General features: G+C 35.8%; 1 protein-coding gene across 1 annotated transcript; it reads right to left on the bottom strand.

The window, feature by feature from the left end:
- Positions 1 to 55,858: 55,858 nt before the first annotated feature.
- On the bottom strand, positions 55,859 to 135,444 carry ORG1 (OBP3-responsive protein 1). The gene is made up of 13 exons (XM_089792211.1): positions 134,960 to 135,444; positions 134,822 to 134,865; positions 134,654 to 134,732; positions 134,171 to 134,470; positions 133,926 to 134,012; positions 112,659 to 112,765; positions 112,471 to 112,558; positions 112,306 to 112,386; positions 58,696 to 58,772; positions 58,349 to 58,484; positions 56,936 to 56,998; positions 56,769 to 56,846; positions 55,859 to 56,672 (listed from the first exon to the last, which is right to left on the bottom strand). Exons 1-13 carry the CDS (start codon positions 135,164 to 135,166, stop codon positions 56,076 to 56,078), a joined length of 1,944 nt encoding a protein of 647 aa, XP_089648337.1. The 5' UTR covers positions 135,167 to 135,444; the 3' UTR covers positions 55,859 to 56,075.
- Positions 135,445 to 144,179: the final 8,735 nt, after the last annotated feature.

Raw genomic sequence — 144,179 nt, 5'->3', positions numbered from 1 at the left:
TTTCCACTTTGCATATTATTGTAGTTTCTTTCTTGTTTATGTTGTATGATACCAATTCCATGCACGAAACACAACAAACAATTAAACGTTTGATTTTTGGAGTTATAAGGGGTTTTAAGAAGTTGAATGCAAACTATTTGACATAATTCTCTTCAGCAATTTGGTTTAGTTTTTGGGACATCCAGGGGTGCCCATTACAGTGGTATCAGAGCTATAAGTCCTGCCATCCTATGGAGGTCTTATAGGGAATTTGGAACAGCCAGATAGAGGGAAAAAGTAAGTAAAAAATATAGGCTAAGCATTTATGTTTGAGCATGCGACAGGGGTCTTATAATTTTCACGATACCAGAGCAAGAAAAAATAGGATTTCAAACTTGCAAAGCAAACAGTCTAGTACATCCGTGCAGGGGGACATTGAATTCAACCATACAGACACAGAGGAGATATTCTGTGATCAGGACAATAATATGGGTGATCGAGATGATAGGAATACAGGATTAGGCGGAGGCAGAAATGCTGGTCTAGATCAGGGGGAGGTACTGTTTTGATAGTTATTGGATACATTAGAGCAGGGGCAGCGTATGCAGCAGGAGCAGAATAGGCAAATGGACATGATGTTGTAGCTCATGGCTAGACAGATGGGTGTCAATATTAACCCAAGTGATGCCAACAACAGAAACAATAACAACAAGGGAAACAATAACAACGGGGGAAACAATAACCATGAAGGCCAAGGCAACAACAATGGTCCTGAGAATAACATTAATGGTAATAATGGACACGGCAACAATGGGAATGAGCCTGATAACTTTAGACACGTTGCACGCCCAGCACGGACTGCGAGCTTGAGACCTCTTCTACCCACTTTTCCACCCAGAGATCCAGTTCATCCAGTAAATGAACAACAGATTACCGAGTTACAGGATCAGTTCAGGAGGGACTGGGAGGCTAGTGGACTAGAGTTTCAGGCAGATATTTCTCTTAGAGATTATATGGACTTGAGGATGAGACACATGCCTAAAGCAGGAGGGAGGAATCAAAACTTTGAGCTGAGGAAGAAAGTTGGAAAACTTTCTTTACCTTATTATGATGCTTCAGGGAAGATGACTACACAAGCTTGGGTGCAGAAGGTAGATACATACTTGCAGCTAAATCCTATGCCTGAGGAGGAGGCTATCAAGTATGCGGCTATGCACTTGGATGGCATTGCACATGAATGGTGGCATCATGGCATGGTGACTTTGGGGCATAATTAGATTACATCCTATGAGGAATTCACCGAAACATTGATTGGGAGATTTGACACTAAGGATCTCGAGTTACATTTCAAGGAGCTAGCACAGTTAAAACAGTCAGGTTTTGTGGATGATTACATTGCCGAGTTTCAGCACTTGTCTGTACTTCTTACTGATATCTCTCCTAGGAGATTGGTGGTGTTATTTTTTGATGGTCTTGCTGATCCATTACGAGGTTGGGTGAAGGGACATGATCCACTCACGTTAGCTGAAGCAACTAAAAAGGCACGAGATTTAGCCCCTTCGGTATACAAAGGAAAAAACCATTCAACAGATTCTTCCTACCACAAGGAAAAAGACAAAAAATCATTTTAGAAAGAGTATAGAAAAACCAAAGAAGGATCAAAAGGACTAGACAATGAAACCTTGAATGAACTTCGAAAGAAGAAGTTGTGCTTCCATTGTAGAGAGCCTTGGGACTTATCTCATAAATTTTCTCTCAAGGCTAAGGCAAATCAAATGGAGTATTTTTCAGCAGAAGAGTCCGAGTCAGAAGGGGAGGATCAGCACTCTGATTCAGATGAGGGTAACACTATAGAGGAGAGCAACATTCCTAAGGATGATAGATCGTTGGCACGCTTGACAGGGGCCCAAAAGGCAATCACATTTAAGGTCAGGGGTACTATCCAAGGGTAGAAAGTGATATCTCTTATTGACACTGGGGCTACACATAACTTCATAGATGCACAGTTGGTAGCTAGGAGAGGGTTACAGACAGAGGAGCATGATGGGTTTAGATTCATGGTGGCTAACGGTGATAAGTTATTATGCACTCAGAAGATATCTAATCTTCGCATCAGGTTTGGAGATGGCTACGAGTTGGAGGATGAGTTCTATGTTGTGGACATGGGAGATTATGATGTCATCCTCGGCATGACATGGATGGCTTCACTAGTTGAGTTCACACTCAATCTAGCAAAATTGGAGATGATATTCCAGCATGAGGGCAGAACTGTGGTACTTAGAGGGCTTTCAGATGGAGGTTGCAAAGTAGTGTCCTTGAGGAGAATGCAAAGACTTTTTTGTCATGATGACATAGAGTGGGCGGCAGACTGCCACATTATGCCAACTTCACTAGAGCCACAAGAAAAGAGTCATCCACTAGATGTCCAGAAGATACTTGATAGACACGCTAAATTATTTAGCGATATTCCTCATGGGGTTCCTCCTGACAGAGGGATGGAACATGTTATTGAGCTCGAGGAGGGAGCCAAACCAGTTATGATTACTCCCTATCGTCATCCTAAGAAACACAAGGATGAGATAGAGAAGGCGATTAAGGATTTGTTGGAGATGGGGCATATCAGGCCCAGTAAGAGCCCTTTTGCTTCAGTAGTAGTATTGGTAAAGAAGAAGGATGGGATGATGCGCATGTGCATCGGTTACAGGGCACTGAATAAGAAAACAATTAAAAATAGGTATCCCATTCCTAGGATTGATGAGCTGATTGATGAGTTGCATGGGGCATGCTTCTTCACCAAAATTGATTTGTGATCCGGATACCATCAGATCAGGATGAGAGCAAAGGACATTGAGAAAATAGCCTTCTGATGTCACTATGGCCACTTTGAGTTCATGGTTATGCCATTTGGTGTAACCAATGCACCTGCTACATTTCAAAGTTGTATGAACCGGGTATTCAGGAAGCAGCTGAGGAGATTTGTCTTGATCTTCTTTGATGACATCTTGGTCTTCAGTAAGACCTGGGAGGAGCACTTACATCATCTAGAGGAGGTGTTATCTATTCTGGAGAGAGAGTCATTGTATGCCAAGGAATCTAAATGTGATTTTGGCATGACTGAGCTCCTTTACCTGGGGCATATCATTAGTGCAGATGGCATTCGGGTTGATCCCAAAAAGATTAGAGCTATTGTAGAATGGCCTACTCCCACAAACCTTACACAGCTTAAGGGATTCTTTGGTTTATGTGGTTTTTATAGGAGGTTTGTTAAGGGATTCTCATAGATTGCTACACCCTTGATAGATCTTACCAAGAAAGGAGCCTTCGTGTGGACAGGGGCAGCACAGAGGTGTTTTGAGCATTTCAAGCAGGTAATGTCTTCATGTCTAGTTCTAGCTCTACCAAATGTTATGAAGCCTTTTGAGCTTCATTGTGATGCATCAGGTGATGGGATTGGAGCAGTATTGATGCAGGAGAAGCATCCCATTGCATTTGAGAGTAGGAAGCTCCAAGGAGTTGAGAAAAGTTATTCTGTCTATGACCAGGAGATGTTGGCCATAATGCATGCATTGGCCAAATTTTGATCATATTTGGTAGGTGGACATTTTGTGATCAAGACTGATCACAACAGTATTAAATACTTCATGAGCCAGCGTGATCTTAATGACCAGCAACAAAAATGGGTGACTAAATTGCAGGCTTATGACTTTGACATAGAGTTTGTCAAAGGTAAGAAAAATGTGGTGGTTGATGCCTTATCTCAGAGACCTCACTTATGTGCTCTGGTAGAAATTTTAGGAGATTGGAGAGATCGGATTATAGCAGAGTATGTCGGAGATGCTTGGGCTTCTGGATTGATTTTAGGTACCATACAAAATGATCGCTATGAGGTGATAGATGGATTGATCAGAGTTCAGGATAGGGTTTATTTGATTCCGTCATCACATTTGAGAGAGGCGATACTGAAGGCATTTCATGATGCACCCACAACTGGACATCCGGGGGTCTTCAAGACCGACAGGCAGATCCGAGAGCGGTTTTCATGGAAAGGGCTCAAGGATGATGTTCAAAAGTATGTCAGGGAGTGTGTGGTTTGTCAACAGAATAAGGGAGAACACACATTTCCTGTAGGTTTATACAACCCTTTCCCATTCCTGATAGGAAATGGGAAAGTATTTCGATGGACTTCATCACTGGTTTACCACGAGTGCAGGGAAGGGATTGCATCTATGTGGTGGTGGACCGCTTGACAAAGTTTGCTCACTTCATTGCTATTTCATCCACTTACACAGTAGCACAGGTGGCAGATATTTTCTTTAAAGAGATATTCAAGTTACATGGGTTGCCCAGATTCATTGTCAATGACCGAGATAGTAAGTTTATGAGTGTTTTTTGGCAAGAGTTGTTTAGGTTGTGTGGTATAGATCTTACACCTAGCACTAGTTATCATCCGCAAACAGATGGGCAAACAAAGATTGTGAATAAATGCGTGGAAGGATATTTGAGAAACTATGTAACTACACAACAAAAGGCTTGGATCAGATGGTTGCATATGGGAGAGTATTGTTATAACACCACTTATCATATGTCCATCAAGATGACTCCTTTCATGGCACTCTATGGTTATGAAGCACCTAGCTTCATGGATTTAGTTTTGGGGGATAGTAGAGGCGCCCAAAGCCAAAAACTTATTGCAAGATAGTTAGGACATCCTGAAAGTGCTCAAAGAGAATATACAATAGGCCCAGAATCAACAAAAATTGTATGCTGATCAGCACCGAATAGAGCGCAGTTTCGAGGTAGGGTATATGGTTTACTTGAGGCTACAACCATATAGATAGTTATCGCTCAAGAAGAGTGGAGCTGAAAAGTTGAAACCTAGATTTTATGGTCCCTACAGGGTGATTCACAAAGTGGGCAAAGTCGCCTATGAGCTTGAGCTTCCAGAGGGCAATCGAGTGCACAATGTGTTTCATGTGTCTAGGCTTAAGAAAGCCATTGGTCAGAGTGTAGTGCCTTCTGCAGATTTACCCCCTTTGGATGAGGAGGGGAAGCTTGTGTTAGTACCTAAGGCTATTCTGGATACCAAAGAGAGGAAGCTTAGAAATAGGATAGTGAAGGAGTATTTGGTCAGATGGAAAGATCTGCCGGAGGAAGATTCTACATGGGAGAGTGAGCAGGTTATTCAGCAGGCTGGACTGAGATTGCTTGAGGACAAGCAAGTTCAAGGGGAGTGGACTGTAATGTCCCCATTTTGGCAGTTGACCAAGTGTGTGTGCATTAGCCTTGTTCTACATGGTCCCGAGGGCTAACGAAGGGTTTAATGGGATCTTGGAGTGTTTTGGCCTAGTCATTTCCAGTTTGGGCCAAAACGAAGTTGATTTACTCAGTTTTAGGCATACTTACTATTTTTAGTAAGTTGGCAGGACACAGTGCAGGTCAATTTTGGTGATTGGATTCGATACTCCTCGGTGAGAGCTTTTCGATGAGCTATCACTCGCATTATTCGGAGTCCGATTGCTAATACATTTTAATGCCTGAAGTTTTATTAAAGTAACGTCTAATTTAATTGTAAAATATTAAAGTGTTACTTTAATATTTATTTTATGGTGATGTGTACCCAAGGGAGACATAAGGGGTATTTTAATATATGTTTTATATTACACATCTTTATCCCACATTGCCCATATGAGTTGAGCGGACCCGTGGGAATAGAATAAAAGGAAGCATTTGTAGCTTCATTAGACAGGTTGAATATGAGAAGAAATTGGTGTGTGAGTTGCAGCTTTGTTCTTGGCATTTGAGGACGTCTATCCTCTCTTGTAACATTCTAGACATCATTCCCTTGGGGTTTGGCCTTTGGAATTCTTTCTTATTGGCTTCATTATCAGGCAGTTTAGTTGCATTTTCGGCTACAAGCAGATTTGATAATTTGCTCATATCTTCTTCACTACTTGTCCGACGCTTATGCCGCTTGGAGGGAATGGTATTATGAAGGTAGTGGACTGATTGGAGGACAAAGTATTGTAGCAGCAAGTTCGTAAGCATGGGCTGGAGTATTATGACAATATTGCTGAAGTAATTAGTGAGTTGATAAATCTGCCATGTATTTGGTTTTATGAATTCTGAAAATAACATTTTATTAGCAGCAGTTCATTTCCACTTTGCATATTATTGTAGTTTCTTTCTTGTTTATGTTGTATGATACCAATTCCATGCATGAAACACAACAAACAATTAAACGTTTGATTTTCGGAGTTATAAGGGGTTTTAAGAAGTTGAATGCAAACTGTTTGACATAATTCTTTTCAGCAATTTGGTTTAGTTTTTGGGACATCCAAGGGTGCCCATTACATAGGCACTTTTACCACCCAACCACAAAGTGGTTAGCTCCCTTGGGGTTCTTCTTGATACAAAGAACTCCTCAACCATGCTTGAGGAACTTAGCAACTCAAGATGGTTGGATCAGATGGATCTCGAGTAGCCATGTGACTAATTCTACATGCACATATTCCTAAGAAAAAAAACTCCATGGATGTGGCATGGAGTAAATAATCATAACCCATGCATTTCAAACATATGCATAAATAAAATAATAGTCTGACCAAGCTTAATAAAAAAATTTCTCAACATTAGGTCGAGCATAAAGATACTTGAAATGAAGTAAAATATATTTAACTAAAGTGAAATGTTTATGTTCATTCCACACAATATTATCTTCATTATCAATTTAATTCAAATAAAATAATAATAGATTTTAACGGAATGATTTAATAATGAGGATTTAACTATCTTAGGCTCCACAGTTGGCATTAGAAATATAATTAATTACAATAAAAAAAATTCCATGGTTCAACCTGTCCAAAAGGAGTATAGGTAGCCAAAAAGAAATAAAAGTGTTTATTCTAACATATTGATCTTAGACATACTAATTGTTCAGAAATAAGAAGGAACAATAGTCGATACCCCTATTTTACGCAATTTAAAACATAAATCTTTAACTACAACACTTTAGTATCAAAAACTTTCAATCTAGCATGGATGATATATCCAATCTCCATCTTAGCAAAACACAAATACCTCAAGTAAGAAGTTTGAATTCTATTTATGTATTTCAATTTAAAACATTTTCTCTTAAGTTAATACTAAGTATCTGCATAATGTGTACCATATAACATTAGAGATCTCTTAAAATTTGGGAAAGAATTAGCAGCTTACATTTGCATTAATTTTTTTTGTCATTCTAAATTATAGTAGATGTACTTCTAATTTCAAATTTTTGGGAGAAATTGATCTGATTAATCAACAGCAAGTTCATTTATATGGTGGCATCAAAATGACTAAGTGAGAGAGGCTTAGGCTCTATTTTTGTGGAGCTAGTACCTCCATGGTAATTTTTTGGAGGGGGCTAAATATTTAATTGGAATCATTTCCTATAAAATAGGAGCTCTGACTTTTTAGCCCTCTCAATTTGAGCAGGTGGAAATTGGGTGGGATTGGATTTAGCCCCACCAGCTTAGGAGTGTTTTTTGCCACATGTCAACAATCTATTAATTATTTTAAGAATCTAATTAACATAGTAATAAAATAATGATATCATATATTTGTATTCCTCAAATGATATTCATGGGGTCACTAGATTCCTTAAATTAAGGAGCTAAAATTTCAAATCTTAAAGAAATTAAGAAAATTCATGGGACCATTCCTCTTTAAATATTCCTAAAAACTCTTAGCAGGTACCTACTCTATTTTTAAGGAAGCCCCCATCCATGGGAGCCTAGCCTAAGTCACACATTTGTTAAAATCTTTGATAAAACAAAATCAATAAAGATATTTATTTTCTAGCATGATTCTAATTTCTACATCTGATTGGAATGAAAATCATTTCTCCAATATTCCTCATTGAAGAAATAGAATGAGTAATTCAGTCAAATATTTATTTATTCAAGCTATCAGTTTAAAAATTTTAAAAATTTTCCCAAGTGTAAATTTAATGTGGAAGTAACTCATTTATGTTATAATTCTTTAGAATAACTGAGAGGGGGGGATGAATTAGTTATTCAAGGTCCAATGCAACTTTTTCTACAAATCCTTAATGGCGCATAACTGAAATTATCATGCATGCAATTGAACATTAAACAATCATGAAAAGTAAACATGCGTCACTCCATAAAACTATGAATTTGATAACCTAGAAACCCTCTAGGAATAAGAAGGTAAAACTGGAGTGGGGATGATACCCACAAAATAACTGTGCAATTGATTTCAACCACTTCTGATGGTCTGCCCTGTTAAAGGCTACAACACATTGTTAAATGTGACCTTGTTAGAGGATTTCACCATACTGTTAGGAATGGGCCTGGTCAAAGGACTTTGGAACATTCACTTGGAATGTCACCCTATTAAAGGATTTACAACATGGCTATTAAACCAACCTAAGTCCATAGGATTTATTCTAACTGTTACAATTGCTAGAGAGTAACAATAATGACTTTTGATCTAATACAACTTACAACATATCTTGCAGATTACAGATCACACTTCAGTTCAATCCTTTGCTTGGCTTTAATCATTGCAGCTATGTAAGCTTGTCATCTCAACCTTCATCACCTTGAGTCTTCTTACTCATCATGCCAATGCAATCATATCTATGGTCACCTATTGAAGCAGAGTATCTATGCTCTCTTCCACCTTAGTACCTTCTTCAGCACTTCATGCTTTCATGCTTGACCATCTCTTTGCTTCATGACCTTATAACTCCTTAAATAGAAATCTAGGATACCTTTACTGCTCGATTTTCCCTCTCCAACTTTAGGATTTCAATAGATTAGGTAGGATACAATGTATCTATCCCATATCTTGCTCTTATCTAGAAACTTCATCTAGAGTCCAATTATATTTGCCAAAAATGTTTTACATAGTATTCTATGCCACCAGCTCATCATTCTTATCTTCTATCTGATTCACAAATTTCTAGATAACTACCATGTCGGCTCAGATTTGGTGAATCTTTGATTTTCAAAATAATGCAGCAACTCAGCATTATTGATTTACTGATGCTTGGCACCTAGAGAAATTTTATGAAACTGGGCTCTTGAAATTCACTCTTCAATATCACTCCGCACTTATGTCTTGCTCGACACTTGAAAACTTACTCGGCACCTATTATCTTTTCTGCTACTCGGCACCTGATCTTCACTCAGCACCTGAAGACTGCTTGGCACCTGAAGATCACTCAGCACACACTAAGTTGAACTTTTCTTGGCTTCAACTGAGAATATGTTTGGTACTAACTAGCTTTCTTGGCTCTCTCTAATGAACTTAGTTAGGCTTTACAAATGACTTAGGTAAACCTTACATCTTTGATGTGTTTTAGTCTGTCCATTCTCTGTGTCTTAGAGTATGACATCAATACACTATTTCATCAATGGCTTAGCTGATCCTTATACTTCATTATAACATCATAACTTCAACCTTTCTCTAGGTGCTCTAGTTACATCTTATTGATTGCCTCCTCCTTGTCAATCAACCAATTTATAGTATTTGAATCACTAAAGCAATTGTCATTCCTACAAGTAGCAAGTTTGACATCAATGACAAAACAATGATTGAAAACATTCTTTACCAGTTCCATTACTCTTCATTCATGAGCTTTTCAATCATTTCCAACAATTTAGTCAAAACCATCAAATAACATTATTTTTGGTTTATCTAAACTAGCACCCTTTTGATAGCCTTTGTTCTTCAATAAGCCCCCCTGCCAAAAAAAATCTTCTCTAATTTGTCATTTTTTTCTCATCTCCTCCTTTCCCATAATTTTTTCTGTGCTCAGTAGAGATGGGACTCCCATTTAGCAACCCCCACTTCCTTTTTTTTAGAAAAATATTTTTAATTTTCTTAATGACTAATTATTGTCCCCCCTTAGATTTTGGAGTAGAAAAACTCCTATTTAGTTCCCACTTCTCCCCCTTCAATTGTCTCTTAACCATTAGTCATAAAGCTCTTCAATTAATGAAATACAATACAAGTACCTCCACTAAGTTTCTCATAGTTAAATAAAAATATGTTTCACATACAAGGAAAATTGATTGTCCACTTATGTATTTGTATTTATTTCTTGTCTACTCAATATTCAAAAAGGACAAAGTAATTTTACTTAAGAAGATAAAATCATAGTTTAAATTCAAATGATTAAATTAAATTATTACATTCCTTCCACTCTTTTTAATACCTTCCTCAAGAAATTTAGATAAGTGCCTAATTGTCACATGTATTTCCCTTTCAGAGTAAGGTTAGAAATAAAATAGTATGAATAATAATGCAATAAGAATTCTACGTCTGTGTGGATTCACCCGAAAGATCCAACCTCAACCCTTCTAAGAAGCTAGCCTCCTCTACCTCAACCACACCCTCGCCTTTAGTCCTACAACCACTCAAACACTCATAGAACCAAATCAAGATAGTTAGTATCCAACTAACATAATCAATTAAATTATCATGCATTAAATTTCCAATTACAATTTCATATCAAATCATCATGAATTTTAATGACATAATCACCTATAGAATCTCTATGCATCAAAATAAACCATCAACATCGTGTACCATATGAGCATGTATGTGAATGAATAATACATTATTATTTAATTGGTTGTATCAAAACAAAATACTATCATGGATAAAAACAAGTATATCCTAAAGAACAATATAGTCACATAGTCAATTGTCACATCTACAAAATAAGATCAAGGAATAAAAGAAACGTCACAAAGGCCAAAACACAAAACTACCTAGTTGAACTACACTTTGACTAAAGTCTAACTCAATCTACATATTGGCATGATGATAACAACATGAAATCTCTAGTCGAGATCCATCGACCCAGTCGATTGAGTCAAAAATGTCAACATCATCCTACAAAGTAAGGGTCGCACAAAGTGGGATGTGACATGAAAATACTTGTGTTTCACAAAAACTCACTTGGTTGTGATTCTACATGTGTGGAATATATTTTATGTGTTCTACATTTCCAATTTTGTAAACAATAGCCTACTATTTGTAAGCATCAACCGCGAGCCCATCTTTTGGAATTTTTGGATATGATTGCCCATAGCAGCTGATCTAACTAAAAAAACTATAAAACTTTGTTTCGTTCAATTTTATTTTATTTTAAATGAGTTGTGCTATTTGAACACTATAGAAACTATCATATGTGGTCTACTTATGTTGGGATAGATGGCTAGTGTTTCTCGAGAAATTTTTAAATGGTTTGAAAGCCTCTCAAATAGAAGTATTTTTAGATAGTTTGGTAAATTGAGGAATGAGCCAATGCTAAATTTTTAAATCTTATGTTCTCCTTACTCCCAAGAAGAAACAAAACAAGGAAATATGTCATAGAGATTAGGTAGTCATTTCTAATAAAAGGACCATCACACTAATGTGTTTCTCCTATTTAGCTTAAAAACATGAAGTTTACCAAGGCAATTACACAACAAGTAGACTTTGCAAGATAGAATTTGCAGGCATTGAATTTTTTTTATATAATTATTAGAATGAGAAAAGAAAACTGTCTAGAAAAATATTTTATTTTATCAAAAGTCTAAATTTAAAATAAAAGATTATATGATGTCTATCAATAGACCAACTTTGATTAATATGCCAACTAAAATTCTATTTATTAAACTATAATAATAAGTTGTTTTATATAATTACAAACCAATAAAATTAAATTATCTTAGAAAATAATTTTTCTTAAACATTAATAGTATTTACAAAAATGGATGCTATATGAAAATGATAGAAATTCAAAACCTAGCTATAGAACAATATCATCTACAATTATATGCAAATTTTACATATATAAAAATAACTAACATAAACCTTTTACAATTTCATTTGCACATACATATTTAATTTGTTTATTTTATATCAAACCCTAAACCCTAAACATATAAATATATCTCTTTCAAATAGATATAAAAAATTATAAATAAATTGATTATTTTAATAAGTATATTTAATGCATCCATCTCAATCAAAGAAGAAATAGGTGAAAGATTATTATGTAGGAATAAAACAATTTTATCTATTTGTAATTGTATAACAATAGTTTTATATTAAAGTTTTAATAAAATTTAAGTTGGTATATTAATTTAAAATTATATTCTAAGTTAATATATAAATAATGGTAGAAATCATAAAAATATTAACTTTAAATTTAATGTACAATAGTTTGTACGTGTGATTTTTGACATATGTAATGAATAAAATAATATATTTTTTTAATTTAAATTAAACTATTTAAAATAATTTAACAAAGAATAAAACTAGACAAGAATTTAATTTTAAAAATTAATTATAATCAATAAGTCATTTGTCAAAAATTAAATATAATCAATAACCCCATTTGTCCTTAAAAGATTTGTAATTAATTGGAGAAACCTTTTTTTTCCTTAAAGAAATGTCTCCTTAACTTGTATAGAAGTGATTTGAATTTAAAATGATAAAATAAAATTATACTCCAATTAACGATTTAGAGTTAGAGTTGAGATTGGCACTGGCATTGATAGTACCTTAGCCATGTAATATGTATGTCATCCATAGAAGATGATAGTGCATGGTAGTGATGTAGGGGAATTAGTCAACTGCATAGATGGCTTCAAAAATAGAAGCCTCAAGGATTTTATCTTTTTTTTTTTCAACTTCTAGCCTTGTTCCCAAATATTTCCAAATTACACTTACAATTATTATTCTTCAAAATTTTAGAAAAATCATTTTCTTCTTTGTTATCTTATGTCTTCAACTCCCAAGATGGCAAGTTTGGAAGAGTTGAAACCCCATCAAACAACAATCTCTCTCACATTCCACAGTTATTTCTCCTAGTTGGAATTATTTATCATTGAGGATAAGTCTGAGTCCATCTCACAGGTGATTTTCTTTCCTTAATAATCACTACTTGTGTTTAATGTTTACATTAGTGCACCTATAACCATTTCATAAATGGGAATTGTACACCAGGCATAATTTTTTTCTTCACACTAGACCTATAAATGTAAAGCTTTTAGAAAAAACTTTCATGTTGCCTTATTCACTTACATTTATCATTAAATTCTTTTAAGAAAATAATATTTTAGTTACCCAATGTATTTTCTAAAAAAATTGTTTATCAAAATACGGTAAGTATTAAGTCATATTTTCAACAAAAACATCACACGATATCAAAGAGCGTGATTCAAGGTGAAACCACATAATCCATAATATATATGATATTAAAATGTGTGTGTGTGGAAACCAAATTATCCTAATCCAAATCTACTGAGAATCTAGCCTCCTCTATCTCAACCACACTCTTGTCTTCAATCTTGTAAAACCTCAGTCACTCAACAACATGCAAATGAGTTAGTGTCTGTTAAAATACCAGAGTCCATAAAGAATTATATCACATGTATAATTTAGATAATTTAAATGATACATGAACATTGTTGAAATCATGCTAACATCATAAATAACATCATTAGACACCACATCACATCTATCTAAGGTAACATTATGTCATGATAAACACTTAACATCAAAACATCATAATCAATGATAAACATTAGCATAGCATCATCTGGTCGAACATGTGAAATATTTATCATCATAATCATCAACTCATATCTCTAACATGTAGATCATAAAATATAGACATAAGTCAAATCATCTACCATATCGACTAATAACTCTAAAAAGAAAAACCATAGCAATTTCACACAACTTGAATCATAGAGTCTAATTCAACAATAGTCAAATGTAGAAAATGTCCTAAGAAATAGTTATCATAGGTTGAGTAATGACATTCAAATGTAATTAACAACCTATCAGTTTAGGTTATTCATTCAACTTTTAAAGGGGACATTGATATGGTGACTTTTCAACTTCTTCAAAGAAATGTATAAATAAATTTAAATTGAAATATATATATATATATATATATATATATATATATATATATATATATATATATATATCTTCTAGGAAAATTTTATCAATTGAGATTTTCTAATTTGTATTATCTGATTTAATATGAATTCATATCACTCACAAAATTTTCTAACATCTATGAACTCAGGCATACAAGTCTTCTACGTCTTTTCCCAAGTTGGATTTATTTCTAGGCAGATATCTCACCTACAAATTGTTCAAACTCATATTTTGAATTCTAAGTTACTTTACATATTATTGTTGTATGTTTATAAGACCATTAATTCTTATTTTGGTATTGTCCTTTAAATTCACAAAATAATTTAAATCAACCCATGTAGCAGATGATGATGGTGGAAGTACAAGAAGGTGGAAAAGTCAAAAAAATCAAAATTGGGTGCAAATACCACTAATTCTTATTTTGGTAATATTCTCTAAATTTAAAAAATAATTTTGATTGGTCAATGCAATAGACTATGGTGGTGGAAGTGCACAAAAGGGAGAAAACAAAAAAAATAGAATTGGGGTGCAAGTGGGCAATGAAGACATTTTAGATGGATTGTATTTCAAGGTACTCATTCATGAACAAAGACAAACCCGAATGCAAGTGTACAATATATATAGTTGGAAAATAATGAGGTCAATTAAATGCAGTTGGAATTGGACTCTAGAGAAAAAAAATCAATTGATTGTATGAGAAACAAATCATAGACAAAAATGAACAATCTAATGTGTTTTTTTAAGTATGAAGATGAATATAAAGAGCATATAAAGAGAGAGAAGAATATTGATGTATGTAAAGGTTCACTTGAAGCTCAATTTAATCATATGATGATAGAAACATTCAAGGCCAAAATTGTTCAATTGGGTTATCTTTTTCATATTTTGAGCAAAGATCATCCTATGACAAACAACCTTACGATGGGTATTTTATTTTAAAAACTTGAATGTTCCTAGATATCCTTAGACTCATTAATAAGTAAATAGTCGATCAGATTCGGCAAGTTATCTTACTAAAATGCATGGCTCACATATTGAACTTAGCATTTGAAATTGTGAGATAGTATGATATACTAGCTAGAGTCAAACTAAAGAACTAGTGTACAAACTCTACTCATACTTTTGTTGAAGCCCCAAATGTTTTTCAATTTTAAACAAAATTGTTGAGGGAATAACTGATGTAAACACATTTTTTAAGGATGTTGATATTGGATAAATCTCCTTGCATGGACCAACAAAGTGAGTTCAGTCATATTATATTAAATCCTTGATTGGACTAGTATATGAACAACATAACTCAATAGACAAAGACCTTGAGAGTTTGCATAGGTTAAGTGATGAAGAGACACCTCTAATATTGATAGGTATTCTCTCCCTATTGATCAAAATGAGCATGCTTGTTTAAAAAGCCCAAGAAAGAACTATGCATGCTCAAGAATATATTAGTCAACATAGAAGGTTGATTTTGACCCTTTATAATCTTTATCTAAGAGTATTTATTTATAAATGAAAATTTTATTAGTTAACATCAAATTATAGATTTTGACAATTCTCATTATCTTTTAATAGTTTAATAGGAGTGGGGAGTTATGTGCCTTTGTTTGTAGATATGAGATATCAATGTTCTACTATACATTGTCTTCTAGCATGTACTCTATTAGATAGAGAGATGTACCTCTTATGTTAGAAGATTTTAATGACATTGAAAATTTTGTAAAAACTAATTTAAAAAGTATTACAAGGGACAATGATATGGCGCTTATTCTTATTGATATTGGCCCCAAGGATGCTCAAGAAAATGCAAGAATATTGTTCAAGGTTGTCAAAACCTAATTATTATATGTCTTCCTCACATCTCTAAAATGATCTCCAAAACCTAATAAAAATATGTAGCTTCAAAATGATGTGTTAGTGTTAGTGTAAATAATTTATTATTATTACACTTTACTTAAGTTTACTTAGGTTAAATGCATTATTTTATTAGTTATCATATACACACCTAGGAGTATGCGTAGTCATATGAGTTGTCTTGTTGACAACACAAGAGTTTGAATAGTCATTTGAGTTGTCATGTAGGCAACATAGTTGTCTGCACTCTAATTGAGCACATGGTGTCTACAACATCTTTTTACAAGATACACCTATGTAATCTTATCCTCTCATCATAGCACTAACTTCTATGCTCAATGGAGGATAATCCACTCTTAGTGGACATGTGCTTAGTTGTGAGGCTTATCACTTTGCTGACTCCTAGTCACTCTAGATGCCTTTATATACAAGCACTTCTAGTGTGTATTCAATATTATATTCATTCTTATTATTGTTATTATGATCATCCATTATTGGTCCATATTGTGTTAGTTCTTGAGTTTCTTGATCTTGGTGTTATATTGCCCTAAGGCAAATTCTTATAGTTAGGACATCAAATACTGAATTTCCTCCATCAAAACACAGTCTATTGACTTTGATAGACTATATTTCAAAGGTTTTATTTAAACCTCAAGCTAAGAAAATGCAATTTCAATAGAGAAAATCTTCACATAATAAGCTCCAAAAGAATCTTAATATCTTATATAATGACCCCCAAAAGAATGATCTAATCTAAGTATAGATTTATTGCAATCCCAATCAAATGCTTAGGATAATAAAAACCCTAAAAATGAGCCATTAGTGTAGTGCCTACCCTCGTTCACATCTTTTCTAGACTTATTGTTATCAAACTATGTAGACTACTTTTATGTTGATGGTTTAGTGGTGTTGTTTTGACACTATCAGATATTATGATATGGATTTAGTTGATATATGATGAGATCATTTAGACTTTACATTTCATGCATGTATGATGATCATTACATTTTTTTCAGTTATTAATGATGATTAGTTAGATGGTTTATTATCTCATGTGTTTTATTATGGTTACTTACCCCATACTTGCATGTGTATGGTGTGTGTGTGTTTTCTTATTGTATGGTGTTTTTGATGTGGTTAAGGAAGGGAGTCGTAGTCACCTGCTTAGTCGGGATCTACACGATGCACCACTTTCTGCCATTGTCTATTTAGCTTAGCATTATATATTGTATGTACATGCATGGTTTTTCTGCAGGTTGCAGGTACCGAGTATTGACTTCCCTGAATTGCCAGGATGAGCATACCCTATTATACTATCTCAATGATAAGAGAAGGGAGATAAATTCTCAAGTCCAAATCCCAAACCTAAAAACCATTTGTCCTAGTGAGTTAGGACAAGTATCAAAGTTGAATACCCACCGAATGTGTCGGATGACATATTTCATGACTTTTAACCCTTTAGATTTATTTTGTATGATTTGTTCTATGATGGGTTTTCATATTTTATCTTGAAGGTCTATGGTGAATTTTCCATTAATTAAGTCTTAATAAATAGATTTAATTAATAAATTATTTATTTGAGAAAATTAATAAAATATCATGATCTTTGATATTTTGATTGTGATTAATTAAATGTGAATTATTGAGGAAAGAAATTAAATAAAAGAAAACTAGAAATTAAAATTAATAATAATTATAAAATAATAATAAAGTAATAAATAAAATAATAATAATAAAAGTTATAAAAATTAAAATGAAAGTTATAAAATTTAAATAGAAATTATTTTAAAAGTAAATTGGAGTTATAAGCTTGCATGGGAATTAACATGTGTCAACAACACGAGGGTTAGTGCATCAATTAAGCACAAGGTGTCTACAATTCTATGACTCATCAAAAAGAATTGGAAAAGACCCATGCTTAGTTGATGACACCTTTCAGCAATTTCAAGAAGCATTCCAAAAGTTTCTTGAGAGCTCTTTATATTCAGGCATTCATAGAAGCTTTAAAAAAAAGGTGGAGAGCAATTGGAGCATTGGAGGACTCGAGAACTCTGAAGAAGGGAGGAGCTTGCTCTGCGGATTTTCAGAGGAAGAGTGATTTAGCATCAGAATTCGGGTAGATTCTTGTGATTTTTCTTATGCTAGTTTCGCATCATGCATTCTTGTCTTCTTCGTGTCTTCCATATGTCTTCTGAGGAATTTCATATTTTTATGGTATGGATTCTCAATATGGGCAATTGAATTTATGTGGAAATCTTTATATGTATAGATCTGGAAAAAAAAATAACGGGGCTAGGGTTTAAATTCATATCCAAACCCATTAGATTATTTATTGGAAAAAAATTTGGGATTAAAAGTTTATAAGAAAATTCTGAGAATTAGAATTTATATATATTGTGTATATGTATGTTTTTATCTGCATACATACATACATACATATATATATATATATATACATACATGTGTATATATTTAATTGAGGAATCGAATTTAATAATCACAGTGAAAATATATATATACAAAATCGCATTGCGATTTGTATTTGCATTTTTGAAAAATGCTATAAAACTAAACATTATATGTATTGACCATGGGTCGGGCGAATGTACCAACCCGTCTGTCCATCGTATGTAGACCCGTGCGCACGGCACCTGCACTTGGTAGAGTGTGGGCACTGCAGGCCGCACGGCTTATGTGTGGCGACAGTGTATTAACCATTGAGTATGGTCACCGCCGGTTGTAATATGTGAAGCGCTTAACTTATAATATATGTCATCCATCGAATTTGTATAATTCGATTTTTATATTTCATTTTTTTAAAATGCGATAATAATTATTATTTATATATGTACATATGTATGTATATATATATATTTAAATATAAATATATATATATGTGTGTGTATATATGTAATATGTAAATATGTCATTAATAAATTTGAATTATTATTATTTGATAAAAGATTTAAGAATTCATCTTTTATAATGATGAATAATTTTATAATTTTATAATTTAACTATTAAGATTTAATTAATAGTTTTAAATTATAAAATATATAAAGTATATGAAATTTAATTAAAAGATTGGTGGGGAACGATTTCAATAAAATATTGTAATTGGAAATTGGATTTTAGACTTATAAAGGAGAACTTTTATCCATCCAAAAATAATACATGGAAAAACATACAAAATGTTCCTTCAAATTCTTTCTCTAAACTTGGAAACGTAAACTGTGACTTTTGCATTTAAGTTCAAGTTGTAAACTTAGCAAAACCAAAACATGTGTTTACATTGTGTATTCCTTATGTTATTGTTTTGGGTTTTGGGTTGACTGGTGTTGACCAGTATAGGATGTCTACCAGAGGCTTGGGGGTTATGTGATTGTGATGTCATAATGATGTTTTAATCTCGATCTTTATAAACCCAACCATGGTTATGTGATGGAATGCTCTATGTATTGTTTGTGATTACTGATTGTTATAGTTTAAATTCTTATGTATGAGACACTTGACTTAACCATTATTTTGGTCATCGATCAGATATCCTTGGTTATTTTCTAGTCGCCATGATGGGACTGAGATGTGGATTTATTCTTGATGATGTCATATTGTGATGTGTTTGACTCAACCATTTTTGGAGTCTTCGATCAGTGTGTTTGAGATATATTTTGGTTATTGAGAACCATTGGATACTTTTGATTATCAGTGATGCTTTAGTTGCCAATAGAGAGCTGTTGTGGTCATGATTTTCTATGGATGTTTGCTCATGGAGATTTGAGTCTTTTATGCATATTTGATGATTTCATTATGGATTATTTTTGTGATTTTGAGATTTATGATTCCATGAGCATTAGGGTAGGATATCTGCATGTAGTGATGGGAAGTGGCTTGCAATGGGGGCCGGGGCCCTAAGAGGCTGCAAGGGTAACTCATTGTAAGTTGGATTAATAAGTGATAACATTCACACCTAATACTAACTGAATCAACCTAAAAAGATAAGAGCTTTGGTTCTTTCCCATGCCTTGAGTACTTGTATAGGCTAGGATGGGAGTAGTGAGAACGCATGGTTGCGACCTTGCATTCCATAGTATGCCTTGTCAGTATGAGAGGACACTAGTGACCGCATGAGATCAGTATGGACCTATGGAGTTTAGCTAACTTTCAGGGTAGCTTGTACGTGATAAATGCGATGACACTTTTCCGCTCGCATAGTAGGTTCCTACATGTCATTGTGTGCCTCTGGGAAGTAGATGTCAGTTTTGTGATTGGAACCTTTGAGTTAGTATACTTTTAGGATTCCTGGACTATAGAGATTTGTGCTATGTGTTATGGATAGCCTGTTTGGGACTTGAGATTATCTCCTCATCACGGTGGGAGTGGACCACTTAGGTACCACACGGTCGGGTGGTAGTGTATTTTCCACTCTTATCATTTGAGATTCATTGAGACATCGTGGCTGATGCGTCCTTCGTGATGGTGGATATGTATCCTTTCATTTGATGATTAGCATATGTTAGATGATATTATCTTATGCTTATATTTGCATGTTAGATTACTTTCTACATATGATGTTGTATATGTTTTTGATAAGGTAAACAGGTTTTAAGGGGTCCTGAAACCCATAAGTTTAACAACAAGAAAGGCTGAAAATAAGCGAAAAAATGCCCAGCCAAAACATAAGCCTTACGGCTGAAAATAAGCCCAAAGGCCCAGCCCGAAACAACTGCCCACTAAAAAGGCCAGAGAAACAACCAGAAAAACAGAGACCAGACAAAAAGCCAAAGCCAAGAGAAACAAAAACCAAAGGACAAAGACCCAACCTAGCAGACTACTTCTCCATCTCGAGCATGGTCTGGGCAGCTTCGGCGCACTCTTGTTTCTCTTCTGCCTTATGATCCTGGGCGTTCGTCAAATCCTGCTCCATAGTGCTGTCCTTGGCTTTATCCACATCCAGCCTATCTTTGTCTCTGTTCTGTTTATCATCTTCCTCCATCTGGTTCCTGTCTTTGAGATTTTCCAAGAGAGAGAGGATGTTGTCATTGATCGAAGCGAGGAGGGAGATCATTTGACTTGCCAGGTTGTGATTGTAGTTCTCAATATTTTTTACTCTCCTCTCCATCAAAGTCTCCCAGCTGTTCCGGTCGCCTTGGCTTTCTGCACCTGTCTTGCTCTTGATTTTTTCCATTTGGGAAACCCTATCTCTGACATCCTCAAGCTCATGGAAAAGCCATTTAATTGATCTGAAGTTTTCGATCATGCTATTGCGAGCATTGTTCAACAGATTCATGCCCGTTTCTCTTGCATTATCAGAAATAGCCACCATAGCCGGGTCAATTAGCTCATTGAGTCTAGGCTTCTCGAGGTCGTCCACCAGGAGTTGGGGGTTCATCGCCTCTTTGTAGATTCCCATAGTGGCCGTTCTCACATTGAAGTTCTTCCAAGCCTTCCTTCTGTTATTAACTTGCACTTCCCCCTCAATCTGTCCAGAGTTGTCATTTTCCTCCAAAGGAGGCTGAGGATGTATAGGGGAGAGGGGAATGGGCAGAGAATCCTTTCCCTGACTACTGGAGCGCTCCATGCTCTCTCCCTCCCTCTTCTATTTTTTTCTCAGTTTCTCCTCATCTAGCTCCTCCTTCGAAACCTTGTCAGAATCATCAGTATCCATTTCCTCCTCCACCTCAGCAGAGCCAGTTTTAGCTAGGGTATGACCTCTAGGGCTCTTTCTGCTGGGTAATTTGATAGAGGGGTAATCCTTCTTATGGCTTTTAGTCTTCTTACCTGAATGCTCAAAAACCTCATCAGAGCTAATGCTCTTGACATCATCAGAATCTGAGGAAAAACTGGAGCTGCTCTTGTCAACATCTGCCCCCTAGATAGGGTTTTTGCTAATGGTTTGAGCATGGAAATGCTCATGAATCAGAAGCAAAAGACCCTCATGCAGTGTCGGGTTGACGGTAGCTTTCTTTTTAAAACTAGAAATGGCCTTGTTCATCGAGTTAAAAAGATAATACGGGAAGGAGATCTTACTACCATGGCGAAAATGATTCAGAATCACAAAATGGTGAGTCCTAACCCTATCAAACCTGGGGTCTAGGGTTATATATTCAATGACATCGTAGAGAACATACCTCCAGCGTAGAGAACATATGATGTTGTATATGTTAGGAGTGACATTCCTACTATGTTAATTCCAATGATCTCTTCGGTAATTTGGGATGTTACGCACGGAGGGATGGCTAGGGCCCACGATGGTCTAATGATGCTATTAATGGTTGGGAGGAACTGTGCACTTAGTTAATTATGTTTGATCTTTATGATGGATGTATATGTATTCTATGATGATGTATCATGTGTATCATGTGATTGTCTTTGATGTATCATGGATTAGAATAGGATGATGTACCTTATTTCACATATGTATATTCTTTTAAGCCTTCATACCCTGTGACATGTACAGTGGATGAATGAACATTTGAAATGTAATATTTAAACATTGGACTTATCATTATTATTGCATGTGGATGTTGTACTAGATGGACTCATGTATGTTAGTTAATTTAGATGTAACTCAACATTAAGGGATTCTTAAAGAATGTAACCTGTTATGTATGTTATGTTTACTTTTTAGATGGACATTGCTATTGCTTCCATTATTGTGAATAAGTTATGTATGGTATTTACTTTCATGTAAAAAAAAAAAAAGTTACCAAACTTAGTGAAATTCTAGGTTAATTCTTTGGATCCCTTGGCGGGGCATTACAATTAGATTTTTTAATTTTTAGTGCCTCATCTTCCCATTTTTTTTAAAAATCACTCAAAAGAATGTGTCTCTTAAGCTATTACACTTAAAATGATATATTATATGTTTTTAGGCAAGTCAAAGACTTAAACTTGCCCAATTTTTGTCTAAGCTCTCTTCATCTCAAAACATGTCCCCACATAGTCGCTTGGTTCATTTTCACTAGCAACTGTTGCTCAATTATTTTAGAAATAGTTTGTAGAGCCCATCGCTCCATGATTATCATTTTTTATGCTTCTTTATTACTAGCCATCACTAATAGTATGTTCCAATGAAATATATTAATATTGAAATTTGTAGATGAAATTTTGAGAAAAATAAGAAGGAAATAAATTTGAACTCATGTGGGATTTTTCATAGTAAGCCACTAAAGTAGGGAAATATTTCAATTTATCACATATGTTAAAATTTTGAATGGGAACACTCAAGCTACTTAAATTTTAAGTATTATTTATATTTACATCTAGCCACATAAGAACATAGTGCTAGATAATAGAAAAATGACAACTAACATATAATTAAGCCTCATAACTTGAATTAGAAACACTACATTTAATCAAATATCTAATTAAATAAGATATTTCAATTATACATTCTTAAATAAAAATAATATAAAAATTTAATATATTTTTTTGTGTATATTAATATTTTACTCTACTTATAAAAAAATTTACACAACTAATGATCCAGGTCCCCTATTATTTAATTTTTATTTATTTTTATTTTATAATAAATAGCTAATATAATTACTGGTTATTCTATTTATTAAATAATGGCTGCCAATTAATTCTCAATGAAGCTAAACCATTTAGCACAATCAAATAATAATCTAATGTCAAAATAATCTAAATAATGACTATACTACACAAGAACTAGAAAGATCATCCATCTATGGTAACTATTTTCATTTGGTAAACTAGCGTAAGATATATCTGATTTTGGGGCAAAGCTTTTTGAGAAAAGAAACAACAAGAGGGTGTTGGTCCATGGTATAATTAGAGAACAAGCCCAAATGGCTTACACTAGACACCATTAACAACATATTAACAGTGCATTAACAACACATTAATAGTAACTAGTGACAAAGAACATGGTAAACAATACCCCTGGTTCCACCTATATCACAAACAAAGGTTTGGATGTGACTAAAACCACCAACCATGGTTAACACTATCAAAATTCATCTTGGGACAAGGCCCCATGAAAGCTACAAACTTTAATCAAAAACAAAAATAAAGGACCAAAGTGAGCCCTTAAAACTCCTAGAAATCCCTTATCATAAGAAGAAAGGAAATAGAGAGAGAGAGAGAGAGAGAGAGAGAGAGAGAGAGTTTCATCACCATAATACTGAAGAAACAAACTTAGGTAGCAAGTAGCCTTTCATCTTTTTATATCAAAAGATAAGGTCCAAAGATGACTAAACCACAACCCTAGCCAGTATTGTCAAGGATCTTCCAACCTACTATAGAGTTTCTTTCCACCTCAATAACAAAAGGGTCCACCCCAATGGCAACAGGGAGGAGAAAGATCAAAATAACAAGGTTGAAGTTGTTACACCTCCTTCCATCAACACAATCGCAAGAGATAGACCAACTATTCTCCACCTCAATAGGATTCTCTTCCACTTCCAAAATCATGAACAAAATATCCACCTCAATAGGAGACTGCTCCAACTCCACAAAAGTCATCAAAGGAGAAGTAGATGGTAAGAGCCAAGCCAATCTCATGTGCAACAACACTCTTCTCAAAACCAAAGGGTTTTGTAAAGTTTCCAAGCTAGTAAGTTGTGGAGTGATCTTATCTCCACCAAACAAAGCTATATGGGGTTGAAACAAAGAGTCCATAATGCTATCACCAAAATTAGTTCCATCTCTCTAAAAAATCAAAGATTTAACACCACTTTTCTCTTGTTGCAGGTCAAGGTCTACAACAACTCCAAACTCCACAAAGAAGATCCAAAAATAAATAAAGCCTTGGAAAAAATAGGTCTTCCGCCAACATTTTGCAAGACAACATAAACAAGAAGAGGAAAACTCCAACTACTAGCCATGGCATACCCAAAAGTGGCAAGAGAAACAAGAACTAAGACAAAATATCCCATAGGCTCCACAAAGAATAACATAGGCAGGCCAAGAAAAGCCATTCTTTCCTTACCATTGATGAAAGAGAAAATAACGCTAAGCACATCACTCCTCCAAACACAAGACATAGCCATGGAAAGAAACCCCTAGATAGATCCAAACCAACCCTCTCCCAAAAGGAGCATACAACTAGAGAGAAGGGAGTCCATCAAAAAGAGGACACAACTAGAGGTAATCTCCAATAGGAACAACATAGGGGTAGAAACATTAAGCACGTCCCCTCCAAACACACAACCCAACCATTGAAATAAATTCCCAAATAGATCCAAACCAACCCTTCCCCAAAGAGAGAATGCAACCAAAGAGAAGGGGAATCCATTAAAAAGAGCACACTACCAGGGATAACCTCCAACAAAAACAACACAACGTTAGAACAAAGCACCGGCTACAAAAACACCTCCCCAAGACCACCAGGATCCTTATCCTCATTGCTATCCCCACCCTCACACAACTCAAAATTTGAAAACCCTCCCTTGTTCCTCTTCCTACTTAGAGCCATGCAATACATCTCTAAAAGAAATTGGAACCATTTTGGACCAAATGTTAACCTTCTGCAACCTTCAACCTTAATTTCAATGATGAAATTATATGTCAACTTGGTTGTTCATCAGACATATCCATGGCCCAACCCCTAAATACAAATAAAATTGTATTTTTTAAATAACAACTTTCATCTCAATTGAGACATACAATGGTAAAGGATCTTTGCAAATGCAATTGCAATTGCATTTCTCTTTATTTCTCTATGTTCCAAATGTGGATTAAATGTTGTATAAATATGTGTAGAAGAGACATGTCTCCATGGTAAATTTAACTTAATAACCATTAGACAATATTAACAAAATGTATAATCATCTCTCTCTCTCTCTCTCTCTCTCTCTCTCTCTCTCTCTCTCTCTATATATATATATATATATATATATATATATATATATATATATATATATATATATATATATATATATATATATATATATATATATATATATATATATATATATATATATATATATATATATATATATATATATATTTGTATATATACATACATATATATATATATATATGAGAGTGTGTGTGTGTGTGTGTGTGTGTGTGTGAGAGAGAGAGAGAGAGAGAGAGAAAGAGTTTGTATAAATGATGATTAGCTAATAACCATAGAAGGATTATCTCTATATTAATGCAATCTGACTAAAGCTACAATGTTAACACTCCCTCTTAGCTAGGGAATATTTTTATACAATACATTATGCTCTCAAGCATATAGTGAGATATCATCTCAATATGATATTCTTAGAAAATGATATTAAGATATATCCACCAACTTAGATGTTATCTTTCGATATCATCAGAAGTATGAATCAACAAGAAATATCAATCATATGATATTCATCACACTCATATTCTTGTGACATGAGCACTACTATCAACATAAGGAAACCTATCAACAAGAATATCACAATAAATCATATCCTAAAAGGATATAAGTTATTTGAAATTTGGCACATTCCAAGACAAAAACTAAGTGAAGTCTATCAAATAACAACCTTGATCTCAGGGACAACAAAGTAGACTACTACATCACAGGTATCATGATCTTCATCATATTTTAGGACATCAACTTAATGTGGTTCATTGTGATACATTAATTATCATGACTTCCAACACATTCTGGGATAACAATTTACTATAGTCTATCATGATAATAGATCAAAAACTCAAGAACAATAATTTTTGTATCATAATTTCTGGCACACTCTGGGACAACAACTTAATGTAATTATCATGATATGTTTCTTTATCTGATCTCCAGAGCACTCTAAGAAAAAAACTGATTATAGTCTATCAAATAACAGTCATGATCTTTATCATGACAAGTATCATGATCTCTGGCACTTTGGGACAGCAAGTTAATACATTCTATCATGATATGTTTGTTATCATGATCTCTAACACTCTAGGACAACAACTTAATGTAGTCTATCATGATAATAGTTCAAGCCATTGTTAAGATCATCACCTTACAATTTTTACCTCACAAACATGTCAATGACATATTGTTAGCTTTCATGACATTTTCTAACATAACTATGTAGTAACTCACATGATTTCCACCATGAACCAAATTAGAGGTGGAACAAGGTCTTTCACCTAAACTTCTCTCTCACAGAGAAGAATGTATTACAAGGAATTTCACTTTGAACTTTTCTTTTGTAGAGAAGAACTCATTAACAACGAATTGCACCTTGAAATTCACCCTTTGAAAAAAGATCATGGGAAATCAAATTCTCTAGCTACTCCCTTGGAGCATCTCCTTATCCAAGGATGTCTATGATTAACTGTCAGACTCCCCTAATATCAATCTTCTCAATTTATGGTGATAATTCATTACTTTCTCATGATGTACATAAGGGTAGGTCCATTAAAATCATGCAGTCACATGCATGTATTTTTAGACTCCCTCTGAATATGAATCTTTTGAGCTCCTATGTTTCCTTTGAAGAAGTGTCAAACTCCCTCTTAATGGAAGAGCCCCTTGTTTAGACTTGGTTTCATAGTCCTTGATGTTATCACCCTCAAAGATCCCTAGAGGAATATCCCTACACATCAAAATTAAAATTACCTCCATATACACATTTGTTAAACAATGGGAATGAAACATTGTTTATTATCTCCTACCCCCCCCCCCCTCCATTTACAATGTAAAATTCCCACTCTTATATATACTTTTGAATTGACACAATTTTGGTAGCACCAAGGAGAGAGTTTTCCCCTCAAATTTAATGTCCTCCACATGCTTACCATTAGCCTTGAATTTTGACTCCTCCATTCTTTAATTGAACCAATGGCAAAATATAACCAACCAGATAGGGATGCATTTGAGGAAGAAAACATGACTAAGAATTGATCAAAAACTCGACCATTAAAAGATGCAATAGCGTTGATTCACTCAACAAGAAGCTGCTCTACTTATGCCAAGTCTCTCCTCACTTGGAAAATTTTATATTACTATCCACTTCTATTACACTTCATCCTCAATTTGTTGAATTCTTCTTTCTTTACTTACCAAATGCATACTTTTATCTTCCATACGGATTGTTGCCGACCCATTTTGAATTATGACATTTGAATAATAGGAATTCCATCTTAGTTAAGAGTATCAAAGATCTTTTGAGCAATCCAAATAGGTCAAGAGAGTCATAGTAGAAAAATGAAGACTTATTGATTTCCTAAGGAATTCCTTTTCAACTTCGCTTAAGTTATCAAAATTCAAATTTTTCCTTTTGTATCCCTGATCATTCCCATAAATATACTCCTTATTCTTGTAGGGTAGTTTAGCTAATTTTTTCAAGCTTAAACTTTTGGTACATTAGTCCTTTTGTAAATGATATTGTGCCTTCTCAAGACAATATCAATTTGTGATACTATAACCAATAATATTTACTTTTCCCATTGATTATTACTTGTCATTTTATATATCATTGTAATTTGCTTGATAATTGACATTGTTGTTTGATGGATGTTTTCTTGTGACACTTAATCATCATCTCTGTGATAATGATGTTTGTCACATTAATATGTTTCCTGTTAGTGCAAGAGCACCAACTAGGACTTGGCTCATGGTTCTATCCAAAATTTGGCTTGTACTAACCCTAGCCAAGTCAAGGGTAGTTAGAGGACTGTAGGTGATTCTAGTAGATATTTTTAGTGGATCTAAAGTAGACTTGATCAAATCTAGGAGTTTTGTTTTCAAGATGAAGGGGTTTTGTCTTTTAGCCTCTTTTAGTGCTTGGCATTGGGAAATGGGCCAAAGGACCTAAAAAGGTTTGAAAATGGTGGAGATAAGCCTAAATTGGCCTCTAATATCCTAAACTATCATTTTATCTAATATCCTAACCTATCATTTTATGATGGTTGGAGGTCATATAACTTAGTTGAAAGCAAAATTGCAAAAAATGTCAAAATGTTGTCATGACAACTTTTACAACTTTGAAAAATTGCTTGACAACTTTCGGCAATATGTGACAAGATGCAAGATTGATGACATGGTCAGTATTCCAACTACCTGTAATAGTGAATAGGGGATATATGAGCCCTATGTAGCCCAAATCTTGAGATTGGTTGATGGTTGAAGTTTTGGAGTTAGTAGATTACATTGTTTTTTGTTTTGAATGTGAATAGTTTGAAGTTTTGGTATCAAAATTATATCACGATGGATTGAGATCTTTGTTCTTGTGTTGATTTAGAATTCAATTAATTTCCTTTTATTTGGTACAATTTTGAAATTTCTTATCAATAGTTGTGTTGGTCTTGTAAAATCTTTTATGCAACAACTAGTCCCTGACCTGTACAGGATTGGGTTGCGCAAATATGGCTCACACATGAATCCCGCCTGTGGAACCATCATGGGCCTTTGATACATGTTAGGGGAGCCTTTGTATAGTGTACCATATCAAGGTGGATTTTTTTAAATGAAGGTTTCCATTTTTACTAGCAAGCCCTAGGTGAGTCCAGAGCAACTTGGATAGGAGTTTGCAGGTGAAGATGTGTGTTTGGTTGCATAGGTTCAAGTATTGGAGTGAATCAAATAGGTTGGAATAAGACTTGGAAGTTGTGTAGAGACTCTAGAAGAAGATTGGCACTAGACCAATCCATTTGATGTCCTTTTGAAGCCTTAAAAAGAAGACTCGTAATTGGAATCCATTAAACCTAGAAAATCTTGAAGGAATCAGAAAAGGGTACTCACATTTGAAGTTAGTTTCAGGGTTTATTTGCAAAAATATGCCAAGAAAAGCCTAAAAGCACCTAATTAGGCCTAATTGGACCTAATAGGCCCATGTAGCCAAATTATACTAAAACTTGAAATCAGTAAGCAAGATCTTGATTCTACTACTTAGATAGATCAAGATGGAGGTAGGAGAGTTGGAAGGAAGTATTTGAACCCTTGAAAACACTATAACAGTTGAATTACCTAGAAGGAGCCAATGCATGGAGCATGGAAGTTCAAGGCATTGAGCACCTAACCTAAGGTAGATACCCTAGTGAAGCACTAAAGTTTGTTACCCTAATAGGGGACTTAGAAGAAGCCTTTTACTCAGTTGAGAGAGGCTAGAAATATCCTAGAAGTAAGTATTGGGATCTTTTTGGAGTTAGGGGAATATAGGGAACCTAACTAAGCAAGTGCAAGCAAGCTAGATTGTATCTATCAGATTGGTATCAAAGCAAGGTGGCCTAGGCTTGTGGGTGGATGTTGGAATCACAAGAGTCAGTTGGAGACTCAACAATGGTGACTAATGAAGAGTTGGAAAAGGTGGATGAGAAAGAAGTGCAAAAAAAAAACCCTTAGGGAAAGACTCACTCAGTTAGAGAAGAAGTTAGATCAAGTGGAGGAAAAGACTAAAGAAGTCAAAGATAAGGTCAAAGGTTAACAAAAGGAAGTAGCCTTAGAGGATTAGATCCCTAAACTAGACCTTGTCCTTGCTGAAGAGCCTTTCTTGAAAACACTAAATGCCTTAAGTGGGAAGGCACTAGAAGATGTCCCTATCTTTAGTGGGAAAATAGAGCCATAAATAGTGTTGGATTGAATTGAAGGCTTCAGAATCACTTTGAATGTGATGACATTAGTGAATCCCAAAGGATGAAAGAAGAAAAAGAAAGACTTAGAGGATCTGCTCTCACTTGATGGAAATTCATTCAAGATGAGAGGGAGAAAGAAGGTAAGAATCCTATAGCTACACGAAAGTCTATAGTGGCAAAAACTAGAGAAGCATATATTTATAAGGATTGTGAAATCCAACTACACAGAAGAAGATAGAGTTTTAGACAAAAAGAGTTAGATGTAAACTCTTATACTAAGGAATTTCATACGCTATACATGAGGTCTAGAGTGGTTGAAGATGGGTGTCTAAAAAGCCAGGTACCTTAGTGGTTTGAGGTGGAACATCTAAGAAGAGCTTAGCCTCTTAACCCGTACTACAGTGTAGAAATGTCATCAACTAGTTGTTAAGGTAGAGAAGTGGAAGGGAAAGAAAGACTCAAGCAGTAACAAAGGAAGAGGAAGAGGAAGAGATAGAAAATGCCAAAGAGGAGGTTTTGGTGGTAGGAATGCAGAACCTAAGGTGCAAGGTAAGGTAGAGTTGGCAAAGCATCCTGACAGTAACTCAATTAGAGGAGGCTCTAGCAGGGGTAGAGGCTCAAATAATAATTGGAGAGGAAGAAGTAGTGGACAAGGGAGAGGATCATATTTTTCAACCATGAAGTGTTATCATTGTAATCAATTAGGACGCCCAACCTATAGGTTTCCAAAGAAGGTGTCTACATCATAAGGAAGGGAAAGAAGGGTGAGTCATGTTCAAGAAGATTCAAGTAGCAATAAGTGTGTAGAGGTACCATTGGAGTTGGAAGAGGGAGATAACTTCATGATAAGAAGGACACTCATCAAAGAACTTGTCATTGAGGATCCTAGTCAAAGAAGAGCATTTTTTTAGAGTGAAATGCAAAATCTTGGGAAAAGTTAGTAAAGTCATAATAGATTCTGGATCAACTGACAATATTATGTTAGAAGAAGTAATGAGTAAACTCAAGATGCAAAGGATTCCCCATAACAATCCATACAAGGTCACTTGGTTGAATAAAGGACATGTCCTAGTTAATGAACAAGCATGGGTGGACTTCACCATTGGGAGGTATAAGGATAGAGTACTACGTGATGTCTTACCAATGGATGCTTTCCATCTCCTATTAGGAAGACCCTACCAATTTGATAGGCAAGTCATACATGATGGAGCCGAGAATGCTTATTCATTTAACAAGGATAGAGTTACATTCAAGATACAATCTTTGATGGAAGAAGGGGAAACAAAGTCAATAGGGTCTAATGTTCTTTTAGTAGGTGAGAAGGAATTTTTGAAAACTCTTCAAGAGGGTGAGGGAGTAGGGTATGCATTGGTTTTGAAACCTGAGGAAGAGAAGACAAAGAGGAAGACAAAGTTACCCTTAGAGGTTCAAGAGATGTTGAAATAGTTCAAGGATGCAATATGGACAACCAGCTACCCTACCTCCTAAAAGAGTCATTAGCCATCACATAGATTTCATCCCAGAAGCTACACTTCCTAACAAGGTTGCATATAAGATGACTCCACAACAAAATGAGGAGATTTCCAAACAAATACAAAAACTCATGTACCAAGGATTGATTAGGAGAAGTATAAGCCTATCTATTTTTCCTACTATCCTAGCCCCTAAGAAGGGGCATATGGAGATTGTGCACTAATTCCAAAGCCATCAATAGAATTACCATTAGATATAGGTTTCCCATTCCAAGAATAGAAGATCTAATGGATTGTTTAGGGGAAGCCAAGTACTTCACCAAGATAGACCTTAAAAGTGGATATCACTAGATTAAGATCAATGAAGGGGATGAATGGAAGACAACATTTAAGACTATTGAGGATTTTTATGAATGGCTACTCATGCTATTTGGACTATCTAATGCCCTAGCACATCTATGAGAATAATGAACTAGGTATTGAAGGACTTCATTGGTAAGTTTTTAGTTGTGTATCTTGACGACATCTTAATTTTTAGTAAGTCTAGGGAAGACACATTAGGCATTTACAAATTGTATTCAAGAAGTTTCATGAAGAAAAGCTAATGATAAATTTGGATAAGTGTGAGTTACTGAAGCAAGAATTAGTATATCTTGGCTTTGTATTGTCATAAAAGAATCTCAAAATGGACCCAAGCAAGGTGGAGGAAATCATCAATAGGCCTACTCCTAGTACTATTACAGAGGTGTGAAGCTTTCATGGTCTAGATCAATACTATAGGTCGGTAAGTGCCACATACTATAGTTCCAATAGATGCCACATGCTTCACGTCTAGTTAATTTATGTCTAAGTCTCCAATGGTTTCGAAATGCAATCTCATGAGTTCCTACCATGCCTTGAATTTATCTATATTTAGCTTAGGGATCTCCCTTCTGTAAGACATCTTGATCTTTAGCTTAGGTCCTTGAAACCTTCTCTACAAGCACCAAAAGCTCTGATACCAATTGTTGAAAATATAAGAGGAGTAAATGAGAGGGGAGGGATGAATTAGTTACCACAAAAATAAATCCTAGATCCCTTATATGTCAATACAAATCAAAACCAAACTCTATTGAAACTAAAAATACTATTGTAACTCAGTTAGCACTGAGTCACTTGGCAAACACTAAGAATTACTGCTACTCAGCAATCACTGAAATAAATGCTTCTTAAGATGTTTAATGTTATTAACCACAATTAACTTAGTTTTAAAAATAAATAATATGAAAACATATGACACCAAGATTTGACATGGAAACCTAATTTAGGAAGAACCACCAATTACAACTAGTTACTATTTTTCACTCTTTTGAAGTGAGCTCTGTTAGGAACCAACCCTGTTAAAGGTTACAAAACACGCTATTAGGTGTGACCCTATTAAAGGATGTAATCATCCTATTAGGAGTGTCCTTGTTAGAGGTCTTTAGATACTTTAATCTAGAAATGCCTCCTTGTTAGAGGATTTGGCAAATAGTTGTTAAGCTAACTATGTTAATAGATTTGTTGCACTGCTACAATTATTAGAGAGTAACAATTATACAACCTAATTGTTGGTGCAACTGTATTGTTGATTTCAGATCTTTGTTCTAATGTGAACACTTGATCCTCCTTGATCATATAAAACTTTATAGCTTGGTCAACTCAAGATACTCTGCTATCCTTCTAATTTTCTTCCTTGGTTTATCTTTTCAATCCCATGCTTATCATATTCAATCTCACAATTTGACCTTATATCTTTTTCCTTGTCAAGTCAGCTTGAATACACTTATAAATATTCAATATTCATCCCTTAAGTCAGCTAGACTTAACAAACAAATTCATCAAACTAAATATGTTGATTCAAGAAAATCTTTCATTAGCCAACCTAGCTCGGTCAACACTAACTCAGAAAAGACTTTCTTTAGACTTTCCTTGTTAATCGCATGAACTCGGTTAACACTGCATCCTGAACTGTATTCCTTTAGTAACCGAGTGAAGCTTGACACATATTGTCTTTGAACTTGGTTTACTGTAGAATTCTTAACAAACACTAGAAACTATCTTCATCGCCCAAGTGAGCTCGGCAAACACTGACTAGTAAAGACTTGACATTTTGTGTAACATCAAAGACAATATACAATTGAACAATTATTTTCAACAATCTCCCTCTTTGGCATTAATGGCAACACAACATATCATAATACAATGAAATATTTAGAGAAAAATAAAAGTAAGGATAATATCCTTAGTTTTATTTTGATTCTCATCCATGAACTCCCTCTGTCAGTGTGAACTCCCTATGACATCAATCTCTAATTGTTGTGACTGCAATATCAAACTCTCACTTTTTTATATCAACTCAAGTTCATTCTCCTTCTTTGACATCTCTAAAATATATTAAAAAATATCTGATATATGACAGAAAACTCTTCCTCTATTAGACATTAAATTTCTCCAATGTATGACAAAACTCTCCCTCTTTGACATTGTAGAAAACATTATGGCACGAACTTGGCACCAACCTATCCTTTGGGTTTGTTTACCATCCCCAAACAGAAGCTACAATGTTAACATACAATATGTCAAAAACTACAATATCTTTTCCTTAAAATTGTTACCAAAATTTGTATTTCCTTAAAGCTATCATTGTTGAACTTTGAAGATAGAGATTTTTTTTCTCAATGTTAGATCTATAAACAATGGATGATAAATAGTTAGAATATTTATCCATAACAATAGTAGTAAGCCTTTCATTTTTTTTTGAGTAAGTTTTAAAACTTCTGAAGCTTTTTTACTTTTGTTTTTTAAGTTATATATACATATTTATAAATTTGTTTTTTTATTTTTTAGATTAAATTGGAGAATTATTAATTTGTAATGTATTCATAGGTTCATATTGAATGATTGGTAGTTCTAGTTTAATTGTACAATTGTTTCCAATGCATAGGAGTAGAAAATTTATCCATAACAAGAGCAAATCTTTTATTTATTCAAATTTTTATCTATATTTTTTGAACTTTTGAAATTTTGTTAAAAATTTTTAAAAGTTATATACAATAACTTGTGATTTATTTTATCAATGTTAATGAGAATAGACAAAATAAAATCAAAAGAATCATGGGTTGTGATGTTGGTACCCTTCTGGGTTCTTATCTTAGATTACTCCTTTCTCTTGACCCTCTTGACACCTTCTAGAGTTCTTTGATTGAAAAAATCCACTCAAAGATAGTAGGCTGGAAAGGTCACTCCTAGGCCAGGCTAGTAAGGTTATTGTTCTTAAATACACTTTACAGAATATGTCTTTGTATGCTTTGAGTGTATTTAATATTCCTAGGAAGTTTTCTTTGGCCATTGAGAAAATTTAGAAACAATTTTTATGGACGAGTATGGAAAAGAAGAAAAGAATGGCTTTGATTTCTTGAGATAAAGTTTGCATGCCAATTAACAAAGGAGAACTAGGCCTAAGAAGGGTTATAACTATGAATGATTCTTTACTTAAAATGCTTATATGACGATGGCATCAAGAGGAATGATAAATATAACAAAGAGAATCAAGGGTTTAATCTCTTCCTCGGTAATGAGGCTTCTCAAGGGGGTTCTGGGATTTGGAAGCAAACTCAGAAAAATAAGTAGATTATTAATAGGGGGGTTATATGGAAGGCTAGAAATGGTAGGACTATTATTTTTTGGGATGATATTTGGATTCTTGATCATTCCCTCAGTTCTAATTAGAGGTGGAACGACTTTATTAATCAATGCAAAAACATTTTTGGAAATTATGTTGTTGATTATTGAGAAGAGGATAATTGGGTAAACCTCAATAGAGTGGATAATAATCTTAATGATCTCAACAAAATTTAGAATGTTGTCTTTCTAGTTCAAGAGGAGGATTCTTTAATATGGAAATATAATGCCAATGGGATGTTCTTTGCTTCTTCTTTATATGGAAATGCTTTTGAAGACTATCAGGTGTCTTGTTGGGCTAAAGCTTGGCTTAAAGGAATGACTCCCAAGGTTAACATACTTTTTTGGATTCTTTTGCAGAATAAAATTCTTACCATTGACAATTTGATGAAGAGAGGTATGAGTCTTGTCAGCAATTTTTATCTTTGCAAGGAAGCAGAAGAGTCAGTTAATCATCTGATTATTCATTGTTATTATACAAGAAGATTAGGGGAAAGGATCTATGGTATGTTGGATATGGAATGGGTTTTCCCCCTCAATATTCAATACTTATTTATAGAATGGAAGTCTCCCTCTCATAATACCTTGATTATGAAGTTATGGGATTTCATCCTCTCGTTTCTTTGATGAGGTGTGTGGAAGGAATGAAATGATGGGGTGTTTAGGGGTAAGGAGACTAATTATGTCTAGTTGTTCCATAAGATTAAGCATTTGGTGATAGAGAATATCAAGACTATTGGGAAAGGTCACTAACCTCAGAATGAATGGGAAGGAAAAGTGATTCAGAATTGGAACTTGGAAGGGTTAATCTTTATCTAGAATGGTAATAACCTTAGAAATTTGGCTAGGTGGGATTGTCCTCCACAGGGCTAGTGTAAGATTAATTTTGATGGGGCCTCGAAGGGCAATCCAAGGACAACAATTTGTGGTGTCATTATCAGAAATATGAATGGGGATAGTTTGGGGGTGATAGCTATGAAAATTAACACTACTACAGTCACTGATTATTAATCTCCTCTCGTAACAATTATTAAACTGCCAAAAATAAATTCCCAGCTAATACCAAAAAATAACACAACTGCAACTTCACCAATAAAATACGGAAAGAAATTCAAAACACAAAGAACACAATATTTTTAGACAAATTGTCCCTGGAAAAAACCCCTAAGGGAAAACTAGTTCTGCAGATGGAAAATATATTAACTTTAGCAAATCAAGAGATACAAAATTCCTTGCCTCTCACTGGAAAAATTTAGACAACCTCATAATTTCTCCCATTCTTAATCCCAATGCTATCACTGCACCCTTGCTAACACTGCAAGATTGTTTTCTATCACTACAAACTCATTTGCTAACACTGCAAATGCTTCTACAACTCTTGTTGTTCCCTATTCTATTATGTTCTCCAAATGCCTCCCTTGACCCCCTTTTATACTATTTAACCAAGAGGTTTCTAGTTGCTTCTTGATCAAGACAACTCAACCAAGAAGTTTCTAGTTGCTTCCTAACCAAGAAATTTCTAATTGCTTCTTGATTAAAACAACCTAACCAATAGGTTACTAGTGGCTTCTAGAAGGAGTCAATTAATTAACAAATAATTATTTTTTGTAACTCTAACAATTATTTGCCAATTAATCGCATGAGGATGATAAACTATCCAAGCTACCTAAAACTAACACTCCTTAGCAAGGAAGCTATTCTACATGACACCTAACTTATCTCTAAAGAAGATGAATTTCATTTTCCCCAATGCCTTAGTGAGAATTTTTGCTACCTGCTCCTTTGTAGGTATGTACTATAGCTAAACAACCCCCCATTGTACACAATCTCTGATGAAGTGATATATGATGTCTATATGTTTAGACCTATCATGAAACACTGGATTCTCAAACAACTTGATGCGACTCTAATTGTCGCAGTGTATCATAGTAGTCTCAACCTTCAGACCAAACAAGGCTACTAACAACTTCTAAAGCCATATAGCTTCAAATGTCACCATACTAGCTGCATGTATTTTGCTTCTACTGAACTCAAAGCCATAGACTTTTGCTTCTTGTTGAACCAAGATACAACTCCTGATCCCAAACTAAAACAACACCCTAAAGTGCTCCTTTTGTCTATTGTACTTCTTGCCTAATCTACATCAATATAGCCCATCAACCTGATACCTTCACCTTGAACATATAATTCTCTCTTCAATCTGCACACATGGGTCTCTCTATTGTGTGCTACAAAGCCTTCTAGTTGCTCTATGTATACTTTCTCCTTTAACTCACCATTAAGGAATGTTGTTTTGACATCCATCTGATGGATCAGCCATCCCATCTATGCTACAAACAAGATCACAACTCGTATAGAAATATACCTGGCCACTAGAGAAAATGTCTTCTCATAGTCTATTCCCTCCTTTTAAGAGAACCCCTTGGCCACAAACATTGCCTTGTATTTTTCGATGCTACCATCTGCATCGTGCTTTATCTTATAGATCCAGCATGATCCAACTACTCCTCTATCTTTAGGTCTAGGAACTACCTTCCACACATCATTCTACATAGCTGAGTTATACTCCTCAACCATAGCATCCTGCCATACCTAATGCTCTCTAGCCTCCTAATAGTTGGAAGGTTCACTATCTACCAACTAATGCGACATAGTCATTGAACTTGGTTGGTTGTCTCTGTTGTCTGGTACTCCTACTAGGAGCTCCCACAAACTCTTGAGTATCCCTTTGTGTCTCTTGAACCTCATGGTTCTTGCTACCAACTATAGAGGATGAAATATCAATCTCTAAGTCTTCTAGATGCATTTCCTATTGCACCTGTTGCTTCATGCTCTATTAATCTTCACCACCCGAGCCTACACTTGTACTGGTAATTGTACTTGTGCTTTGTTTCCCTTGACTAGGCCTTGGAGTCTCTATTGGCTGCTCACTCTAATCATCTGTTGGAAAATCTCTGGACTTTCTAAATGCCTTTTCCTCCATGCACTAATACATTAGGGGTCAATTTGCGACGTTAATTTGCGACGGCAAGAAAAGGTAATGTGGTTTTGGCTTTTTTTTTTCAATTTTAGCCCGATGTCGTCGCAATTGCGACGGTGCCAGTGAGATATAAGAGAAAAAAAAAAGCCAAAAACCCTCATTTGAATGAAATTGCGTGACACAGGGTTCTTCTGAAAGGAAAGGCGCATTGCAGGATAGCCTTTCGCATAACATTGGAAGTGAAGGTACATGGTCATACACAGGAAAGGAATTACCAAAATCTTCCAAGAAGGTTTTTTTAAATAAATATTTAGCTGTGCAAGAACCAAAGGAATCAAATTTGTGTTCAGAGGATGTTCCATTGGATAGGCATTGTGGCCATAGCTTTCTTGTAGAAAATCTGGAAAGTCTTGTAGATAGAAATAAAGAAGTAAAGCACCCCATGGTTCATAAGAAAAGCTCTCCTGCAAATGCAACAAGGTGACTTGCAAAAAAGATTATTGGAGTGGGAAGCCCTCGGACCCCTGATCGAGTTTTTCCCACTCCTAGAGTAAAAACAGATTCTGTAAAGAAGGCACATCTTACTCAAGGCAGGCAATCTGTAAGTTCCAAAGTTTTAATATTATCAAAATAAAGGCATTTTGAAAGGCACTAACTCAAGACCACGTACATTATTATATTTCTGTATTTGAAATAGATATTTATATTAGCTAACACCTTACAGGAATCACTAATAACAAGATTTTGTCTGGTTCAACAACACAACTATGGACATTCTATCAAGTTATCTTTGAATCAGGGCTTATTCAGTTCTCCTGAAATCCTTAATATTACTACTAACTATAACCGTCTCCTACATATATGCTTAAATATTTCTAAACGTTTATTGATACCCACAAAAATAGAATTTAACACAACGAATAGACCAAGCAAAGAGTAAGAGAACGACTCATTCTCGGCAAAAACTAAAGAAAGTGACAGAAAATTGATTCACATTCATAGAAAGAGATATTTATTATACACAACAAATCCTTTCAATAGGCATCAAATTGAATGTAAATCAAGTGAAAAGACAGCATCGTAATAGCATACTCTTCATCATCACCATAATCTCTCTTAACGTTTTATCACTTTAAAAATAGCAAGTACCCTAAAAACCTGCTAAGTAAACAAGTACAACTCAGAGGTACTATGAAAAGAAGCAGCAAATGAAACATGAAAAGAAATATTCAAATTCAGAGAAAAGACATGGTGAACATGCTATCAGTATTACAATTCAAAATAATAATCTGTACGATACAGGAAAACATCAATGCAAGAGAATGCACATAATTATATTCTACATCTAGGTTCTACATAATTATCTCTTGCTCACATGCATCCTACTTGATTATTTTACTTTGGCATATATGGAGCATGGTTCAAACTTCAAACAACTTGGCAAACTAGTGATTACATGCAGAAAAACTCAGTAATAGAAAAAGAAGTGGTTCTAGCATTTTCCTTTAGAACAGAATCAAACTCAGAAATAGTTGGTTACTTATTTGTATTGTGGCTGCAGTCTCGATCAGCTGAGGAATGAGAAGAGATCAAGTATTTCAAAGATGGTACCCAATACAAAGAGATAAGATCTCATAACATCATTAGATGTATTCCAATGGTGCCTTTGGAGACATGCACAATAGGATTTTACTTTCCATGAGGCAAGGCATTCAACATCATCATATTCGACTTTAGGAGTAGCAGCCCAAGAATTTCCCGCCCGCACTTGTCAGTGCAACAAAATATATTAACTATTCGTTGGTAAACATCCTTCTATTTGGTGAATTAAAAACAACTTTCTGTTATACATAACAATTTTTCTGCTATCCAAGATTTTACTTGATGTTGTTTCTAGAAGAGATTGTATATGTTTTTTGAATCACAATGTTTCAGATCTCACTCTATGACAATCATATGGGATCTAGTTATGATCCTCTATGTTCATATTAGAGGCTTTGATGTTGAAATTGGCTTAGCAAATAATCATGACGATGACCATAGGGTCTCTTGATAATTTGTTTGGTGACTAATCTATTTATGTTAAAGCAGGATGTATCAGCATTGACTGTAGCAGAAAAACAAGTTACACAGATGAAAACTTGCATTGTTGCACTTACAGCTGACATTTGACACTTGGAGTTGATATGCACGTTTCTTTGAGGTGGGTGATAACAAAGAGCTCATCAATTTTAACTGTGTTATCTTTTGGCTACAAGTCTACACCATTCTTCACTGTTTTTTATTTATACCTAATACAATTTTATTTTTCAAAATGTTTATCACTGCCACAGTTTTTGACAGTTGGCTTCTTTGTATTAACGCCTATAAGGAGCCATTGGATATTGGAAGATAAAGGTTATAAATCTCAGGTAGTTTGTCTACGAGATTTCTTTTGGATTTGGCTGTGTTACATGGAATGTTGAAGTAAGATGCACTGATTTCAAACCATTCTGATTGATTTGTACAAATTCTTATAACCAGTTCCATATATTTAATTACATTTAGACACTATCTTTTAATGCTTTATTTCAATGTGCTACATATTCTATTTCATATTTGTGATATATGATGAAAGTATTATAACATATGGAGGAACAGTCCATGAGTGGCGTGGCCAGTTGAAATGGTTTTAGTTTCAATTTTACACCATTTGATACAAATAATCAGTTTACCAATCGACCCCTAGGTTCATTCCATTTGCAGTAAAATCTTCATTACATAGAAAATGTTCACAAAATCTATGTCAATGCTCACACATCTTCTTGGACTTACACAAATCTATGTCAATCCTCACACATTTTCTTGGACTTACACAAGAACTATGTTGCCCTGCAGCTCTTGTTAAATATGTTATCAACTTGACTTTTCTATTAAAGGCTCTCATGCTGAATTGAAAGCCAAGTAAAGAAAAAGATATTATACACTATTTTGTTGGTACCCTGTGCAGCACAACAAACTTTTTCTTACTATAAGAAAAAAAAAATTTCTTTTGTTTCATTGCAGATCTTCTGCTTGCATAGAGGTCTCACCCCATCATTGGACACACTTGATAACATTCGAGCTTTGGATCGCATACAGGAAGTGCGTCTATACACATAAGTATAAACTTCTTCTTTTCCCGCAACACATATAACAACAATTTTAAGTGCTTGCAAGGTATATACTTATGAATAAATATTACATCCTGATTTAAATGTATGAAAACAATTTTCATTCCCTTTAAGCTTCATTCATCTCGAGGTGCAATTCACAAACTCAAGAATAGTGGCTTTTGTTCTTCAGGATACCTTTAGGGGAAGAGTATGTGAATGCCCCCTCGTGTCTGGAGTCCAGTTTAGAGGAGATGGCTATTTACACTGCTAAGGTTTGTTGAATCTAATTCTGAATAACATTGCTTACTATTGTTGAATCTAATCTAATGTATATTTTAACTAGACTTGTAGCTTATATGTTTTCAAATTTTTGTTAGGCCTTGTAGTTTGTATAATTTGATTGTTGGAGAGCTTCTACAGCTAAGCAAGAAGGCCGTTGCACGAGTTATAGCCGCGCGCCCGGGTATGAAAATTGTTTTTTTTTTATTCTAATGTATATTTTAACTAGACTTTTAGCTTATATGTTTTGAAATTTCTTTTAATGGCTTAATGTTGTAAGGTCTCTTGAAATAAGACCTTGAGGCGGTTGGTCAAAGTTTTACAAATAATCTTAGGAATAAAGTCAAAGAAAGTATTTTTAAAATATTAAATTATTTAGCTAGGTCTAAGAAGATTTGTGTACTTTCGACAGTTTTGCTTAGTAAATGTGAAAGTTGTAGACCGAAGTTTTCATAGCCCGATTTTTGCTTCCTGCAAAGAACAATCATGTCAGATAATATAAGTGAAGAACAAAATAGGGAGACAATCACTAGATTGTGGTCTAACTTGAAAAGAAAAGGTGATGGAAAATGTTATTGTCCTTGCAATATTTGTAAGGGCTTAAACCGTAGAAGACTGCTAATCAAAACAGTTAAGAGACATTGTAGGGAGAATGGTCACATTGAAGGGGGGCATTACTATCATCCACTGGTAAGTCGTTCATTATATCATTTTAACAATTTATATACATATGAAATCACTTGATGATGAGTTGATGGTCATGGTTTATTTATGTTAATCAATTTTATATAGGTTGATCTTCCCAGGGAAGTACATGATATGAACCACAACAATCCGAAGAATATGGTTTTCGAAGTGGAGGAACATGGAGGTGCAAATATCCAAGGTGAAGATAATGATCCCATGGAAGATGACGATCATGCGCCAGAAAACACAATTGAAGAGGATGGTATAAATACATTGATCCATGACACATCTAGTCCAAGCATATCTGATCATGATGATGATGATAGCCTCGATGTACCTCTACTTCAGAAGGCATACGAGCCCCTATACAAAGACTCCCAAACAACTCTTCTCTCTGTTGTATTGTTGTTGTTGAACTTGAAGGTTATGAATGGTTTATCCAACATAACAATGTCACGTATGTTAAGGTATGTCATATATGTCTTTATAGTTAACAAAGGGTGAATAATGTACCACTAATATTGTTTATATTAACAACTTATATTTTTTGTTGTAGATTGATAGGCGAGTTTCTGTTACCATCATCAAATATTCTACCTCGCTCATATTGAGAATTAACTATTGTTATGAAAGATATTGGAATGGAGTATGAAGCAATACATGCTTGTCCCAATGATCATATTATAAAGAACATGAATTTGCAACACAATGCCCTGTATGTCATACGAGTAGATATCGAACAGATTGACTAACAAAAAAGGTGCCTCAAAAGGTTCTTCGTTACATCCCCATTATTCCATGGATGCGACAATTATTCAGGTGTAGTAGCTTGGCTCAATTTATGGATTATCATGCACGCAATAGAAGTCGAGATGACATTATTTGAATCCCTGCGGATGGTTCGGCATTTATGCACATAGAGGAAAAGTGGCAACACTTCAAAGAAGAACCTCATAATCTCAGGCTTTCATTGGCAGTGGACGGTGTCAATCCATTTGGAGAGATGAGATCTGTTTACTCGGTGTGGCCTGTTTTTGTTATCAACAATAACATTCCTCTGTGGATGTCAATAAAGAAGGAGCACATTATGTTGGCAATGATTGTTCTAGGTATCTTATCATTTGATAGTTATTAATTTACACATACTTACAAATCTTGCAGTAAAACGGTCACAATAACTATGTAATGTTACTCTTCATTCAAGTAGGTAAATATCAAGTAAAAGATATGAATGTATATATTGAGCCTCTTATCAACGAGTTGGTGGAGTTATGGAACGGTGTCACTATGTATGACGTGTCTAGACCAATACAACAAAGACAATTTCAATTCCATGCAATACTTGCATGGACAATACATGATGCCCCAGGGCTAACACATTTTTGTGGTATGTTATAGTGAATTCAAGTTGTGCACAATAATTTTAATTATAAAAATCAACATATTTAATAATCCAATTACATCATTATCTTGTAGGTCTTCAAACAAAGGGAAAATTTGCATGTCCAGCTTGTGGTCCAAAGATGAAATCTTGTCATTCAAAAAGTTTAGGAAAGCAGGTGTTTGATGAGTGTAGACACTTCCTCCACAGGAATCATAAGTATCGAAGTACGAAAAAATATCTTTTCAATGGGAAAGAAGAGACTACATCAAAGCCACGAAGAATGACACCTCGCCTATGGAAGTTGGAATATAATAGAATTAATCGTCGAGGTAATGTCGTTCCACCTAATGGTTTATGTTTGTAATTTATATATTTTTATTGTGATTTTTGTTGACTAATTGTGTAATTGATGATCGTGAAGGTCGTCAAGGCAATACTGACAACCTTCCAAAGGGACTAAAAAGCTATCCCAAACAATTTAGTAGGTTGCCCTACTACGAGCACTTACAAATTGTGCATTTGTTTGATACTATGCATATTGGAAAGAATATAATAGAGACATTGTGGAAAATATTGGATGGAAGGCGTGACAAAGAAAAAATTGTCAAAATTTGTAATGACATACATGAATCCAATCATGCATTGAAAAATTTCATTCACTCAAATAGAAACAGAGATCAGATTAATATAAGTGCCCTTCCATGGTTATTAACAGAGCAGCAAAGTGATGCCATAAAAGAAGTCATATGAAAAATTCGATTTCCCATAGGATTTGCTGCGAACATAAACAATCTCATATCAAAAAAAGGTGAATTTGGGCCAGGGCTCAAAATGCATGATTGGCATACTTTCGTCAAGGTAAGTTATGTTCTTCTGTATTTACAATATATTCATAAACTACGTGAATTGTTCGTTATGTTATGTTAGAAAACAATGAAATGATTGGTTTATAATTACTGCAGTATGTGCTTCCTCTATCTCTCCCAGAGCACTTCAACAATAACATCAAACAAGTGATATACGATCTTGGAAAATATATGAGGTAAGTAGTAATATCTGTTCACTTTGTTGTATATATTTATTATATTCATGATTTGTTTTTCTTGCTATGTAATCTATTGTATATTATTTTATAAAGTCTCATATCTATATTTTTTTGTGACTTGAATCTCTTCATGTAGGTGGTTGTCATCTAAAGAAATCCATAAAGAAGATATAAACTATTGGAAGAGAAGAATTCCTCATTTACTGTGTGAAATGAAAAAGTATCTACCTCCAACTTTTTTCAATGCACAGGAACATTACCTCATACACCTAGTTGAGGAGATTGAATTGTGTGGACCTGTACACACTAGGTCAATGTGGATGGTTGAGAGGCATTTGAAATCTTTGAAGGCTTTGGTTCGACAAAGAGCACATCCTAAGGGTTCTATGGTAGAGGGATATATGGTATACCAGACTATGGTGTACATTACTGAATATCTTCCTAAGTTTGCATCAAATATCCATGTAGATCGCATGTGGGATCTCGAGCCTTTTAAAAAATTAGAAGGGGAGTACTTGATGGGGAAAGGTACATTGAGGAAAGTGAGAGGTAATAAATTATAAGATGTTATTTTAATAAATTATTTCTTAATCTTCAAAATAAATCGGTTTTAAGTTGTCTATTTTTTTTTTGTACAGGTGCTCGAGAGTGGGATGCACTACATTTGTATATTGCAAACAATCTTTGATTGGATGACGGTATGGATTGAACGATGTCAACATTCTGGTCGCACATTAACATGGGAAGGTGTATCATCATTAGTTATAGTTATAATACAAGTAATATACCCTCAATATATTATAATTGTTATATAACAATATATATAATAAGATATATATATATATATCACTCTTAATATAAGTTAATTATTCCATACATAATATTTGTCATATATTATATTTTCTTTAAAAAATCAAGATATTTTCCCAAAAAAAGGTTGATCAGGATTTTCCCAATTTTTTCTAGAATTTTGGCCCACATTTTGTCAATAATTTTTTTCCCCTTAGCATTAGCTAGTAAGGAGGAAAATAAAACTTGTTGACTTCTTGCCTCCAAATCTAACAAGAACTCCACAAGCTCTTCATCTAAAAACACAGTGATTCTTTTCAAACACAAATACATCACTAGCAATTCATTTTGTTTGGCCCGTCACAATAAGCACAACATTTCTCCTTTCCATGTCACTGTTTGTGATTGCTATTACATCACCATTGCCTATATAAGCTGAGTAGAAATGGATCAATCGAGAGCACTTTATTATGAATTTAGCTTTCAAATTGCACAACACTAGGTCTTCTGAATCATAAAAGATGGTAAACAAAACTTGTGAAGCCTAATGAGCATTTTGTGCCTCCTTGAGGTACTCAAATATATGAGCAAAATTACCACAAACTGTCAAAAAGCTATGCAGATCTTTCACACACAATTTTCATTTCAAAAATAGAAGTAACATCATTTTTGTAGCTTCATGTGTCATTTGTAGGCAAATCATCTTAGTGAATACCGTAAAAAAAAAACAAAAACAAGTTTTTATACCCCTATGCAGAAATCGCAACTACTTAGGGTATAGTCCCATGAAGAGAGGGGAGCCACTTAAATTGCTAAGAAGTTCAAGAGACTCATAAATCAGCTGGTCCCATGGCTTTTATAGGGAAAATTTTACTAAAAACAAATTGGTTGAAATTTTTTGGGACATTAGCAGTCTCATAATTCTATGGCACCAATTAATGCTAAAATAATTAATTGAGAGTCTTTGTAATGGTTGATGTATTTGATGTGGAACAACTGAACCAAATTAGGAGTTAAAACAAAGCTAGACTTTTTCATTAAGAACTACAACCCCCTCATGGATCGTACATCATAGCAGCCAGCCTTACTGGCTCATCTGACAAGTGTTTCTTTGTTGCTTGGCATTTACCTTTTGTAATTTTTTATTGATTTTGAGGGTTTGACTTAGAAGTTAAATACATTCTAGTTCTGAGCTAATGCAATGTATTTCTTTGCCCTTATGCATAATTTTGAAATACTGCATATCATAAATACATGTTTGATATTTTTTTGTGAAAACACACCCATCCTCCAAAAAAAATATCATCGTAACACCATCATAACTTTCACACATGACAATTTTTTTCCCATTATTTACAAACATTTCAATGTAGTAAACATATAATTATTGCACTATATCTTGCACACTTTTCTTGTAGAATATATAACTATTGCAAGTTACATAAAAAGACTTTATCAAGATAAATCTGGTTGAGATCCCACAACCCTTCTAGAAAAATATTTGAAGTATAGTTCATTAAACCCATCTTTTTATTAGAGTTCACATTTGAAGAAGGGAGCATGATAGATTGGCCTGAAACAATCCTCGCACTAAGACCAAGCGCAGACCCTCGCCCTCTTGGCCCCAACTAGCAAGCACATAGGACATCAAGCAAGAGGCGGCCTACCTAGTGGAGTGTTGGTATCTACCCTCCCTATTCGTGCCACATCTACACTAAGCCCAAAAGTGGACACTCGTCCTCTTGGACCCAAGTGGTAGGAAAATTGGATTTCTAGCATGGGGTGCTCTACCTAGTGGAATGCTTCTATCTACCTCCCTATTCGTGACTCCTTATCCATCCTCTCGTGTTTCTGATTACTCCAACAATCAACCATCATAGAGATTGAAATGACTCAAATAGTGTCCAAGCTAAGCACAAGCACGAATACTCACCCCCTTGCCACCTTTAACCAAAAAAAAAAAAGACCCATGATGATAATGAAAATGAGTCAAATTTGTGATGTAATAATAATAATTGGACACATTTAAAGATGATCCAAGTTCCATAAGAAAAAAGTGTAAGCCCGGCCCATCCAATATAAAAGGCAGCCTATAATCTAACCAAAAATGTAGGAAGCAAAAAATGAATAGGTCTCCTATTGCCTCTGTTGATGTTTTAGCCCAGAAATAGAGATAAACAGCAATAAAAAAGCATAAACAATTCACTGAACACTCTTCGATAGGAAGGGGAAAACTCAGCCACACCAGCAAAAATATATTTTATTGATCATAAAATATTCATGTACAAAGCTCGATTTTACATATAATGATGTGTGTGTTTTGTTCTTCTATTTAAGATAGTATGGTCCTGTAATTCACTAACTTCAATGTCTGATTCCTGTTACTATGATTTAATTTGACACTTGGTTATTGATATAAATTAAAGCAAGCTTGTATATATCTCTATTGGCACAACCCATGGAGCTTCATCCTCATACCAGTGATTCTTTAGCAAGCTACACCTTATGAGAATTACAATGTTATAGTAAAAAGTATAAATTCTAGAAGCATGGGTAGCAAAAAGGCGAGAATATATATTTCATTTAGTCGCGTAATGGAGTCAGAAGATCGAGAGGATGTCGTTACCATCTCCAACACCAGCCGAGGGAGCAACAACAGGGCACCGGCAAACAATATGTGTACAACCAACCTCCACGATAAGAAGAGCAAATGGAATGGAAGTTTCTCGGCGCGCCATCCAATTGCTTGATATGACTCGTAGGCCCATTGATCTGACGCTTTGGGGCTCAGCAGCCGAGCAAGTGGGCAGTGAATTGCAACAAAGCTACTACTTGCAAGACACTATAGTTCTAGTGGTTAAGGGAGGTCGTGTTACTGAGTTCAATGGAAGAGTACTCAACACCACAGGTAATACACAACTGATGATCGATTAGCTACGCCCCACAACCTCCTGCAGTATTGAGAATGACAATTCATGACATACATGATCAAATTGTTCATTCTACTTGTGCTATAAAGTGCATCGTGAAAGCAGCCATTATAGAGGTCAACACAGACAAGCTATCCTACCCGGCTTGCCCCAACCAAGTGGCAGGAAAGCAATGCAAGAAAAAGTTGTCTAAAAATGCAAATGAAGAATGGTACGGTAAAAAATGTGACAAGCAATTTATGAAATGCAATTATAGCTACATGGTCCGCCTATAACTGCAAGACCACACTGGGGAGCTATGGGCAACCGCATTTGATGAAGGAGCAATGCAACTACTCGACATGACTGCGAACACATTGCTAGAGCTAGCAGTTGAAGATGATGCTTGTGGCGAGGCCGCTGTGGCGGCGATGGCAGTTGGCGTCACCGCCACAGTGGCCCCGCCATATTGCTAACCACGGACGTTGCAATTGCGACGTTTGCACACGCATTGCGACGAAATAAGCATCGCGTGCATAGCGATGCCATCGCAATTGATGATTTTGCGTCGCAATTGCAACACATTCGCAAACATTGTGATGGCCAGCGGCGTCGACAGCACCGTCGCAAGTTTCCATGGACGTCGCAAGTGCGATGCCCATGGAAGAACTGTGAAGGCTCCCGCCTCAGTGAACCCGTCGGCAGATGCCGACACCACCTCGTCGCAATGTGTGGTGAAGACGTCGAAATTGCGACGGGAACCACATCCATTGCGACGGGAGCAATGATGGGATAGAATGTTGAGCTTGCGACGGATAGGCGTCAAAATTGTGACGTCCAAGAATAGACATCATAATTTGCGACTAAAAAACAACGACGTCTGCTGCCATCGCAGTGGCAACACATTTGCATCGCAATTTCGACACTTGGCCATCGCAAATCGATGCCAAATGTATTAGTGATGAACTTAACATCACGTCTGACAATTATTCTTCTAGTCCTGGGGATAAAAATCCTATATTCCTTTGAGGTTTCACTGTACCCAACAAAGTACCCCCTCTTTGCAATATGATCTAACTTGGTACGTGTATCACCTAGAATATGACAATATGCCAAACTCCCAAATATTTTGAAATGGCTAACATTAGACTTATTTCCTGTGAAAGCTTCCTCTAGTATCATCCTCCCTTGCACCTTATGTGGAACCCTGTTCTGAATGTAGACTCTTGTACTACATGTTTCTACCCATAAGTAGAGGGGTATGTCCTAGTCATGTAGCATGGATCTTTCCGCCTTTGATATAGAATGGTTCTTCCTCTTAGCAACTCCATTTTGTTGTGGATTGTAAGGAACAATCCACTATCTCTTGATTTCTTCCATGGTACAGAACTCTTGGAAGTTATTTCCTTTGTACTCACCTCCATTATCTGACCGAAGAACCTTTATCTTCTTTCTTGTCGAGTTCTCCACTAGAGCCTTGAACTCTTGGAATCAACTGAAAACCTCATTCTTGGTCTTCGGGAAGTATATCCAAGTCTTCCTAGAGAAATCATCAATAAAAGAACATAGTACTCATATCCTCTGATATATTTTGTCGACATCGGTCCACATACATCTGAATGTACTATATCAAGAACACCTTCAGATCTAGTGTCACTCCTTGGAAAAGGTGTTTTCGCAAACTTCCCCAAAATGCATCCTTTACATACATCATCATGCTCTGTGCTCACCTCTGGAACATGCCACCATCTCACAAAGCAATTTGAGTGCTCCATGATGAATATGGCCCATCCTCCTATGCCATAGCTCTCCAAGATCTCTAGGATTACAGTTGCTCATGAGTGCCTTAGGAGTGTCAAACTACAACTTGTAAAGGCAACCACTCCTAACCTAATAGTAATGGGTGATTTCCAACCTTTGTGCTTTATCAACACATGTTTCCCTCTAAAGAGTACATTACACCCCCTATCCTGAAGAACAGATACAAAAATCAAATTCATACCTAATCCTAGAACATGCAACACATCATGAACTTGAATTATCTTTCCATTCTCCCTCTGAAACTGAATTATCCCTTTCCCAACTGGGTTGAGTTTGGACAAGTTTCCCATAGAAATCTAGATATTGGTGTTCTCCTCCTTATAATTGGAGAAGTACTCTCTAACTCTTGTCATATGAAATGGCGCCCCACTATCTATATACCAGATAGTTTGTGAGGTTGAGCTCACCATACAAGCTATAAGTGCAAACTCATCTTCCATTCTACTAGAGAGTTCATCTACACTTGCTAAAGTTGCCACCTACTTCTTTACCTTCTTCCTTTCTAGGCAATCACCGACATAGTGACCATACTCGTGACATCCAAAGCACTTGACCTTAGAAAGGTCCTTCTTCTTTTCAATTTGTGAATTTGATCCTTTGCTAGATCCCTTCTTTGCTTTCCCTTTCCCTGCTAGGGCAACATTTTCTTGTTCCACCTCACTTCTCTGACTTTTGTTGGACCCATTGACAAGACTTTGTCTAAACTCCTCTTGAATGAAATCAGTCCATAGTCGATCCCAACTCGATAAGATATCTCATCCACTGACAACTTGAACAAAGACTCTCCACTGTTTAGAAAACCCATTTAGGGCTATTCTCACTAGCTCGTCATCACAGAGACTATCTCCAACAACGGCTAACTCATTCTTGACAAGTCTAAGCCTGGTGAGGTAACTTGTAACATCTTCTCCTTGGTTCATCTGGGTATTCTTTAACTTCTTTCTGAGAATCATCTTCCTATTGGTGGTAGCATTCTAGTACAGATTCAGAATGGCATCCCACATCTTATTTTCCATATCTAGCTCTGAGATATGTGGAACAATATGATCCTTAACACCGTCAAGGATAATCCTCCTTGCCTTGGCACCATCCTTCTTATATGCTGCAAGTTGTGTCACATATGTTGATACAACTACAACACCGGTAGCATAATCCTTGATACCATTCTCTTCCAACAATAAAGAAATTATGGCCTTCTAGACACTCAAACTCGAGGCACCACCCAATCTGTCTTGATCTCTCAAACCAGTTGAAGCCATCTCAAGGGATTAAAGCAATTATAATTCTAAAGAGATCACACTAGGTTATATAAACCCTTAATCTCTTTCTTAGGGAAAAACTCTTCTACCCTCAACACTACTCTGATATAATGTGAAAATTAACACTATTGCAGTCACTGATTATTAATCTCCTATCGTAAACGATTATTAAACTATCAAAAATAAATTCTCAGCTAATATCAAAAAATAACACAACTACAACTTCACCTATAAAATATTGAAAGAAATTCAGAACATAAAGAACACAATATTTTTGGACAAATCATCCCTAGAAAAACCCCTAAGGGAAAACTAGTTCTATAGATGGAAAATATATTTAACTTCAGTAAATCAAGAGATACAAAATTCCTTGCCTCTCACTTGTAGAATTCAGACAACCTCCTAATTTCTCCTGCTGGTATCCCCAATGCTATCATTGTGCCCTTGCTAACACTGCAAGACTGTTTGCTATCACTACAAACTCATTTGCTAACACTACAAATGCTTCTACAACTCTTGATGTTCTCTATTCTATTTTGTTCTCCAAATGCCTCCCTTGACCCCCTTTTATACTACTTAACGAAGAGGTTTCTAGTTGCTTCTTGATCAAAATAACTCAACCAAGAAGTTTCTAGTTGCTTCCTAACCAAGAAGTTTCTAGTTGCTTCTTGATTAAAACAACCTAACCAATAGGTTACTAGTGGCTTCTAGAAGAAGTCAATTAATTAACAAATAATTATTTTTCGCAACTCTAACAATTATTTGCCAATTAATCACATGAGGACGAACAGCTATCCAAGCTACCTAAAACTAACAATAGCCATCCCGATTGGGGAACAAATGAATCATGTGGTGGAAGCTAGTGTAGCTCTTTATGGTCTTAGTTATGCCAAAAGTATGAATTTGGATAAGATTTGGCTTGACAGGGACCCTTAATATTATCGATTGTCTTAATAAAAATAATAATCCCTCTTGGACAATTCATAATATTATATGCAAGGTTATTTGTTTAATTAACTCGTTTGATAATTGTGTTATCACTCATAACTTAAGACAAACTAACCATGTTGTTGATTGGGTTTCAAATGTGGCATGCAAAAGTCATGACAAGTTGATTTGGAATCATGATGATAATATCCCTAACGATGGGTTATCCTTGATCGAGTACGATAAGGTTAGAAATCTGCAAAAAAATATTTATTAATGATGAGCATGGCAATAAGGATTAATTATGATTTGGGTAGGATTGGGGAGTGGCGGGTTATGATTAGTTTTAAAGAGACAATTCATTCATTGCCACACAAATTGTGGGTTTGTTTATTTAATAAAAACATTCACTGTGATATAGACACTGGGTTTTTCTTTCTGCCTGATTGAGTACGATAAGGTTAGAAGTCTGCAAAACATATTTATTAATGATGAACATGGCAATAAGGATTAATTATGATTTGGGCAAGATTGGGGAATGGCGGGTTATGATTAGTTTTAAAGAGACAATTCATTCATTGACACACGGATTGTGGATTTGTTTATTTAATAAAAACCTTCACTGTGATATAGACATTGGGTTTTTCTTTCTGCCTATTTATACTAAGACGGTGAGATTCTACTATAGCTTGAAGACGATGGGAGGCAAGAGAAAGAGGGTCAAGCCAACTAGCTATAAGGATTGGAAGAAGAAGATAGATATTTGGGAAATTTTGGAACAAGGGAATTTCACGGGCTTCATGGAGAAGTTAAAGGGTAGCAACCCTTCAATTACCCGTCAATTTATTAAAACTTGAAAGGATGGTAGTATTTTGGTGGGTAATCAGAGAATAGAGGTTACAGAGAACATTATTGCAGAAGCTACATGTCTTGATACGAAGGGAATCAAATTCTATAGGGATTGGAAGCTTTCTGATCAGGTTGTGGAAGAATTTGCAGATACAACTAAAGAGTGTAAAAGGTTGGTTTAAATTGGTATTCTTATTTTAGCCCTGGTTCCATTTTTCATCCTTGGAGGTTTGTCATGTTCGTGGTGATTGAATGTCTAACTTTGGATGGTCGCTTTACTAAGATATTTGGGTACCATTTTATGTTGGTTAACACTTTAGGCATAGGTTTACGGCTTAATCTCCCCTTCTACCTCAAGCAATCATTGGGTAACACAATTTTAGCTATTAAGAACGATCCTGAGGGTGACCATGCCTTCCATGAGGGCTTAATGGTTCTAGTTATGAACCTTCTTAAATCCAAAAAAGTCAACAACCCCCGTTATAGTAAAAAAAATCTGGAGTGCGAGACTGAGAGGAGTGAACAGGATGATGGCTTTGATCAGGATACTTAGGACGAGGTTGCTGAAATAGAAGATCAGAAGAGGAAAAAGCTCGTTCCCAAGAGCTCATCTAGGAAGAAAAGGAAGATTAAGGAGGTAGATTATGAGATGGATACAAAGTTTAAAGAGGAAGAAATAAGGGGAAGAATACGGATAGGATTTCAAACATACACTCTGATGATGAACCTTTGATTAAGAGGATGGAGCAGAAAGGCAAGAATGTGTTTTCTCAAGGGAAGGTGGCTGACAAAGGGCCTAAGGAGGGGGATAATGAAAGAGACAATTTAGAAAGGGATGAGGATTACCTGATTCATAACAAGGACAATGATGACCAGGATTATTTAATGGCGATATTTGGTAATCTGGGGCTAAAGAAGAAGGACATTAGTAGTTTGAAGCAACAGATGCAAGACATTTCGAGAGAATTTGATCAACTCAACAAAACTGCTAGATGGGAGAGAACTTTGGGTCAACATATTAATAGACTTTCTGAGGTGATCGATAATGCTTAAGAGGTTAAGAATTTTATGAAATGAGTTCCGCCCCTAGAAGCCAAGAGTAAAGCTTTGGATCAGTTGATTAAAGATTTCAAGAAAAGGTTGGATGGTATGGTGTATGGATAGCAGAGTGATAAATATGGAGAAGACGGTTAAGAAACTTGTTGACCAGAAGTGTTCTATTCTAATGACTATGGCAGACAACATTAATACTCTGATGAACAAATTTGAACAAGGGAAAGGTCAAGGCTCCAAGGACATGAAAGATGACCACGCACCCAACAAGCATACCAAGGCCAACTCAAAAAACACTAAGGCTGTGCAAGCCAAAGAAATGGAAGATCTGAAGGCCTCTATAGATAATATGAACATCCTTGCAGACTAGACAGCTGATTTATTGAAGACCCTGTACCTAGTGTTGTCTTTTTGCTTTCTTTTTATTGTATTTTCCTAGTGGTTGTTTTAAGGCTTCTTGTCTTAGATTGTTTTGTTCTTAGGTGTTGATGCATAGTTCTTCTGAGTTTCTCTGTTTTGTTGTTGTGTTCCTATGTAAAAGGCTTCAAGTCCTTTAAAACTTGTTTTTACTTAATCAAAACTTATAATATTATTTTCTATTTTTTTAATAAAATTAGAGAATTGTTAATTTGTAATGTGTTTTTAGGTTCATAAAAAACAATTAGCAGTACTATTTAATTGTTCAATTGTCTCAAATGCATACGGTCACAGAATATTTATCCATAACTTTCATTTGATTCTACTTTCAAGTTTTCTGCAGTTTTTTTAACTTTTTAAAGCTCTTTAAAAAAAAATTAAAAGTCTTACATAAAAACAAACTTTATTATATTTTTTAATCACGTTAGCCAATTGATAATTTGTAATGTGTTTTTAAGTTCATATAGAATTATGGGTAGTTCTAAGTTAATTGTTCAATTGTCCTAAGTGCATATATTTGACACTAGCAATCGTATAAACGAGTATAATTACTGTTATTCTTGAGTGAAAGCTCGCAGGTACATTATCGGTTTACAAAAGTTTGCCCTGGATCAAACATAAAGGAGTTAAAGCATAGAGATGTCTATATTGAAGAACAAGATGATGTGGACATAGAAAATAAGAAATCAATGATTTGCATATCCTCTTACCAGATGAAGAGGAAAAATACTTGCTAAAACCTCCTAGATACTTATCAGAATTGATAGGTCCAAATTTTCCATATCTCATACCCCTACAAGGAATTGAACACAAGCCATTGTCATGATACCTCTATCCATGCACAAAAGTGAACTTCCAAAACAATATAAATATACAATTTCAAGTGTAGTGTAAAACAAAAAAGTTATATACATCAATCTTCCTTTGAAGAATAACAGAATTAACGAGTAATAAGCATTCAAGCTTAAATTAAAAAAGCTTATCCCAGAATAGATTGGGAAATGGGACGTGCTCTGGAGCAGTATCAGTTAAATAAACACATTGTATGACTAGAAAGTTGCACCATCAGCTCCCAAAAGTGCGCGTAAAAAGAAGAGCAGAACCAGTAACTCCTCGTAAAATTAGCAGTCGTGAATCAATATATGTCCCACAAACCAAATTTGATATGTCAAACATTTCCTGAGGAATCTGTAAGCGAACTTCATGCAAAACCTTGGATGGCAAGGAAGTATCTTTGCCAGTGTAATCGAGATTCATGGTTACCTCTATATCAGATGCAGCCAAACTTATCACAGGAAGCCTTGAAGGTGTTTCTTTTGATAATATTTTGCTCATCTTCCTCCATCTCTCTCTCCGGGAAGTTTTCTTTCTCATCTGTCCTTGAGATACTTTTAACAATCTCTCATCATCTTCTATTTTATTCTCCTCAGCAGTTCCTTGGTTTATAATCTGGGATTTCGTTTCATAGATCCTGTCCACTCTTCCCAATTCTATATTTGAACATATATGCAGATTTCCTTCTTTGCCACTTTTATCATGGGGCCAATGCGCATAAACCATGGAGGTGAAATTAATATTTGATTCCATAGAAAATCTTTTATTCCCATCTTCAGTTGGAAAAACATTAAGATATGCATTCCTTATGAGAACTCTTGGAAGAGCCTGGAGAAAAAATGGAACTGCTTCATAAGATTACAGATCATATAGCTACATTTGACAGTACGAGAAAACAGGGAGCACGTATGTAATTTAATTCACCTGCCGAACTGTTAGGCCTATTTGCCTCCCTGTATGGTACAATAAACGCCATTTTCCAGTCAGCAAGGTGTGCCAATTCTGCAAGTTCAGGATTTGGTTAGCGAGTATTTCAAAGAAGAGTACAAGAAAAATCCCTAAACAGAAGACTATGATGAAACAATTGTTACCTTTGGATCGGTGTTAGGATTCAATCTTTCCATCAGGTCAATGAAGTGCGCCAATCTGTTGCGCTGCATTCAAGTCAATTAAGTACAAATGCTAAGAAAACTGCTTGAATCCACTGCACTGCAATGTTTCAGACATAACTGAGGCATTTTAAAGCCAGCCAGGTCTCACAAAACATAAGCATAGCAAATATATATATAAATCATAATCATCTGGAAACATAAAAGGCTTGGAGGGGACTCCATTATTCTTAGAATTGTAGTATGGGGACTGTAATGTCGCCTTTTTAAAATGGGAATCTAAAAAATATAGAGAGACACACACACAAGTAGCAATAATCATATGAATTATACATCATTTATTATCTAATTATTACTCCCAAGGATGGAAACCCTTCTATTTTCCTTGGAGTTTGTGGATGAAAACCCATAACTCGGGCAGATCAAGAAATTATTTACCAAAACCGTTTAACTAGCAGAAGTTCAAGGATGGAAACCCTTTTATTTTGCTTCCCGACTTTGAGGATGAAAACACCAGACTTGTAAATTGACAGCACTTCAGGAAATGATATCAGTTTAAGTCTGGGCAGATTTCTGAGTATCCAACGTAAATAAATTAAGTTTTGAATCTTGATAAAAAAATTAAATCAACAAATTAAAATTGGGAATTCTTATTACTAATCAATTGTACAAGTTTATATCACGTGTGCTAGGGTTTGAAACGATAGGAATTAAACAGGGAAAATTAAAGAAACCTTGTAGATGATTATATTTTCAATCAACTTGATTGATGAAACTCGTTAGTGTTATCCTTCATTTCTTAAAGAAATTTTCTACCCACAATAAACTTGTAATATAATATAATAGAAAATTACAAATATTTAATGTAGTTTAGTTCTTTCAAATTTTATCAACCACAAATTAGCAATTAAAGAAAATCCAATATAATTTATGTCATATATTTGAGAAACTTTCATTGGAAGTTTTTCTATTTTCCAAGGGTGCTTATTGGAGATGTAGAGGAGATACAAAGAAACGTAATTTATAATTTCCTAATGTCTGGAGACGTCACAATATAGGTCTCTGAGACAGGGATGTGTTTCCGGTACAAGGGACAACTACCAGGTGTCGGGGTACAAGTCTTTTGGATCTATGAATATTACTCGAATGCATTTAAACTCATTAGCAAATATCTTAGATAGATGTTAGTAATGTAAACAAAAAAAAATTGGTATTGTTAAAACTTGTGTGTTTTTTGTGGCTTAATTGTTTTGATTTTCAATTCTCTTGCAACATTGTGGATAAGTTTCTTTTACATTGAATCAGAAAATGGGTTTTTACTGTAACCATGCTCTCCATTATAGAGTTGGAAAAGGTTTGGAATGAGTGCAAACTGAATCTGAGAAAAGGGCCTACCTGGTGAAGACCATATATGTATTCCTCTGTAATGCGCACAGCTGTTGAACCTAAGCCCCACCGGATGATACAAACAGAAGGTTCAACACGCCATCTTGGTCCACACAAAAAAGGATGCCGTAAAGCATTCAAGCAGCTGAACAATTAATTAAGTTAAATATTAATTTTTAAATTAATAGAAATATTTATCTTTATTTTTATTTAAACTTGCTATAGTTCCAGGAGCATCTCAAAAAAAAAAAAATCAAAATCATTGATTTGATGCGAAAAATAATAATTTTGCTCACAGATGCAATCACTGATAGCTACTTTGATTATCAAAACTACAAAGTTCAGTTCTCAACTACCTTATCCGATCCGAAGGTTTCGTTGCAAGCATCAATGCCAAAAGATTCCAACCTGCACCCCAGTCCCTATCAAGTATCTGGCATTCAGATAAACACACAAGATATTTCTAAATGATTGCATTTCAGTTAAGAAAGATTATCAACATCATTTCGTATAAAATTATTTTGTCCTTAATTGTGTAACGGAAGTAAATTCTCCAATTCATTTAATGTTTAAAATGAGTTCTTAGTTTCCAAAAGAACAGCATGTAAAACATATGCTATGGCAACTATCGTCGGAAAGATAGCAAGATGGTAAGACCGAACTTGCAAGTGCAACTCATTTTCTAGGGATCATATTTCAAATTTCCTGTTGTCGCAGAGCCATCTATGATCCCTTTGCTACTCTTTAACACTAGAAAAATCCCTGCTGTGGACCCAACCTCTGAATCTTGGCTTCCATTTTTAGTACAAAATCATTAGTAACTTGGAAAGATTATCTTCTTTTCAGTAACTAGAGATGAAAAATGCTAGAAATATAACTCCACACAGAAAAATGCGGCACATGAAGCACAAACTCCAAAACTTATTGAGATATTTTACTGGTCATCCGATGATGAGTGAAACAAGACTAGATTACATCCAAAAATAAATTAATGCGACTTCATGAAATGAATGCAGGAGATACAATTCCAACTCTAATAAGCTGAAAGTAATGATTTTAACCAAGCCCCGAATTCAAATTATCATTAGAAGACAATCCCCATTCCATTATCATTACAGATGCCAACAAGACTGGGCTGGTGGATTTCATGTCAACCTCGGCTTGTTGAAATTCTTCTTTTTATTTATTGCCAGTTTCCCACTTTGGTCTTTCTTAAGTGATTTATTCATAAATCTCTCATTAATTTTAAAAACTAAATTGCCAAATCAGAAACAGAAACAGAAATGTGGGTACAACATGCCAGTACAGCAATTTTCAGGGCCTGGGTACATTTCAGGCATGTCCATACAAAAAACATAGAAAATTAAAAACAGCCTGAAAGTGGGAAATAAGTTCATAAAGCCACATAGCATGCATATGCTAAACAACACTACAATAATATTAGAAATCTGAAATGCAGTATTACTAATTTGATATCTATTATCAAATTGTCAAACATGAATGTCCTGATTGGCATTCATTGTTCAATATTTAAATATACAACTACTAATAAGCACCAAATAGATCATCATCACAACCAACACCAACATCATCATTGACATTAGATGAAGTAGGAAAACTATAAGAACCACATGCAACCCTACGACCACTTGCAATAGAAGTATGCAAGCCACCCAGGTCCTCAAATGACAAAAAGTGAATACTGTGTGGCAGCAAAACATCCAAGTCCGGCTTGCTCTAGGTCTTCCTTGTACTCATTTTGTTTCTGAGTAAAAAGGTGTAAGTTAGCATGCACGCAAACTAACTCCTATACTATACTTGATGCCAATTGGTTGTGCTTCACTAAGTGGATAAACTATGAACTCCACTTACACTTCAATGAAGAGGAACTAGCAACCTGCTGAGGTAAAGTGAGAGAGTTGCAATTATTAAATTATAACTCATACTTCAAGTTTGAAAATTCAAATTTAAAAAATGAAAAAAGGAAATTAGGTGTGTGACAAAAATTAATTATTGAACTCGTGATAAATTTCATCATAAAGTTGTAGAAACACTTTGACCAATGGAGGCTACAAAATCAGCAAATCTGCTCATAACTACATCCTCTATAGCAAGACCAAGGAAGAATTTTAGTAGTGTTTTCTACACCCTTCATTGACTTTTGTATATTTGTAAGATGGTTTCTCCTTAATACAGAAAGGATCTTATTACCTATGTTACCCCAGTTTTCTGGAACGGGGGGACGTAGGGACGGGGAAACGGGTTTTTGGGACGGATTTTTTTTTCTCAGAGCAGGGGACGGCAGTGGGAACAGCTATATAAAAAGTAGGGAAAATTTAAAATATACAGGGAAATTTTAAATATTCATATAAAAACATGGATAACGCATGCTTATATAAATTATAGAACCTTAACATATAATGCTTGTGTTAAATAATTTAACTTTAGAGTTCACATGAGAGTACAAATCAAACAAATTATCAAAACTGAAACATTAATTTTATGGGACAGCCAAGGCAAAGGTTTCCGGAAGTTTCCGAGTTTCCGGGACGAGGGGACATGGGGACGGGGTCAATTTTTGCTGGAAACGTGTCCCCTGGTAACATAGCTTATTACTATACTTTTCAGGATTCTATTCAAAAGCAAGATGTAGGGAGGTCATTTTGTTCCACTGCTCATCATATATTAACTATTATCTCTTTAAAAAAAATAAGTATCTTGCTATTTTTCATCTATGAACTTCATATTCTGAATCATTTCATCTACTATCCCACTGTCACCTCTCCCCTAAGTTGTCAGTCCCAGTTCAGGATGCATTCAGGTTTGGGGTTCAATCATTTTTGGGGGGGTTTGCTTATGCTAAAGCAATAAAGCAGTCAGAGAAGAAAACAGAAAAACACAAGTTGCTTCTTGAGAAGGCTTTGGAGAGATTGTAGAGGTTATTACCTACACCACCACAGCTACAAGGATCGAACATTGCAGAGAACTTGGGGGAAGGGGGAGTTTGGTTTCATCCATACAAAAATGGGTATATAGATGTGTGTACGTATTATATTTATTTATTTATTTTTAGGTAAATAATAGGAATGGACCAGCTCCCATTGCATTGATGTCATAAAAGATCATTACATTACCATCCATTGTTTCTGAGCATTATCCACCTTCAAATCCCAAAGCTTTGTCACAAATGGAGCATAATCATCTCTACCTATGCATTCTTTATAATTCAGAAATGGAGAAAACAGATTGTGCTCAGATTAATCTACTCGCCCCCAAAACGTACAATACTGGGATTTGGCTCTGCTTTTAGCATGAGAACGAAGAAGCATACTGAATGAGTTCTCACATTTCTTTTCTTTTTCTTTGCACCACATACCGATTTTCCTTAGCATCATCATCTTCCATCTGATATTGTGTAAAATTCCCATCCCCACCATCCCTAGTAGTTGAGGAAACAGAGTGCCCTCCCAGCTCCCTAATTGGAGAAGAGGTATTGACTGCCTTGCGGCATTCAGTTCCCATAGGAGACCTAATCTTGGTCTCTGGAGTGGAGATTATAGATTTAGAGGCTCGCCCTTACTTCTAGGGAATTCTGGAGGATCGGCATTCCATTTTTTAGTATCCTCAAGAAAGTCCCATCTCTTTGCCTGCAGCATTCCTTGTTTGACATGAATTACCAACTCCACAAAATAGTGGTAAGGAGAGATGTCCTTCCACCAAGAAGCTTACTTATCTATATTCCGTATCAGGTTACCATTTGACCAACATTTAACCTCCTGCAATAGCAAAAAGGAATACCTTCGTAGTCTATAATCTGGCTCCAACATCTGCTAGAAGTGTCAAGGGAGAGCTCTGCTGGTAGATCTTTGGTGATAACAATTTCCACCAGAATTCATGCATAACTTGTGGAGGCTCTTAGAGGACCCCTCATCAACACCCAAAAATTTCCCCTAAGAATTTTCGATTGCCTCGAAATAGAAGTCAAACCAAAATTGTAAAGGTAAATTCAATATCTTTAACTCTTGCCCAAATTGAAATTGCCGAAAAAGATTCAGAATTTGGGTCAACGCATGGGTGCCCAAGGTTTTAACATCAAAACGTGTCCCTGAAAGATCCATTGGTAGTCACAGAGTAATGTTCACCAATCTTGAATATCTTCAAAAACTATCACAAAAAACACTCTTGCACAGAGACTGATCTGGATGTTGTCCTGCATTATAGGTTTCCAAGTGTCTAAACTCCAATGACATTATTGAGAATAACTCAGCCAGAACCCTTTGAATCATCGAATACATCCTTCTTTGGTAAAAAAGGCTTCATTTCCAGAAACCTTCAGATACCCACACCCAATTCCACTTTTAGTTGGGACAGTCACAAAAATCCAAGGGGGGTTATGAACCCCATAATGATTGATTCTTCCTTTTCTTCTACCGTATGTGTCGACGTTAAAGGAGGGTTCATAACAGCTGCACAGTAAGCAGATTTCACTAGTAGTGGCTCCACACTGTCTTCGTTCCCTCTGTGGCAAACCCTAGCTAAGGTGGAGTACAAAGGCAACGCAAAAGAAGCCCTAGAAACATCAACATAAGATCTCTTATCCTGACCAAAGAAGGGTGGGCAGTTGTTGACAAAGGGAAACAAGCTTTGTCAATGTCACTTGGAGAAATCAATCATTGGTGTATACCAAAAATGTATTAGCTTCTATTTACCCTTATATCCAAGGAATCGAATGGAATGGAGCCTTGAATGGTCGCTTATAGCTCTCTATCATGACGTGCAAGGAACCAAAAGATGTGATAGTGGCTCTCAAATTAACCTACGGATTGGAGACCCTTGCAAGGTGCACCATAAAATGAGAGATTTAAAGAGTACAAGCAATAGGATTATTAGCATTCAAGATCCTCAAGTGAGTATGCAATGCAAAGCTAAACTAGATGAGATGCAAGAGTAATCTAAGAATATGATGCAAGTACAAGAAAGCAAACTAAGCTAACAAGATGCGAGATTACTTCCTCCTAATTAAGCTAGATGTGCTAATCTAATTGCAATAAAAGGAAATACTAAGCTAGAATGCAAGTATGCAAATGCTCAAGTGCAAAATGCTCAAGAAATCAAGAAATCAAGAAACAAAATGACAGCATAACATTAGCATGAACTCTAGATGTATGAGAGAGTGAGGAGAGAGTCTTCTTTTAAAGATATTTGGACGGTCAAGATTAAGAGGCAAAAAGCAATGGTGGAGATTCGATCTTTAGTTGATCCATGTACTCAAGTCTCTTAAGAGGCAAAATGAGTGGATGAGATAAAGAGTTAAAAGCCTTTTTGAAAAGACAAGATTCCACTCACCTTGGGAAGTGTGCATTCAAGTTGTAGACATTTCCTTTTTCTTTTTCCTTTTATATTAGAACATGTCTTTTCATGTGCACATAAAGTAAAGGGAATTTTACTTAATTGAAAGGGGACATGTTCTTCTAATTAAATAAAACTTAGGATAAGGTGGTCAAACTATAAGATATATTTAAATAAATGATTACGTGATGATTTGATCAAGGATTATTGATTACTGAATTATGCAAAATTGATTAAGCGCATAATGTGGTCTAGCGTACAGATTAAAAAGGGGGCTTATGGTTTACTAGACCAAAATTGGTGATTATAGTTGGCATTCCCTCAACGGCATAGAAAGCCCTAGTTTCAGCATACACCCCTTGTGACGACATATTTGGTAGTGATATAACCTTTTTGGCTATGTGCATAATAATTCAATAATTAATATTTATTACTAAAATTACAAATAATAAAATTAATATAATATAATATAACATTAATAAAATTAATATAAGATATTATAATATAGTATCTTTTAGGCTACCTAAGGTGGTAGCTCTCTATATTATAATATATTATAACATTAAAAATATTACATAGATAGTTATAGCTGGTGTATGAGAAATCTCATTCCAATTTTGAGTTCAAAGATCCTCTCTAGCTGAGTTGTAGTGAAGAGGCCTTCAATTTCAATCAAAGAATTGTTCATTTCTTCCATATCTCATTTTGTAAGCCCCTCCTTAAAGAGGGTACATGCTTTTTTCATTTTTGTTTCCTTTCCTTCAGCCTCAATATTAAGATGGTTGTCAGTTCACCCTTGTGTGTTTCACCTATAGATTGTGCATGTTGACTATTGCAGCTTTATAATGTTCTTCAGCCACGAGCCTGCAGACGACGCTTGGTCGCCATTGTGTTTACTTTAACTTGAGCAATTGTGTCAGCATTATGGACAAGATCCCCCTGCCATTTATTTTCCCATAAGTTTGGGCTCATACATCATTTCCCAACACCTATATCACCCCTACTATCAGTGGCAGATTGTTGATGTATTTGTAGAGCCTAGCTATTCTTCATCCTTGTCTACACACTTGCAAATTTTTCCCAACATCTTGCCATTATGTTAGTTTTTGCTTTGAAACCAAGCCCTACACATGAGAAAGCCAACTGACTCAAAGCTTTCATTTCAGTCTACATTTTCCTTTGGTCTCAGGAATGTTTATTTTAAGTTTTTAGTTTAGATTTCTTTGTAGATTTTCTATCATCAGGAATAATTTTGTTTCTTGCGTTTGGAATATTTTGATGTTTCTATGAGTTTTTGATTAGTTTGTCCTTTTAGAATTTTTTTATTATGTTGTCTAAATCTGGCTAGTGTTTTAGATCATTTTAAATGATTGGTTGGTAGTCTAATCAAAGGCTTTATTTGCCATTAAGTCTGCAAATATAATAAAATAGTTACTGATAAATAATAAAATTAACAATATTTATTTGTTTGCTAAAACTAATATAAAATAAATTAATATTACTAATTTAAAACAAATATTATAATTCCATTACCCTTGTAATTAAAAATAAATTAATATTACTACATAAAAATGAATGGCATACTGCCATAAAGTAATAGCCAAATTGCATGTAATGTTTTCTTGGAAAATAAAGATTGCTAAAATAACAATATAGCTGTCTGACTATATGGAAGAGGAAAAAATCGAATTAAAAATAAATTTAAGACCCTACATAGATGAAATTCATAGCAGAAATTCTTTAAAATTCATGGCAGAAATCTGAAAATGTTTGAAATTCTTCACTTGTCTGCCTCGATTTGACAGGGTTGGACTCACAATCAGGATCTGCTACCCTACTCGGATCTCAACAAACTTCTCTGGGACCCAAACCTAATGCGAACTAGACTGAGAACTAGTGAGCCAAGGGGAAAGGCCAGTATCCTAGCTTCTTCCAGAATAAATTTATCCATGTTAGTTAAGCATATCATATTCATGATGGGTTTAGCAAAACTAAGAATATTTTCCACCTAATCCCTCCAAGTGTCATCTAGGACCATGTGCTTTACATTAGTTGCCCTCTAGCAATTGGATTGTCTCCATACTAATCAAAGTTTCTTGTGATGACCATGCTAGAAAGTGCCTCACACTTTCACACGTCATCTTAAGATGACTCTGTTGGATGAGTGTTACATCTCTTCCTTGTGACCATTTTATTTTATAACTAGTGTAGAAGAAGGATAATAGTTATCAAGGGTTGATTTCCACTTCACACCTATACATAGTAGATAGAGGCCCTAAAAAGTGACCCCTTTGGAATAAATCTGATTGGCATAACCCAAATAAATGAAGGGGTGTTAATGCATGATCTATTACAAAAGGATGTGACTCTAGGGTTCTTTCCCTGTACCGACAGAACTGTAGTGGATATGCAATGTAAAGTAAAACGCTTATGCAATGATAAACAACAAGCTTTCAGATCTAGTGTATCAAAGTAAGTGCTATGTGTTGGTTCCCAAAACCACAGATTGGAAATCCAAGTGCTTGCTAATTCTCCAATAGGATTCCATATTAGCTCTGGCCAACAAACGAGAATATTCAAATTCCCCTGCACTTTAGGCTTCGCTACACCTAGGCGAGTGAACCTTCACTTCAAACCTGATCACCTGGTTGACAAATATTCTATAGCGAATTTAACTTGGTGAGTTCTCTAGTTGGCAAAATCCTTGAACTCTATCAAGATAAAATTGAATGTTGAGTGCTTAAAATGGTTGAATGTTTATGAAAGGTTATCAATAATTGATTAGATGCTTGCAAGAAGTATGTAAAGATTTTGCTAATTCTTTGTTATTTGTATCAGACTTTTAATTCAGTTTGAATGGCTGAGAATGATATTCTTAATATTATGAATATTCAGATTGTTTGTTGAGGGTATAACTTATCTTGAATGCAGATCCAATGTTCTATTATCAATCTGATAATATAGGATATTTCAGACTTATTATTTGCTGGAAGTGAGATGCTTATGGGAGCAGACTGCTGTGTATTGTGTGTCCTATAAACTGCATTCACAACCGAATATATATCTTTGCTAGAGGGTGTGTCCCTCAAGGGACATAACCCTTAACTTGGCATTAATCATACCTCTTCCTAAGTCGGCGATTTCAAGAGACTTAGTTTAGTAATTAACTAACTAAACATTAGTTTAGTCAAACACAAACAAAGACATCTCTTTGGAAGTCGCCGGCACCTATAGGAGAAGCATGTATAAATATTAAGTGCCAATATTTAGATATATTAACACTAAGAGAGGTACGGTCTGTACTATCAGACCTGTAGGATTATTTAGGTTAGTATTAAAACACTCCCTCTTAACCTAATAATCCTATAGAGAGATATTATATCTAACAATCATCAATACAGATCAGTAAGCAAGGATTAATACTCTATATCTATCTCTCTAATGTGGTATCATAGAACACATGATACAAAGTCATATTACTTAAACCTATGATATGACAAATCACTGACACTAGTGATATTATACAGGATAAATCTGAAGGGTAATCTCTTCATTTATCCAAGTTATGATTTCATGGAAACTGGTATCATAACATGATCCTGAGTTTTAAGATCTACTAGAATACAGGATAAACCATGAGAATACCAAGATTCTTCCTTTATCCAATTTGTGACCCATGAACATAGCAATGTCAACATCACAATATGATCTTGAACTAATCTAGATCTTACAATAGATCTCTACTGTTTAGCACATTATCTAAGAGATCGTCACCTCTCATAATGTTTTATATGAGTATTCATTATTTTCAGAGAGCATCACCTCTTAAAAATAATGAATACAAATGAATAAAAATGGTGGAGCCCATAACAATCAATAGCCTGACAAAATAAAATTATTTTATTAATAATTAAAAGAGTACAAATGGATTACAACTCAACCATACCAAGTCTCCTCCCAAAATGTTCTATCTTTACTCTAGATAGAGGTTTGGTGAGTATGTCTATTGTTTGATTTGCAATGCAAATGTATTCCAATTTCACAAAATTCCTATCTACCATATCTCTTACATAATGGTAAGGAATTTCAATATGCTTGGACTTGTCATGGAAAACTGGATTCACTGAGAGCTTGATGGAACTCTGATTATCACAATGAATAATCGTAGGATTCATGACTTGCCCAAATAATCCCACAAGTAACTTCCTCAGCCATACTGCTTCTCAAGAGGCCATCGCTGTTGTAATGTATTCAGCTTCTGTGGAACTCTGAGCTACTGAAGACTGCTTTCTGCATATCCATGAAATCATAGGTGATCCTAGATTGAAACAGCATCCTGAAGTGCTTTTCCTGTCTTTAACACTTCCACCCCAATCTGAATCAAGGAATCCATGCAAATCTAAAGCAACTTTCTCATATTTGAGTCCATAATTAAGAGTGCCTTGTAAGTACCTCATAATGTGTTTAACAGCAACTAGGTGAATCTACTTAAATTCACACATAAATTGACTTAAGGCATTAACAGCATAGCAAATATCAGGTCTTGTATTTACTAGGTACATAAGGGTCCCAATCATCTGTTTGTAGAGAGTAGAATCTATTAGAGGTGATTCTGCAGCTGCTTCTTTAAGTTTATGTAAATTAGTCTCCATTGGAGAAGACAGACTTGCAATTCCACATTCCAAATCTCTTCAAGATATCTGTGAGGCCTCGCCCGACCCATCGTAGCATAGTGATACATTACTCTTATTTTTGTTATCCGCGACTCGAGATGTCGAGACATTATCTGATGCTTAGAACATATTTTATTATTTCATGTTGTGTGATGTTATTTCCAGATATATTTGATGATTGTCATTTAATGATCATGTATATGTATGTTGACGAAATCAGTAAAATTGAGATTTGATTTAAGATATTTCAATGGTTAAGAATTATGTAGGATGAAGAAACTCTTATTTGATGCATGTTTTAATTTATGAAAATTTTTGATACATATACGTTTATATACATGTGATTTTCAGGACTACTGATGTGTGCAATGAGTGTGCAGATATTTAGCGGAGAAACCCTACGGAGGAACAAAACTGATCTTCATGTGCTAAAATTTGGAAACCCTATTGTTCGTAATTATGTTCTTTCAGTGTCGCTTGACACTCGTAAAATGTTATGTGCTTCGGTATGCTGGTTAGGGTTAATTGTTTAACCTTTGGTTTCAAGTTAGTGTCAATTTTTCTATTAGATTCTTAATGAGGGTTAGTCATCCCTAATTCGATTTTGTGCTAGATTGCAAGTTAGAGTTGTTAGATAGACCTATTTTATCTCTAGTTTTTTTATTTGACTCTAACCTCTTCCCTAAGGCTTTAAAACATGTTTTTATTCTAACCATAGGGTATGGGTATGGGTTAGGGGTCTTTTCCAACCCCTAAGCCCCTAGCTTTGACTTTTGAGGGCACTCAAAAATCCCCTTTTTGCCTTTGTGCGAAAATTGCAAGTGGTTGTCATGAGTTGTCTTACCCCACCTCTTTTTAGGGTTTAACCATGGTGTAGGTTGAGTTAGGAGTTCTAGTGTGGCTAGTGGGTGGAAATAGTTATTGCTCCTTTTGGGTGGTTGAGTTGGAGGATTATTTAGAGGCCTTCCTTGGTCTGGTGGTTTGGTTACCCAATCTCTACTTTTAGGGAAGATTTCTTGAAGCTTGGAGGAAGGAGGGATACTCTACTCAAATTTGTTCATTGCCATTACCTCCTTGTGAAGGTAGGAAAACTCCCCTCTCCCTTACTCAGTTTTTATGTTTTGTTTCATGTTCTTGTTACCTTGTTGTTGTTTTACTGTTGTATGTTTGTGGGTATGTTGGGAAGATTTGTAAACCTTGTTTCTTTTGGTTGTTTTCCTTTCTTGTTTATGTTTGAAATTTTGAGTTTCGTTGCATGGGTGTTTTGGTATTACTCACCCTAGGAGAGGGCAGAAGTGACCAATTTTGGGAGAGGTCTGTTTAGTTGGACTCCAACCTGTGTAGAGTCTCTTCTCAGGATGAGAAGAGGGATAAAGGGTAGGGTGTTATGGGCCCCTACCCGTCAGCACAAACCTGGTATGAGTATGGCAAGTTTAAATGGAAGAACGGAAGTTCTTGGTTATTGGCCCCGATTGGGCATTTGAATTGGTGTTGTGCTCGACTTCTCCAGTTGGAAGAATCCACCTCTCCCTAGTCTTGATTCACTGTGAATCTTATTGTGTAAACCATGTATGACTATGCATGCTTGATGTTCTTTTGGTTCTGCTTGGTTGTCACCCGATTAGTTATTGGTTTCCTCCACGGTTCTTGAAATGAGATTTAGAAGACATTACAAACTCCTTGATTTGGATCATGAAGAAAATTTGATAAAATTATTGAAAATTGGGATTGAGATCCTATTGTAAATAGTATTGTTTAAACCTTATTATATATGGCAACGAAGCCGGGTTTTCTTCCTAGTTCTTTCCCAGCTGAGCCCTTGAATCAGGTTGATAATAAAATAAGTGATTGAGTAACTTTTGCTTCTCTTAAAATTTTCCTATTCTATGTTGTCATATGAATGTGTATCAAAGATAAGATGAAACAATGATATCCAATTATGTCAAGATATCCAACTTAAATCTGAAAACACGATAGAGGAAAGAACGTGGTGTGTTTTGATACTCCCATCAAAATGAATGGAGCATTATCATTTTGATCTCTTTATTGTTTCAATTGCCTTAAGACTAGTTTCGTCACTATGTTGTTTCAATTTTGCTCCATTAGTTATAATAGATAGTTAAAGGAATATGTAGATGATTATTTCATGTAATGTAGGTATCATTGAAATACATAGCATCTGAGGTTCATGAAAATTATTAAGCAAGAATTCATAAGAAATTGACGAAGATTTTGATGATCTTGCAATAGTTGATTTTCTTGAGCATACTGCATAAAAAGGTGGTAGATTAATATCATTATGAATTAAAAACATCAATCCTATAAAGCTACATAGTAAGATCTAAGCCATCAAGTAAAGTTCAAAAAAATGCTTATATTAGAGGCCTGTAGAAGCACATTTATCCCTCTGGAATTTGTATGGCAATTCACTAATATAGTTCACTCTATTACAGACTAATAAAATAATAGACCATCATTAAATAAACATTTTTTTTAAAGTATTCCTATCCTAAATATCCTGAAACTTACCAAGAAAACTTTTGGCATTAACTATTTTGCACTAGCGCCTACCTTTGGAGATGGGCTTGGAAGGAATATGTTAATAAATTTCATAATTTGGGTCTTGGGGTGACGTCACCCCACCTTTTAACCCTTTTGCAGGTCATCGTTTGGTGCGAAATTCATTGAAGTGATTGGGGGGGTTTTAGAAGGCTTTATCCCCTCTTTATCCTGCGCTTAGATCATGGCAGGCTCTGCCTTGCACAGGGGATGGGGACAGACCTGACAGCACTTGTGTCAGCGTATCCCACTGGTGATTGTGCTCGCAGGCGTGGGGCAGCGCACCCCCACTTGGGAATCCGCCCAAGTAAGTGGGGAATGGGGAGATTGGTAGGGTAGTAGGATGGGTGGTTAGTGGTTAGAGTAGGTAGGTTAGTTGAGTATTAAGTTTTATTTTTATTTTTATTTTTTGTTTAGTTTTTTATTTGCTAGTTTATGTTTTACTTACTTAGTGGTTAATTAATTTAATTAAATTTAAGATTATGTAGGTTTGTTTAAAGTTATAGGTGTTAGTGGATATTTACTTTAGTTCTAATATAAGTTAGTTTTTGATCTATAGTTTTAGGAGTTAATTTTAGTTAGATTTAGTTAAGGTTTAGAATTAAGTTAGTTTAGTATCAAATTTATATTAGTGTAATATAGTTTAGATTTTATTTTTAGTTAGTATTTTTTTTTAAATAAATTTATCTTTTAATTTAGTTTAGTTGCAATCATAGTCTTAATTTAGCATAAATCGAATTGGTATTTGAATGGTGATTTTATTTGAATTACAAGGTTAAGTTAATTTTGATATAAGCATCATGATAAATTAATACTAAATTTTAGGTTCTATCGTCATGCAATTTAGTAAGATTAGGTAGTTAATTTTTTTGTTAAAATAGTTGAAATGTTTAAAGTTAATAAATTATATATATATAATATATGTTTTAATTCTAGTTAAATTGTTTTTCCTTAAAGTGACTTTTCAATATCGATCATTTGTAAATTGATTATTGTCTAAGAGTTTTACAGTTGATTTTGATTATACATTCTCAATGGATCTAAACTCGAATACATTTGCTTTGTCATTTAAATGATTCTTTTCTTATTATTAAAAGTTAATGTAAGAACATAAGTTTATCGATATAAATCTTATAACTAAAGTTTCAAATCTTAATTAATATAACCATCCTCTTGTTTATAATCTTAAGACGTAATGTAGAGAAACTGACTTAAACTGTAAGCACATCATTTTCAAACTTAGAGCATGTTGAATTTAAATCAAAAAAAAAAAAAATTTGTTGTGTTCTTGCCCTCATAGTTTGGGCATGACAATATCTGATGTGTACTTTCCTTGATTAAGTATGATACTATCAGGATTCTGTCGTACTTCCAATCCTAGAAAGTAATGGAGAAGCCCAAAATCTTTCATCTCGAATTCTCTAATTAGATCTTTCTTGCACTGATCTATAGATGATCATCACCTATGATTAATAAATCATCAACATACAATATCAGAATTACCATATCATCTTTATCTCTTTTATAATATAAGTTTGGATCGGCTTCATTCTTGGAGAATCCTAAGCCGGTGAGATATTTATCAATCCTTTCATACCAGGCCTTGGGAGCCTATTTAAGCCCATAGAGAGCTTTCTTGAGCCTACAAACAAATGTGTTAGGATCATGGATTTCAAATCCTTTCGATTGCTCCAGATAGACTTCTTCTGAAATCTTTCCATTTAGAAATGTTGTCTTTACATCCATCTGATGTACCTTCCATCCCTTTGATGCGGCAATTGCTAAGACTGCTCGTACAGAGGTATATCTAGCAACAGGAGCAAAGGTTTCTTCATAGTCAATCCCTTCTTTCTGAGAAAATCCTCTGGCTACAAATTTGGCTTTATATTTCTCAATACTACCATCAGCAACATGCTTTATTTTAAATATCCATTTGGAAGAAACAACAGATTTCCTTTTGGTCTTGGAACAATTTCCCAAACATCATTTTTCATAATTGATTGGTATTCTTCTGTCATAGCTTCTTTCCAAGCTGGATGTTTAGTAGCATCAAAAGGATTGGTTGGCTCTGTTTTGGATAAATCAATCATATTTGTTGTATAACCAGAGAATCTTTAAGGTCTTTTACTTTCTCTGACTGTTCTTGAAGGTGCAACAAAATCTTGAGCTGCTTCAACTGTTTTTACGGCCCAAAGTGGTTTTTTCTTTGAATTTTCTTCAAGGTTCATATTTTCATCTTTGACTTCTTCAAAGTTCTCCCTCTAGGATTCAAATTCACTAATTCTTTCAGAACTCGATAAAAGGAGAAGGTTCATTGGAACTTATGGCTCTTTTGAATGCAAGAGCTTCCTCAAAGATTACATCTCTGCTAAGTTCAATAGTTTTTTGTCCAGGTATGAAAATTCTATATGCTTTAGAAGTTTCACTATACCCTACAAAGATACCTTTCCTCCCAGATGGTTCTAATTTGGTTCTCTTTTCTTTTGGAACATGAATGTATACAAGACATCCAAAAACTCTGAGATGACTTATATTGGGTTTTACTTTAGTAAATACTTCTTCAAGGGTTTTATCTTTAAGATAGGAGTGAGGGCTTCTATTTTGAATAAATACAGCAGTACAAGAGGCTTCTGCCCAAAGATAGTATTCTAGATTTTGGTCAAAAATCATAGCCCTAGCAACTTCTATAATTGTCCTATTCTTTCTTTCAGCTACCCCGTTCTGTTCTGAGTTATAAGGAACAGCGTACTCCCTCTTGATCCCTGATTCTTTACAAAACCTTTTAAACAACTCTGAGGTATATTCTCCTTCGTTATCTGTTATAAGGGTTTTAATTTTATGTCCTGAAAAATTTTCAGTTAATGCTTTAAATTCTTTAAATCTTTGTAGGATTTCTTTTGATTCCTTGCATTTTAAAAAATAAATCCATGTTTTCCTAGAAAAGTCATCTATGAACAAGATATAATACCAAAATCCTCCAAGAGAAGGAACGGACATAAGTTCACATAAATCTGAATGAATTAATTCTAGTACATTATTTGTTTTCCTAGTACTATCATGAAAGGGACATCTAGTGCTTTTACCCAGAGCACACCCCTTGCAAATACTAGGGTGATCTTTATTTAATTTGGGTAATCCGGTAACCATCTTTTCCATAGTTGATAAAGTTTTAAAGTTTAGATGCCCTAATCTTTTGTGCCATATTTCGTTTGAATCCTCAGCTTCGTAAACTAGGGCTTGAATGGATCGACTAGGTTCTGTATTCAATTTATACAAATATCCCTTTCTTTGACCAATTAACTTTGTTCTCTTGATGGAAGAGTTCTTAGCCCAAGTTAATACTTTGTCATCCATGAATGCAACATTGTGTTCATCATCTTCAAGTGTTGTAATTGAGATTAGGTTTCTTTTAATCTCTGGTACATAGAGTACACCTTTAAGAAAAAGAGTATTTCCTGTTTTTAGTTTCAAAGTATAGCGTTCAATTCCTTCAACTGAGTGTGCAGAGTTATCACCACTGGTAACTTCACCGTTAACTTTCTCTGATAAAGAATCTAGAGTTTCTTTGTATCTTGTTATATGTCTGGAAGATCCACTATCAATTACCCATGCCTTTTTGAGATTTCATTTTATAGAGAGGAATACAAAACACAATTCTCAGGATTATAAGTATCTTCTTCTCTAATGACATTAGTACAATTTGCCTGTTGTTTGGAATTTTCAGGACAACTAGATCTATAGTGTCCAAATTTTTCACCTTTGAAACACTTTATTTTAGATAGATCTTTCTTGGGCTTTCCATTCTTTTGATTTCCCCTTTTCTTCTCGAAATGCTTTGTCTTGCCCTTATAGGAGTTTGCATTAAGAACGTGAAGTTCTTCATCTTCTACTTTTGGTTTCCCTCCTTTCTTTAGTTTTCTAGACTCTTCTTGAAGACAATCATTCTTGAGTATGTTAAAGTCCAGAAGCTGATCTCTAGCACTTATGAGTCTATTAAAGTCCAGAAGTTGATCTCTAGCACTTATTCCTTGTGCAAATGTTTCCCATGAATCTGGCAATCCATCTATGGCCATGAGCATTAGTTCGGTGTCATTAATGATGGTTCCTATGCTTGATAATTCATCTCTAATGCCGGCAACTCTTAGGAAATAAGAGTTTATCAATTCTCCTTTTTTTATCTAGATGTGATTCAGTTGCCTTTTTAGTGCAAGAACCCTAGTTGCATGGTTTACTTCATTTGCATTCTGTAATGCATTCATCATATCGTAGGCAGTTTGATGTTTTGTAAGCATATGTACGATATCATTTTTAACTCCATCCAAGATGATTTGAATAGCTTTTCTATTTCCATTGGTCCATATGGATTTGTGAGGTTCAACTGGGGGTTGTTTGGATGCTCCATCAACGAACTGTTTTACATTGTTCTCTTCAAGAATCATTAAGATTCTGAATTTCCAGGCTTCAAAGTGTTCCTTCCCATCAAACCTGTCCTCGGGCCTAATTGTATATGCCATTGAAGATAGGAGAAAAATTACTAAGTATATGTAAAGTCTGATGACTGAATTTGCAGAGCCCTGGATTCAATAACCTGGCTTTGATACCATGTAAAGATTCTGCTAATTCTTTGTTATTTATATCAGACTTTTAATTCAGTTTGAATGGCTGAGAATGATCTTCTTAATATTATGAATATTCAGATTGTTTGTTGAGGGTATAACTTATCTTGAATGCAGATCCAATGTTCTATTATCAATCTGATAATATAGAATATTTCAGACTTATTATTTGCTGGAAGTGAGATGCTTATAGGAGCAAACTGCTGTGTATTGTGTGTCCTATAAACTGCATTCACAACCGAATATATATCTTTGCTAGAGGGTGTGTCCCTCAAGGGAAATAACCATTAACTTGGCATTAATCATACCTCTTCCTAAGTCAGCGATTTCAAGAGACTTAGTTTAGTAATTAACTAACTAAACATTAGTTTAGTCAAACACAAACAAAGGCATCTCTTTGGAAGTCGCCGGCACCTATAGGAGAAGCATGTATAAATATTAAGTGCCAATATTTAGATATATTAACACTAAGAGAGGTACGGTCTATACTGTCAAACCTGTAGGATTATTTAGGTTAGTATTTTAACAAAGTATATAGATTTCTGACTTCAACTATAAATCTAAATAATTGAGCTTCAATGATATCGAAGACCAATGCTCCTTCTTATTCAGGCAATAGGGTCAACTACAATTAAGATTATTACATACAACTTTTGAGACAATATTTATCTAAAATATCATCAATTATCCCTATACTCCAAAGGAGAAGACAATTCTTGTAAGCAATTCAACATTAGTCTAAATGGAATTTTGATTTCTCTGGTGGAAAGCCCAATTAAATAGAGATGAGGAAACACAAGTTTATTTTGCAATATCCCTTGTCAAACAAAGAATGCATGGAAAATCTAATGCATAAGCTTGTCTAGAATAATTTAATAATCACCTTATTAATCACGAAGGGCGAATCGAAATTATAATTTGTACTCTCTGCCTTGAAATAAAAACAAATAGAAATATTTTATTTTATCATTGAATATACCATACAAATTTATATTTTAGGTCCATCTAGCAGTGGGAATATGAGTGAAATAGGCATATGTAAATTCTTAAAATTTCAAATTCTCCGGTTGGGTGCACCAAATCGGAATTGTGAATAGGGATATATATTCCAATTTGTCCCAAAAATGAGCATTTGCAATTCTACCTAAATATGTGGAATTGGAATACGTATTCCTATTTCAGTTTTATTTATTTTAGAAAACATAAATTTTCAGGTCCGTGAATTCCCATCAAATTCTGACTGAACCAAACAAGAATAGGAATACGCATTCTTATTTTCTACTCTAGAATAACAATTCCAGAATTCGTATTCTTATTCCTGCAGGCAAACAGAACCTTTAAAGTCATAGCTTTTATATTTTACATTCCTTGTGCAAGTAAGATATGTCTTCCTTTTTCTCCCGAATATGCTTAGAATATCTGTCATGCTCTTTTAAAACTGACTTATTACTTAAATTCCACTCATGACTTTTCTTTGTCATGTCTCTTTTTAAATAAGTTATACTATGATTTTTAATTGTAATCAAACTTTTTATCATGATCTTTTATTATAACCACATCTTTATATCTAAAGACCATAATCTACGATATGAAGAATTTAATGATTTTTGTTGGGGTTGCCACTTTGTATAGTAGACATTTTCCGACATGGGCTTATTAGCAGACTTCAATCTGCAGAACATGATCCCAGATCCAACCGGCTCTGTCCACTGTTGTGCCATCCGCCTGATCACATCGGTGCTCCTGAACAGCGGCGGTCATCATTTTTATTAGCAACCCGATATCATGGATCCTCTACCATTCAAGCAACTTGCAGGACAAGCCATGACCTCCACAAAACAATATTCATATTTTCCCGCACTATTTGCTCCACACCCAGTGACAGAAAATTACAAAAACATAGAAACTTGTAGCATCGCAGTTCCAGCAAAGGCTGGCCTGATTGGCAAATCTTACATTCACACCTCTGCAATTGTATGTATAATATGGGAGTCATACTCAACACTGCTGTCAATTGAAAGTGGTCCTAGTCTTGAAAAGTAAATTCCAGGCTGGATTGAGAACCAGAGTTAAGCTCTTTCCATTCTTTTGTTATCAATTCCTCATTGCTCGACTCTAGAAACATATTCAATGCCTGATATCTAACGGCATTTAAATGTTCATCTTCAGCGGCATATTCAGAACTTGGCATCATGAATTTTCTGCTAAGGCTCATGATATTGGCTCTTATTGTTTCAAATTTGTCTTATTTCTGTTCAATGAAAATATGCATATTATATAATGATGTGTGATTTTGATATTTGCGCCTTTCCAATGTTGCTGCTTGATTTGATTTTATAGTTTATAATTATCATCATTTACTTGTCACACATGTACAGGTTCGTCCATTACTACCAGTTTCTCCATTATTATTATCTTCAACATGTTAAAATGAACTAGTAACAGGCATGGGATCATCATGTAACCTATCTTTATCGGCAAAGCTTTTCTGTTTAGAATTTCCTTCTTGTCTTTCCGATGCGCTGCTCAGAGGATTTTCATCAGGCTATGAGTATCCACTTCCTTGTAGTTCACTGTCTCCTTCATCATGCTCTTCATCCCAAAACTAAAATGACTACTGATTTTTTTATCATCCAGGGACGGTGCCAGTCTTTTTGCTTCAAAATTATTAGAAATATGGCTGACGTGTTTCCTATCTTTGATGTAATGCTGTGAATAAAAATATGTGTGACATGGAGAAAGCTTTATCTTGATTTGGCCTTTGCTGGTTCATATTTTCTTTCTTCACCAACTTTCAAGTATTTGGGTTCACGGTATTTTGGACTTTCCTGTACAAGAACAGGTCCCGATTTCATGTATCCAATCTAAACACGTGGTTTGGAGCAGTGTCATGCTAGAGTTGTGCCAAGAATACCCAGATTAAAATGTATATCATTATCAACTTTAATATAGAAATCCGCATCCCATTTCGATATTGCCGTGGCAAAGTCTATCTGTGTCTTGGCAGATAGCTCATGATCAACATGGTTCAGCCTCATAAAGTCTTGATGTTGAGCATCCTCTGTATCAATGGCATGAATACAGCCCAATACAAGTGAAGGAAAAATAAAGTAACACCTCTGTGCAGAAGGAAAATTATAAATACAATCATGTCAAGAACTACATGTATTCCATAAAAATAGTGTAATTCGTCATTTATATGAATTACGGGCAAGAGATGCATAATCCCTGAATAAGTTAGAGATTGTGGATCTTCATCTGCTGCAGCTGAATAGTCAAGCTTTCCTCTGCTAATTCCTGTATATAAAGCTGTGATAAAGAAGCCTTTCTCGAGGACCATTCATTGCATCCTCAGGGTTTGCATATCCGGGTCCACTTCTAACACAACACCCAATTTTAACCTATTTCTCGACCTTAAGTGTCAGAAGTTGAAATATTGAAGTTGCTTCTATTAATACACTAGCCATAGCCAACTTTGCCTCATATTTTAATGCTTTTCCAAACCATTATGTCCTTTTTCTGTTCCACCTACTTAGTTGCTTATTCTGATTTCAGCATATTCTAAGATGCAAACCAAAAACATCTCAATTTTGTAATAAAAGATTTGAGAAGGTGCTCATATGGAGGCCCAGAATTTGGGCTCCATGACTAGGAAAGAATAAGGATAATGATGTACTCATCTTAAGGGCTAGTAAAGGAGAAAACTTCAGATCTGCAAAAAGCCTATTAGAAGCTCTCAGAACTGAAAATTGACCAGGATCCGAAAACCTGAACATTATATATGTCGGCTGTCAAAATCTCAAGGCTACAGGAACAGGTCAAAACAGGTTTTACCTGTACCAGGCATAGGTGGAAACAAGTTCAACCTATACCCAGAAGGGCTAAAACTGAAGGTCTCTGGACTGTAACTGTTACTGTATCCACAAATTTGCCCCTACACACAAGAAGAATGGGAAGTTGTTGGGGGGTCAAGCCCCCTGTATAGGAAATAACCTTGTAATGAAATAAGTAAAGCATGTAAAACAAGATAATGTAAGTATTCACCTTACTTTTCAAACCTTCTTGGATGGATACAGATCCTCCACTATATCCACAAAAATGTATGAATGCTTGTTTGAATGTTGTGTTGGAGAATGCAGGATGTCTTCACAAATGCAATGGATCTACACTTGCCAAATCATAGATCATGGATGTATGTATGCTTGATAGCTTGGATGCAGAAGGAGAGGAAAGAAGAATAGATGTGGATCTTCTTTCTCAACTGGGAATTCCTCTACTAATCCATCAACAGAGAGAAATTCACAGAATCAATAGAAGATTTGCCTTGGAATGGATGGGCAAGGACTTGGAGATCATGAATGAATGACAGCCTTCAAATCTTAGAGCCAAATCCTTGTTTGCTTGCTTCAAGTCACCAAAAAGATCTCGAATGCTTGAGAGTGGATGATTGCGTGGCATGAGATAGCTTGAGATGTGAAAATGAATGGAAAAGGCCTCCTTTTTAGTGATTTCAGAGTCCAAATTCACAAAGGACGACTTCATTGAGCGGTAAAATAACAAACACCTTGCATCGGGCCTAAAACCCACCAAAACTTTGTTGGCTGTGGGCCAGCATCCCTTGGAGGGTTTCCTGTGGTTCTATAAGACTATTGGTTGTATTGAGCATTAATAGGTCAATCTTTAGGTGCAACGGCAACCCTGGCCTTTCTAACAATTGGTATCAGAGCTTGGTCACAGGTCTGAATCCTACAAGCCACGGCGAGTGACGCTAGGAGGGGGATTGTTGACAGTGGACCAGCATAGGTAGAAACAAGTTCAACCTATACCCAGAAGGGCTAAAACTGAAGGTCTCTGGACTGTAACTGTTACTGTATCCACAAATTTGCCCCTAAACACAAGAAGAATGGGAAGTTGTTGGGGGGTCAAGCCCCTGTATAGGAAATAACCTTGTAATGAAATAAGTAAAGCATGTAAAACAAGATAATGTAAGTATTCACCTTACTTTTCAAACCTTCTTGGATGGATACGGATCCAATATATCCACAAAAATGTATGAATGCTTGTTTGAATATTGTGTTATAGAATGCAGGATGTCTTCACAAATGCAATGGATCTTCACTTGCCAAATCATAGATCATGGATGTATGTATGCTTGATAGCTTGGATGGAGAAGAAGAGGAAAGAAGAATGGATATGGATCTTCTTTCTCAACTGGGAATTCCTCTACTAATCCATCAACGGAGAGAAATTCACAAAATCAACAGAAGATTTGCCTTGGAATGGATGGACAAGGACTTGGAGATCATGAATGAATGACAGCCTTCAAATCTTGGAGCCAAATCCTTGTTTGCTTGCTTCAAGTCACCAAAAAGATCTTGAATGCTTGAAAGTGGATGATTGCTTGGCATGGGATAGCTTGAGATGTGAAAATGAATGGAAGAGGCCTCCTTTTTAGTGATTTCAGAGTCTAGATTCACAAAGGATCACTTCATTGAGTGGTAAAATAACAAACACCTTGCATCGGACCTGAAACCCACCAAAATTCTATTGGTGGTGGGCCAGCATCCCTTGGAGGGTTTGCGACATGGCTTAACCACCTCCTGTGGTTCTATAAGACTAATAGTTGTATCGAGCATTAACAGGTCGATCTTTTGGTGCAACGACAACCCTGGCCTTTCTAACAATTGGTATCAAAGCTTGGTCACAAGTTTGAATCGTACAAGACACAACGAGTGACGCTAGGAGGGGGATTGTTGGTAGTGTGCCAGCATCCCTCGGACGGTTTGTGACATGGCTTAACCATTAACAGGTAAATCTTTTGGTGCAACGGCAACCCTAGCCTTTCTAACAAATTCCACCTCCAAGGTATAGGTTGAAATAATTTCAACCTATACCTGATATAGGTTGTATACCATTGAAATAGGTTTGACCTATACCCGAAAAGTGTAAATTTTGAGATGAAGTTGCAAGATTCGAGAAGTATTACGTGATTTGGGTAAATAAAAAAAAAGATAAGCGAGAAAATCAAGCATAACTGCATAATCTAGAAATCGCTAAAAAGGGGACTTATAGGTCCTAGAGCTTTCAAATTAATGGGTGCAAACTTTTTAGGACTTTACAACTATAATAACTATTTCATGTAAATTGTGACAATAATGGTTTACTGGTTTCAGTTAATTTTAATTAAGTAGATTTGCTAATGAGAATAGATATGTGTATCTTGTTCTATTAATGGAAGTAATATTAAAAGGAATTACATATTTTGGAAACAAATTACGATAGAAACTCTCTGAAAAATTAATGCATATTTGTATTGATTTTGATAACATGAGACTATCACAATGAAGTGGATATCTAATCCTTCCATGTCAATGGATGCAGGAGGAGAAACCATTCAATGAATGCGGAAATAGTATCATCAACATAGGAACACACGAGAAAATGATGAAAATCGGGAATATCATCCAAGCTAGAACCTCGATTATTGTTAGTTACTTAGGTTGGGGTGTGGTATATTTGATGCCTAATGGTCCCTTACCAATTTTTAATAAATAACCCTGATAATTATTATTTAATTTATCCTATGTTTTTGTATGTGTTGCATCTCGTTCACATCCGAGGTATTTCTTATTGCTTGGATTATTCCTAATATAAATAAATTCATATATGTATAGGTATATGCATATACATACATACATATACAAAGAAATATATATACATATATATATATATATATATATATATATTATTATGCATTCTTTGGAATTGCTATCTATGCGTAAATTTATACTTATATATGTGCATATATATGTATATATAAATATATATATATATAGACACACACACAAGTATATAATTATATAAATATACTCTCATATTGCATACTTATGGGAAGTATATTCCAAACACATTGTAACTTGATGCATGGTATATTTGTACGTTTTTCCTTGCGTCGTGAACTACTCTTGCCAAGGGTGGCAAGAGTAACTCCCCCTTCCCACCACAGCAAGGAGTTACTCTTGCTGCTCAAGCTAATAAGCTTGGGTCAAAAGTGAAGACTCATTCTTCCCAATCATGGAGAGCAGTGAAGCTTTTGGGGAGTTGTTTTTTTGTATGTTACAGAGGCAGCTCAGAACATTACTCTGGGTTTTTGTTTATTTTATGGGGAATTTCCTTCATGATCCTTTGTGAAGTACGGCTAAGTGTTGGCCTTCTATCTACATTCTGAATCTTCCTCTTAGCTATGTGATGTCATTCAGGCATGTCGCCTTTTGTTGTTATTGCTATGTTTTGAATGATTGAGTTCACCAATGGTAACACAGAGAATCTTAGAGTTTTATTGTATTGCATTAAGGAATCATTATGAAGTGCTTTGTATTGTCAAGTTCCATGTATTGTGTTTTCTCTTGGGATGTTTCTGTTTTTCTATAATCTGAAGAAGGAAAGGGACGTCTATGAGTTGATCAATTCAAGTTCGAGGTTGCATTCAAAGATCAAGAAAGAATGACTACTCTGATTGTAAATGACATTATCATCATGCAATTTCTTTTTAAATTTGCACACTGTTTCCTTCTGTAATATCTCTGTAATAAGGAAACATCATCTGTTCCACAACATTGGAATTATTTACATAGAATTGGATTTTTTTTTTTAACGTATGTGTATCATTATCTCTTGAAATGGATCTGCATGCAAATAGACTAAACTAGATGTATTTCATTGTATTTCCACATGCATATCATGCCAAAGTCAACTCATGTTACAACTGCATACCAAAGGAATAGGAATCTTTTTCTCTAAGCAAAGTTTATAAAACTTAAATGGCTTGGTGTGCATGCTGAGGGTGTATACATGTCTCTGTTATGAACAAATCAGTGAGGTCAAAATATTATTAATCTGGATTTTCTTATGATCTACCCCTGTTGGGACCATTAATCTGTATAAATATTTTATTAATATACAACTGAATTTATTGAGCGACAAACAGAGACTGTCTTGAGGGATCAAAATCAAGTGGTATTAATCTAGTGAACCCTCATGGGGAAAACAAAGACACCAATAATCCTGTAGTGAAATTGGATCAACTTCAGGTGATGGTTGACACCCAGAACCAAATCCTTAACATCGAAAGAAGGGTAGATGGTTTTAAGTCCATGGAAGATGGGCAAGAATCTATATCGAGACGCGGGACCCACAGTTCAGAGCATACCCATCTGAGTGGGCAGCATAGGGAATCTTCTGAAGTTAGATGAAATGGAGGAAAGTCCTTAACTAGCTAAGGAAATATCTTTGGATATGAGGAAGTAAACCCCCCCACCCCCAAGTTTTTGGGCTCGATGTCTCAAGAGACCGCAGAAGAATGCTTACCGAGATGGAAAAGTACTTCAAAATCCAACACCAATCCAAAAAATCCAAGAGCACCTGGGCAACCTTCCAGCTGGCTGGAGAAGTAGCTACTTGGTGAGAAAACAAAATAATAGAACTCAAACGGAAAATAACCAAAGTCACGTGAACGCAGTTCCTGAAGACTTTTAGACAGAAATGGTTTCCCTAGCTCTTTTACGACCTAAAAGCTGAAGGAGTTTCAAGACCTAAGACAAGAAAGTATGTCAATTCACAAATATTGGGAAAAAAACTCTAGACTTCTAAAATATGTTCCTCAATATCATGTGGATAACAATTTTTATGTATGAAAATTTGTCATGGGACTTAATCATCGCATTGGAAGACCTAAACATGTTTTAGTGCCTTGCCCCACAAATGAACCATATGGAAGAGTAATTTGATAGGAGCAAAAGGTCAAAGATGATGATGCAGCCAGAGATAAAGGGAAGAAGAAATTTGGTTGGAAGCAGAACTTCCAAGCCTTCAAAAGGAAGGGATGCAAATGTAATAATTCATATGTCAGGAAGGGCAAGAAAGGATGAAACAACTACAAAAAGAAAGATAATGAGAACCCCCAAAAATCCTAAGAAGGGACAGGCTGGAGGATGTTCACTTGTGGCAAAGATCACTATGCAAACTAGTGTCCTACTAAGATGTATAAAAACCAGCCTCAAAGGAATCCTCTACCTCCACATCAGACAACCTTTCGGCAAAGAAATCATGCTGCAGTAGATAACAGACAAGTTGACTTTCAGATCACTCCCATAGCAACTACAAGTACCCTCTACAGAAATCCCATTTCTACCCTTAATGACACTAGAGCAAAAAAATGTTTTATACCACCTAAATTATTGGGTGAATTCCCTAAGCAAGCTTAAATTTTAGAAAAATGGTCAGTTGAGTATGCCAACCACTCGGAAGTAATGGTAGAGTAGTGTTTGTTTAAGGCTAGGGTTGAACTTCTTAAATTTCCTAAGAAAGTAAACTTATACGTACGTAATGTCCCTTTCTGGGGACATTAGAAATATTAAGGGGTCATCCCTATAATATTAAAATTGACTAGGAGAGCTGAAACTTCGTTAATAAAAAGTCAAATTAATATTCCAAGTGGACAAAAGAGGACAAGGAGAGTTAAGACAAAAAGACAGAAAGGTAGTTGGAGAGTCACAACTGTGAGATTAAAAGGAAAAGAGACCCCTTCATTCGATATGCTTGATTTTACTATTCAATTCAGTTTTCTCTCTTGGAGGGTTTTAGAAAGCTTCAGCTTTCAGCCCATGTGAGGACGTAGCCCCTCGTGCAGGCAGGCAGTGGACACAAACCCATTGCCCGTGGAGATATCATCAAAGGTGTCGTATTGAGCTTACAGGTTCTTCTCTTGTTTTTCCAATCTGACTGTAACAACTATGCTTAAGATTGGATTTATAGTTTGCTGGTTATTGTATTGCTGTGATATAGTACAATAACGTTTTAGAAGTTATTCGGTAGTTGCTGGTTATCATACTTGCTGATGTATAAGAGAAAACACGCTTCTGAATTGTTGAAAGGATGGTGGTTTAGTGTTTTGATTTGTTCTGCATTGTTCATATGCTTGAGTCTTTAATGTCATTTTGAAAGGACAGTTTAATTCGAATGTTCGGTTTTTACTAGTTGTTTGTATTTTCATCTGCATATGGGGTGTTTTTCTGAATGTGTTATTTGAGAATGAGTTTGAGCAAATATCTTTCTAGAATATCATCTGTTATTCATATTGCTGGTTATTTGTTAAGTGGGTTTGTACTCTAAGATTTACATTTAAAGGGGAAAACGGAAAAATCAGGCTCAGGACAATACAGTGCTGGTTGGATTTGTTGTAGTACTGGTACGGGTTATTACAATGTAGGCCTCTTAAGGTCCTACTATGTAATTCTTGTGATGAAATAGCTATGGAGGCATCGAGCAAAAATAGACTATTTTCCAAAGCAAGTAGAATGCTTCGATGGTGAGGACAACTAGGTCTCCATTCAAGGAGTGTCTCACAGAATTCAAGTGCAGAAGATTTCAGCAATGCAGCTTTAGAGAAACAGGAGGAAGGAACGTCAGATCTTTGTAGTTAAAATAGAAGCTAGAGAGTCAGAGGACATAATCTCTCATGATGATAAGATGCTTTATGGGATGTCAACTCAAATGTGGGAAGATCATGTTATGACAGAATCCTTTGCAGATATATATCCAAACCTACAAGATTTTGAGGATGTGTTTCCAGATTAAGTATCAATGCTACCACCTAAGGTGTTTGACTTCTCTATTGACCTGGTATCCGGAACTGAATCAATTTCCAAGGCCCCTTATAGGATGTCCATTGTCGAGTTGATGGAACTCAAGGTGCAAGTATTAGGAATTACTCTCCAAAGGATTAATCAAACCAAGTGTATGTCTGTAAGGAGCACCACAAATCTTTGTAAGAAATAAGGATGAAACACATTTTCGCTATATTGCTATAGGATGTTGAATAAGATCACCATTACAAACAAGCACATGTTACCCAAAATTGATGACTTGTTCGATCAAATAAGAAGGGCAGCAATCTTTTCCAAGATAGGTCGACGATCTAACTATCATCGGTCAAGACTGAAGGAGAAAGATATTATAAGACAACATTTAGGACTCCTTATGGGTATTATTAATTTACAGTATTGCCCTTCAGAATCACAAATGCTTTAGTTGTCTTTATGAACAACATATTCAAAGATTGTCTGGACAAGTTTTCTTTAGTATTCCTCACCGATATCTTAATCTATTCAAGGAATGAAGGGGGGCACCATCTACATCTGCAAATCGCTCTTCAACGTCTAAGAGAATGCTAGTTATAGGAAAGCAATCCAAATTGTACCTTCTTTCAAAGGGAGGTGCAATCTCTAGGACACATTATCTCTGTAGAAGGTATTGTCGTAGATTCGAGTAGGATTAAAGCTATCACAAAATGGCTTTGTTCCCCAAAATATCCAAGAAGATGTTTTATGAAATTAGCAGGATATTGCAGAAAATTTGTAATTAACTTCTCTTGTATTGTATGCCCAATTACCTCCCTTCCGAGAAAAGGTAAACTATTTGAATGGACAAATAAGTGTCAAGGAAAAGCTAACCATTGCATCCATACTCAAGATTCTTAATCCAACAAAGCAGGTTGTCGTAGTTACAAATGCCTCAAGAGAAGGTTTAGGAGTTTTGATGCTGGATGGACAAGTGATTGCTTGACTCGAGGAAGTTAAGGAACTACGAGAAAAACTATGCACCGTGATCTAGAGTTGGAAGGTATTGATCATGCCCTTCAAGCATGGAGACATTATCTTTTGGGAAAACCCTTCGAATTTAGGTCTAACCACCGAGGCTTGAAGTGTATTTTCACCCAGCCCAACTTAAATGCTAGACAAAAATGGTTGGAGTTGATCTTTGATTATGACTTTGAGATTAACTATATTAAGGGTAAGGAAAATAGGGTAGTTGATACTTTAAGCAGCAAGAGGCATATTTCAACAAAGATGACAGTTTGTACTAATTTCAAAACCAAAATCCTTCAGGAATCAGAAGGTGACGAGTACTAAAAACAAGTAAGAGGAGCATTGCACAAAGATCCTCATGATTGCAGATACAAAGGTTTCTAATTTCAGAAATATGGATTGTTGAGATACCAACGAAGGATGTATGTACCAAATTCCCAAGTTAAGAAGATTCTTAGGGATGCTCATTTTGTACCCGATTTAGGGCATCCTAATGTTACTAAAATGTTAGCTAACCTCAAATTCTTGTATTTTTGGAAAGGAATGAAAAGTAATATTCCCCAAATTCATGGCAAGTTTTCTTGAATGCCAAAGAGTTAAATGCCAACATCTAGTAGGCATCCTACAACCTCTTTTGTTCTGGATTGGAAGTGGCAGATAATTAGCATGGATTTTGTTCAAGGTCTTCCTGTGTCCACAAAAAAAACACCATGCAATTTTGGTAGTGATGGATAGATTAAATAAAGTGGCGCGTTTTATCCTTGGTAATTTGATCAATGGAGCTCCTACTTTGGCTAGGAAATTTGTGCAAGAGATTTTTTTGGCTATATGGCACACCTAAGAAAATCATCCCCGATAGAGATGAAAGGATAACCTCTAGATTTTGGCAAACCCTCATTGCAACATTTGGAATTCAATTCAACATATCATCCAAAGACATGTGTAAAGTTTCTGCAAATTCTTTGGACTAAATATAGATTTGATTCTTCCTTCTCTATCTTCTTATAACTTGTTGTGAGTAACTTCAGATTATTTCCTTTTGCTTGATTAGAAATATAAATCAGAACTCTGTATTTTACTTCTGCAATTCGTATGAAGGCAGTAATGACTAAGGAGTAGACTTGTATTGATCTTGTGTGCTCTTAGACTTCATCCTTGCCCTCTATAAGTATAGGAGTCAAGGGACATGTCCTTAGAAAGGACATGTCTCTTCCAAAAGTCATTTGACTAATCCTCTAGAAGTTGGCAACTTTCTAAGGGTAATTACATATTAATTAAAACACAAACAATGTTGTTAATTAATACTAATACAACCTCCTAAAGATAGACACCGATCTTGAAGAAGGAATAATGCAACTTAGACTTGGTCCTCTACTTATCATGCTATATCAGATCTGATCGATCTGTTATCAGATCAGTATGCTTAATCAAGTTACAGATTTAACACTCCCTCTTAACTTGATGATCATACTAAGAGATATCATATCTAGCAACATCAATAAAGATGAACAAGCAAGAATTGATACTCTATATCTATCTGAATCTCCTTAGCATGTGGTATCATAGAACACATGATACAATATCATATTACTAAACCTGTAGTATGACAAATCACTGCTATCAGTGATAATAGTATTGCAAAGAATACAATGTACAAGATAAATCTGAAAAATAATATAATTTCTTCATTTATCCAAGTTGTGACTCATAGATACTGGTATTTCTAAATCACAACATGATCCTGATTTTAAGACCTACCAGAATACAAGATAAACCTGGCGAATAATAAAATTCTTCCTTTATCCAAATTGTGACTCATTGACATAGCAATGTCAACATCACAATATAATCTTAAACTCATCTAGATATTACAGTAGAACTCTATTGTTTAGCACATTATCTAAGAGATCGTCATCTCTTTAAAGTCTTTTATACAAGTGTTCATTATCTCGGAGATCGTCACCTCTTAAATAATGAATACAAATGGTGGAGCCCATAACAGTCAATAGCCTGACAAAATAAAATTATTTTATTAATAATTTAAAGAGTACAAAAGGATTACAACTTAACCATACCAAGTCTTCTCCTGAAGTGTTCTATCTTCACTCTAGATAGAGGTTTGGTGAGTATGTTTGCTATCTGATCTGCAGTGTAAATGTATTCTAATTTTACAAAATTCCTATCTACCATATCTCTTACATAATGGTAAGGAATTTCAATATGCTTGGACCTGTCATGAAAAATTGGATTCACTGAAAGCTTGATGGAACTCTGATTATCGCAATGAATAATCGTAGGATTCATGGCTTGCCCAAATAATCCCACAAGTAACTTCCTTAGCCAAATTGCTTCTCGAGAGGTCATCGTTGCTGCAACGTATTTGGCTCTGTGGAGCTCTGAGCTACTGAAGACTGCTTTCTACATATCCAAGATATCATCGCTAATCCTAAACTGAAACAACATCCTAAAGTATTTTTTCTGTCTTTAACACTTCCACCCTAATCTGAGACAGTAAATCCGTGCAAATCTAGATCAACTTTCTCATATTTGAGTCCAAAATTAAGAGTGCCTTGTAAGTATCTCATAATGTGTTTAACTGCAACTAGGTGAATCTCCTTTGGCTCACACATAAATTGGCTTAAGGCTTTAACAGCATAGCAAATATCAGGCCTTGTATTTACTAAGTACATAAGGGACCCAATCATCTATTTGTAGAGAGTAGAATCTATGAAAGGTGATTCTGCAGCTGCTTCTTTAAGTTTATGTAGATTAGTTTCCATTGGAGAAGACATAGATTTGCAATTCCACATTCCAAATCTCTTCAAAATGTTTGATGTATACTTCCTTTGATTAAGTATGATACTGTCAAGATTCTGCCGTACTTCCAACCCTAAGAAGTAATGAAGGAGTCCCAAGTCTTTCATCTCGAATTCTCTAATTAGATCTTTTTTGCACTGATCTATAAGATGATCATCACCTGTTATTAATAAATCATCAACATACAGTATCAAAATTATCATATCTTTATCTCTTTTATAATATAAATTTGGATCGGCTTCATTCTTGGAGAATCCTAAGCCAGTGAGATACTTATCAATTCTTTGATACCAAGCCTTTGGAGCCTGTTTAAGCCCATAGAGAGCTTTCTGCAGCCCGCAAACAAAAATGTTAGGATCATGCGTTTCAAATCCTTCAGGTTGCTCTAGATATACTTCTTCTATAATCTTTCCATTTAGGAATGTTACTTTTACATCCATTTGGTGTACTTTCCATCCCTTCAATGCGGCGATTGCTAAGACTGTTCTTACGGAGGTATATCTGGCAATAGGAGCAAAGGTTTCTTCATAATCAATCCCTTCTTTCTGAAAAAATACTCTGGCTACAAATCTAGCTTTATACTTCTCAATGCCACCGTCAACAACATGCTTTATTTTAAATATCCGCTTGGAAGAAACAACAAATTTTCTTTTAGGTCTTGGAACAATTTTCCAAACATCATTCTTCATAATAGATTGGTATTCTTCTGTCATAGCTTCTTTCCAAGCTATATGTTTAATAGCATCAAAAGGATTGGTTGATTCTATTTTGGATAAATCACTCATGTTTGCTATATAACTAGAGAATCTTTTAGGTATTTTACTTTCCTTGACTATTTCGGAAGGTGTAACAAAGTTTTGAGCTACCTCGACTGTTTTAATGGCCCAAAGTGGTCTTTTCTTTGAATTTTGAGTTTCTTCAAGATTTAGATTTTGAATTTCATCTTCAATTTCTTCTATGTTCTCCCTCTAGGACCCAGATTCACTATTTCTTTCAGAACTAGGTAAAGGAGAAGGTTTTTCAGAACTTAGGGCTCTTTGAATGCTAGATCTTCTTCAAAAATTACATCCCTACTAAGTTCAATACTTTTCTGTCCAGGTATAAAAATCCTATATGCCTTCGATGTTTTGCTATACCCTACAAAAATACCTTTCCTCCCAAAGGGTTCTAACTTGGTTCTCTTTTCTTTTGGAACATAGATATATATAGGGCACCCAAAAATTCTAAGATGACTTATATTAGGTTTGACCTTATTAAATACTTCTTCAGGAGTTTTATCTCTAAGGTAAGAATGCGGGCTTCTGTTTTGAATATAAACAACAATACAAGAGGCTTCTGCTCAAAGGTAATATTCTAGATTTTGATCAAAAATCATAGCTCTAGCAGCTTCTATAATTGTTCTATTCTTTTTTTTTGCTACCCCATTTTGTTCTAGATTATAAGGAACAGTGTACTCCCTCTTAATCCCTAATTATTTACAAAACCTTTTAAACAAATCTGAGGTATATTCCCCTCCATTATCAGTTCTAAAGGTTTTAATTTTATGTCCTGATAAGTTTTCAGTTAATGTTTTAAATTCTTTAAATCTATTTAGGATTTCTTCTCATTCTTTGCATTTTAAGAAGTAAATCCATGTTTTCCTAGAGAAGTCATCTATGAACAAAATATAATACTAGAATCCTCCAAGAGAAGGAACGGATGTAGGTCCACATAAATCTGAATGAATTAATTCCAAAACATTTTTTGTTTTTCTAGTGCTATCATGAAATGGATTTTTGATGTTCTTTCCCAAAGCACACCCTTTGCATATGCTTGAGTGGTCTTTATTTAGTTTAGGTAATCCAGTAACCATCTTCTCCATAGTTGATAAGGTTTTGAAATTTAGATGCCCTAATCTTCTATGCCATATTTCATTTATGTCTGCAGCTTCATGAATTAAGGCTTGAATAGATCGATTAGATTTTGTATTCAATTCATATAAATATCCTTTTCTCTGATCAATCAACATCGCTTTTTTGATTGAGGAGTTCTTTGCCCAAGTTAATACTTTGCAGTACATGAATGCAACATTATGCCCATCATCTTCAAGCGCTATAATTGAGATTAAATTTCTTTTAATTCTTAGTACATACAGTACACCTTTGAGAAGAAGAGAATTTCCTGATTTTAGTTTCAAAGTACAAGTTCCAATTCCTTCAACAGAATGTGCTGAATTATCACCAATGGTAACTTCACCGTTAACCTTTTCTGATAAAGAGTCTAGTGTTTCTTTGTATCCCATTATATGTCTAGAAGATCCACTATCAATTACTCATGCTTTACTTGAAATTTTATTTAATAGTGAGGAGTACAATACACGATTCTCAGGATCATAGGTATCTTCTTCCCTAGTAACATTTCTATAGTTTGCTTCTTGTTAAAATTTTCAAGACAATTAGATCTGTAGTGTCCAAATTTTTCACATTTGAAATACTTTATTTTGGATAGATCTTTCTTGGGTTTCCCGTTCTTTTGATTTCCCTTTTTCTTCTTGAAATGCTTCTTCTTTCCCTTATAGGAGTTTGTATTAAGAACATGAAGTTCTTCATCTTTAGTTTTCAGTTACCCTCCTTTCTTTAGTTTTCGGGATTCTTCTTAAAGACAATCGTTCTTAAGTCTATTGAAATCAAGAAGATTATCTCCGTCACTTATTCCTTGTGCAAAAGTCTCCCATGAATCTGGTAATCCATCTATAGCCATTAGTGTTAATTTTGTGTCACTAATAATGGTTCCTATACTTGACAGTTCATCTCTAATGTCGGCAACCCTTAGGAAGTAAGAATTCATTGATTCTCCTTTCTTTATCTGAATGTGATTTAGTTGCCTTTTTAGTGCAAGAACCCTAGTTGCATTATTGACCTCATATGCATTTCGTAATGAATTCATCATATCAAATGCAGTTTGATGTTTTGTAAGCATGGGTACGATATCATTTTTTACTCCATCCAATATGATTTGAATTGCTTTCCTATTTCCTTTGCTCCAAATGGATTTATGAGGTTCAACTGGCAGTTGTTTAGATGCTTTATCAACAAATTGTTTTACATCATTCTCTTCAAGAATCATCATGATTCTGAATTTCTAGGCATCAAAGTGTTTTTTCCCATCAAACCTGTCCTCGGGTCTGATTGTGTATGCCATTGAACATAGGAGATAGTTGCTAGATATATATAAAGTCTGATTACTAAATTTTGCAGAGCCTAGGTTCGACTACTAGAGCTCTGATACCATGTAAAGTTTTTGCAAATTCTTTGGACTGAATATAGATTTGATTCTTCCTTCTCTATCTTCTTATAACTTGCAGTGAGTAACTTCAGATTATTTCCTTTTGCTAGATTAGAAATGTAAATCAGAACTGTCTTTTACTTTTGCAATTCGTATGAAGGCAGTAATGACTAAGGAGCAGACTTGTATTGATCTTGTGTGCTCTTAGACTTCATCCTTTCCCTCTATAAGTATAGGAGTCAAGGGACATGTCCTTAGAAAGGACATTTCTCTTCCAAAAGTCATTTGCCTAATCCTCTAGAAGTCGGTGACTTTCTAAGGGTAATTATATATTAATTAAAACACAAACAATGTTGTTAGTTAATACTAATACAACCTCCTAAAAATAGATGCCGATCTTGAAGAAGGAATAATGCAACTTAGACTTGGTCCTCTACTTATCATGCTATATCAGATCTGATTGATCTGTTATCAGATCAGTATGCTTAATCAAGTTACAGATTTAACAATATGGGGAAATAGAACAAGTAAACCAGGTTTCAGAAGATTTATTTAGGGTGTATTGCATGCACCAGCAGTACAAATGGGAGGAATACCTACCTTTGCTAGAAAATTCTTACAATAATTCCTATCAATCAGTCATTAAGATGGCACCCTTTGAATCACTCTATAATAAAATGTCTGAAACTCAAATCAGTTGAGATAAATTCAAAGACATAATTGTCTTAAACCTAAGATGCTTTTAGAAATGGGGAACATTTGCGACTAATTAAAGAATGATTAGCTGAAGCAAATACAAACAAACGAGTTATGCTGATGCAAAACGCACCACTAGACAATTTAAGATTGCAGAGAATTTTTCTTGGAATCAAGCCCCAAAAAAGCTCTAGTAAGTTTGGAAGGTATCGAGGCATGTACCTTGCTATGTTGGACCATTTCAGGTCTTGAAAGTCATTAGCCTAGTTGCCTACCAAATTGCTTTGCCACCATCTTCTTTCAATGTTTGTGTGGCTCTATTTGGCATCTTCGTTTTGGTTACTGGAATAACCCAAGTGGCTCTCAAACAATCTATGCTGAAGAATTGATTTCTTTTTTTTTGTTCTTAAGGTTTTGCAATTTTGATACAACAATATAGCAGCAAACTAGAAGATTTTGCAATAATAATTTCAACTCAAATATTTAGCTATTACATAGGGAATATACAGCTGAAAAATTCCAGATTTCAATATCAACTTAGATACTAAGTATTTTAATAAAATACCAACAACCCAATTGATAAAATATCCCCTATTATCTATATTAACAATACCCAAAAAAATAAAAGTTACAATCCATAAGCTTACAGGTAAGACATGCCTTGAAACCCTCTAAATTGAAGAGTAACAGCAACAAAGAATTCTTCGACAAGCAAATGCAACTGCAGATTTGAAAAATGCTGCTCCCAAAGTGCAGATAGATAATAACACCCAGCAATAGATATAAACTAGCGCTCAACCAACTCCAAATTAACCAGCACACAATTTGATATAACAATTCCAGTGAATCCCTTCACAAATTCCAGAACAACCTCCAGCAACAAGAAAAATTAAACTTCTCCTTAGCAACAGTTAATACAGTAGGAGAAATGACAAATCGTATACCTCAGCACAATTTGACAAGCAATCTCAGAATTGAATCTACAATACTTCAGCTGTAGATCCCAAACCCTTATACTTTAACAAGGGCACAAAATCTCATAACTTCAAAAGTGTCATAAAAACAACAAAGAAAGATAAGATAATCAAATAATTGGATGCTTTACTCATCAAATGGGCTCATATTTATAATCTCCAAATGGCACAAAGTTTCCCAAATGAACTTCACTTAAGAAGCTTCCCACACACACTATTAAAATATAATTAAGTGTCATTAATATAATTTATTAATTGTTTTTGGCTCCAAAAATGACCTTTTCCACCATAACTTAATATTTTGACACGCAAGGCCACTGTTTCTTGTTCCCACGATTCATAATTTTTCGTCCCGGTTCCAACGAGCTATGGAATTGAGGTGACCAACCAACAACACCAACAAAAATAGCAACCTCGGCATATTTAGATGAATAAGAATAATATTCACCTATCTTGCGAAAACAACTGAAGAAGCATCAAAATCAAAATCTAACAACACCAAAGTGATCCTGATGATGAAAGACAAATAAACTTGAGAGGGTGACTTACTATAAATAGACACTCCCTCCAAGATTCATGGAGCCCAAACTAGAAGCCTAAAAAAAACTGAGAGCATCACACAACTCTAACGCAATTGAGCTCATCAGCACCAACAATTTGACTTACTATAAATAGTAAGTCCCTCAAATGGAGCCAAAACACACCATAGGCTACTGAAAAGCCTATAAACCCACAACTAAGATCCTCAAATCCCACACTCAGCTCATGAGGCTCGCAATGGTGAACTGACCAAGCCAACTACAGGAACCTGCTAAGGGGTATTAAGGAACAAAAATCCTATCGTGCCCCTGGGCTTGAGGGTCTTATCAAGCATGCCACACTGAGATGGATGGAGTGGAGGTCCGGCCATGCTTGTGGGTTGTGAGGCATATTAGTGCTCCTAGGCTTGATCAAGGGGGACTACCAACCTTCAAGGTAGACTAAGGAATGGAGTCAACCTGAAATCTCACCATGTGCATGAGCAAGGGGTTGTTGAGGATCTAGAACCCAATCATGCCCCTTGAGGATCTTCTCAAGTATGCCACCCCAAGCTGGACGGACAAGGGATCAACCCATACTCTTACAATAAAAGAACAACTATCCTTCAGGTTGCAGTTTGCAAAAAGGCCTAATGACTTTCTAGTACGATTGTCCATAAGAATATGTTTTAACAAAAATAGTAATTATGTATATGTTGTATCAAATTAGATATTAATGGTGAATAAATATAGTTTTAGATGTTATTATGTACTCTTCATGTCCAATGTCCTAATACCAAAAGGAGCCTTATAGTTGGCTATTTTATTATAAGTTTATATTTGTAAAGATAATGTGATTCACATCATAAGTTGGGATTATCGTTTTAGGATTCAATTCAGGTAAATCCCACAAAGGAACATTACAGTAGTTCTAAAATCAATGGACATCAGTTTTGGGGGTCTCTTTATATTTCATTCAATTTTTGGTGATAAAAGGTTTGAAGTAAAGACTCTTTTCAAGGCTCATACATCAAAAAGAAATCATTATTTGGTACTTACTGTAATGTCCCTTTTGAAAAATAGGAATTGCTAAGAAATATTAATAAAATATAAATATAAATAAATAGAGAAATAATAATAATATATAATATGATATGATACAGTATAATATAATATAATTACAAGTTAATTAAGTTTATGAAAGGAGAAGGGATACATAATGAAGAGTTGTGACTCCCACAGCATAAGATTTGAAAGGGAGTGTAGTTCATTTGACAAGGTAAGGGTGGAAGTAAGAAAGATGAGAGCATAGGAATTGAAGAAGACTTAATGGAAGAAGAAAGCAATATGAAGAAAATAACGAAGTGACCATTTCAAAAGGAAGCAATGACGAATGATTATAACTCTTTGAAAGGGTTGTGACTCTTCAAAATTGGGACAGTTATGAAGAGTAATTACTTTTGCCAAAAGGTAGAAATGATGAAAAGTGTGACCTCTCCCTCATAAGGGAAGATATAAAAGGGACAAGGAATCATTTGAAATGGGCTTCCAAAAAGGATGAAGGAAATAAGTGTTTGTTTTGTAATTAGAAAACGAGGGATCAGAAGTACATATCTAATTTAAATAAGAAGTGTCAATCTGATTGTGAAAGGTTGTGTAATGTCCCCTTTTTGGGACATTAGAAAATTTGAAGACATTCATATAATATTAAAATTGACTATGAAAGCGTGGATTAAAATTATAACAGGTCAATTTAATATTATGAAGTGGGCTAAAAGTGACAAGGAGGGATAAGACGAAAAGACAGGAAAGGAGTCGAAGAGTCACAGCTATAAGGATTAAAAGGAGAAGAGGGTCATTCATTTGCATGCTTGGTTTTATGACTTAGATTTCAGTTTCTCTCTTGCGAGAGTTATTTAGAAAGCTTCAACTTTCAGCCAATGTGAGGGCATAGCCCCTCGTGCTGACAGACAATGGACGCAAACCCATTGCCTGTGGAGACATCACTTCAGGTGTCTCGCATGTGCTTACAGGTTCTTCTCTTAGCATTCTAATCCGACTGTAAAACTGTGTTTAAGATTGGACTTTGAATAATAATTATTGTATTGCTGTTGTATAATGCAATAACCTATTTTTAAGTATTTTTATGAGAACCTATTGCTTTCTATTGTTGTTCTATAATACATCTACCTATCTTTAAATTCTGAATATTATTTTGAAATCGAAACTAGGTAAATATCTATTGGGGATAATTCAGGTTGTTTCCTTTTAAAGGGCAGAAATAATAAAGAGTTGCACTCTTTCAAGGGTGCTAATGGTGAAAGGTTGTGTCTCTTGCTGAAAGGCATTTATAATATAAAGATGTGACCTCTCCCTCACATTGAGAGATGTGGAAGGGCGAAGGTTCCATTTCAGGACATCCAAGGGAGATGAATTTGGGGGGAAAATATATTGTTCTAAAGGCAACAACAAAAAGTGGTGAGGTAGTCCTTATGAAATATGTTGACCCTTCCACCAATAACGTATAGAGGAGGATACATTCCAAGCATTGAAAGGATATATTTCAGTGGTATAAGAGCCAAGTTTTTCCTACCAGCCTGAATGGGTTATGTATAATAGACATTTACAGAAATTTCAGAATTGATTCATATTTCTAAAGAAAAAGCGGTGAATTTTTTTTTATTAATCAGAGGTTGAGAAGAATTGATGTGTCAGTTTCTTTTTATTATTTCAGTGGAAGTACATATATTCTAATTGATCACCTTTGCAAAGTGCAAGTGCAAAAGAGATGTTCTTTAAAGATTTTTGAAATATTAATTCTTTTGCTAGAAGAGTTTCAACTGCAGCTTGGCTAAAAAAATGATATAAAACATTTTCAATAGAGGGATAAATATTCAATATCAAGCATTTACACGTGATAAAATTGTTATGAGCGATTCAAAATATTTCAAACTTTCAGGTGTATAGTGTCAGGGCTTTCTTGGGCATTCACATAAGTCGCAGGACTCTATTCTAGCTATCTATGGTAATTAGGAAGTAATCCTTCATTATCGTGACTTCTTGGAGACCAACATTGGAGTCTATTAATATGGTCACATACTTCGACTAATTTTTATGAAGACAATATGAAACAACCACTGTCAGGAATAAATATTTAGTCCAAACTGTTACATCCCAATTTTTGACCTAATTTTAAATGCTCATATAGCCGTGTAGATGTCACGTGAAGTCAATTGACAGTTAAAATTTGTTATAATCATGTGAAATGGTAAGATGGTTAATCGTTATAATTTCATATGAAGATGGCATGCTAGTTAATCGTTATGATGCTATTATATTATCTTGAAATCTTAGAAAATTAGTCATCATCATGGGAAGTGGGATGATGGTTTATGAATAATAATTTGTTATGGTAAATTGTCATTATATTGAGGAATATAATATAAGCGTGGAGAATTCCCTTGCAGGAGCACATCAAAGGGGGGAAACATTGCCAGAAAGGAATTGGGCATGGAGGGGCACCGCCACCACTGTGCAAAATGGTACAAGCCCTAAAACACCTGGGCTAAGGATAACGACTAGGCAAGCAAGAGTGTGCGTTGGATGACCATGAGCTAACTTATTAAATCACATATCATTTAATAGTAAAAGAGATTACTAAGCATGAATTGGAAATTGAATAAGTTTGTATCTTTGTAATTGTGTTGTTGGTTGGAGCCTTCTAATGTATAATCATGTCTTTTCATATCGACATCATGATACCTACATATCTATATATACATTACGTAAACCAACTCTATATATGTAAGGACGTATACGCATACTTGATATTTGGCGTATACGTAAAAAATATATGGTTGGGGTTTACACATGTACACGTATATGCATACATACATATATAGGTATCTATAGATACCATGACGCTAAATACTAAGACAATATTATTTCTTTCACCTTGGTTATGGCCTAATATTATTTCATGCATGACAACCTTTCATATTCTATTTTATTTTCCATCGGGCCTTATAATTTGAGATGGCCATTTTAAATATTGGTGTTGATGTCTTCTTGTTTACATTTCTAACTCTCACCATCACCCTCTTCTTGTAATTAACGTACGTATAACCTTTCTTTAATTATTCATTCTGATGCTTGGGAAGCAGGTCTCTTCCTCTCGCAAATTGTCTAAGTTTATATTGTTTTGCAAGGCACAAACTCTCGACAACATGGATTTCCTTTTATTTTTTGCATCATTATTTCTCAAAACTTTGGCCGGAGTTCTTACATCTGCTATATACAAATTCTTCCTACATTCTGAGTTCATATAGATTCTGAGTAGTCATTGAAAAGTGATGCTTGTCATGCACCTTCGATTGATAGAACATGGCAGCGAATTGTATGGATTGACTCCAGGTGGTGCCCAGTCCAGATCATGGTTTGTTTTTCATATTTGAATCTTTATGTGGTCTTTGAAATATATGCATCTAAACTTGAAGCCATTTCATGGCTCGGGTGGGTACAGGCAGCCATCTGCTGGGTGATTATGTAAGTGCATAAGGCTTTTATTTCTTGAAGCTCTAATAGCGAATCAGACTGCCAAATTCGAATAGCAAACCTTGATTCATATCCGACTGATGTCTACAGGAGGGTACATCCAATAGTTTGAATAATGAATTACAACTATTTGCTAATGATTCCCATTTAGAAGATTAAATGCATAATGATACATGATTTGTTTAGTCAAATCTGTGAAATATTTTCAGAATAAGGACCTCTACTCTTTAGTTTGTGAGTTAAGGACAGCAAACAAAATAAGATGCAAGTATAGTATACTTCATAATACTGTGACAAGTCCGGATAGGGCATAAGAATTGATTGTGACTATAATACAAAAAGAACACTTAAGCATACACCTAGAAATTCATCCAAGAGGACCATCTTGGCTGAGATGAAGGGTGAGTTGAAAACCATTGTACTATAGAATTATTTCCTGCATGAAAAGAAATGAACCATTATTAATAATAATTCTGAGCTCAAAAGAAAAGAGATATTAATCAACAAGAGTCGGCTCATGGTAGTCCAATATTCAAATCCTTATGTTTAGTCAAACGGTGGGAATGATACCTTAGTACCATGATGCTCAGTGGTTGGTTAAGTTGTTCCATGTCTATTTCTGGGTACGGAGGACCTTTCTCGTTAGAGATTGCGTGGGGATAAGTTATGGTCCGAGGTTGGGTGATTAAGCCCCTAACAATATTTCTCCTCTCCATGAGATGTCAGGACGTGCATCAGATAAAGATATGTTGAGCATTCAAACATTTATGGGTAGTAGGTATTTTACTTTTGTGATGTTTATTCAAGTAAGAAGATAAAATGGATTTATTATATATCATCGTTTCAGATATTTTCCTTTATTCAAAGCAACCTTTCTCATTAATATAATTTGTAACCAGTTAGATCGATTGATCTTCCAACTGAATATGGAATATATCTATAGGATTGTTATTTCAGTCTTTCATTTATACAAATAATGATTATGAGCATATCTTCTAATCTTATGTTATTGCCACAGTTAGCAATAGAAAGAAAAGGAATGAAACAAAGATAATCGACGTTCCAAATGATACAGTGGTATCTAATGTCCTAAGTGATACAGCGGTATCTGATGCCCCAAATGATACAGTGGTATCTAATGCCATAGATGATCCAATGGTAATAGATGCCCTAATTGACACAGTGGTATGTGATGCCCTAAATGATCCAATGATAATAGATGCCCTAATTGATACAGTGGTATGTGATGCCCTAAATGATCCAATGGTAATCGATGCCCTAATTAATATAGTGGTATTTGATGGTAATCGTCATTTGATTTTGATATAGTGGTATTGGATGGTAATCGTCAATTGATCCTAAGTGGTATTTGTGGACTAACCTACGTGTTTGCAGAAGCATTCCTAAATTGATTTCGGTTTCAAATTCCATGGTATGTAGATTTTAATTTCCAAAGTAAATTCATTGATGGTGTTTTCAATTGTTAGTTATGAAATTTCAATTTAATTGATTGTAACTGTTTATCTCATTCACTTGAATGTAACTAATATAACTATCTTCCTATGAAAATGAAGTAAAGTTGTATTTCTTTAATATGTTAGTTAACACCCAGGAAAAAGTGGATGTTACACAAACAAAGGAAATTATATCATATCAAGAGACTTCCTTGATTTTGTTCTAGTGGAGGTATTCAAGGTGCATGTCATAAATGATCAAGGGAAGCCAAACGTCACTACTAATTCGAGGTGGAAATATGAAATATGGAGATTTAAGATTGGTGTGACAAAAATACACTTTCAAGATATATTTCCTTGAGCCTAATGGTGTCGCTTATTCCAGACTTGTAAAACGGCGGATTAATCTTAGAAAAATTAAACTATCGGCAACCATCACAATTTTGGCAAACCATCAACGAAGAGTTGTAGAAGCTTGTTGTAATTTCTATTGAATATGGGAGAACGAATTACAAGCCTTCGACAGAAAGATAAATGCACTGGTCAAGCACAGATTATAGCAGCAAAAATATTTGGAGTCATTTGAATCTAGAAAGGCATATGAAGCTTGGGAACAATAATAGTTTTTACTTTGCAAATAAAGAGGAGTATGTGCCAATGGAACAAAAGCCATCAGACTACATTTGAGGAAGCAGAAGAGATTGTCTTTTTTCTCTTTGTGCGATTCTTTCTAGGCATTACAAATCTCATAGAAAGAAGGAACGACACCTAGCACCCACTAGGAATTTGGTCAATTTGGACAAAGAATGGTGATTAGGATGGCATCAACCAACATCACGAGTGTATTGGTAATGTGCGGCACAAAACAAAACAAATTTTGGTGAGATGCGAGCGAAGAGATTTGGAGGTAATCTTGGTGGTGAAAACATCAATCTACCATGACGATGATTGTCACTCAAAGAGGTGAAGCCTTAAAAGTCATTGTTGATGATACAACTATGAGTTTGAGAGTGTTAGTCAAGAAACTACAGGGAAGGGTGCTTGGATAGGATCGACGACAGGTGTGATTTGATTCCGCAAACTATTGTTGGAAGCCTGAGTGTTGGTAATAATTCTAGAAATTGCATAATAATTGAAACTAAAAGTAGAAAGTTATTCTTAACAGTTGGTTGGCTCGACGTTTATAGAATATCTAACAGCGTCGTTACAGATGGACTATAAGCGTTACACAACTTTATAACAGAGCCTTAGCGTAACGAATATTCTCAACCTTCCTGGACAGTTGTCTCTCGTGCGGAAATGATTTTTGACGGAGAAGTTTGTGAAGATGTCTTCGTTGGATATCGATTGGCATAGTTTTGTCATATATATGATGTTAAGCTTCAATCTACTCATGTCTTCAATGCATGAGATCTGGAGGTAGAATTCACGAACACCAATTGATAGGACTTGTTGGTTTACAGTTATTCATTGCTACTGAATTTGCCTTCCCGTGGTATCATATCAAACTGCCTTTGCACCCACCATTACTTTTGTTGGCTATCCCTGCGATCTATCAAGTGGTAGAAATTTATCTAAACAAACTCCCGATTACCATTCCATCGCTTGAAAGCTCTATTCACAAGAGAATCATTAATACTATCCGTCAAGCATTTTCTTTGTTCCTGCGATACGTAAGCTTACAAGAGAAGGAATCGCCACAGTTGAGTGGGATTACTGATGTTCGCCATTTGAATAGGGATGACATACGATATGCTCTTATACAAGCTTGGGCTAGCGTTTCTTCAGAGTCGACAAGCATGACAAAGTTGCTTAAGTGGAATGAGCTCTATGGTGAAGGAGGCTCAAAGAAAAAGAATGATCGTAGTTATTTTATGTAATCTATGCATAACATGCAATTTAATTTGTTTCTATGAAGTTGTATGCATTACTTGTATAACAGTAAGTCTTGGGTTGCTGGGATATGTATGCGTGAGAATCCTTTCTATGCAGACATGGTGGACAGACAGAAGATACAAGTATAGAGACCTCACTGGGTTTTTCATTATTGTGTCATTGTCGTATGAAATCAAATATGACCATTGGCTGACCCCATGCTGTGAACAATTTTCAGAAGAAGGCTGCTAATTCTTCTCCATGCAGACGTTTGAGTTGTATCACTAAATTAACAAACTATACAGATTCATTTACGAGTCTTTGACATCATGGTTGTTTCAATGGTTTGAAATCATCTCAGAAATCAAGAGTGTTCGGTTGAACAGCCAACTCAGATACTTGAGGTGGTAAATATCTATTTGTGAAAAAGGAACACAAGCATGGTTGTACCCCAGAATATTGATGTGAGGATATTAAGGGTGTAGAATAAATCCTTCCAAGGAGATTTGTAAATTAATTTTAATATCCGGGTGTATATGCACATTTCAGTAAACCAGGGCACAAACATTTGCGAGAATTGATACATTCAGCATGAGGGATCTTGTAGGAAAATCAGCTTAGGAATATGTGTTAACCATATTTCAAGGCAACAAGCAAACTTAGCTCAGACACGATATTACAGTAACAATCTACAGGGGAAATATGTATTAGATTTGATATCAGCATCATGGAAGATCTCAAACACGTCTTTTCAGAGGAATTTAACAACATATCCAATGGCCCTGATGGAGCCTAAAATTTAGTCTTCATTATTGATCATGATAATTGAAACATGAGGTTTGGAAGTTATAGAAACAGTCCCTTTTGAAAGTTGTACTTCATTATTTGTTTCAAATCAATGCTGCCTTTAAGAAAGACATGCCAATACAGTCACAGGTTGGAAATGATGGATGAGGAACTACACACTTTAGCTGAGTGATCTATAGTATTCACTTATGGGTCTTCTTATCCAGGTAATACTTAAAACTTATTCATGACAAGATGCATAGGATCAAGGAATCTGCACATCTAATTGATGGGAAAGCATCAAACATTTGCTATAAGAAGAGCATACATTGAACTAACATTCTGATGGATGATGGGTTTAGTAAAAACTATGAGTGTTGGGGCTATTGATCTCTTCATTAAAGTGATGACAGACTTGCAGATAAGAACATCTCAGAGGATTTTGTACATATCAGCACAAAGTCCATTCTGATTAAAGGAATTGGAGTTAACTGATTCACTCAAAACAGCAGATAGGAGGCAACTCAAATATAAGATTTGACTCAAATTAAGAATTTGAGATACAGTGGCATTCCTCTACACCGGAATATTGCTAGAGATGGAATCAGATTACTATGATGGGTCTTGCATTAGAGAAGTTTGGACAATACAAGGCTCCTATGAAGCTTCCCTTCAATACTTCTGATAAAAGAACATGGAAGAATTGAGTCTATGATACGCCTGAGATTGCCACTGTACACTCGAATTCTCTTAGTGCTCATTCAAATATTTTGGAACACTCCTCTGATAATAAAGAATATATAATCTGTGCAGGTGGAGGTCTGCAGATAATCCTGTTTGATGAAAATGGTTTTGTTACAATCATTAGCGAGTTCATATTCCCACCTGAGATTGGAAGCTCCAATGTTTGACGTGGAATGTTGGAAAGAAGTCGGGATTCACACCTATGCCATCAACGGGAAGTATATCGAACAACTTGGTTAATTTCATACACTCAGCCGTATGAGTGACAAAAATGCCAATTTGCACAATGGTTCCGAGTTCATTATTGTCATCAGAGGAAGGTCACATCTGAAGACACCAGAATAAGAGAGTATGTGTCGTGTTTCTACAGATGAAGGTAGGAATGGAAGATTGCACCATATTTGCTTTTGAAGCATCTGAAGTAATAATTATGGTTTACTAATTCCAGTCTGTGCAAAAGCACCCCTAAGTGCCTACGGAAGCTAAAGATAACGTTGCAATGTGTTCTTTGCCACAAGAGTATGAGTCGTTTGATTACTTCCAGCGCTTTGAATGGATGCCCCTTCACAATAGAATTGAGCTGTTTTGTTATGGCGATCAGCGATGAAGTGGGTTGTATCACTATATGATATTGGCGATAAGTGCTTTCAATGATCAAAGAAAAGAAGTTTGTGTTGCAATGATTAGCAATAAGATCAGTTGATTGCCATGTGTTACAGTGATAAAGCAATATGATTTTCAAAAGGGGTCGCTGTTGCCTATAGCGATGAATCGGAATTGATCGTGGATCGCATTTGGAGAATTTTTACAATAATGTTTATGCAATAGTTTGATATAAGGGAAGGCCCGATAACAACATAAGCCAAAACAAAGATAATAAACAAATCTAATTTACTAATGCGATTACCATGAGGAGATATGATTTATTAATAAAAGGACATGACTTTCAAAGGTCACACTTTGCCCTTATACTCAATTATAAATAAGGGGTAAATTATTTGTAAAAATGAACAAGACACAATCGACATTCATATTCTCAAAGAGGAAGTATTTTATATTTATATTGTAAGGAGGAATAAGGAGCTTTAATATGACTTTGTAATATAAATTCAATTATTTTATTTTTATAATGAAATAAAATGTCTTTTGTTTATTTTTTAAATGGCATGGAGATTTAAACTGTAGATGAATCGTCATTTGTAATTATCTTTTCGAATTCTGTATAAAATTTAAATGTCAGATAAGTGGACACAGTCATTTAACATCTTAAATGTGATCATCATAGATATAGTGAAATATTTAATTATTTTCGTATCTGTGTCCAATTTGTCTCCCTACTAAAGGAGTTAAAGTTCAATCTGGACTAATTTAAGATTGCATATATATTTGATTTGTCGCATCTTGATTATTTAATTGTTGACAATATAAGTGCATAAGAACTTTATAAGTTGTACATGAAAATTCACTGAAGTTGACTCTATTGCCCGAATGAGCAGAGGCACTGGTCTTTTTATTATTGAAGTCAGAAAATCTATCTTCCTTCCTACAAGCATCAAATCCATCATAAACAAACCTTATACAATTCAATTATTTCAAATACTCGACATTCAGTTTCATTTTAATCAAGTTCAAGGACCTTGCCAGCCGAAGAACTCTCCAAAAGCTTAAATTCACTTTAGAGAAGCTTTGAACCAAGTGATCAAGTTCTCAAGGAGAAGGTCTACCCGCCTAGGTATAGCAGAGCTTGAAGTGTAGAGGAATCAAGGTGATTCTCATTCATTGTCCAGAACTGACTACGAAATGCTATCAAAGAAGTGGCAGGCTCTTGGATTCCCAATCTGCAGTTTTGGGAACCAACAGGCCTTCAACTAAGAGACTTGCAAAAGGAGAAAGATTTTGGTCGGCTATACATACGTGGGTTGCAATTAGAACAAATGAAATCTTCAAATGATGTTCTCTCCAAATTGGAAGAGATAGAAACTTATTTAACCAAGGTAGAGTAGACAAATTGTAGACTCTTAAATTGGGCTTTACAACCTTCAATGGTGACCTTAGTCCAGCTCAGGTTTATGGAGCATCCAGATAAACGGGTTAGCATTGTGGTTACTTCTTGTATCAATGAGATCATGCGAATAACATCCCCTACAACAGCCTACAATGATGTGGTGATGAAGAAAGTTTTGCAGCTGATGCAAGCAAAGGAAATTCGGACCAGCACAGGGAAAAATTTAGATAAGATGATTTCAACCATGGATAAGGAACATACAAGTTTCTACATTGGTGATTTGGAGGTCAGCTTTGACAAACATGAGGTCGGTTGTACTCGAAGTAATATCACGTTGGAATCTTTGGGTGATGAGCCTTTTTGTCTGAACGATAACAGAGCAACACTTTTGCCTTTGCATGCAAATCAAAGGAATAAGGGAATGGAGGCCTATGATTTTAAGAGGTGTGATGAACCACCTGTTTCTTATGCTCATAATATAGATTTAGAAGAACGATCCAAGATGACACTAGAAGACGATAAGTTGTATGAACATGACAATAATGAGATGTGTGTCTTGAAGAACTAGCTGAAGGTTAGTGAAGACATGGTTGTGGCATCCTTGGTACGTTATGACAGCACTCACAGGATGGTTGAGGATCTCTATAGGACGGCTCAAAGGGGAGCGGAAGGAGATTGGCTTGTTGCTGATTCGTAAATAGTCAAAATAGCTCTTGAAACTATGGAATCAGATTATTTACGTTTACTTTCCGACAGGGATTATATTCTTAAGATTGTCGGAATATATGTTGATCAGTTGAATAAAGAAAGGAATGAGATTATGGAGCTCAATAGGGAGCTTAAGTATGCTCATGAAGCATGGGATGATACTAAGTTTTCTCTTCAGAAAGCAGAAGATCAAGTTAGGATCACAAATCATTTTCGGGATCATGAGGGTAAAGAGAGGCAACAGTTTTTCCAAGAAGTAATTGATGAACTTGATAGCATTCAACAGACTTATGACTTGGACAGATGTCCCAAAAGACCAAGTACCACAATTTCAGATCACATTCAGCTTGTAGACAACCCCATGTTTGAAGTAGATGCTCATTGGACTTCCAATAATCCCCTTTTTGAGATTAACGAGGGGACTCCTTTTGATTGTCACGAAGAGGATGATCTTCACTTCAGAATATTGGATTTGAATACAATTCCTAGCGATGAATCTTAGTCACAGGATGGGAGTGGTGAATTCACTAATGTCATTTGTCATTTGATCAGTCCAAATATGGTTCCCGATTTCAACCCATACAGGAGTTGGATGGATTTTCTACATCAGCCACTGAATAGATCTTGGTGGAGTATTGATGAGAGTTATATTTCAATCATAGGGAATGGCTTATCAGCTTCATACTTACTCATAGTACCTATGTACTTGGGGGTTCTCCAAATTAATGATGACAATATGATATTTGATGTGCCATTGGTGTTGTTTTCAGCTTTGAGCAGCTTGATTCTTACATCGTCTATTTAAATTGGGTCGTCACCATCTACTGGGTTATACATAGCTCCTTGATACATTTCTACCTCATCATATTAGCTGGTCATGACAATAGGGTTTGGGATCCAGGTGTTGACAGTCTGTATCTATGGCTTGTTGAGGATTTTGATGTAGTTCTACTCAGTTTGAGACTAGATACGAGGATAATCGGAGTTGTACAGCCTACAAATGCAACGATATTTCATAGATTAACATGGGATCTAGGGATCTGATTGATGGATGGGTTGCAGTTTGACACCTTGCTTCACCATGTAGCAAGATTTGTTTTCAGACTGGGCTACAAAGGTACCTACAAATTCATATGGGATCCTGGCACTGATTGCTTGAGGACAAGCAATCTCGGGGAGGGAATACTTGTAATGTCCCTTTTTGGGGAAATTAGAAAATTTGAAGACATATTCATATAATATTAAAATTGACTATGAAATCGTGGATTAAAATTATAAAAGGTCAATTTAATATTATGAAGTGGGCTAAAAGTGACACGGAGGGATAAGACAAAAAGACAGGAAGGGAGCCGAAGAGTCACAACTACGAGGATTAAAAGGAGAAGAGGCTCATTCATTTGCATGCTTGGTTTTATGATTCAGATTCCAATTTCTCTCTTGCAAGATTTATTTAGAAAGCTTCAGCTTTTAGCCAATGTGAGGATGTAGCCCCTCCTGCCGGTAGATAGTGGATGCAAACCCATTGTCCGTGGAGATGTCACTTCAGGTGTCTCGCATGTGCTTACAGGTTCTTCTCTTAGCATTCCAATCCGACTGTAAAACTGTGTTTAAGATTGGACTTTGAACAATAGTTATTGTATTGTTGGTGTATAATGCAATAACCTGTTTTAAGGTGTTTTTATGAGAATCTACTGCTTTCTATTGTTGTTCTGTAATACATTTGCCTATCTTTAAGTTCTGAATATTATTTGGAGATAATTTAGGTTGTTTCCTTTTAAAGGGCAGAAATAATAAAGAGTTGCACTCTTTCAAGGGTGCTAATGGTGAAAGGTTGTGTCTCTTGCTAAAAGGCATTTATAATATAAAGATGTGACCTCTCCCTCACACTGAGAGATGTGAAAGGGAGAAGGTTCCATTTGAGGGCATCCAAGGGAGATGAATTTGGGGGAAAAAAGTATTGTTCTAAAGGCAACAATGAAAAGTGGTGTGTTAGTCCTTATGAAACATGTTGACCCTTCCACCAATAATGTATAGAGGAGGATACATTCCAAGCATTGAAAGGAATACATTGTGTTGTGAATCAAGGGATAAATAATCAAGACTCAATTAGCAATTGGTGCTCATTAAGGGCAGATCAGAGAATGACTATAAGCAGATCTGAGTCTAGGGTGTTATATTATTCCATTATCAGTAATGCAGAAACAACGATTAATTTATCTATGTTATTTTATAATGCATCTTGGTCTATTATTAAATATTGAGGCATGGAATTACTCTGACAATAGTCTGACACAAGGAATGAGAGAAAATCTGCAATTAAGGGAGAACCACTAAGGGCACCCTCTTGAAGTGGCGGATAAGGGAGAACATCTATGGAGTCACCTTACCGAACTGTGATTGAGTGAGAACTGCTAAGGGAAGCCAATTGCAGTGGCAATTAAGGGAGAATGGCTATGAGGGCACCCTAGTACACTACAATTGAGGCAGAACCACTAAGGGCACGTTATTGAAGTGGCAGTCAAGGGAAAACAGCTAGGAGGGCACCCTACTACACTTTGATTGAGGAAACTGCTAAGGGCACTCCATCACAAGTACCTTCCCAACTTATACGTCAAGAGACTAGTGGTGAAACATAATTAACTCTAACCATAGAAGAATGGTGAAAGATGTATAGAAGGAGAACTCTAATCTTAGGGCACCTTGTTATGCTTCCTTCCTCCACATCTTCTATGATTGGAATTCACATATAATTTAAGTACAGCATGATTATGAAGATATATTCTCCTTACTCTAATCCTTGATTAGGTTATGAATAATTTTTGCATTAATGAATACACACACACATACATATGCATATCCTTTTGTATGTTAGTATTGTATCTATGTGATGGATGTAGGATTTCAAGTTACAGATCACATAATTAAAGAAAGTATTTAATTGGGCAAAACCTAACCCTAATTTGTTATGATTGTGATATAGGGCAACTTCTAGGGCAAATTAGGAAGGGGACTTTATACAAACTTTAGGTCTAAACAAATAAGTATTGTGCAACCAAACCTAGCAATATTGAAAATAGGAAAAAAGGCAAACCCCCTGAACCCAAACCCAAATTGGCAACATAAAGTCTTTTTATACAACAACCACCTCTACAATATAAGTTATTATTTCTAATCATGTAAATAACTTACACAATGTAAGTTACATTAACTTCCTCCCTAATTACTAAGTGTGCACACACATTCCTATTGTTTCTTTCCCCTCATAGCCTATTTACAATTTTTTGTATTAGAGCCTTCTGAAAAAAACCATTAGCCTACATTATGTATACAATATACAACTACATAGTTATAAATTGCATCTCAAATCATGCAGATGCAAAATATTGTGCAGAAATCTGTATAGAGAGAAATGTGGCAAGGCCGGCCAAGGTACATAGTAAACCAAAACAATAGGCCAGCTACATAGATAGGTCAGCCAAAAAAAGCAGGTCCCCCAACCAGACATGTCAACCAAAAAACAAGATGCATCAAGGTTTAGCATGAAAAACAACACTAGGATTGTGCCTAAAAGATAAAAAAACATTAAGTATTCTGCAATCTGAATTTTCCCTAGTAAAACCTTATTTTTTTATCCAGTCACTTCTTGCTCACCATTGCAACATTATTAATTTTGGAATTCAATGCATTGAATTTTTGAAACCCTTGTAAGTTAGTAACAATCTAAATTTTGGTTGAGAGCTTATTCTTGTGTTTTTTTAATCTTCTGTCCATCATGACTAATAGACAAAGTTTTGAGTTACCTAATTCTTGAACAAAATCATCAAGTAAAACTATAAAGCAGTGTTCCACAGGGACGCGTGAGACCCATAAAAACACGCATCCCCTATTGGGGGATGTTTCTGAGACTTGGGAACTAGGGGAAAACGTCCCCTCATAGAACCACCACCTCCCCAGGGATACCCCCAGGTTGCCTGTTTTGTGGCACATGCTATTACATACTAAATGCAATCTTTAAATTCAAAAATTAGCTTACCATTCATTGGGCACTGGTAGAGATGTTATATTACAGATTCTGCCTTGAAGATCCCAATTCAGTTCAATTTGTATAGCAATGCCACCCCCTCCACCACTACTCTGCCATAGTCCCCTTCCTGTCCCCCTGCCATCCCCAAATTTAGTACCTTGGTCCCCCGTCTCTGAAATCCATCCCTACCCACGCCCCCCATCAGGGAACTCCATGGAACACTGCTATAATATTTTATATTTTATGTCACAAAATACTTATAATATGAAATTATCATGACTCTGACCAAAATATTTTTGGTAAAGGAAATTATACCCTCTACAAATACGAATAGTTTTGATAAGCATCGCAAAAAAGGTACTCCTAAAACAGTTTGTCAAGTATGACATGAGGCCTTAAGTCATAAATGCCTCACGCTTTTGTCTTGTGGGTGGGCATATTAGAAAAATAATTATCAATAACAAAAATGACATTTCTAGAGTCAATGTAAGTGATTGTGAAAGCTTTTATCCAAAACATTGGATAAGAGTTTTGCATTTAATCTGAAACTATTGTCGTTCTCCTTAAAGTTGAGTGAAAATAGATGAATTATAATTTATGTTGCTATTCCTATAAATAGTTTATTCTCTTGCTAAGAATTGTGTCGATTGTTAAATGACCATCCCCCACAGACAAAGTATTGAAAAGGTTAAAGCAATTACATACTTGTAGACCAATACTTCCTGCAGGTGTCTTTTTGTATATAATAGGCAACAGAAATTCGCGCAAGCTTGAAGAATTATTTTCCTGAAGCCACATTTTCCAATATTCAATAATGAAATACAAAAACATTGGAAGCTCCATTTTAATAAAACATCAAATAATGCTCACGACTGTTAAGAAGGACTTGAACTTCATGAATATGGAAGGATCCATAAGCTCTCGCAGCACCATTTTAGCCATCATAAATCCCACACACCTATAATCCATAAAAGTAAAGTAAAATCAATATGCATATCAATTTTTAAATGATTTGAATTCCAGAAGATGTAAGAAAGCAACATATTTTCCTCACATGCCTAATATCAAATGCTATCATCATTTTTCGCCTCTCAGCATTGCCATCGAGTGACCTGTAGTTTGAACTGTCATCATAGAAATCAGCAGCATTTCCTAGTATCCCTACCTGCAAAAACAACAACCAAAATTTCAGTAATTATCTAGTATATCTTGTACTATGATCATACAATTCCTAGAACCTGCAGTTATTCTTGTGAAAAAGAGAATTGAACAGATAAAAAATAACAGAGACCTTGATTGAATTCTTTCTTATCAAGAATTTGGTGAACTACTGTGTAGGCCAAGATAAGACACCCAGCCTTGGCATGCTCAGAGAGACATTCTATCACTACATTCTGTAATATAAATATATAAATCATCTTCAAAGGTACTGCCTAAAAATCACATCTTGTCAAAAAAGAAAATAATCCTGGGAATAACAACCATTTAATTTCTTATATATCTCAAATATTTTCTGCAGTTTTTCTTCAAATATTTCTTCACAAACAAGAGCAATCTTGGTTAACTGCCTTTGAAATTTATAGAAACAAAGGACAATTATAAAATTCATCTAAAACTATGTCTCCATAACCAGAAAATGTGTTGCTTATGCAATTATTGCACATTGGTATTATCCCAAACCTTCCAAATAATTCATGGATAACCCCTAGGTGTTGTTTTATATCATAGTGTGGTGCATAGTTGGCATAATCACCAAAAAATTGGCGAGTTTCTACTAATTGCCCAATTTTTATGACTGGCGAGTTTTTCCCGGATTTAATGGTGAGTTTTGTGAAAAAATCACCGATTAAACGCCGAATTTTGGCCAAAAATCAGCAAGTTTTTCAGAAAACTCTTTTTTTTTATTTTTTTTTAAATAAAAAATTTAAACTTATTTTTTTAACAAAGGCAAAAAGCCTATATATTATATAAAATAGAGAATTGCAGTATGCTAGTAGAGTTGGGAAGAGGAAGATGTGATTGTAATGATGTATTTACTTATAGTTTGAAACAAACTATTTATTATTTTGCTTCCTACCATCAGCATTCCCTAGTAGAATGTGATTTTTTACCCACTATGCATTTATATATATCTAAACTCTACTTGTTTCTTTTGTGTTCTCTTTAATTAACTCATTACATTCATCTTCTCATTGAATTTTGCAAAAAAAATGTATTTTTAATTAAATTTAAGCGGTTTTTAGCTTCCTAAGTTTTTTTTTGAAAACTGGCCGATTTTTTCCAAAATAGACTTTTTGGGGCTTGGCGAGTTGTTGTCGAGTGAGAGGTTTCCAACTATGGTGTGGTGTTCGTCAGATCTTGTTGGGAGCTTAATGTTATGACCTAGTAATATCATAGTCATGACCCCTTTTCAGAAATAGCTCCAAACAGAAGACCTCTAGCCTGTTTCTAGTTTCCTGTAGGCTAGTGAGCAAAGCAAGTCAAATAATTTCTGATATTATTTTAAGTTGGACCTAGTAATTTTGTATTTTAACAGGCAACCAATTATAATATTATTTTAATTGATCAAATTATTTTTAAACAATTAATTATAGAAAATATGTTTTAAATAGTTTGGAGATAAAGTACCAAAGGAGGTTGCTTGCCAAACCTTATTTAGCTTTCATTTTGATTTTTCATTAACTTTCTGAATATTTGTGTCCATTCTATCTATCCAAAGATGAAAACTCTTTGCTATTTTCAGAAACCTTTGAGAAAGAAAACTCTCCTAGATTTCCATTTTTGGCAGTGAAGATGAAATCCCTCACTCTTCATCATTGGCGACCCCACATGGAAGTTGCATGTTGTGATGATCTAGCGAATTTGTGCTTATTTTTAGGACTGTGCTGATTTGTTACAGACTAATTGAGAAATTGAAAACATTTTTGCTTGCTAAAGTACCACTACAGTGTCACTACAAAGTACAATGTGTTATATTGCCACTATAGCAGGGTACTGTTTTAGATTACGGTAAAAGCAAGTTTTGAAGGGACCTTGAAACCCTTTAACAAAAAGCAAAAAGATAAAGCATTACAGCCCAACAGGAAAAAGAAACCTGTAACAAACTGTAGAACAGTATCAAAATCAGGTTTTACAGGGACCTAAAACCACTAGAAAAGTCCAAAAACAAACTAACCCAGGTTTTACAAGGACCTGGAACCACTAACAGTCTAAACGAGAAAAACCAAAAACCAAGACCAGAGACCCCAACCAGTAACCAGCACCAGACAGGAACAAAACCAGAGAACCCGACCTAGAGCCACTATTGCAGCTCTAAGATCATTTTAGCAGCTTCCTTACCAATTGCTGCAGTCTCTTGAATGGTATCAGCAACCGAAGCAGCAGCAACTTTCATTGCACTCTTCCTCGAGCTCTGCCTTGTTCTTTTGCTCGGACCCTCAGCCGAAGTGATTTCTTCATTAGCCCTTTTGCCCAGGCTTGCAACGGCCGCACATATACTCAAGGTGACCTGCTCCATCTTAGTGCCACTCTCCTTGATTAACATTCTAAGGTTCCTATAGCAGGATACTGTTATGATAATAGATAGTTTCTATTATCTCTATTTAGTTCTACTGGTTATCTATTGTAATCTTCTGTAAATATTAGAATGTTTCTAATATTTAGTTTTATGTTTCTAGAATAGAATGTTACTATTCTTTATGATTATTTATTAAGGAAACATCGTTCAGTCTCTTGTATAAATTGATCTCTTGATCACTGTTAATAACAAGCAAATATTTTCCAATTACTTCGTAATATGGTATCAGAGCCAATACTCTAATTTTTTTCGAAAGTAATTACGTCGAAGGCGTACCCTTTCTCAACAATTGCGACTCATACTTCACATCAACGGTTTGGGCTGCTCCATTGGCATGCAAAACGATGGCCAGCATCATGGTCGTCCACTCCTTGCTAGCTTCTTGCACGCCTGCCATACGGGAGAATAGCTATGTGGCATGCTCTCTAGCTCTTCCACCCACCACAAATAAAGAGGACATGAAGGAGTTGTTCAGATTCTGATGATAGGCAAGGTTTTCATGCATGTGATTGCCAATGTCTTGTTTCTCTCGTGCAACGTGCTACGGCCCTTTGTTGTCATGGTGAAGTATTGTTGCTGCTTTGAGTTGTCGTGGCGTAAGGCTATTTACCAGCCATCCTCCGACCGCCTTAAGGTGGACATAGTAGACTTTGTAGTAACAAAGGGGAAGACGAAATCTGAATTTACTTTGTGTTTGTTTATAATAGGTGAATCCATCTATGGCGGTACCTTTCCCACTCTTATTCTATCATTGGGTAGTGAACGACTTCCTCTTGTTTTGTGTTTTCAAAGAATTGATTTCTCATTTCAATGTCTTGCGTACGCTTCACACAAAACATGGTCTCTTGTGGGCTAATTCCAGGAGTACTTGAGGATTTGGGAAAACCCATCCTAGTAGCATTTGTGGACCATTTGCCACTAGGTTATGTGCTTTTGGAATCAACTGGAACAATAGTAGCTGCATTTACCCATTCCTGCAGGATGGGTTGTGATAGATCTATAGAAAATTTACACAGACCCCTAAAATGCTCACACATCCACATACCAAATTCGTGTACCTGCATCTATCCCTGCACCCGAACGAGTAACTGAGATCTAGACCCTAGGAAAAAAATATTTAGTTTTGAGTTCTTCAGTAACTTCAGATTTAATTTCTTACTTTCAGCAGTAGGATTCTGCTTTACTACAACTTCAGTTTTAATTTCTCTGTCTATAAATTTCAGATTACATGTAAATTTTGACCTCTATTGATTGCAGTTTTTTACACAAATCTATATATGATATTTATCATTTATATTTAGGCAATTGTGTAATTGGTTTCAGCAATTAGCAGTCTACAGCAATAAGAAACATTCTCGGGAATTTAAATCATTGACAACACTACAAGTTCTAGCATTATAGTTTTCTTGTTCCCTTCCACCCCAGTAAAGCAATTTCACTGCTTCATTGAGATGATTATAACTGCTTCATTGAGATGATTATAACATTTTGGCATATTACTGTTTTGGCTAGAATTCTTGTGCCTGGGTTGTACTTTCCCCTTGCATTGCTCTGAAAGATCTAAAGGAACTCCAGCCATGCTTCGTGAAGTTTTCATCCATCTCTCAATCTAGAAAGTTTGCTTGTGCATTAAGAAATGTTTGCAGCAGCTATAATGATCCTTTCCAGAGTCTAAACATCGACCAAAAATATTTACAATACATGTGTTTCAAACAGATTGTTATTCATCTGGATCATTATTGCTTTGCAATGTTGTCGGTAGATTCTATATTGTAGCCGACGAGTAGAATAGTATCCGAATGGGCGCATGACGGTTGAGTCACCCCTTTGGAAAGGTATATGTACACCATCCGGAATGGATTTTGTAATCATCATTGTAATCAATCATATCGAATATTGTAGTATCTTCTGCATACATGAGAATAATAAAAAGAATACTTCTGTGTTACATGTTCTTGTTTACTGTCTGAATGTATTAATAAACCGTTTACCCTATACGATAAACATTTGGCATCGTTGCCTATCAAGACCAGGTGCTATGAATGCCGAACACATTGAATAAAGATAGAAATAAGAATCCAGAAGATGACGGCATAAGGGTGGCACGGGAAGTATTAAACCGCAAATAGCAAAGTGACCGGAGGCACAGACTCCAACAACTCGCCGAAGGGTACGGCAGTGGTAGCACGGGAGGTGACCACGATACCACGAGAGCACTATCGAACAGAGTGCAATCGCCGAGTCGATCAAGGGAAAGTTTGATAGAAGAAGCCCAAGAAAGGCGAAGGCTGATCGAAGGAACAAAAGAAGAATTGGCAAACTAGTATACGCCCAAGGGGAATTCGAACGGAAAGGAAAGAACCAACACGGCTCAGAGTGTCGAAGGAACTCGAGCGTGGGGTGAACTCTTCATCCCTGATACACCTGACGAGCAAATACAGTTTGGTCGAAACAACCAAGTCCTTGAGGAAGCCTTCACACCACTTGAGAACGTAGGTGTCCGTAACATGGGTGTTTAGAGCGGTACATGAGTACAAAACAACACAAGTACCGACAGCAGCGCACAACAAAAGAAAAGAAGGGTACTGATGGCCGGCCCAAAGGAAAAGTTACCAAAGTTCGACAGGGATGGCATGGCTGACCCGATCAGACATTGCAAAACTTGCGAAACGATTTGGATAGCGAATGGAGAAAATGATCATGACAAATGGGCAAGGCAATTTCCAGCCACCTTGCGAGGTGTAGCAATCGGTTGGTTTTCGGACACCGATCTAGCAAAGCTAACGATATGGGAAAACATAAAGAAAGAATTTATTACAGAGTTTCAACTGCTGCGAGATGACAATGAAATAGTAGCAGAAATATACACCACAAAACAAGGAAAAAATGAAATTGTCCGTGTATATGCTAGAAAGTTAAATGATTAGTAAATAAGATGGAAAGTAAACCAGCAGACGGGCTAAAAAAGAGATGGTTCATAGGAGGACTACACTCGGAGTTAAAAAGAAAAATGAAGATTGTACCGCCATCGTCATTCACTGAAGCATACAATCGAGCGATGGACTTAGAAAGTGAACAGAAAACAAAAAAGAAGAAGAAAAGCAGATCATCCAACTCGGATGAGTCCTCTTCTGAAGATAGCAATGATGATGAAAAGGGCAGTAAGAAGGTTCGAGCTCTCCAGAAGGATATGATCAGGATGATGAAAGAGTTCAAGAATATGCAAAAAGGGAATAGCCAAACCAAAAAAAATGAGCTATGGTGCACAGAATGCAAAACAAAAGGTCACTCACACTAAGGGATCCTGTCCGAAGAATCGGTTCTATGATATCTGCCAAATTGTGGGACATTCCACAAAGGAATGTCCGTTCAATATGAAAACAAGAGGGCATCAACGAGTGCTCCTAACACAGGAAGCATCCACATCAAGAGGAAATGGAAACACAAACAATGACGGTGCCACCTCAGGTGGGTACAGAAACAACAGAAGGGTACAGAACAACAACACCAACAACAACAACAATAACAATAATAACGAAGGCCGCAATCGGATTCAGTATGATGCAAACGGCCGACTGATGGTTCAATGTCGGGCATGCAACTTATGGGGCCACTTTGCACAAAACTGTACAATGGCAAACACACCTAAGTTGTTATGTAGATGGTGTGGTCCTAAAGACGATGAAGATGCCAAAAACCCGAAATTGAAATCAGGAGTAGATTTGATCAGCATCAAAGCAGAAACAAACGAAGAGGAAGTCTTGGCAATCACGCATAAATGGGCAAAGCTATACCTAGACCCAACAGAAGAAAAGAAGAGATAGGAAGAAGCATAGGCAGAAATTGAGAAAGGGATGCAATTAGAGAAATCACAAACAGAGAAGGGGTACACTGCGGGTACCTCAATGAGAAACTGAGCGAAACATTACATCATAAAGCGGATATTACAAACTGAAGTGCCAGTAAAATTAAATGATTTGATTCTCACAATGCCCCAACTACGAACAGCACTCACAAACATGGCTCCCGCTGCTAAACTACCAGAAGAAACCAGGAAGGAGAAGGAAAGCGGAACAAGTGCAGTAGACACAAAGTTGTTAGCTCTCACATCAGGAAGGCATCTGGCAATCGTAGAAATGGGTATATTGGGAACGATCCTCTCAGACACAATTGTGGACAGAGGTTCAGGGGTAAATGTCCTACCAGAAGATACTTGGAAGAAGTTGGGACAACCAACATTGTGGCCACCCATGTTCCAATTGCTAACTGCAGACCAACATGGCATTAAGCCTCTAGGGATCCTGATGGCACAGCCAGTGACTATTGGAACACGGTCGTTCCCACTCGACTTTGTAGTCATCCCGCTAAAAAGAAGGGGATACGATACCATTCTTGGACAAAGATGGCTTGTACAGGCAAAGGTTAAACATGACTGGAAGAAGAATATACTATCAATGGAGAGCAGAGGACGGAGATTCATTATTGATTTACACACACAAATGGTGGGAGAAGTCGGATCATCCGATTCAAGAGAGGACGAAGGTAAGAAGCAAATGAAACCGAATGAGGAAGGAATCCTACGGTTGGAATGTGGATCGAAGGACGACGATATGGATTCGGTAAATGGTCTATTTCACTGGAAAATGGAGGATCATGAACTATTCCAAAGCTACAACATACTAACGGTAGAGGAAGAACGCAATGGGGATGAATTTCCAAAAAAATTTAGGGAAATAAACGAAGGGAACACACAGTTGGATGTGTAATGCCCTGCCTGGAGATCCTTGGAAACAAGGATGAAATACAAGCAAGAATTTTTTTTTTACAAGTATGAATGCACATGACAACATCATACAGGGATCACAACAATCACAACAGAAGACTTCGCCACAATCCCGGCAACCAACGAATCTCCAAACGCCACTACCAAACTAACACACACAAACAAAGACAACAACGACAACGCACATGATGAGGGCACAAGAAACAACCACTCATCAACAAAACACCAAGCTGGGGTAAAATGCAGAATCCTGAAATCTAGCTAAGCCTGAAATCCTGAAGCCCTGAAAATTGGCTAAGTCTGGATTTCTGAAGTCCTGAAATTTCCTAAAATCCATAACTTATCTCCGAGAGGTCTGAAACCTATCTCAAAAGATTCGTCGCATATATTAAAATATATCTTAAGTATAAGAAATTAACTTAAACGATATATTTTAAACCCCAAGAGACAGAAACAGAAACACAAAAACTGGATTTCAAGAGAAACCGACAGCATTCAAAAAGCAACAACATAGGGTCAAAGAACACCCAAAAGGGTATCCAAAACAACTCTCAGAAAGTTTGGACCGCGAAGAAAAGTGCCCGCTGATGGCACGCGTAGGTTTTTCACAAAAACCGTGCGACACTTTTTACTAAGGGAGAGCGACACTTCTCCTTAAGGCGTGCAACACTCTTCCAGTGTTGTACGACATTTCTCAAGAAGGCATGCGACACTTTTCAGCATTGTACGACATTTCTCAAGAAGGCGTGCGATACTTTACAGTGTCGTACGACATAGTTTGCATGGGCAGGCGATACTTTTAAAGTGTCGCACCATGTTGAACAAATGTCGCCCATAGAAACACGAAAACACTCCCAGAAGCAAAAAGGACCAAAAATAGAGCAAAGAACCTCCACACTAGGGAGTACCGGATCCACAAAGGCTCGAGGAATAAACACTCGAGTGCAAGAACAACACAGAAAGAAAAACATCTATCCATCTAAACTACAGCAGCAAAGAACACACTGAAATAAACATCGCAGTAAATAGAAATACCAGAAGAAACTAAATAACCAAATTAAGTGCGCGGATCCTCCTAACCGTCAATAGCATCATAAGACCATCGTGGATCCTAGCCATCCCCTGCGTGTAACATCCCAAGCCACCGACCAAATCGTCGGTACTGTCGTAATAGGGACGTCACTACTAAAAACATGCAACAATATAAGCATAAGGAAATCTAACATGCTAGTAGAAAAGCATAAGATAATCCTACAATAGATAACATCACCTATCACATGCTAAACAGCAATAAGCAATAGATACGCTAATACAACAATTCACAGCATCTAATCATATGCTAAACATCATAATAAGGGAATGCGTCAAATAAAATAACATCATCTAAACATGATATACAAGCATCCCAATGAAAGCATAAATCACAAGGAAGCATACTCCGAAACCCGAAGTACCAAGTGAAGACATCCAGCAACGGTCGCACTAAGACAAAAAGATCGTCTCTGTACACCGATCCCTAGTAGTGGTGAAGGTAGCTACGCCTCCCAACCACATGGAACCCGTAGGTCCACACCCGCCGTGCTGATGGAGATAAAGATCCAACCACAAACACACAAAAAGCACAACATCCAAGGCTAACACTCACGTCAAACAGTATGATGGCTGCAACCAAGAACCTAAGACAATGCAAGGAGTATAGGTCCTGGTCAGACACTCAAAAGGCTACTAAAGTAGGGACTAACATCATGGAGAGTCGCTTGGCATCGAAAAGCCCAAGCTTGGATCACGTGTGGAAACTCTCGCAAGGTACTTCCCTCTCGAGGTACTCCCTTGGAACCATCACACGAAGTTTTATTATTTTAAGTTTTATTACCAATCACACATTTTTCTTTAGTTATCACTTAATCAAGCTCCTCTCAGCCATACCCATGGCGTCATGATTGCCGGGCTACGAGATAGAAGCCCCCTCCATATGCTACCCTACCCTACCCATGCTCATCCTACGACAAGTGCCCGTGGGCATGCATACTCCCATCCCAACCCCAATGATCATAACTTCCGACAATATCATGGAAGATCGGGCCTCGCAAGTCACCCGACAAATGTACACGCACGTACTCGTGTGTGGCGCACCACCATCACGAAGATCACAACACAAGGACAGGAATGAGAACACAATGCAAAGAAAACACCCAACTGAAAGCAACACAGGAAGGATGGATTCTACACGAATCCCAAAGCCAAAAAAACCATACATCATTAAATCACTCAATCGGCCTCAATTTGAGAGTATGGATTCTACACGAATCCCAATGATGCAACAAGACCGAACATCATGAACTCACTCAACCGGCCTCAATCCGAGAGTATGGATTCTACACGAATCCTAGCATTCACGAAACAAAAGCAAAGGTCCAAAAGAAACCATAACAGGTAACAAATCACTCAACCGAACACAAAGTCGGGAGTACGGGTGTGGCACGCATCCCAATGCAACATAAAAGTGCAGAAGTCGTCTGACTAATATCCAAATGAATCATCCAAGTCCACGACCCACATTGTGCCAAGAAAACTCAAGAAAACAGGGCAGCACGCAAAACGAGGTAAAAACTCCAAATTTTAGAAAAATTTCAAAATTAAAACCCATTTGACCTTTGGGTTCAAAAACCCCAAAAATCCAAAAATAAATGGAATCGGACACCGTATGCAAAAACGGCCAGCATAGCAGCGTAAAATCCCAAACCCTCATCCCAAAAAACAGGGAAATGTTCATACCCGCCCAACCGGGTAGAACTAGCATACAAAAACGGAGGGGAACACTAGTTCTCAGCCTCCAAACAAACGGCTACCAAAAACAGAAGCAGAAACAGAGCAGAAACAATAAAACAGGAAAGCTCTACCTCACAACCAAAAAGGCAAAACGGGAATCTGAATCATAAAATAAATATCCCGCAGAAGTAGATGAAAATCACGGCAATCCAAGGTTTCCCCGAGCTGGATCCAACGAGCCCAACCTCGCAACGATCCCACGCCCGTAGCTCCCACAACGAACAAAACAGTAAATCCTCATGAAGAGGATTTTGGCTTTTACTCTCCAACTTTTCCAATTTGAAAGTGAAGTGAGGAATTAAATTCCTCTTTGGATACTTATTCACTTTTTGGGTGAATAATCGATTAGGGCATTTAACCAGCCAATCTAGTTAAACCCCGAATTGACCCAAACGAAAACAGGCTATTCCTATAAATAGGAATTTATCTATGGCAAAGCTGCCAGAAATTAAAATAAATCAATTAAAAAGCCCGAAAACCCAAAAACACATAAATCTCCTTAATAACTTTCACGACAATGCGAACCTCTAAATGCACAGACACGCTTACTGGTCTAATCACATAATGCAAATGAGTTCGGATTTAATAATCACCGAAAGGTTTAATTTAAACACTTTAATAAAGGATACATCGACCATATAAGGACAACATTGGTAACATATGAAACGTTGAATCACTAACTCCATGTGCCACTGCCAGGGATATAAATCCTGCACACTAAACAACACGATCAAGTGCAATTGCATATAACATAGCCGAAGCAATAAATACATTAAATCACCTAATTTAACCATTTATTTAATTATATTAAAATAATCTATTTACATCACTTACGTTCGCATAAAGCATAACAACACAGGAATGAAGTAAATAACCATAGCATTAAATCCATCACATAACAAAATCAGAGGTATGTCCAAATACCAGATAACCAGATATCATCATAAAACACACTGTCATCTCAAAATGGCATCATCATGCAATATGATTAACTGAACAGCATAGTAGTCTAAAATCTATGATACTAGAATCAAGATGTAACATTTGACCCTCAGGTCCTCTCAAATATAAACACAACATGAGTAACAAATATCTCTCTAATCAGAAATGTAACAAGGTAAATGTCCGCAGCACATAACCAAATAATCTCACATGAACAATCCATTTAATTACTTACGCATTTAATAATGATTGATTACTCTGCATTAAAAAGGCATTTAAAACACATAAGCAAACACAGTCATAAACATGACTAACCACTGCTATAGGAACCTAGTCTAGTGTAGCATGGTAATAGAACATAGTGCAATCTCTGCACACATCTCAGGGTAATCACAGAACAACCTCATGATACCACATCGATCCTGGTAACCACTGGCACAAACCTCAGTGAACCATAAAACACATCATAATCTCATAGATCAGTCAAAAGCATAATCAAAGCAACTGATACAGAAACATAAATCGAAACCCCTCAACGGTGTAGACCACTCAGGGTCACAATCATGATCCCATCACAACAAAAGATCAACAAGGTTGAATCCATCAGGATGACTAACAAAAGTCAAATGGGAGAGGCACTACAGGATGAAACACCTACACATGTATTCAATAAAGAAAAGCCAATAAAATATGAAGAGGCCACAGTACAAACCATGAATCTGGGAGATGATATCAAACCAAAGAACATACTGGTGGGAGATAACTGGAATCCAATATTCAAAACAGCTGCATTTAAAATAGTACGGCATTTTAGGAGAGCAAAGCAAGTACACCATACGGACAAGCGTCAAAAGGAATTATGTCTGTACAGGCACGTGTGGAGGAGAGTAGAAGGGAGTATAGTCACCATACAACAGGGTCGTAAAGCCTATCAGGAGCATAAGCAAGAAAGGAAGGCGATAAAGAAAAACAAAATGTTGTATGACCTAGGAAAGACGTCGTACGGCCAAACAAAAGACGGCAGGAAATCACAAGTGATCCATCGTACCACCAAACAAGAGAAGATATTGTACATGACACACTGTATGGCTCAAAAGGGGAATAAGTATCACTGTACAAGTAATAACCAGCTAGTGAATTGGACCGTACAGACTCAAGGAGAACACAAGTTAATGCACCGTATAGCCTTAAGGAAATCAAAAAGACTGTACGGCAATTTGCATGTTCAGGAAAGACTATACCAAAATCCAGAGAGAGCTATGACCCATGCGGAGAAGAGAAGAATACACCGTACGGTTGGAAATTTGTAGGAAGAGACCTGGAGGTGCACCATACGACAAACACAAGGCAAGGGAAAAACACTATATGGACTGGAGGCACCGTACGGACAAGGAGCTACCACCGTACAACCAAGTAGATGCCTATCGTACGGACATGAGAAGTACCGTATGGACATCAAGTAACACCGTACAGACAATAGTATAGCAAGAGAGGATTGGATGAGGCACCGTACGGCTTGGGAGATACCGTACAGTTTGGGAGGACACCGTACGGCTTTAGGACACTGTACGGCTTGGGAAGCCAACAAGAATACCATCATACGGCTAAGTAGAAGACACCATACGGTCAGGAAATAGGGTGTCGTACGGTCAGATACAAAAGCACTGTATGGCCAAGAAGCATCACCATACGAATGGTGAATTATAAAAAGGAAACTAGGAACAAACAGGCCATACGACCATACGGACAAAGAGAACACATGCGTATGGACCGTACGGACTTAAGGAGCACAAAAGGAGTGGATCATACGACACAAACACAGTGACATACTCTACCGTACAGGGTTGAGTGGTGATAAAATAAAAGGTATCAAAGAAGGACAAACATACAGTAATAAGGAGCCGTACTCTTCAGGAAGCAAGAGGTTCTTTAAAAAACAAAACGACGACAAATCAAAACAATTCAAAATGTGTAAGGTATGATATCGAAGAAAAGGGAAAGACATAAACAAGTAGTAAAACATAAGCAGTTGCAAGAAAGAGTATGGAAGTGGAAGAAAATCACAAAAAATGGTGTGTTCTGTGGACTTTTGTGTGGGTTTAAGAGTGCTAATTTGGTCTTGGCAGCTTGAGCCCGCCCTATATCACGACAAGGAGCGTGCCTAGGGCAGAGCCCCAAAATCCCGCGGGGGCGCTGCCCCTCGACCCCGCTAAGGGCGATGCCCCCTAGACCCCCAGTCACTTCAGTTATCAATCATGGGAAGTATGACCAGTTGATGAGACCTGGAGCTGTTGTAGGCATGGAGTGCTTGTATGTCAGAGGTGGAAAAGGCACTGGAGAAGCCTTTTGAGAGGGTTGCTACGCTTTGAGGCACTCGGAGTAGGTGTTTGACGTGAGGCTGTCTTGGTGGATGCATAGAGAGCTCGAGAGGAGCTGATCATCCAGTTGGGGGCAATAGAGTGACATTTGGCTCAACGTACCCAGGCATTGGAAGTAGAGAAGGCGGCACTAATGGCTATCAAGGTTAGATTGACTAAGGTGACAATATTGTGTTAGCAAAGGCTATGGATGTAACGTGTTTTGGAGACTAGTTGGATGCAGGCACAGGAGGAATGTGAATGTGATGTGACGGAAACAAATCTATCCTATTATAGTTAGTCTGTTTTGGTAATTTTTGTAATTGTCGTTTGGAGACGACTTTTCTTTTAGGGGGGATGATGTTGTCGGTAGATTCTATATTGTAGCCGACAGGTAGAATAGTATCCGAATGGGCACTTGACGGTTGAGTCACCCCTTCAAAAAGGTATATATACACCATCCGGAATGGATTTTATAATCATCATTGTAATCAATCATATCAAATATTGTAGTATCTTCTGCATACATAAGAATAATAAAAGGAATACTTCTGTGTTACATGTTCTTGTCTACTGTCTGAATGTATTAATAAACCGTTTACTCTGTACGGTAAACATGCAAAAGCAGAAAAGGATAAATTCAAAAGGAAAAAATTTATTTTAGATTCACTGGAATAACTTGAGCTCTGAGGTAAGCCATTCCCAACTTGTAAAGACAACAAATCTTCAGGACAAGCTACTACAGCATTCTGAATATCTGATTTTCCAATTGTTCCTTTCCAAAAAATTCTCTCTTAACACTAATTTAGGTGATCCAAGCTTCATTTGAGTATTTAATTCAAAAGAATAAGACTAAGCATTCAATTTTGCAGTCTCTACTGCCATATTTTGACAATCAGGAAGTATACTGACCATGCAGGCAGATCATAAATCAAATTCTGGAAGTTCAGTTTCACATCAAATTTAGAATGCCTGTTGGAAAAAAATGCTAAGCACAGTCCAGATTCTCCACAGTAACATGTGCCTCTTGTGAAGGCCACAAAAAGAGATTTTTTGGGCTTCCAAAATGTAGAGCATCATCATGAAGCCTAATTGCTCTATTTCAGGTGAGTTCATTAAGGTTCCCAGGTGATAACATACACATCTATAGGTGCATCTATTATCTCTTTTATAAAATATGTCAAAGAATGAGTCGAAATTAGTGAAGTCCAAATCATCATATGTGAACTATCATTAAAATAGATATTTTTCATTTCTCCAGCTAAACATGCTCCATAACTCTTGTATCACATCTCAAGATCCATCTTTGGGCCCTTGGATTGCTACACTGCTTATTCCTGCAATCTTTCTTTCATAATACTCCCACAAATTCAGCAATTCAGCCGTAACACTTAGCAAGCTATATATTTTTTCCTAGGGCCAAGAGGAATAGGTTATCTAGATAATAAAACTTGGTCTCATTTTATTTCCAGCTGCACTTAAAGCAATACCTTGAGACCCAATAGCAAGCAATGGTAAAATACTACTAAAAAGGCCTCATATGTATTGAAATTAACAACTACCCTACAAAGATAGTCTGTTGTATCCATGTCATCAATTGGCGTGACAAAACTTCAAGCTTTGCACAGATATAGTCTACACTTATTGATAGATTGAGGCCTCTCTGATACTTAGACATTTCATTGTGGAGAGTAAACAGATTTTGCAAGCTCTCAAGGATAATCCTAAGACAGTTAAAAGCAGAATGAAGACATGAACCAAAAAAGCACTGCTCAGAAATGTCATTTGCAGTTATGTTTTCTTCAATTTACATAGACTCGCACCAATTCGCTCAAGAATGCTCAAATGAAGGAAAAGGGTCTTAAAACAATATCTGGTGCAGAGGAGTAATCTAACTACTAAGGATGCTTCATGGGAGGGACCTGATATACTTCAACATCCTTTGCTATTGTCTTGATTGGGGACCAAAATATTAATTAACAGTAGACTTGCAATAGGCCAGTATGTGTCGGAAATAAAATAGAAAGATAAATAAATAAAATTATTGGGAGTCCATCCTAGGATAGTAAAGATGGTTTCAGAAAGAAATTAGACTGTAGGAGAATAAATCTAGTTCAAACAATAGACTTGAGTGGAAATTAAATTTAGGAGTCTAGTTGGAAAGTTTGTTAAAGTTGCATCTAGTTATGTGGTTGAAATTTTAGTGCACATATAATTGAAGGTGACTTGAGCATTAGGAGATAACTGCAAGCAGATTCATCTTCCCCATTCACTCGCCTTTCTTGATAAAAAATTGAGAATAATCATTTCAGGTGTTGGAAAGTCAGATATTTAGAATGTAGCAGTTTGTCCTGAAGGTTGGTTGTCTTCATCAAGTTGAAGTGGCTCAGATCAAAGCTTGGCATGTTCTTTTTAAATTTCTCCTTCTTCCAATTTTTAAAAAAGTGAATGATCTAGATGAATAATAATTTTCTTGGCATAGACATATTTAAAGTTTTGTTTATTTTAGAAGTCATAATGATCAGATTCTAACTTGAGAAATATCTACCAATGCCAATCAGTTACCAATTAGTATGAATTTACACCCCCTGTACTCCATTCTTGCTCTTATTCCTTAATTAAACTTCCTTCTGGATATCACTTAATGCAAATGTACCAGTTTTACTTCACCCATGTCTTGTCTCTTTGAGGACATAAGGCTGGAAAAGTGGCACAAGCCACACATTCCAACAAAAAGCATCTTTGTTAGCAACTCAATCTGTAATTCCATTCAGACAAACCCTATGGCAAATTCACTAACACAAGTCTGCTACTTATATAATGACTTAAATTAATGTCTTCCTTCAATAATTCATGAACAATACAAAAAGTTTGAGGAAATCATATGGTTGCCAACACAATTAAAAAACAATTCTATTTAGCAATGGAAACATATCAAAAAACATCAAACTACAACTATAAAAAATATAACATGGATACCATACCCAAGAAAAATGCATTTGGGGTAAACCCCACCATGTCAATAGGTTGTGCCTCTAGTCTTCCAATCAAATTCTACAATTAAAAATGCAAATTAGACTACCTCCCAGATGGAGAATTAGACAATTGCCTAGCTTCATAACATCTTTCCTACTATATCTTGCTACATTTTTCTGCAAACTCAAGCTACAATGAATTCCCATACCCAACTAAAACACCGATACAACTACTACAAAGTGTATAAAATGATAAACTTTAGTCTTTGACCAGTGAAAGAATTGATATATGCCTATAAAGTTATAAACACTTAATCATTACTACCTTCTAACATCAGATCTCATCATATCAATTCCCTGATGCAGGGGCATCCACATAAAGAGAACCCCATTTAAAACAAGTCCGGCTTTCCTTAGTATGTGTGTGTGCTAGAATATTTCTTTTCAATGTTTACAATGGACTAGTCAAATTTGAGCAATTGTAGGTGGCCCTGGAATCAATGTAGCAACACAAGTAGTGGGTGTTGGTGTAAATAAGTATTCACTATTTACACTTACTTAAGTTTACTTAGGTCAATGCATCTTTTTTATCATTTATTTATTAGCCACCTAGGAGTATGTGTACTCTTGTGAGTTGTCATGTTGACAACATAGGAGTCCGCACCTTTTTTATGCACATGGTGTCTACAACACAGGAGTTAGCACACTAATTAAACACATGGTGTCTACAACCTTATCATTCTTATCCACTCATCTAGAATGTTGGATAAGGCATGTGCCTAGTTGTCATGATGCTTATCTTATCTCTTGGTTCTTTCTAGAGACATTCTAGGTGCTTCCTGAGAGGCCTTTATTTACAGGCACTCCTAGTGTGTTTACACGTCATATACTGAACAGAGCAATGTATTAGGACATACTCTGATTAATAGATCATATCCATTTTTGGTCTACAGTTGTGCTTGTGTTTGAGTTCTACGATCTTAGGTGAATCTTGCCCTTAGGAAAATTCTTACATGGTATCAGAGCTATACCAAAACAGCTGAAGAGAAGTACAGATCAAATGAGTGATGAAGAACCTGCTTCAGGAGACCAACAGTCTTCTCAATTGAAAAAGAGACCTCCTGCAGATGCTATAAATGAGAATCAACAATCACGCCAACCTGGAAAGATTGATCATGTAGAGAATGGACAATAACTGGAGAAGGGTCGTCCTCAACAAAGAGAAGCAAGAGATCATCAAAGAAGTCTTCCATATCTATTGTGCGTGACTCCAAGAACAGAACTGAAATGTTTGGCAAGAAGTCATCACCTGGAAGACCATGTGTACCCTGCAGTGCTGAAGTACATGAATCTGTCACTGCGGCAAAAGAAGTATCCATCTCAAAAAGAAGATGAATGCCATCAAGAATGTCTCCCACATCTTTAATGTGAGACTCCGTGAACAGGCCTATTAAGGGCAGAAAGGAAGTCTTCACATGAAGGTAATGTAGGAAGACATAATTGGTCCTGCTGCATTGAATCTAAAGCATTTGTGACTAAAACTGGAGCAGTAGGGGCAATAGGAGCAGGAGGTGTGATCTCATCTGGAGTCGAAGAAACCATAGCTGGAGTGACTGGATGTAGAATGTCCTCTGGAGATGGAAGATCACAAGGATCTCCATATGCTTCCCAAATAGACATCCAAATATCATAAGGAAAATGTGCCAATCAAAGAGGAGCAAAAGATTCCTTATTCATACTTTTAGATAGAAAACGACGAAGGTTGACAACATATGTCCAATTAAAATGTGGTGACAATGTATAGAGATAAGGAAGCAATTCTAGATGTTCTCTTAGATGATCAACTATCAAATTATTCCATTTGTGATAGTTCCTTGTTGTCAACTGTGGTCTAATACCAGACTGACAAATCTAACAAGACTCCATGAGATTAATCAATGAACCCCCAAAGAATCCAAGAACCCCCCCTAATGTATGATTTAGGCACTTGGTAGCCAGTTGCCAATTTAGGGCCTATTTCTGAAAGCAGTATTTCTGTCTAAACCTATAATCTGATTACAGATCTGAAAGTAGACAAAAAAAAAAGCACTTTCAAAAAAAATTGACCCTGATTTGGAGTCCAGATGAGCCCGTACTAAGCATTTTAAGTGGCAAAATTCAAAATTTGCAAGTTGCAAAAAATTTCAGGAACAAAGATGTCAAACCACCTTCACCAATGTGTAGATCACAAAATTCTACCCCAAAACAAGAAAAATTGCTCGCAAAAAGGAGTCCATATGAGGGAGATATCGCTGTTTGAAAATCGCCACTACTATTATTTTTTCTGAATCGCCGCTGCGCCTCCAAAAATCAAATGGCTCTAGATTTTGCCTCAGATGTCCAATTTGGATGAAACAAAATCCGATCTGGGGGTTTTTGGACCTTCTAAATGTGATGCAAATATTTGATTTGCACCAACAAGCTTCAATCTTCACCTGCAAAAAATCTCTCCTATGGCCCAATGGCCAAAAAATTTCCAGAAAATAATGCAGATCCGAAAAAAATAGCAAAGATACAGATGAAAAAAATGCAGATCTGAAAATTAAATGTACAGATCTGAAATGATCATACCAATTTTGCAAATCGGTCCTTCAGGTGCCGGTTTGCAAAAAAAATTTGCCTCACAATCGACTTTGGCCTAGGGTAAGCAACTTTATAGCCGATTTTCATCGAATCAGCGTTCCGGACACAATGGCGAGGTCAGCTCTAGCGCTGGACACTCCCAATTTCTGCGATACTTCCAGAGTCGAGCTGCAGTGATGAAGTAAGATGATGGTCGCTTTGTGAAGAGGAATTCTCCAAAAGCTCTGATACCATGTAAGAATTTGGTATAGCTCTAATACCATATAAGAATTTGCCTAAGGGCAAGATTCACCTAAGATCGTAGAATTCAAACACAAGCACAACTATAGACCAAAAAATGGATATGATCTATTAATCAAAGTATGTCCTAATACATTGCTCTATTCAATATATGATGTATAAACACACTAGGAGTGCCTATACATAAAGGCCTCTTAGGAAGCACCTAGAATGTCTCTAGAAAAAACCAAGAGATAAGATAAGCATCATTACAACTAAGCACGTGCCTTATCCAACATTCTAGATGAGTGGATAAGAATGACAAGGTTGTAGACACCATGTGCTTAATTAGTGTGCTAACCCCTGTGTTGTAGACACCATGTGCATAAAAGAGGTGCGGACTTCTATATTGTCATCATGACAACTCACAAGAGTACGCATACTCCTAGGTAGCTAATAAATAAATAACAAAAAGATGCATTAACCTAAGTAAACTTAAGTAAGTCTAAATAATGAATACTTATTTACACCAACAGTGGGCATTTCAGTTTTTTTGGGGGTGCACTGTTTTAGTAGGTATTGGAGCATTTTCTGGGGGCAGTTTTCTGGAGTGAGTTTTTCTTTTTAAGGTTTTGGGAGTGGGAGATTTATAAAATGGTAGGTGCAGGTTTGGGGGAAAAAAAAATTAGAGAGCTTGAAGCAGGCTTGGGAAGCCATTTCCCATTGCAAATATACCATTGTTGCAGGTCCGAGAGCAGGCCCAAATCAGATTCGAATGCTGTTTTAAAAATCCAATAGACTTGCCTAACTGTCTTCTGAAACCATTTCTGCTTTCAATAAGAATTTCAATGAGTTTGTTTGCTTAGTTGATATTTGAATCCATCTAATCTGCTGCTATAGATTAGATTGCTTGAGTTTTTAAACTTAGTTTCAGGTGGTATCGAATGGGTTGGTACCCTCATACATCATTCCCTTTTTCAGTCAATACCACTAATTTATTAAACAATTTATACTATTCAGTCAATCAGGCTAACGCTCATCCATTTATTTGAAATGAATAAATAGATCCATTTCACATATATTTTCCACAATAATTTTAAGAAGATTAGGTATCCACTCATGTTCCATCACAACTCCTCAATGATCCCCTTCTATTTTTACATGTGCACAACTAGGTAAACAAAAATAAATAAATAAAAATGACTACATATCCTCATCCATTTTAGAGCACCACGAGTCCCTCAATTATTCTTAGTCAATGAAGATTCTCCATTCATACCAAATCAATCAACTCTCTACTCACATCAAATCCTCACCATTCACATGCTTATCCAAACATCAATTCAACCCAATCCTTTATCAAAGAGGATCCATGACACTCAAAACTTGATGAGTATATGCTGCATTTACACAGATTCTCGAGCAACTATATTCATTGCATCTCAAGCAATCAACCTCAACAAAGAGGGCTTTGTGTTGGTAATATTTGTCATAGAATTTGTTTTATTTAAACTTTCTTTATCTATATTGGAGGTATGATTAATTCAAATAAAGAGCTATTGTTTTAATCTCTTTGCATGATCTGAATCTTGCATATACAATCCCAAAGGAATATTTAATTTACAATTTTATTGATAATCCATGAGAAGACCAAATAAATTGTCAGGGAAGTGTCACTTTAACCTGCCATACCCTTGGAATCTAAAAGAGTCTCCTCAAGACAACTTCAAGTGTCAAATACATGCAGATCAACCTTGTGGGTATTCAAAATCATGTTCAATTGTTTGCCTTTCTTGAAGAGGTTCGCAAGTGGCATGGGCCAAATAGGTCATGTTTGTAACATTTTCTGCCTGAACGAATGAGGGTTCTCTGTAGCACCAGAAATGGAGTTGTATTCATAAAAGTCAATGCAGTGATGCACGGAAGTAATGTATTGGACTAAGAGAAACTTTACCTGGTATTTGAAAAATTACCGAAATCATTACGAAAGGATTGGCATCATTGATAAGAGTAAAAACTACCTTAATATGTCTATCTACACAACTTATGTGAACATTCTCCAATCGTAACTCTGTATGAGCAAGTCCGTGGCTGTGCAAATAGTTCACCTGTACGCAGTGAATGGTGACAATTATTAAAGAAAAATGATGTATCACAAAGACCGATCAAAAATGATAGTAAAAAAATCTCTACTTAGCTTTCTCAAAAAGTTTTCCAAATATAATGGAGAATGTACGTTTGACACAAGGGCAATGTAATTACCCACCCCAATGAGAAGATCTCTCATTAACATTCGGATGAGGCGCAATTGGCGAGACACTGTGGGTCCTCCAGTAGTATCGTCTCCCACTCTCTTGACGCATTCTTCATCCAAAGCAAGCTTCCCTTCTAAGGCAGGGAGCCAATCAGCCTGCAGCAGCCACTGCTCAAGGGAGTAGCTGCCGTAATATCCATGGACCAGAGTGAATATGCATTCACATCCACTCTCATGCGGGGGGATGTATCCATGAATTCGAGTAGCATAGGACTCATACATATATTGCCGCCGGGCAAGTTTTCTCAGAACCTAGAGAGATCACCATTATCAGTGGGATGAAGAAAAGTCAAATGTTAACAATGCATACACAACTTTCCCAAAACAAAACTTGCATATACATTACTAATGAATGTGAAGATGTGATATTACCAATCACCAGCACCATCATTACCACCTCAATACAAATAAAAACCTGTCAAGAAAAACGCTCACTTGTATAGCACGCCGCCCCCTGCGTTGTGCATGACTACCTGCAAGCTGCCTCAAGACCACTCTTGAATTTTGAAGAGGGCTACATTAACACAATTGGAGCTCAGAATCCTACTCAGTCTCACGAAAATATGCATGCCTGACCTACTTGATACTATTTAGGCAACTCACCTTTCAGAATTCCTTACAATAGCTTCATAGACGACTTCACCTCTCTGAGTTGAACGAATGAGATGCAATTAAGTTATGTGTTGAATAGACACAATTGGCAAAGGAGGAGACACAATTAGAATATGCAGGTTTACTTACCCTGCCAGCAAGGCCTATGCTGACCTGACTGCATAGCTCGAAATCAGACATCTTAAATTGTGGCACTCCCAAACCCACATCTTGTTCGTCATGGAGAGTGAAGCAGCGGATTGTCCTGTTACGTCTGCCGATTCTCCTATGCCCATCAGGAACAGGACACAACACCACTGCTCCTCCGCCTCCCCTTGCTAATGCCGCCGCCGCCATGCCCTGCCCAAAGAATAAGCATAAGCATTACAACAGTGGTGATGTTAACTTGGAATGGCCTAGCGGTCTAGGGACGTGTCCTTGGCGTGTGGAGTGGGGATGATGGGAAGTGCGAAAGAGGCGTCTTCCGTGTTCCAGCGTAATTAATCCTTTGCCTTCCACGCGCTCTTATTAGCTATCCTCCAATCGGCAGCGTTACCCCTCCCACTAGCTGTATCTCCGAGGTCAAAATTGCATCTGGGAACGGCTTAGAAAAACACTAATTCTACGAAAAGGAGCAAAATATTAGTTCTTTTGAAGCTGTTTTTTTAAGTCTGTTCTTTGAGACTGAATGTTGACCACTAAGTTTGTTAACATGTTCAATTATGTCTTCTTAAAAAGACTACCTAAGTTGTTTGTTTCTACATTATTTGCATAATTGGACAGATGTCGTTGTATGTTGGCAATTCCATTATGAAATGTCGCTCCATCTCCACCACTTTTGTATTACAAAATAAGAATATTATTTATTCCCACTCTTCTTTTGGTATCATCCATCTACCGCTTTTACATTTCAACTTATGTGAACTCATTCTAAGTTGCGCTATGATCATCATGACTTTCCAATATTTGCTCATACGTATGCTTTCTCTGCATGGTATCTTGTTAGATTAAATTCTTTGATATAGTAGTCTCTTTTGTGCCCATTTAGTTTTGCCATATGAGACACTTGAATTATTATTTAACAAACTTTTTTATTCCATCAAATGTTATTTGGGCATTCATGCATACTAACACTCCGTTTTTCCATTCATTTGACATTTAGATTCATCCATGTGTTCTTTCTTCTGTCAAGTCTTTCCTCTATGGTCAATTTAGGCCAACGATGTTTTTGCATACTTTGAGTTTTCTTTAAATAGCATAACAACAAGACCATAGTTGAAGCCTCTAGAGGGAGCATGTCTGTTCCACAAATAAGACCTCATAGTGAACCATTGTTTTAATTTTGAGACTATTGGTGATTAGGTGCTTTTGGATTCTTTCTACATGTCTCCATTTCTAATATGACATGTTGTTGCCCCAAATCTCATATCCATAAAAGGTTACCGAAGTGACCAACAAACCGAAGAGCATCTTTTTGGTTTTTCACTCCCATGATTTTGCATTCTTGCTTTTATTTTATAAAGAATATAATGCTTTGCAGCCTCTCTGAATTCTTTTTGCTCTACATGTTTCCCAATTGAGCTTATTGTAGAAGTCGATTCCAAGATACTTGTACTCATCAACAATCTCTAAAGGACTGCCATCAAAAAAGGAAGGTGTTTTGTTGCTTCTTGTTTCTTTTCAAAGAAAAAATTCTCACTTTTGTTTTAGTAGTGTTCACTTGCATCTCGCCCATATAACAGAAGGCATCAAGCTCCTTCAAGTGGTATCCCATGCTATTAGTAGTTTTAGCAATCAAAATGAGATCATCCACATATAGGAGTAGCTTTATCACATAGTTCGCTAGTTGAACCTCATCATCATTATTCTTGTCTAAGCATTCTTCTAACTTATTGATATATAGCCCAAACAAGGAAGGTAAGAGAGGGCATCCATGTTTAACTCATGTATCACTGCAAAAGCTCTCTAACACCCCCTCTGTAGATCTGATTTTGGCAATGACCTACTCATACAGTCTATGTGTTGCAACTCTAAGCTCAATAGAAATGTTCAGATCTTCCATTCTAAGCCAAAGTTTGTCTTGTGGCATATTTTTTTGACCAAGAATCTGAGTGTAGTACCATGATCAACTGTGGAATGCTTTGGTCTGAAACTCACCCACCCCTTAGCTCTTTTACCTTTTTATTTGCTCATTTACCGGTTTTGTGTTCAACCATCCTAGTAAAGAGCTTCCCCAAGAGGGGGTTAATCTTGATGGTTTGATAGTTAGATGGGTCATTTATGTATCTGATTTTACAAAGAGGGATCACCATGTCAGTTGTCCATTTTTTTTATGAAAACTCTCTTTGTTGGCATCATTAAATATGTGACATATATGAGGTGTCAAGATGTTACAGCCCCATTTTAGATGTTCCACTTGCAGCCCCTTTATATCTTGTGACTTTCCCCCTATCAATCTCCTTATGCCTTGGAAGATGTCTACAATTGTAAATAGTTCTTTTGTGATCTTAATTACTAGAGTCTATGTCTATTCTTCATGCGCTCATATATTTGTATTGTATACACAAGCCATTTGTACCCTATAATGTCGTTCTTTGTTTGTGTTTTATTTTGTTGCATCTCTTTTCAAAACTTCTTGGGATTTAGTTTACCTACGTCAATCGACTCCATCCTTCTCTTTCTCACATAGGATTCTTTTCTCTCTCTTAGCAGTCCCATTTAATCTATTTTGTTTTCTTTACTCATTCTCCTTCTTAGCTTTCTCTTTGCTAATGTGCAGTCTTCATCACACCAAGGGTTCGTCAGAAAGGTATTTTTTGTCCTTTCTTAGGTTTGGTTCTTTTACACTTCTCTAAAGCCTTGTGGATAAGAGGAACTAAGGTGTCTTTGCTTACACTTTGTTGTTCTATGTGATCAAAGTGTCTTTTGGGACTCCCAATCATCTTTTTAAGAGCCTCATTAAATAAAAAAATTATTTTCTTGGTTCATTAAGATTTTTCCTTGTGGGAATCCCTTCTTATGCTTAATGTGAGTTTCTTCGCCTTGTTGCTCCTTCACATGATAGACTTCTATTACCTTAGTTCAATAGGACAATCTCTTTTCTCTATCTATTTTACTCTTGTGATGTGGTCTTGAGAGCATATAATATAGTCCACAATGCTTTGCCCATTGTATGTTTTGCAAGTAATGATTCCTGATTTTGGCCACCTTTTCATATCATTACATATGACCATATTATGCAAAGTGCATAAGCCCATCGATTATGCCCAAAATGATTGGCATTACCTTTGTTGTCCTCGGATGCTCTTTTCTAACTCTCGTCATTATCTTCCTCTAACCATAACGAGTCACTTCTTTCCTGGAAGGAAATGAAATGAATAAGGGTACAATTTTAATCTGGTTTTTTTCCAATCGAAATGAGCATATAACTCATACGGTCCATTTCATCTCCACTAACTACAAAGCACAAAAGCAACATGCATTATTTGCACACTCTTTCTTTACTACCGTGGCATTGTCCACCTTGTTTCACATATAATTATTTTATGCATGGTCATGTACATGATTGAAAAGTTTGATATAGTGTTTAGTCTTTGAGTTTGTAGATTATGTTGTTTGATTTACAACTGCATTTAGGAAATTTGTATGTTCATCTCCTTTTTACTCATTTTTTGGGTTGTTTTTCAATATGTGTATTTTTCTTTTTTATTTGTTAGTTAATTAATAAGTTTGGGTGAATTTGATCTGTGGTATTATTATTATAATTTTAAGGATAGGGCATATTCTTTGAGTCTATTATGTATTGTTTTAGATTAGATATGCAAATATAGACTTAATCAATGCAGGCTTAGTTAAAGTTAGTTTATCTAGTCATAGGTCTAAAATTTTGAGCTTTTGAAATTCATGTGTAAATCTCATCAACTTCCTTCTAATAGTCATTATAAGCATGCTAGTTCATATTTGTATTACTAGCAATCGCACCTTAAGGGTGCAATAGGTACGTTGAATAAGTTTGATATTAATATTGACTCAATTGTAATTGGGTGATGGCAATAAATGATTTTTGTAATCAAGCACAGTTGATGGTATGTTAATTTTTTTGGCTGTATGTTAAAAGTATGTCTATATTGTGTTTATAGTAGAGATATGGTAAACTTAAATTATCAATTTTTTATCTTTTTGCGCCAACAAAATTAAATCATGTTTGGTTTTTGACGAAGTATATAAAAAAGTAGTTTAAAATTGAAGTTTTATATATCTAAATCAAAACAAAGTAGTTTGTAATCGTAGTATGTAGTTTACCTAATTAATACTCATCAAAGTGTATTCTTATTTTGATTGGATGTAGATTTGTGCTTGTTTCTTAAATAGGAAATATTATTTTTCTAAAAAAATGAAGTCGTGATATATCAATTAATAACATTGGTTCAAGGTTCATGAGGGAAAGAACCAATAAGAAAACTCTCAATCCTTACTGAATACAAAGGAATGTTAACTTAGAGGAGGTAGGTGGGACCTTAGAAATGCCCTTATAACATGGGCTACAAGTAATGTTACTCGCGAGCTGTTTAATTTGCATAAATTAATGTGGGCATAGTTGGAATTATCTTTTATCTTTATGTAGATGTTCTTTGATCTGATAGTTGTTGCAAGTGTGCCTCCTCCTCTATCCTCTGAGCTACAAATGGATTTGTGCTCATATGTGCATATCTATCAAATGTAAAAATTGGGTGTATGTGCAATCAAGAAATATCTTATCTCTTGAAATTGTGGTGAACATAATTCCTTGTCGATCAATGTTGTCAATGTCAATTGTGGCATGTTGCAAAGTAAGCCCTTGAGCTCTGTGTATGGTCAATGCACATGCCATTCTTAGTGGTATTTGACATTGAGTTGCATGATTCAATGGAGTTATTGGCACATCATGTGGCTGATTCCTGTCCCATAGTGGACCAATATATTTTTAAAAGCATACAACAACAAATAAGGGAAGTTGTGGCGGTGTTTCATTTTTTTGTAGATAATTTATGTTACTTGGCCAAGTGAACAATTGACTAGCCCTGTGTCAACCTGCAAATTGAAGGCTAGCATAACTTCTTGCCCAATACATAGAAGTATCTTTGATTGTATTTGTTCATCTTCTAGATCTGAAATTGTTGAACCTCTTAGTTGTTCTGTTATGCAAATGGCTACTGGCTTTGTTGTACATAATAGCATTTGTTTATTATGTAATGAAAACATTTAATTTGTGGCAAATAAGTGTGTAGATTGTAAAAATATATGTTGCTCTCCAGTGGTCATTGAGGACTGTGATCTTGATATTAGTAGTTTCCAATCTTCAATTGTTGTTTGAGCACTTTGTAGGTTTGAGAGAAGGTTACTGAACCTTATTTGAGCAACATCCTATCCATCTTGACGAAATATTTTTTTTCAAAGTTATAACTATATTGAAGCTACGCCATAATGTTCCCCCAAATGATGTTGATGCATACATTGGAATATCTTTCACTGGTGATAATTGCCCTAACTCACCGAATAGTAGCGTAGATCACCCTCCAAATGGGATGTTGTTTTGACACAGAAATGCTTCCTGTAATTGTTTGTCAATTCTTTCCATTAGCTTTGGCCCATGAAGCTAATTTCATCTATTAGAATTTATCGTATGAATTGCATTGATTTTTGGAATGTTGCAAGTGTTTGCCCTTGCACTAGTAGCATTTCTTTGATTGGTATTCAAAGTGTAGAAGGAATTGTGCATGCTTGAATATTAGATGTTGTTGCACCTATTGGTGCAAGGAGAAGAAGTGATGTCTATCCATTTTGAATTGATTTTGTTAATGTTTCCTTGGTGCAATTGATCAAGTGTGATTTGTCTATTCTACTTGTTCCTTGAACAATCATTCACAATGGTGAGTTGGATGTGTTTTCATTATGTGAACCAACTATGTTGTTGAATTTTTTCTAATCTAATGCTAGGCTTTCCAGATTTTTTTATGCTACGCTATTAGCATGAAATGAATGACGTTTGGTGCCAATAAAGGAAGTACCTATAACTTCTTCTAATAGGTTGACTTCACATTCTCCCCAATCATGGTTGATATTTATGCTACATCAACCTAACATGTCTGTGACATCTACATGAATAGATTCTCCTAGTTATAGATTGGAAAGAAGTTGACATTCTTCATGCATGTCTTCCTCTATATTATTTGTCTCCATAAGTGGACTTTTTCGATCATCTTCTGCAGTTGTTGGTACATTTGATCAGCAGACATGCCATGGAGTATACATGCTTATAAATCTTTCCTAATTGTGTATTATTTCTTAATCAGACTTCCCCAAATCATATTCAATGTTTATAAATGGATAGTATAACATTAATTCAATCCAACAAAATGTAGAATATCCTTTGCCATGCTTAGCTAGGATAGTGTTGAATCTTGGAGAGACTCAAACAATTGACTTCTTTGGACGGTCTTTCCACTGTTATTTTTTGCATGATGATTTGTAAGACCATTTTTGAGTTGCCTCTAGAAGCAACATTGTTTCAAGATGTGTGGGTCAAGCAATGTATATTTCAATTTGGTTTGGCGACATATTTGTGGTTGTAGGGGAGATGGAAATACGATATGCAATTGTTTTGTGGACTGAAAGAGAAACAAATGTCTTGCTGCTGATGGAAAGGGGCAATTTGAGTAGGAGGTGGGAGGTCTCTTATGCATTGATGTCTCATTCAACAAGTAGGTCAGTTAACATTTTTTTCTAAAAGAATTTATTGTTGGTGTATCAGATGGAAAAGTGGTGGAAATATGAGATAGCATTGAATGGTATGTTTCAGACTTTTGCTCTACTTTTGCGACATATTTTGCAATATACTTGAGTGTTGCATTAAGTAATATAACAAGTTAGTAGTCTACATTGGCTCTCCAAATAGACAACATTGATGGGTTGTGTAGGTTTAGGTGTTCATCATTTCTAGCTTGGTTATGTTTGGGTTGGCCATTTTCTGCAAAAGTGATGTTTGATTTTTCTTGTAAGGCCCAATATGCTTTATACTGACATACCATAGCGGTTTTCTTTCTTTGAAGACATGTTTGAGGTGTGCATTTAGTATGTTGATGGACATGATTGAGTAATTAAGTGTAATTGTTGAGAGGGTTTTTTGTCAATATATTAGTTGTTTCCATTAAGAAAGGGTCCTCTGTTGTTTGATAGAATGTTTGATCCCTACTATCAGTGCTCCTTGGGTTCCATGTAGAGACAAACCTATCAATGTATTCAATTGCAATTATTCATTCCTCTAGTTTAGTTTGTCAAAATCTCGTGCACCAGCTAGCCAAACAAAGCCATGGATGTGTGCAGAACCTTTGTGTTGCCATTCATACCTATATGGATACAAAAATTAGTATGTAATTTAAGAAGGACTAAAATGATATGTAAACATGTCATTTAATTTTTTACATGTACCAGTAATCAGTTGCTCATAGTAGTTTCTCAAGAACCTCTTCATGAAATACAGTAAATCTATGATGCATGTATAGTGTTGTAAGATATGGATTCTCAATTATATTCTATAACCTCCATTTAGCAACTACAAAATGATTTGATGGAGTTTTTGAAGGCATTACGTTGTGTAGGTCTATCCATTTTGTATTTGTTGCACTAAGAGTAAAGAATAGTGTTGAACAACCTAGTTGAATAATCATGTTAGATAGCTCCATTCTTCTTTCATTCCAAACGGGTCATGTTCCTCGTATTTTTGATGTGAATCGCATCAGTTGATCTACTAGCTTGTCATTTGGCGAATCCCTTAGTCTTTATCTGAGGGCACCAATAGTTGGGGTTAAGGAGTGAAGGATTCGAGCAAATATGCAAAACAAATCCATGAAGCCCTCGAATATATGCATGTAGAAAACTTGTCATAGAGAAGAAAAAGACAAGAAGAGGCAAGGGTTTGCTCTGAAAATATGTAAATTGTATTCTTAGATAAAGAAAATATGTAGATTATTACAAAAGATCAATCCTTATAAAAGGAGATCAAAACCCGAAAGGGTAACCTAAAAGGTAAAAACTATTTAATAATTACTAATTAATTACTAAATAGAGAATGCAAAAGTGCATAAAGTGAAATCTTAAGAAGGGAGAAAAGGAAATTTAATAAATTAAATTAAATTAACCTTTTTCTCCAAAACCCCCCCTTAAGATGAGCAACAAAGTAGTTACAAACAATGTAGAAAGAGCAAGGAAACTAACATGTAATGCTGAAAGCAAACTTGGGTCCTAGCAACAAGGCCACATGAGGTACCCACTCATAACCAAATCTCTATGAAATGGAGAAATAGAGAAAACCTAGTGGAAAAAACTCTACTCCAAAAAGAGATAGCTGAAAATAACTAGTGAAGGACTGAAGAAGCCTCCAAACTAGGGAATGTCCTAGAAGATAGGAACAAAAGAGCAATCATGAAAAAAACCACTGAAGCATGTAGAAGCTACAAAGCTCTGTCAAAAATAACTACTAATATGAAGAAACTCCACTAAAATAGAACCTGACCATTTAGAGAAGACTGTAATCTACATCGAATCAGGAGGCACAAAAAGGCAAACAATTGAACTCGAAGATACAAATGTCATGAAACACCAAAGCTTGAAGAGATGATGAATTGAACATGGAAGGTTGCAACCAACGTAGGAATGAAAAAAAGAGTGTTTATATGGTAAATGATCCATCTCACCGAAATGCATAGTTACCCAGCCACTGCATTCGCCTAGTACATGGGAACAAAAAATGAATACATAGCTCACTCCATCTAACCAAGGAAGCATAAGAAACAATAGAAGAAACCCCCTAATGTAGACAAGGGTGAGGTGATAGGCAACTGGGAAAGTGGGCCAATAACTCTTACAAAACAGAAAGAACCAAGAACATCGAGAGTGAAGAAGAGGTACAAACATCTATAAAAACATGTGTCATTGACACATCATGGGGATTATATCATAGAACGGACACTCACTAGACAAAGGAAGAGGGAACTAAAAGGCAAACAACTATCCCCCCATGGCACTTTATAATGTAGTGTGAGTACAATAAGTCAAAATGACGAGAAAGATCTTGAAAATGCAAGGAGTGGCACTTTATCTCAATGCATTTGCATATAAATGCTTACAAATGATATCAACAATGATAAAAAAAGAGCAAAGAGCTATTACAATATAGCCCAAAAGAAGAAATTTCATGCCACAAAAATGATCCCCAGACCTAAAACACCCAAGATATCCACCATAGTGCAATAAAGAAAAAACCATAATAGAAAGAGCTTGGAGTAGAATCTGGAAGACAAACTAGCATTTTTGGAAAGACAACTGAACCAAC

This window comes from Cupressus sempervirens, chromosome 7, assembly GCF_028749045.1.
Source record: "Cupressus sempervirens isolate cs-2001-9-10 chromosome 7, ASM2874904v1, whole genome shotgun sequence".
Lineage (NCBI taxonomy): Eukaryota > Viridiplantae > Streptophyta > Pinopsida > Cupressales > Cupressaceae > Cupressus > Cupressus sempervirens.
Note: the sequence above shows the minus strand (reverse complement) of the source record. Positions and strands in the feature narration are given on the sequence as shown.

Excerpts from the sequence above, each read along its gene's own strand:
- ORG1 (XM_089792211.1), bottom strand. The coding sequence starts at position 135,166 with ATGGCGGCGGCGGCATTAGCAAGGGGAGGCGGAGGAGCAGTGGTGTTG. Across the intron at positions 134,471-134,653 it reads GGGGGCGGCGTGCTATACAA|GTTCTGAGAAAACTTGCCCG; the intron begins GTGAGCGTTTTT and ends TGATCTCTCTAG. Across the intron at positions 58,773-112,305 it reads CAGGAAGTATTGGTCTACAA|ATACTTGATAGGGACTGGGG; the intron begins GTATGTAATTGC and ends TCTGAATGCCAG.